Consider the following 143,486-nt stretch of genomic DNA (forward strand, 5'->3'; position numbering starts at 1 on the left):
AGAGCCAGCTTGCACCAACTGACAAGAGCCCATTCTTTCCAACGCTGTGTTTATCAACATCACTTTGGCAGCTTGCAGTTGGCATAGTGGGGGTATTTACACCATGGAAATCGGCAAGCGTGACCATCAGGGCTTTTATTTTTCTGGAGAGCCAGTTGTTCAGCATGTTTACCAGCACACCACCTCCCTCCTGTGTGCTGCTTCTTTCCCTCCCCAGGGCTAACCTGTCTGCCAGGCAATTCTGCAGGGAACTGCTGGGACTCAGAAAGCAATACCCTAATTGAAGGCCTCCGAAGCAAAAGTTTTTCTCCGACCCTCTCCTGTCCACTGTCTCTCAACCTCATTCTCCCCCGAGGCTAGCCATAGAAACTGCAACCCCTCTTCTCCAAGGGGGTCATTGAAACCAGAACCTCTTTTCCCCAAAGCCAGCCATAAAACCTAAAATATACTACTTTAACCTTCCCTCCACCTTTCTGTGTAAGAACTGGCCATAAATAAATGATCTGTCCTACCTCGTTTGACTGTAGGCCGTAAGACCCCCATGCCAGCGAGGGTCCGGCTCCTCACCCAGAAGGAAGGAACACTGCACAGACGGGCCAAGAAGAATCGAAGCAGACAGGCCTTACTGGGCTTCCCCACTCAGTCCACTAGCATCAGCTCAAACTGTGTGTGTCCGTCCTGTTTCTACACGGCTGGTTATATTTTGTTGAACATAAAATGGACAATTTCCCCTGTATCTTTGGGTCTTCATTCTGAAGGCTCCTGTGTACACATGAATACATTTTGCATGACTTTTCTTCAATGACTCTGCCTTTTGTAAGTTTTCGGCAAAACTTCAGAGGGCAAAGGGGACATGGACCCTACAGAACCAACTAAGCAAGGACTAAGGAGGGTGAGTTGGAACAAGGAAAAGCCAGTGGGCGCATCCGCCTTTCCACATGACAGAACTGGGGCCTTGCGTGGGCTTCTCCATCTATCTCAGCTGATGTGAACAGAGGCTCCTGAGCCAGGCTCAGTCAGAGCCCCCCACTCCATGCTGAGGCCCCTGTGGGGTGAGAAGGGGCACAGGGGAGAGATCCACAGGGAGACGCCCGTCTCCTCCCCACCCCAGGCTTTGGTTCAGTCTCCCTTCTGAGGGTTGTCCCTGTGCCTGGGGTTTGGGGGAGTGAGTAGTGGGGATCCTGCTTACTCTGGCTCAATGGCAGTGCATGTGGGCATGTGGGGAGGGGAGGGTGTGGCGGCAGAAATGCTGCTCCCTACCGGACGTGGTGGCTCATGCTTGTGATCCCAACACTTCAGGAGGCCAAGGCAGGTGAATCATTTAAGGTCAGGAGTTCAACACATGGTGAAACCCTGTCTCTACTAAAAATGCGAAAACTAGCTGGGCGTGGAGGCACACGCCTTTAGTCCCAGCTACTCGGGAGACTGAGGCAGGAGAATCGCTTGAGCCCAGGAGGCAGAGGTTGCTATGAGCTGAGATCATGCCACTGCCCTCCAGCCTGTGTCACAGAGTGGTTTTTTTCCATCTCAAAAAAGAAGGAGGAGGAGGAGGAGGAGGAGGAGGAGGAGGAAAGAAAGAAAGAAATGCCACTCCCCCAGCCGCGAGGCTGGGCACAGCCAGCTCCTGTTCATAATCCCAGAGGCAGACACCTCAACACCCCTGCCTCAGCTAGCTCCAGAATTGAGCCCCCAACCTCCTTCCCGAAGTCTCCCCAAAGCCTTGTGGTTCCAGCCTGGGCTCTCTCTTTAGGGCCTGCTCCCCAGGAAAGGGTTGCCACCAGTTTGAAGGAGAATTCACCAGGCTTCCTCTAACCTCAGCTTGTCATTAGAGGAACAAACTCCTCTGCTGTTAAAATTGGCTCCAAGAAGTCGTTAGCATGAATCCCAGGGGAGGGTTCCAGGCCATCTAGGGCTCTTCCTCAAGGACAATGACCCCAGGTGCCAGGGAGAGCACCAATGTGGAAAGGAGCAGCCTGGCCGATGAGAGCCTGGCCCTGGGGCTGGGCCACCCCAGAGGAAGGGGCTCCAGCCCCACCTGCCCCTCAGGACCTGCCTCTGCTGGCCCTGCAGGCGATGGGCCCCTTTGTTTCACTGTAGGTCTCACCTGGGGTGTGGGTGGGGCCGGGGTTACGGAATTTCACTCCAACTTGGTCTTGCCCACTCTGAGCAGCCCAGGAAGGCTCCGGCAGAGAGCAGGGCACACCCAGAAACTGGACCAGACAACTAGGACCTCAGCCCAAGAAGGAAAAGGTGATGTCTGATGTCTGGCTTTTTGTCTCCTCTGGCCACCCTGACCCAGGGGATTGTCCCCGAGCAGTACATCAGTTGCCACTTCCTGGGCGCAACCCAATGCTGGCCCATCTGACAGACCCTCCCTGGTTCATTCCAATTAAACGGAGGCTTTAGCCTGGCTCCCAGAAGGAAACAGCTCCGGCAAAGCAATGAAGTCCCCAACCATCTTTGCCTAACCCCCTTTCAAATTAAAAGGGGCTCTAAAGTCCAATTATGGCAGGGAACGTGTTGCCTCTTTAAACTGGAGAATCCGACTCCGCTCAAGGGATATTTGTGCTTGCCTCCAGCCTCCCCTGAGCTAAAAAATTATATGCTTTCTCTCTCTGCTAAATTACAACATCCTCAGATTGGTGCTGGGCCTGGAGGGAGTCCCTGCCGGAAAACCCAGGTGTCGACCCTCTTTGCAAACTCTGAGCCAGTAATTGGTTTGGAAATACAGAGTGAATGGCTCAAAAGGCTTCAGGGGGATTAATGTGAAATAATGCATCCCCTGATGGCATGGGGGGCACTTACCTGGGCATAGATGGTGGCAGGCACAGCCAGCTCCTGTTCATTCCTATGAATTTCAGCCCATGGTGGAGAAGCATCATTAGACTTCCACTGGAAAAGGAGCTTCTGCAGTCCAAACCGGCCCATAGAACCAAAGAATGTTGCAGGCACCTTCTCAGCCACAGCCCCTTCCTTCCCTCAGGGGGACGTCTCACCTCCATTTTCCTCACTTGAGCATCCTTGCAGTACAGGGAAGAACAAAATTTGGCTCAAGGCAAATCACTTAACCATTCTGAGCCTCAGTTTGCTCCTCTATAAAATGGGAAGAATGATTCCAGTGACTCATGATGAGGATGAGATGCAGGTGAGAAGTGTTGGGCTACGAGGCTGGCCATGAAGGTTGCTGGGTACACAGTGGTGAGTCATTATTAGGACAGGGCTTAGCTCTGCGCCAGGCACGTCGCAGGTTGTCAGTAAGTACCTGTCAGGCACTGGATACCTTGGGGACTGGATACCCAGGTAGTGACAGGGTAAGAGTAGGAGGAGGTCAGGCAGCCTTCACCAGCTGGGCCAGCTATCCCTGCGATGCTACCCTCAGCAAAGACTCCTGCAGAGGCAGTAACAAGCCCATCTGCCTTAGGCTGAAGCAACCTGGGACCTCCTTCTCCCTCCAGGCAACAATGAGCCCAGTTTCAGAGCAACGGGAGTGAGAGAGGCAAGGTTGCTAGCTCAGCAGATGCACTCAGAAGATCACTCTGCAGATACCAGGGAACACAGCACTGGAACCAGTGATGTCTCCCACAGGGACACCCTGGAAAGGAGTTATGTGCCCAGAAGACCAAAGTCAGGTACATTCGGGTGAACCTTCCCACTGTCTCTTCCAATTACAATGACTTTCTCTTTTTTATTAGTTATGTTTAACAAATTCTAACAATGAGAACTGTTTATTGTAGAAAATTTTTAGAGCATAAAAAGTAATAAGAAAAAAAGTTTCCATACACTGACAACTCAGAGATACCTGTTGAACATTTCCTATGCATTTCCTTCCAGTCTTTTTTCTATGCTCCAGTTTTTAAAAAATAGAACTATCCAGTGCATAGCAGTAGCCTGCACATCTGGCGTCACATAAGAGTCACCTAGAGGCCTTTGAAAATATAAATATTATTTCCCCTCTTCCTATCCCCCTCCCACCCTATGCTGAGATTCTGACTCTTTAAGTCTGAGATACAGACTGAAAAATCATCTTTTAAAATGACCCTTGTAAAGTCCCCTAAATGGATATTATGTGCAGCCAAATTTTGAAAACAATGTGCAATATTGTACCTTGCTTTTCAACTTGATATCAAAAGATGGCTTTCAAAGCACTGTTCTAAAGGTCCTCACATTTGTTGTTTCTGTTCCTTTTCAACTCTAAAAAAAATAGTTAGGACCTATTTGTATGTGGCTCTCTGTCAGACTGTAAGCATTTTTTTTTTTTTTTTTTTTTTTGAGATGAAGTTTTCTTCTTGTCCCCAGGCTGGAGTGCAATGGTACAATCTTGGCTCACTGCAACCTCTGCCTCCTGGGTTCAAGTGATTCTCCTGCCTCAGCCTCCTGAGTAGCTAAAATTACAGGCACACACCACCATGCCCATCTAATTTTTGTATTTTTAGTACAGACAGGGTTTCACCATGTTGGCCAGGCTGGTCTCAAACTCCTGACCTCAGGTGATCCACCTGCCTTGGTCTCTCAAAGTGCTGGGATTACAGATGTGAACCACCACGCCCAGCCCAGACTGTAAGCTTTGCAGTGTTCTGATGTGCTCTGGACATGGTAACAAAGTGGTTCCATCCCCACAGTAGCTTTGGGTGGCCATTCTTCAGCTTCCAATCACATGCCTTCATTCTTTCATTTGCTCATTCACTCATTCATGTAGTGGGTACTTCCTGTTACTGTCCCCAGAGCCCTGGAAGCAGCTGCCTTTTTTTTTTTTTTTCCTGAGACAGAGTCTCCCTCTGTTGCCCAGGCTGGAGTGCAGTGGTGTGATCTCGGCTCACTGCAACCTCTGCCTCCCGGGTTCAAGCGATTCTCCCACATCAGCCTCTCGAGTAGCTGGGACTACAGGCACCTGCCACCACGCCCAGCTAAATTTTTTGTATTTTTAGTATGGACAGGGTTTCACCATGTTGGTCAGGCTGGTCTCGAACTCCTGACCTCAGGTGATCTGCCTGCCTTGGCCTCCCAAAGTGCTGGGATTACAGGCGTGAGCCACCATGCCCGGCCTTTTAACATTAAGCAACTTGATCACGGTATGCTACAGAATCATAACGACGCCTCAATTCATGAACATTCTGTGAAGAAAACTTCTCAATGAAATTAATAATGTTGTCACCATTAAAAAATATCTTCCTACATCACACAGACAGTGACTCTGATGCATAACCAGGCGGACAGAAGCCTGAAGGTGACCAAACTGTGCCGTCTGCTGATTTCCTCAAGGATTTTGGTTTTTATGAATGTCCTGAGCCGGGAGATGGCCAGTACGGATACTACGCAGTTCCATGTTCGATGATTTTATGCCATCTTGGGCTTAAACTGTCTCGGCTGGGAGGAAGGCTGGGGCAGGCAGAGGAGGAGCAGCGTGGGAATCCCTGGCAGCGGGAATGTTCTGCTTTCTTGACTCGGCGTCGTGACCATGGGCTTGCGGGCCAGAAAGACCTGAGTTTGAATCCCTCCTCTGAGACGTACTATGGGGCCGCGGGTAAGGAGTGTAACTGCAGGAACTGTTTTCTCATTTGCACAGTGGAGATTCTGATACTCACTGTAGTGACTATGAGACTTAAGGCAGTGGGGCGTAAAACCATTTGTGCACTACTTATACGCAGTTCGTGTTCAAGACGGCTTCCTGTCTTCATCTTCTCCAAAAAGATATCGACACTCTGCATCCTGGCATTCGACACTGTTTGGGAAGCTTTTTGTGTGTGTGTGAGACATTATCTCATTCTGTCACCCAGGCTGGAGTGCAGTGGTGCGATCACAGCTCACTGCTTTCTCTGTCTCCTGGGCTCAGTGGATCCTCCCTCCTCAGCCTCCCGAGTAGCTGGAATTACAGGTGTGTAATTGCCACGCCTGTAATATCCAGCTAATTTTTTTTTATTTTTTATAGAAACAGGATCCCACTATGTTGCCCAGGCTGGCCTTGAACTCCTGGGCTCAAGTGATCTTCCTGCCCCACCCTCCCAAAGTGCTGGAATTAGACGCATGAGCCACCACACCTGGCCTGGGAAGCTCTTAATTTGGAGTCATAGATGGTCTTTCCTGACACTCACTTGGATGGTTCCCAAATACTATGGTGCAGACAGAAACAGCCGGCCATAGGAGATCCCACGGGCTCCAGAATCCCTCTTTCATACACCCCACTGAGGAGGTGTGGGGGCGGCTAGAGAACCCATCTGTTGAGTGACCCAGGTGATTCTGATGCGTAACCAGGTGAGGGGATGCCTCCCTCCACTAGCAGCGTCCTAACGATAAAGCAGGTCCTTGATAGCACTTCACAGAAGCCTGGGGCGTTTCAGCAGGGGCTGTCTCCCAGACACGCAAACCCACTGTGTTTAGATCCCCCGGGTCTTTAACTTCTCTCCAGCTGAACGCTCTGATGCCTACTGGCCCCGAGCTTCCCACGACGGGAGGCTGCGGTGCCTGGTTCACCACACCTCTCTCCAGGTCCTGCCTCCCACCTCTAGCCCTGAAGCCATTAGCTCTGGCCTGGCACCTGCAGACTCTGGCTCAAGGAGAGGCAATGTGGTGCAGTGGCTAGGGGCGTGTGTGTGAGATCCAGACTTGAGTTGTCTTGTAAAGCAGCCGCCAGCCGTTTGAGTTACTTTATAACTCAAATCCAAATTCAGCAGTTAAAAACCCAGTGCCTCAGTCTCACTAGTGAGAAGGAGAAACAAGGGCAGCCCTGGCCTCTGGAAGCTGACCTGGGCCTCACTTGGGAGTCCTGTTCTCCTGTTTAGTCCCCACTCAGACGAGGCCTCTCTGAAACCACAATGAAATGAGACAGATCGAGGACGCATGTGATTTTGCCCTTGCCCTTTGAAGGCATCGAATCTGGAGTGAGCTCCCGACTCCTCAGACCCTCCTCAAAGTCAGCCAAAGACCACATCCTAGAATAGGTCCTCTCTGACACCCCCTTCCTGTGACACCCTGTAGTTCCACATGGTACGTGTTCTCCCTCACTGCAGCCAATAATAACCCAGCTTGTTCAGCTGCAAGTGCATTCCTGGGAGGACTGGCATGACTGGGAGGACATTGACTAGCGACACTTCAAGGGCTCAGTGGTCACATGTGGCCAGGGGCTACCACATTGGACAGCACACCCAGAACCATTCCACCACTGTAGAAAGTTCTGTTGAGCAGCACTGGTCTACACTATCTGACTCCCAATCCTGACTGCAGTTAAGCAGCTGTGTGAACATGGACACCTCCTGTAACCATTCTGAGCTTTGGTTTCCTCGTCTGTAAGATGGGAGTTGTCATGAGGATTAAATGAGGCAACACATGTTAAGCCCCTAACCTTATGCCTAGTGTGGTAGTTTTTAAATATAGTCTTACATTCTTTGATTATCCTCCCTTTAAGAGGTGGAATTTAATTTTTCTTTTCTTGAAGGTGGGCTGAACTTAGTGACTCCTTTCTAATTAATGAAATATTGCAGATGTAACGATGCCACTTGCAAAACCAGGTCATAAAAAAACAGGTGGCTTCTTCCTTGAGTTCTTCTTCATGTGCTCGGGGGAAGTCGGCTGCCATGTTGTGAGGACGCTCAAGCAGCCCTATGGGGAGGGCCACATGGTGATGAACAAAGACCCCCAACCGACAGCAAAGTGAGGGAGCCACTGTGGATGCGGATTCTTCTGCCCCTGTTCAACCTGTAGAGACGGTGGCCCTGGCTGACAGCTGGACTGCAACCTCACAAAAGACTGAGCCACAATCACCCAGTAAAGCCGAGCTCAGATTCCCAAGACCTCAGAAACGTTATGAAATAACCAATGTTTCTTATTTTAAGCCGCTAAGTTTTGGGGTAATTTGTTAAACAGCAGTAGGTAACTAATATACATGGCGTATGGGTGGTGCTTAGTTCACGTGAGCCATGCTAGCCAATGGTCCATGGAGCTGGCCTACAGGGAAGGAATTCAGATCAGCTCACATAGGCAGCAGGTCTGCCGAGTTGTTCTCCGCATTACAAATGGAAAACTGACCTCTGGTCTTTGAAATCAATCTGTGAGTGTGGTCAGTGGGGTCACTCCAGAGATGAGCCACTGGACTCAAAGCAACAGCCAGGAAATGAGTGGGAGCTGACACGTTGGGGTTCCGGGTATCCATGGCCTAGGACAGCTCTCAGGTACAGCCTACCAGGGAGCACCTTGTGAGCCAGAGAGGGCCTTTCCAGCAGAACCTACGGGTTGCCTGGCATCCACACTGTAGCCCTGAGCCTGTTGCAGGCTGCCCAGGGACCCACGGGTGAATTCCCACTTTTCCAGGAGAGGAGCTATGAGGTTGGAAAGGCAGTGGGAAGCCCAGCACACCCCAGCCTTGGCACCAGCCCTTCCTTAGTTCCGCCCTCCCCTGTCCCCACCAGAGCCACAGGCTGCATCACCAAGGTGAACTCTTCTTGCTTCCTGGGAACACCACAGTGTCCCCCTGGGAACGTGCAATGTCCCTGGCAGGAAGGACAGTCAGAGACAGCATGCGCCACCCACACCACTCACAGACTCCCATCCCCAGACACCCCTCTCTGCACAAAGGGGCTAGAACCCCAGAGAGAAGAAGGGGGCAACCCAAAGCAAGATGGCAACCCGGGACCACACGGCCCTTCAGCGTGTGACTCAGGAACACGGCAAATTCGTCCCAGAACTGAATGTGCACATCCCTGGTTCTCTCTCCAAGTCCCACAGCCAGGGAAGGGAGGGTGACCCTGCCAGCAAGCGCTTAACAAGTTGACCTGAAATGCCCCATCCCTAGCTCCCCAGACCTCAGGGCCCCCAGAGGGAGTGAGGCGGGGACACCCAGAACCCTCACAAGGAAGCTGGTTGAATGTTGAACTCTGCACTCGAATGAAGAGGCATGTCATCCCCCCACCCCTCTTGATGGCACAGTCTAGAGCCCTCTACCATACTCCGCTGGGGCCTCTCCATCTGATACCTAATGGCTATGAAGAACAGGGGACTCCCTCTTTTTTGAATAAGTGGAAGTAAGCCGTCTACACTGGGTTAACAATATGCATTTATGATATAAAATTGCCAGCGGCTTCTACATTTTCACACACGTTTGTTAATGAAAAGTAACCCAGGGTCAGGTTATTATGTACATATCTGCTGTGGAGGGGTGGAGGTGAAACCCCCCCATAATGAAGTGTCTCCATGCAGCTCTCAGGAGTGCTAATGAATATTGGATCTGGTCATTTGCCTGGCACTCAGGCCTTGCTTTACCAAACAGAGGGATAGGAAGGACATTTGAGCTCAAATGAGTCACTTCTCCCTTGATTTCCACGTGACCCCAGTGAATTCCAGTTCTCCCACCTCCTCCCTCCCCATGCCACCATGCTCAGGTGTTCCTGAGCCCACAGAGGCAAGAGACGAGGGACATTGGCTGTAGAAGCTTCTGGCTGTTTATAGTTTGCAGCAATCACAAAAAACCACCTCGTTTCCAGGCCCTCCCTGCCTTGCTGCCTCTGGCTCAGAAACCATCAACCTGCACCTCCCCGAGAAAATAAGATGAGTGAAGGATAGAGTGGTATCCTGGAGTCCCACTCAGGGTGGGAGGCGTCAACCACATGGTGGGGAACAGAGGTTCTGCCGTTGACCCAAGGAGGGGCAGCCAGCCTCTTGGTATCTGCAAACAGGGGTAGTGGACTGGACCAGGCTGCAGGAGAGGCCAGGAGAGGCTGAGCAGCAGAGACCACCCTGTCAGGAAGGCAGGCCAATTGCACACGTGGGGTTCCCAGCACCTCGCCGCAGGCTGTAGGGAAGAGTCTACCTTGTATTTTTCCAGTGCCCAAGCTGAAGGCTCCAGCCAATGCCATCGAAGGCAGGAGGCAGCTGGTCCCAGCAGGCTCAGTCTTCCTGACGGTGGAAGATCTGCCTGCCCTCCCTCCCATCGTCTGTGCAAAGCTCATTTAGGGCTCTGAGTAATGGAGTGTTGCCACTGGGGTGTCTCTACAAACCAGATACTACATCTCCCAAGACTTCCCTGGGTAAATAAAAGCTAAATATAAAGAATGTGCCTGTGTCACACTCCAGCTCTGCCTTTGACTAGAAGCAACGTGCTGAAATGGTTGATTAAAAATAAATAAAATTAGGCTTTTCTAGTTCCTCCCAGCATAGGGGCAGGGCTTCTCCCACTGAGCCACTGAGATAAAGCTGCCCAGCCTGCAGCAGGAGCTCCTGGGGTCCCGGCCACTGTATGATTTACACCTACCTGCAGGCATGTAGCAGACAGATACATTTTTAAGCAGTAATTGTCATGTATATGGGTCCTTGAGTGTCTGGAGAAATGTCTCTCTAGAGGAAGGCTGGTGTTCCGTCTCTCCCATCAGGAGCAGAATGGTGAGGAGCAGGTGACTGGGGATGAATTGCAGGGGCTCCCCCTGGGGACCAGGGGAGCCAGTGAGCCCAGCCTGGCCTTCCTTTGCCCTTCTTGGAAATGCTGACAAACACCAACGCTGGAAACTGCTGCTGTCACCCCCTTCCCAGAAGGCACCCCCGACAACAGGAAGACCCCACCCCCCAACATACTCCATTCTCCCAGGCTCTGGGTTTGGGCAGGGAAGGGCAGGGCTGGCACCTCACCTTTTCATGCTGCCCTCAGTGCTGGGGTTCCATCGCTCAGGTGGCTGAACCCACCAACAGGATGTAGGCAACCAAAGGAAGCAGCTTGGTCCTTTTTTTTTTTTTTTTTTGAGATGGAGTTTCACTCTTTTTGCCCAGGCTAGAGTGCAGTGGTGTGATCTCAGCTCACTGCAACCTCCACCTCCTGGGTTCAAGTGATTCTCCTGCCTCAGCCTCCCCAGCAGCTGGGATTACAGGTGCCCACCACCTCGCCCAGTTGACTTTTGTATTTTTAGTAGAGACGGGGTTTTGCCATGTTGGCCAGGCTGGTCTCGAACTCCTGACCTCAGGTACTCCACCCGCCTCAGCCTCCCAAAGTGCTGGGATTACAGGCGTGAACTACTGCGCCTGGCCACAGCTTGGTTCTTATAGATGACAATACTGTGATGATACAGGGATCCTGATGACACCCATGGCTGACATCACAGCCAACTCACTATACCCGGTCCTTGCCATGCATGGCCATGTGTGACCTTCACAAGCGCTCCAAAAGCAGCCTCTGTGGGTGCATCTGCTTCAAGCATGCTTTGGAGAGGTGGAGGACTTGCCTGGAGCCCCATGGCCAGTGACCGGAGATGGGGCATTCAGACCCACTTCTGTCTCACATCAAGCCTGTGCTTAAATCCAACCAAACAGAAGCTCCAAGAAAGGAGGAACCCCTCCCATGTGGCAGGTTTGCTGTGCATTCAGCAGACACTCAATAAATGCTCACTGACGGAGATGTTTACTATGCATTGTATGTGTAGGTTTTATCAGTTTATAGCTTGCTTTCCACTTCTAGATGACGTAATGAATTATCTACTGTTTCCTTTCAACTTTGTGGCTGCTGCTCTTGGCTCCGTTGCCTCTTGTTCCCGAGAAGAGAAGGTCTGGCTTCTCCCCTATGAGAAGCTGTGTGAGCTCGCACAGGTCACTTCTCCACGCTAGGTCTCAGCGAGTAGGACAAAGGGATTGAGTTATTCTAAGTGAAAGGGGTCAGCCACAAAAGGCCACATATTGCATGATTCTATTTATATGAAAGGTCCAGAATGGGTGAATCCATAGACAGAAAGCAGATTGGTGGCTGCCAGGGCCTGGGGATGGGGCATGGGGCATGGGGAGTGACTGCCAATGGGTATACAGTTTCCATGTGGGGCAATGCAATTGATCTGGAACTAGACAGAGGTGTGGTTGCACGACACTGTGTCTGTATTCAATAACACCAACTGTCACAATGCTGTGACTGTGTTCAACAACACTGTGACTGTCACAGCACTGTGATGGTGTTCAATAACACTGTGACTGTCACAACAGCATGACTGCATTCAACAACACTGTGACTGTCACAATACTGTGACTATGTTCAACAGCACTGTGGCTGTCACAACACTGTGACTGTGTTCAACTACACAGTGACTGTCACAGGACCGTGATGGTGTTCAACAACATTGTGACTGTCACAACACTGTGACTGTGTTCAACACTGACTGTTACAGCACCATAAGAGTGTTCAGTAACACTGTGAGACTGTCACAGCACTGTGACTGCATTAAACAACACCATGACTGTCAAAGCACTGTGACTGCATTCAATGACACTGTGACTGTCACAACACCATGACTACATTCAACAGCACTGTGACTGTCACAACACCGTGACTACACTCAACAGCACTGTGACTGTCACAGCACTGTGACTGTGTTCAACTACACTGTGACTGTCACAACATTGTGACTGTGTTCAACTACACAGTGACTGTCACAGGACCGTGATGGTGTTCAACAACATTGTGACTGTCACAACACTGTGACTGTGTTGAACACTGACTGTCACAGCACCATGAGAGTGTTCAGTAACACTGTGAGACTGTCACAGCACTGTGACTGCATTCAACAACACTGTGATTGTCACAGCACCATAACTGCATTCAATAACACTGTGACTGTCACAACACCATGACTGTGTTCAACAGCACAGTGACTGTAACAACGTGACTGCACTCAACAGCACTGTGACTGTCACAACACTGTGACTGTGTTCAACTCTGACTGTGACTGTGTTCCACAATATTGTGACCATCACAACACCGTGACCATCACAACACCATGACTGCATTCCACAACACTGTGACCATCACAACACCATGACTTCATTCCACAACACTGTGACTGTCACAACACCATGATTGCATTCAACAGCACCATGACTGTGTTCCACAGCACCATGACTGCGTTCCACAACACTGTGACTGTGTTCAACAATGCTGTGACTGTCACAACACCGTGACTGTGTTCCACAAAACTATCACAACACTGTGACTGTGTTCAACAGCACCATGACTGTCACAACACTGTGACTGTGTTCAACAGCACTGTGACTGTGTTCAACAACACTGTGACTGTCACAACACTGTGACTGTGTTCAATGCCACCAAATTGTTGACTTTTAAAATGATTCATTTTATGTTATGTAAATTTTACCTTCATATAAGAAAAAAAGGGATGAGACAGTCCCCGAACCCCTTCCAGGTGTCAAATTTTGTGGATTATCATCTCCTGTGATCCCATCACTGTACTTCTCCCTTGGCCAGACGTCTGGAGACACCTAGACACCCAAATGGTCCCTAGTATTGAAAGAACTCACCACAGTGCCTCAATTAATGGAGAAGAGGGGCTCCTTTGTGGCCAGAACCTCAAGGTAAACCCCACACAGGAGGAACACGTGTTCCAGAATGCCAGAGAAGAGTGGGCAGTGATGTAGGGGCATTGTGAAATGGCTGCATGGAGAGTGCAGGATCCACCAAGAAGCCGGCGGCGCCCATGGAGGAGACAGCCCTGGGTCAGGGCTGGGGAGCCTAGCAGGCAGGTGCTGTCTGGGGATGGGGTAGGGACCGGGGAGCCCCAAGCAGGGGGTGGGGATCAAGGTGGAGACCACAGAGGATATTCAAACTGGTCAAAAACCCAGACAAATCTGCACATCCCAAATATCCTGTTTCTTCCTATCATGCCCCAGGGTGCCGTATGGAAAAGCATGACATTTTCCTTAAAAGGTTAGGGCTGCATCCCTAAGCATCCCTAATTCCTCTCAATGACCCATCCGTGTATTAGGACACGCTTCCTGGATCTACATTTATATAGTGTAATGTGTCCAGAGACGTTTCCTGGGGAACCCGTGGTAATTTTTTGCTGAGACTTGCAGAGGTGAGGCACGTGTCCCTCACAAGCCCCCATCTCCCTCGACAGCTGTTCCATGGGCGTGTGGGTGAGGACACCCTGCTTCCTCCCAACCTTCCTTCCAAATGTGTCTAGGGCCAGGATGCAGTCAGCAGACTCCTACACAGGCCAGGGCCCTGGAGCCCTCCCAACGAGGACAGAGCCCTGTGTGGGCCTGGGGGTGATTATGGAGCTGCCTTTTGGCCAGGGGCACAAGGACACAGAGCCCTGCTTTAGGCCCCAGCCTCGATCTAGGCCTTATGAGTCTCTCTACCCAGTTCTCTTTATTCTCCCTTCATTTTTAGAAATGAGGACACCAGCCTGGCTTCTGCTCTGCTAAGAGGAATGAGGAGAACAGAGTTTTTGTCCTGCTTGGACAGGAGTCTAAAAAAGCGAGTCCCCTGTGGGCAAACCCCCGAGGGAAGGTGACTCGCCCTGCCCACACCAGCCCCCCACGCAGCCTCAGATGCAGCTGCACTGTGGTTTCTGTTGGTATGGGAGAAAACATTGATAATCCTTTTCTTCTGCAATGAGAACAACCCATGTAATGTGGAGAAATTAGAAGTTACAGATAACATGAAGAAAATGTAAATCCCAGCCGGGTGCAGTGGCTCTTACCTGTAACCCCAGCACTTTGGGAGGCCAAGGCAGGTGGATCACCTGAGGTCAGGAGTTTGGGACTAGCCTGGTCAACATGGTGAAACCCTGTCTGTACTAAAAATACAAAAATTAGCCAGGCAGGGTGTCACACACCTGTAGTCCCAGCTACCTGGGAGGCTGAGGCAGGAGAATCGCTTGAACTTGGGAGGTGGAGTTTGCAGGGAGCCGAGATCGCACCGCTGCACTCCAGCCTGAGTGACAGAGCGAGACTCCATCTCAAAAAAAAAAAAAAAAAAAGTAAATCCCTCTTATCCCACCCAGAAGTGTGTCCCTTAACACTTTGGAAAACATCTTTAGAGAAAAACGCAGGGCCAGCTTCATGCACGTGGACGTGGGCACAGCTGGGCTCGGCGCTCAGAGCAGCCCCGAGTTGGGTTTAATGTTTTGCTATCACCGTCTTGAAATTTTCCATTTTATTTTATTTTATTTTTTTAGAAACAGGGTCTCACTATGTTGCCCAGGCTGGACTCCTCAAACTCCTGGACTCGAGCCTCAGCTGGAGCTGGGACTACAGGGACGAATCACTGTGCTCTGCTCCTAAAATTCTTAACCACTTTTGAACAAGGGAACCTACATTTTCATTTTGCTCTTGGCCCCCAAAAATTATGTAGCTAGTCCTGGATACGAGTTTTTAACGTCAAAATTGAGATTATATGGTGTTTGTACTATTTTAACAAGTTTATTTAAGACAAACCCCTTCAAGTAACATATAAATGGTTTTCAAAAAATCCAATGGTATAAGAAGTCCATGAGACTGTAAGCACCCAGTGCCTGAGAACTGCCCCTCGTGGCTCCTGGCTCAACATCTGGCACACGGCAGGGGAAATGGTCAAACAAGTGAGTGAAGAACAGATCCTAGAGTGCTGGAGGGGCCTGTGAGATTAGCTAAGCCCCATGGTTTTCAAACTCTGTTCCAAAAACCCATGCCGGGAGGGGATGGGGGCAGGACAGGAGCTGGGGGTGCTGGAAGGGTTGTGGGAAGAGAAGGTGTCAGTCTCCCCCGCTGCAATCAGAGAAGCTTTGTTTTTATCTATTCTATACAGTGGAGTCTCAAGCAAGATTCAATTGGGTAAAAGAGTTCCACTGCAAAGGAACAACCACAGCAATCCGGCCCGTCGTTTGCTTTTGTAAATAAAGATTTTTTGGAACAAAGCCACACTCATTCATGTACAGATTGTCTCCAGCTGATTTGCTGTGAAGTGGAAGAGGTGAGGTTGCCACAGAGATTTCCTGGCTGAAGTATTTATTATCTTACTTTACAGAAAAAGCTTGCCGACCCCCGATCTAGTCAAATTCTTCCATTTTATAGGCAAGTAAACTGAGGCCTAGAGACGTGGTCAAGGTCATAAGTTAACACAACAGGAAACAGGGAATAAAACTCCAGTCCAGGGAATTCTTGCGCATGGAGAATTGCAACAGCCACCCCCTACCCCACAGCTTGCCTCCAGGAGACAGCAAACCAGAAAACCTAGTTGCTATCTTTTCCAAAAATGGCTACAGAGGGAGAATGTTGGGGTATGGCTCAGTGCCTGCTTCTCTCTGCAATTCTTCAACTTTGGCTCATTGCATCCTCTCTGCTGACCATGGACAGGACAGAGTGCCATCTTCCATGGCTTTGAGGACAGTACAGAAAAGAAAGTGGAGACAGACACAGCAATTTGTAAACAATCAGCCAGCCACTTCCCTCTCCCCACCCTCTTCTCTTTTACATGGAAGTATCCCCAGTCTCTTGGGCTTGGAAATTGGATCTGCCAGGAGCCCTGCGGTAAGCCCAGGTGAGCAGGGCTCAGGCACCATCAATAATGAGCAGAGAACAGATTTGCTGATGATGGAGAGACCTTCAGAGGAACGAAACAACCACAGCAAACAGGAACCCACGCATGCCCCGAGATACTGATGAGCAGACTAAGTGGAGTGGACACGTCATTAACACCAGCCCAGCAAAATAATTACATGCAAAGGGAGCCCGTCAGCAAAAAGAAAAACAGATGAGAGCCTTGCAGTAATCGAATGGTGTGAGAAGTCCCCGAGACTGTAAGCACCCAGTGCCTGAGAACTGCCCCTCGTGGCTCCTGGCTCAGCATCTGGCACACGGCAGGGGAAATGGTCAAACAAGTGAATGAAGAACAGATCCCAGGGTGCTGGAGGGGCCTATGAGATTAGCTAAGCCCCATGGTTTTCAAACTCTGTTCAAATAACCCATGCCGGGAGGAGCTGGGGGTGCTGGAGGGGTTGTGGGGAGAGAAGGTGCCACCAGAGAAGTGTGCATTTAAGGAGAGGTGTGGATTTCCGAAGTCTGCAGGTGTCTGTGCACACAGACCTGGGCAGACCCAAGAGAAACGATAGGATGTGCTGAGGATTCCACCCCAGTGAGCGAGCACATAGCCCCACTTGGGGAAAGAGAATGCTTGTTGTTCATTCCAAAGGGCCATCCTGAGCCTGAAACCCTGACCTCCTCTGAGTTTGTCCTAGACAATGATGCCCTAGCGAAGCCCAATAGTATCAGAGAAAGACTATGGGCTTGAGGGTGAACAGACCTCTGTGGTTTTGGACCAGTCACTAAACCTCTCTGAGCATCTGTGTTCTCATCTGTAGGATGTATTTACCTCAAAGTGTTGTGCGAGCAAGTAATTGTCTTGGGCATTGGCTGAAAGGAGTGAAAAGCTTCAGCTCAGGTTGAAAGGGGGAATCTCCATCCAGCTATACTCATTATATAACCTTTTTTATAACCTGCTCTGAGGGAGCTCATCTTCTCATTGTCCATCCATTGCTGAAATCTGCTTTCTTCTATTGCCGGTTCAGTCTGCCGCCTACAGGGACATTTTCTGCATCAAAGACGAGACACACCTGGCCCTCTCAGTGTCACGCCCAGAGGAGCAGGCAGGACGCCCTTCTGTGTCCCCACTTACTTCCTCACCTAGAGTCTGCAGTGGGCCTGGTGGAGGGTCCCTCCCTCTCTCTCGTGCTGTTGCCCTCTCCAGAAATGCCTTTCCCTCCTTCTCTCTCTGGCCAAAAACATAAGAACCCAGCATATGTGCCACCTGCTCTGGTGAAGCCTTCTCCACGGTCCATCATCCCAAAAGGTGGACAGGATTCCTTAGCCTCCTCCCACTTGCTGCAGGCTGGCCGTATGCATTAAAGTGATGGGAGCAAGAACGCAATCTCTGTGAGGGCAAAGACTATTGTCCACTCATCATTATTAGCCCAGCACCCAGCACAGCCCTAACACATGACCAATACTCAGTAAATATTTGTGGCATGCATGTATGCATGGATGGATGAATGTACAGATGGGCAGATGGAGGGATGTACGGATGTGCAGATGCAAACTTAGATGGATGGGTGCATGGATGGATGAGTAGATGGGAAGTTGGATGGATGGATGGCTGGATGAATGGATGGATGGATAGATAGATGGATGGACAGAAGGAAGGACGGACGGATGGACGGACGGACGGATGGATGGATGGATGGATAGATGGATGGACGGAAGGAAGGAAGGATGGACGGATGGATGGATGGATGGATGGATGGATGGATGGATGGATGGATAGATGGATGGACGGAAGGAAGGAAGGACGGACGGATGGACGGACGGCCGGCCGGACGGACGGACGGATGGATGGATGGATGGATGGACGGAAGGAAGGATGGATGGATGGATGGATGGATGGATGGATGGATAGATGGATGGACGGAAGGAAGGAAGGACGGACGGATGGATGGATGGATGGATGGACGGACGGACGGACGGATGGATGGATGGATGGATGGACGGAAGGAAGGAAGGATGGACGGATGGATGGATGGATGGATGGATAGATGGATGGACGGAAGGAAGGAAGGACGGATGGACGGACGGACGGACGGACGGACGGATGGATGGATGGATAGATGGATGGACGGAAGGAAGGAAGGATGGATGGATGGATGGATGGATGGATAGATGGATGGACGGAAGGAAGGAAGGACGGACGGATGGACGGACGGACGGATGGATGAATGGATGGATGGATGGATAGATGGATGGACGGAAGGAAGGAAGGATGGACGGATGGATGGATGGATGGATGGATGGATAGATGGATGGACGGAAGGAAGGAAGGATGGACAGATGGATTAATGGATGGATGGATAGATGGATGGACGGAAGGAAGGAAGGACAGACGGATGGATGGATGGATGGATGTGCAAATGGGAAATTAGATGGATGGATGGATAGAAAGACGGATAGATGGGTGGGTGGGTGGATACATGAGTGGCTGGATGGGTGGATGACAGCACCCACTAGAGACAGCTAATTCCTGGCTTTGTCAGCCTAGTATCAGCAAATGGGAGCAGATAATTCCAGGCCAAGGAGGCCCTGAGAACATGTGGGGACCTCTCCCTCCACAGCATCTCCGTTTCCACGCAGTGTTTCCCACTTCAGCCCTGGAGACCGTGGAAATTGACTTGACAACAGCCCAGAGGGAGCTTCTGTCTTTAGGCTGCAGCTTTCAGAATCATTCTCCCATCATCAGAGCCTGCAAATAAAATAGTAACTATGCCTGGCAACCTCAGAGGATCAAAGGCAGCAAAAGAAAAGCACAATCAAATTACCCCGGATGGCAGCAGCTCCAAGAAGACACATGTCTTAAGAAACGGAAAGCAGAAAAGCCTGGAGCGGGGCTCCCCACCCCTTCTCTCCCACCAGAGAGCCTGGAGCGGGGCTCCCCACCCCTTCTCTCCCACCAGAGAGCCTGGAGCGGGGCTCCCCACCCCTTCTCTCCCACCAGAGAGCCAGGAGCGGGGCTCCCCACCCCTTCTCTCCCACCAGAGAGCCTGGAGCGGGGCTCCCCACCCCTTCTCTCCCACCAGAGAGCCTGCAGCGGGGCTCCCCACCCCTTCTCTCCCACCAGTTGCTCAAGGTTCAGAGCAAAGGTTGCGAAGTGCCGGGTAAGGAAGGAGAAGCCAGCCCACAAACAGTTTTGTTTGGCCTATATCATGCTTTTTAATTTTAAAATTTGGATTCTAACATTTAAAAATCAAGCTTTCACATACAAATCTGCATGTCTGGCTCCTCTAGAGAAAGTGGGTACTCTGCAGCCTCCCTCTTCCACGTGGCAGCGGTCCCCAGACTGAGCAGTCGCTGCCCTGCTGCACGGAGGCATTCTCCAGGTGAGCCCAGGCCCACCCACCTGTGCCTGCCAGGCCCCTGAAGGTGGGTGAGTGTGCCACACTTCTGTTCGTGGAGGATCCTGACTCCCCCAAAGTGCACTCGAATGTCCTTGGTTAGGAGCACTCTTCCTGGTCTTCCACAGGATGGAGCCAACATGATTGTCTCTCTTTCGTCCCTCTCATTCATTTGTATTTCCCAGGATCCCCCAGGCCAGTCCATCATCTCTTGGACTCATCTATCTAGAGGAAAGAGGCCAGTGGGGGCAACTGAGGCTCATCCCTGGCTGGTTCTCTGCTTTCAAAATCTGTGTTGTTGAGTCCAGGGTTATATGGGGCCAAGTTGTGCCTCTCTCAAGTTTAAGGAACAAAAGGGAAATGTAACAAGGGCTTCACCCAGCCACTACCTACTCCAGAAGGAGGATCAGGATCCCCTGTTGTTCCCCCAACACGGGCACTGTATTAGTCAGGGTTCTCCAGAGAAGCAGAACCAATAGGATAGATAGATAGATAGATAGATAGATAGATAGATAGATAGATAGATAGATCGATCGATAGACAGATAGATAGAGAGATAGATACAGATAGATAGACAGAGCCATAGATTAGAGATAGATAGATAGATAGATAGATAGATAGATAGATAGATAAGAAGGCAGATAGACAAGAAGATAAATAGATAGATGATAGACAGACAGCTAGATAGGCAGACAGACAGACGGGCAGGCAAATGATAGATACATAGATAGAGGAATTGATAGATGGACAGATAGATGATGATAGATAGGCAGATAGAGAGATAGACACACAGATAGATGACAGATAGATTATAGGCAGATAGATAGACAAAGGGATAGATAGGCAGACAGGCAGGCAGGCAGGCAGATGACAGATAGATAGATAGATAGATAGATAGATAGATAGATAATAGATAGATAGATAGATAATAGATAGATAGATAGATAGATAGATAGATAGATAGATAGATAGATAGATAGACTTCTTATGGAAATTGGCTCATGCAGTTATGGAGGCCGAGAGTTCCATGATCTGCCGTCTGTGAGCCTGAGAACCAAGAAAGCTGGCGGTGTGACTTAGTCCAGGTCCAAAGGCCCAAGACCCAGCGGTGGTGCTGGTGTAAGTTCTGGAGTCCAAAGGCCCAGGAACCAAAAGTGCCGATGTCCAAGGACAGGGAACAAATCGATGTCCCAGCTCAGGGACAGAGAGAGAATCCACCCTTCCATTTCCTTTTTGTTCCATCCAGGCCGGCAGCAGAGTGGATGCTGCCCATCCACACTACTGGGGGCCGAACTGCTTTCTCCAGCCCAGCGGCCACCCTCACAGACACACCTGGAAAGCACGCTTGCCCTGCTGGGCACTCCTCAGCCGGGCCAAACAGACACATAAAACAAACTGTCGCCGCTGCCTTCCCTGCAACTCAAGCTGGAGACCCCCACCTCTGGGTTCTGTTCTTGGACCGCTGGTTGCTTGGAGGAGGGAGATAGAGAGAGAAGAGAGAAAATAGCAGGCTCTGTACCTGTTTGCACTTGGATAATGCAGTGGGCTGTGTGTGGAGAGAGGAGTGCCAGTCAGGGCTGTTTGTTCTAGGAATGGTTAATCCCTGTTCAAATTTATATCCTGAATCTTTAATGCAACTATGTCAATGAAGAGTCGGCGGCATTGCTCCGCACCGCTGGGTCTGACTTGCAGAGTACTTAACTCAAGCATGAGGAGTTCCGAAGGTCCTCAAACACACTGGGATCCCACCCTCTTCCCATACACCCTCACACTTCCAGGAACCCTGGAGGGCTGGCCCGGGGGAGGGAGACAGATCAGAGCAAGGCAGGGCCGGATCTTTTAAGTGGTGATGCTGACCGGCATCTGCCTCCTGTTCACTGAGTAGAGAAATCACACTACCTAGCTCCGTGTGAGGACCTTGCTTTGTTTCAGTTTGCAAGTATTAATTTTAAAAATTAGTTCTGGTGTTGGCCAGGAGTTGAGTAATCGCAAGAAGCCAACTGAGAGCAGTATAGATTGTAACCAGCTACACGCTAAGTGAAGAGGGGTGCGGCCGCCTGAGCTCTGGGCAGAGGCAGGAGAGCCAGGAGAAGCCGGCAGCCAAGGGCTCCTGAGTGGGACTCTCCCCTCTAACTGGAGAGGAACCTCCACAGGTCCCCACAGTGTGCTCTGGTGAAGGTGCCATGGACAGGTCTCCAGTGAAATGGCCCTGATTTGGAGTGTGTGCCAGTTCCCAGGTGTAAACGCTCCCTTGGGGCTCATTCCAGCTGTCGAGGTGAGTTCACACACCTGCGGGACGCCTGCCGCACACCACCAAACCAGCAAGCTTTTATGTTCCTCTGAAGTTTTATTCTCTTTTCTGCTGAGCCGCAAGCAGGAGAAACAGAAAACTTGGAAGGAAAAGCAGGGTCCTTCACCAGAGGAACAAGAAGCAAACAGCAAAAACCTCTGCCTGTAAGTGAAAGGGCTAGAGGGCTGGCCAGAGGCCACCTGCAGGGACAAAACCACCTGGGAGCCCCCGACATCTCCCCGACAAGTCCAGGCTGGCCCCAGTCAGGGGCAGCAGGGCTGGTGCTGGGCAGGGTCACAGCTCAGATGGGAGTGGGCCCATGGCACAGGGAGCCATTCCTAAGGGAAGATCCCAAAGCTGGTGTCTTGACAGAAGAACAGTGGGAGCTGTTTCCTCATCTGTAAAATGGGATGATAGCACATCCCCTTCAGAAGACTATCATAAGAATTAAATGAGCAGGTGCCTTGAAGTGCCTGGCAGGACCCCTGGCGCATAATATGAGCTCATTCAACAGGGACCCAGTGATACAGATGCCATCGGTGTGTGGTGGGAAGGCCAGCTTAGGAGTAACTAGAAGTGGACGGGACCTGTCTATCCCGTGGGCCCCGGGAGGGGAGGCACACACCACAGCTGTGGGCATCTGCTCGGTGGCTGAAGAGTTGATCTCCAGCAAGGACAGGCAGGAAATCAGGGGATCTTTGCGAAGCTGGGAGCATGGCCTGAGCCTTGGAGGTTAGGAGGACTGAGACCAGCAAACCCACAGCAGCACATGGGAAGGGATGTCTAGAAAAGCAAAACGCAGAGAGGGATGCACTGGACTCTTTCTCATTCACTGCCTCTCCACAGGGTGCTCTGAGGCAGTGACAGCTGGGCTTCATGGAGTCTTGACCACTTACCAGACCAGTGTTTCCCAGACGAATTCCCTGGAATACAGCAGCCTTTAGGTTAATAGGTGTCACCAAAACAGGTTCCACGACTAAAGCCAGCCTGCCCCTGGCCACAGCTTCCCTGAGAGCACCCCAGCCCTTCTGAGCCTCAGCCGAGTGACCGGGGCTGCCTAAATAACGGGTGCGAGTGAACACATGGCCTTCTCAGATCTCACTCTTAAATTTTAAGCGGGGTCTCGGTGGCCTTGCCCAAAGGAATAAAGAACTGGCAATTTCAGGCAGGCTGAATCTCTGTGGCAGGGACCTACTGAAGGCGGAGTCTTTCCAGTCTCTTCAAATTAGAACACGCTAGTGAGTGGCCATGTCGCCCACGCCGAAGACGTGTTCCCTCTCTCTCTCTCCCTCCCCCGTCTTCCTCTTTTTCACTCCCTCTCTCTCTCTTTCTCCCCTCTTCTTTCTCATCCTTACCCTCTCTCCTTCTCTCCCTTCTCCTCCTTCTTTCCTTTCCCCAGGTCCTGGAACCGCGGAATCCCTAGAGCTGAGCAGTCCCCGACTGACAGCTGACTTGGTGATGTGGGTGGAGACTGCAGCAGGACGGGCTGGATGAGGCGCTGGCGGCAATGGGCCTGCCGGTTGCATTGGGTTGGTTGATGCCCAGATTGGCAGGATCACCCGTGAACCTGGATGGGTGGATCCCTGGGCGCCCACTTCTCTGAGGGAGGGCTGGACGCCTTCTCCTTCGTGGGATCAGGGCAGTGGTCTTCCCAGCCCCAGGGTTCTCGGGCCCATGGTGGCCTCTCCCGGTCTGATTCTCACCTCACCTACTCACTGTGGGCCCCAGGCAGAGGCCCATGGAGAATTTCTTCTCACCTCTGACATAGACCCCGAAGGACTGAGGACGCCCCCCACTGCATCCTCTGGTGACACAGGGTGGGACGGCTTCCTCCAGCCCACCCCCGGCTGCAGCCGAGCCTCCAGAGCCTGCCCCAGTCCGCCAGGCTGCGTCCCCTGAGACCAGCCTTCAGCAAGCACGGGGCGGCTCAGCCCAGGCACCTCGTCAGCATGACTCAGTGCTAAATGATGGGATAAAATGGGCCTTCCCAAGGCCCAGCTGGAGGTGATGAGCTTCAGCAAGGAATTTGTTTTGCCTCAAACTGGGATGTTTAACCCCAGGACAGGGGAAAAAAAGAAAGAAATCCCTGCTCATTGCCTTCCCTGGTGATTCCGTTCTGCGTGTGGAGGGGCTGAGCTGCTGGGCTGTTTGCAGGGACAGTTGGATGGAGCCAGATTCCATGGCGGGAAATGGCATCTCTTGCAGTCACTTAAGACAGAGTGAGCCCTTAGCAAGGCAGAGGCTGGGGTCTTCCCCTGTCCAGACGCTCCCGGCATCTGGTGCCTCTGATGTCAGGAAGGGAGCCCGGCCCACCACAGTGGGACCCAAACCTCCGTCACGCTCCCTGTGGAGGCAGAGTGCAAGTCGGTTCTGGCTGGGACAAGGGAAGGTGGGACGACGCCCTGGTGAGATGCAAGCTGAGCCCTGGCTGCACCCCTTAGCAGCTGCATGACTGGCAGTAGGTTCCCCGACCTCCCCAACCTGGGGTTCCTCATTGCAAAACAGGGTCCCAGACTCCAGGTCTGTTACAGGGGCTTCTCTTGGCACAGAGCCTGGCACATGCCAGGTGCTTGTGGGGGGCCTCAAATGGAGTCAAGAGATGGAGAAAGACAGCTGGACTCTGGGGCAAGGCCAAGATCAAGGGGTCAGGAGTTTCTTCTGAGGCTAAAGGGGACCCTAACAGGGCACAGGGAGATGGAGACATCTGCTGAGCTGGGGACAGGACTGGGTGCCCTCTTAGGGGCCTGGGGAGACAGACGGCCTCCGCCTCAGGGCTGACATGGCACAACGCAGGCTTCACCTCCCTGGACCCACCCCAAGTGCTGACCCTCATATCTGAGGCTCTTTCTTCTTTGCACGTGGTCTGTCACTCAGGGTGCCTGAGGGCTGGCACAGGTAACCCCAAGGAGACCCTGGGGTCTGGCGATGTGGGTCCTGGTCCCACCTCTGCCTCTTCCTTGCAGTGGAATCTTGGGCACAAGATGCCCCCAGAATGGAATGGGACTAGGAGCGAGAATGGGGTGAGATGGGCAGTTTCCAGGGGAGCTCCGGCCTGGGCAGCCCCACCCAACATACCCCAATCCCCAGGATTCAGGGTCTTCCCTCCTTGCAAACATCATTCTCCTCGCACGCTCGCAGGCTCATTACAGGCTAATCCCAACCCAGCCTTGGGCCTCAAGAGCAAAGGGAGGGCAGATAGGCTCCTGCTCAAGTCCTGGCTCCTGTGTGACCTCAGGCAAGTCACTTAACCTCTCTTAGCCTCCATGTCCTACCTCAAGGAAAGGGAATGATGAGCTCTACCTTCCAAGGCTGCTGTGGCAATGAAATGTCACATGTCATGTAGTTTTAAATAAGGTCACGTGTATAAAATGTGCGGGTGCTAGGAGCCACCCAGCACAGGCTGGTGCCTTTCCTGTTCCTGGACCTAACTCTGATCCCAGCCTGCTGAGTTCCTGGAGAACATTATTTCCTGGGCTGCAGGCCACCTGCCCATCCCAGGCCTGTCCAAGGTCCCCCAGGGCTTTGTTCTACCAGGTGACCCAAGGCATTCCCCTTCTTGCCCCCATCTCCCTGTTCCCAGGCCCTCCAGATGAGGCCACTGTCTGCCCTCAACCCGCCCACAGCAGCCGGGCCCCTCCTAGCCCGCCTTTGCAGGGCTGGGTCAGCCACTGTGTCTGAGCCTGCTGGAATCTCAGATCTCTCTCCCCTTATCCCATGTGACCCAGGCTCCTCCCACCCATGGAATCTCCTCAGGTGTCTCCCGGTGTCTGTCCTCACCCCCTGCCTTGTGTAGGGTGGGAGGCTGAGTCCTGCCCAGGGCTTTAGACTTCTCATCCTGGAAGGCAGCCCTCTGACTGGGCCCTGACACCTGGGGCCACATCGGATTTTTCTTCATCTCCAGGGGCCACCCTGCCTCCCTCCCTTCCGTTTTCCTCTTCCCACCAGGATGCCCTGATCCCCCTGTCCAACCCAGAGTCTGGGCTGTCCCCAGCCAGTCCCAGCTACTGGTTCCCAGTCTTCACGGTCCCCACCCACTCTCCAGTAAAGGCCAGCTCTGCGCTTCTCCTCGCTCCTTGGTCTTGCCCTTCAGGCCCTCTTCTGACCAAGATTCTCCCAGCCGCCACCCCTCACCTGGGTGAACGGCACCTCTGGCCTCACGGTTTGGGTGTCAGACTCTGGAGTCAGGTGCACAGACCTCAAAGCTTGCCTCTGGGCCACTGATGCGCTGAGTGGCCTTGGGCGGGTCCACCCTCCCTTGCAGATCTTCAGTTTCCAGATCTGGTAAAGCAGCAGTGATTATGCATTTGAGTCGAACAATGAGAGTTTGAATGGCAAGAGTTCCCTCATACTGGGATTTTCTGCCTCTGCCACCCCTGAAACAGCAAGACCAACGGCTCCTCCTTCCCCTCCTCCTCCTCAGTATGAAGACAAGGAGGATGAAGACCTTTATGATGATCCACTTCCATTTAATGAGTAGTAAATATACTTTCTCTTCCTTATGATTTTCTTTTCTTTTTTTTTTGAGATGAAGTCTCACTCCAGTCATCCAGGCTGGAGTGCAGTGGCGCTATCTCATAACCTCCACCTCCCAGTTCAAGCGATTCTCCTGCCTCAGTCTCCCAGGTAGCTGGGATTACAGGCACAAGCCACCACGCCCAGCTAATTTTTGTATTTTTAGTAGAGATGGGCTTTTACCATGTTGGCCAGGCTGGTCTCGAACTCCTGACCTCAGGTGATCTCCCCCGCCTCGGCCTCCCAAAGTGCTGGAATTACAGGCATGAGCCACCGCGCCTGGCCTCCTTATGATTTTCTTAATACCATTTTCTTTTCTCTAGCTTATTTCATTGTAAGATTACGGTATATCATACATATAACATCCAAAATATGTGTATTAATTCTTGGTGCTATCAGTAAGGCTTCTGGTCAACAGGAGGCTCTTGGCACTTAGAGTTTTGAGGAGTCAAAAGTTATACATGTAGGGTCAGCGCTCCAATCCCCACATCGTCCAAGAGTCAACTGCACAACCTCACAGAGCTGTTGTGGGACTGAACAGGACAGCATACGTCCAGGGCCTTGCACACAGTGAGTTTAATCCACTGAGGTTGGACATGATAACCCCCAGGGTGGCAGACACAGCCCCCAAAATCCCGATACACAAATCTGTGTTTGGAGCCCTGCCACCTTTCTCCCGAGACACCAGCTGTTGGGCATCCTCTGCTTCTGATGGGCCCCGTCACACTCTGGTTTGTCGAATGCCAGCTTTTGCTGACTCTCCCGCTCGGGGACGGGGGACATCACACTTGGGTAGTCGGAGCAGATAAGGGGTTTGAAAGGGCACATGGTATTTGGGCCGTGGAGGAGGAAATGGGGGCATTGGTGGGTGGGATGGCAGGGCTGCCAGCATCCGATCCAGAAGGTTGGGAGGAGGTTGCTGTGTGAATACACGCTCGGCCTCTCACACTGGCTGCCGCCGCGTTAGCCCCTTGTGCTTCAGGGAACAGCGCATCTGTGATGGATGAGACTTTAATTAAAGTAATGAGACATTTATAATAGTGGTTATCTCCAAAATTAGGCCTTTTAGCAATTATTCCTGGGGAATATTCCTCCGGTAGATAGCTTCCTTTTGAGAACAACTGTCGGGGGTGGTCTGTACCTGAGAGATTTTCCCAGCAGGCCCTGGGCTGTGACAGGTCAACGACGAGGTTTCCCTGGAAAACAGGGCATGGCTTCTGCTTCAGGTTTCTCTCCAGAGGAGCAAAGATTCGATGACCCTGGGCTGGGCACCTAGTCAGGTCATAGGACACTTCTAGTGCCCTCAGAGAGGGTTTCTTTGGGCTCAGAACCTGAAGATCTGAGTTCAAGTCCTGACTTTACAACCCCTCCTGTGTCTGAGACTATTCGCCAAGTGGGATGTGATGGTTGATATTGTCAGCGTGATTGGACCGAAGGATGCAAAGAATTAGTCCTGGGTGTGTCTGGGAGGGTGTTGCCAAAAGAGATTAACATTTGAGTCAGTGGGCTGGGAAAGGCAGACCCACCCTCAATCAGCTTCCAGCAAATATAAAGCAGCAGAAAAACGTGAGGAGGCGAGACCAGCCCAGCCTCCCAGCCTACACCTCTCTCCTGTGCTGGATGCTTCCTGTCCTTGAACATCAGACTCCAAGTTCTTCAGTTTTGAGACTCAGACTGGCTCCCCTTGCTCCTCAAACTTGCAGACAGCCCATTGTGGGACCTGTGATTGTGAATATTTAATAAACTCCCTTTTATATCTATCTATCTATCTATCCTATTAGCTCTGCCCCTCTAGAGAACCCTGACTAATACATGGGATGAAAAGCACATGGGCTGGGAGGCACCAAAGCCGTAAGGTCTCTGAAAGTACTTTATAAGGTCTCAGGCATCAGGCCCCAATATGTGACCATCATGTGTTCGTAAGAGCGGATTCCAGAATATTCGTCTTTAAAGTCCAAGACAGTCCCTTCCCTGGGGTAGGGCTTTGCCCCCAGAAGTACTGATTGTCTGGGTTTCCAAAACTGTTCATGGCCATTTATTTAAAAAAAAAAAAAAAGAATTGACAAACAACCTCATAAGCCCAGCAGACTGTGAAGGCCCCAGGAACTCAGGGCAGAAGTTAGCAATGTGGGTTCTGCCCTCGTTGGCCAGAAAGGTGCGGTGTGGCCATTTCACTTCACTCACTGGGCCTTGGATTTCCTTACCAGAAACATCATGGTCATAGTCCCTGGCCAGTTGACTGCCCAGAGGTGGCACAAGGACGAAATGCAATTGGCCTAAGAGAACTGTGCCATGAGCCTAAACCAGCTCATCATTCAACCCCACAAATCTCAGGACAAAGTCAGGGCTCCACAGCGTCCGTCCCCGGCTCCTCCCTCCCTAACTGCAGAAACCGAAGGGACATGCGCATGCCTCAGGTTCACACAGCAACGTGTAACACCCACGCTTCTTGTATTCTGAGGCTTTTCCACCCATCCAAACCTTTGCTATAATTATCACCACTGCAACTTTTAACTAAAACTGATTAAAAGTTTACCACGTGCCAGACACTATTTTAAGCCTTTCTCTTGCATAATCACATCAAATCCTCGTAGTAACCCTGTGAGAGTTGTTACTGCTGTTGTTCCTATTTAACAGACACACAGGAGTTGAGAGATTTCCCTGAGGTCACACAGCGACGTGGACCCAGGTGTACGTCCCTTGCAAAGCTGGTGCTCTAACCATGATGCCACACTGCCTCTGGCCTTGATGACTTGCAGATACTCTGACGGTTTGGTCCCAGCTCCTGGTTGCAGGGAGATGCCTAATAAATAGGGGTCGCTGCTGATCTGGCCTTTCTGGAATTCTGCAGGGTCTGCCCTCACTTCCCTACCACTCACCCTCACCCCACCACCAGCCTCTCTGCTGTTTGCCTCTGTACTGCACAGCCAGTTCACCCTAGAATCTGCCCCTTCCTCTTCCAGGGCTTCCCAGAAGTCAGGCTTGTGCTCCTGCAGGAAGGGTGCAAACAGGCCAGTTCCTGCTGTGGGGGGAAGTGGGTGCCACAGCCCCTCAGATCACTCATCTATTAGATCCTACTGTGTGCCAGGTGCTGCTCTAGGTGCAGACGAACAAACCAGGTGGGGCCTGCCCTTGGGGAGCCTGAGGCTGATGTGCCCAAAGAGTGCCCAGTGCCCTGCAGCCCGAGACAGACGCTGGCTGCATGAGGCTGCCCAGCACTGCACCCCAGGAGACATGACAGCAGGAGAGCCAGGAGTTGGGTGCCCGCCTGCCCATCCAGCAGCAACAGGCACTGGGAAAGGGTGAGGCCCGGGGAGAGAGAAGACGAGGGAGCCGGGCAAGCAGCAGGCAGGAGAATCGCAGAGCAGCTGTGCCCAGGAGCCGTGGCGTGGGGGCCATGACCAGGCAGCTGTCACTGCTCCCCCTGTGTCTGTCCCTGTGGCACTGGCTGGAATGGCGCTGGACCCCAAGAAGCCACCTAAGCCAGTGGGCATGGCCTCCTTAGGCAGCCTGGGTGACGAAATGGACCAGCCCCGGGTGTGGGCATCACTCTTGCTCTGCCAGGAAGAGGCAGAAGGACCAATGGCAGCGGCGGGGGTGGATTCTTGCCCGGCAACAGCTGCCAAGACTCTGGGTGCCGGAAGCAGCCCCTCCCTGCCTCCTTTCAGTGCCCTGGCTTTGCAATGCAGGGATTCGCCAGCCTGAGCTCTGGCAGCCTGGGTTCAGCAAATCCCGCAAGAAGAGCCAGCTCCCCGCGGGATTGCCAGCGGACCAGTGAGATCCCTCTTTACCAGTGCCCACAGCGGGAGGGGTGTGAAATTGGGCCCGGCTCCCTGAGAGCTGTTAGGGGCCACCCTAACTGCCCGTGGGTATTCGGCTGAAATTCAGCTCCTCTGGGAGAAAAATCTGGAACAGAGAAGGAGCCTTTAATCTGTCCGCAGGCCCTTCGAGGGAGAGAGGAAGGATTCCTTTGGAAGGGGGCAGGGTTGCTGGAAAACAAGGCTGTGGTTTAAGAGGAGGGCAGTTAGGGTGGCCCCTTCCTGGGGCTCCGGGCTCGGGGTCCTGCCTGCAGACGAGGGGGATCCTCCTCAGGCAAGGTCTTGAGAGGAGCCCCGTAGATAGTCCCTGCCATGTAGAGTCAGCGGCTGTGGCTCGGGGGAAACAGGGAGGCCACCGCCTGCTTTCCCAGGCACCGTGTGGCTGACCCACCGCAGTTGGAGGTCTTGGCTCTCAGGGAGCTTGTCCCGATTTCCCACCCCTCCCCCTTAAGGGAGCCATGGGCCGCCTGGCCCTGTGCTGCCCACCTGCACTGGTGGATCTTCAGCTGATGAGAGGATGTGAGGTCTGGAGTGAGGCCAGCGTGGCTTCGCCAGGAGCCTTCCTCTGCTCGCTCCTCTCCCCCAGCCCCGGGACAGATCCCCAAGTCCCAGGCACAGTGATGCTCACTCTCCGGTGTGGAGCCAAGGCAGAACTTGCAGCAGCCTGGGAAGGTGGAGCCTGGGTCCACAGACCTGGATGAAGAACTTTCCTCCCAGAAGGCGAAGGCGGGCACCACTGCTTGCCCCGGGCGGTGGGGGTGCTGAGGCCTTGGCGTCACGCCTCTGTGGGGTGACGGCCATCTTGATCCAGAGCCCAGCGTGTGCATTCCAGAACCTGATCTTATCACTCCACCAGGGATGCTCATACTCTGGGGAATTGATTTGCTCCAACAAGTGATGGATTTAAAACACATGAGGAAGCCAATTCATTCCTTCCCCCTGGGCCTGCAGAACTGTCGGGGCTGCACTGGGGCAGTTCTGTACATCCCTAATGAAGCCAGCCCTGCACCCCTCTGTTAATGTGCTTTTCAAACCAAACAGTGGAATGCATTGGTCATCACAGGGTTTGATCTGATGTGAAAAGTGTTATAAAGCCATTCCAGTTAAACTGCCTCTGGCCGTGCATTTCCTGAAAGCTGGATTGAGAGGAATACAATTGCATGACGACAGCATACCCTGGACTTGCTGCTTCTTGGGGACCCTAGAGGCCCCAGAGGGGATCCCACCACATGGCTTGGGTCAAACAGCACACTGGCAGGATACCCTGGGCCACAGGAGGCAGCCCCCCACCCACGCTTCTCTTCCTAATCTCCACATAGCCACTCCCCTGTGTCTGCCTTTGTCCCCAGACTGCCCAATCCCCAGTGTCCCCGTTGGTGGGTCAGCATTTACAGGGCACCATCCTTGTCCCCATGATACAACTCTCACCCCACGGGAGGAGGGTGCCGGTGGCCCGGATTTCACAGAGGGCTTGGTGGGTTTCCAATCTTCGTCCGTGAGTCTCGAGTCCCTGAGGACAAGCCCCCGAATTCTGTGTCTCTCTCTGGAGTACCCGGCAGGCCCTTGGGTGATCCACTGAAGGTGCAGTGCCCAGTAAGAGCTAGACACCTTGAAAATAGAAAAGAGTTTCACTCCAGATGAATTATAATCCTGGGAGAAAGGTGCTTGGCCTGGCAGTAGCGGGGGCAAAGAAAACGCAGTGGAGGGAAAAGTAAGAGAACGGCCACTGCCGCCTCCCCAACTCCAGCAGGCCCTCCCCACTCCAGCAGCCCCACCCAACTCCAGCAGGCCCCCCCACTCCAGCAGGCCCTCCCCACTCCAGCAGGCCCCCCGACTCCAGCAGGCCCTCCCCACTCCAGCAGGCCCCCCCACTCCAGCAGGCCCCCCGACTCCAGCAGGCTCCCCGACTCCAGCAGGCCCTCCCCACTCCAGCAGGCCCCTCCACTCCAGCAGGCTCCCTGACTCCAGCAGGCCCCCCGACTCCAGCAGGCCCTCCCCACTCCAGCAGGCCCCCCCACTCCAGCAGGCCCTCCCCACTCCAGCAGGCCCCCCGACTTCAGCAGGTCCCCCACTCCAGCAGGCCCCCCCACTCCAGCAGGCCCTCCCAACTCCAGCAGGCCCCCCCACTCCAGCAGGCCCTCCCCACTCCAGCAGGTCTCCCCACTCCAGCAGGCCCTCCCCACTCCAGCAGGTCCCCCCGACTCCAGCAGGCCCCCCGACTCCAGCAGGCCTTCCCCACTCTAGCAGGCCTTCCCCACTCCAGCAGGCCCTCCCCACTCCAGCAGGCCCTCCCCACTCCAGCAGGTCCTCCCCACTCCAGCAGGTCCCCCCGACTCCAGCAGGCCCTCCCCACTCCAGCAGGCCTTCCCCACTCCAGCAGGCCCCGCCACTCCAGCAGGTCCCCCCGACTCCAGGAGGCCCTCCCCACTCCAGCAGGTCTCCCTGACTCCAGCAGGTCCCCCTGACTTCAGTAGGTCCCCCCCACTCCAGCAGGCCCTCCCCACTCCAGCAGCACCCCCCAACTCCAGCAGGTGCCCCTCACTCCAGCAGGCCCTCCCCACTTCTTCTCTCCCTCCCTTCCTTTCCCATCCTGGGCCCTCACCTTCATTCCCCTTTTCTCTTCGCCTTTTCTTTCCCCTCGTCTCTCCTCCTCAGAGTTAGAAAGACTCTGGTGGTGGGTACCAGTAGGAGAAGAGAACCCTTGCTCCCCACTTCTTGGAGAGTGAGCCTTTGCTTGGCAGGGGTCTCAGAGAGCACCCTGAGCTTCTCACACTCCCCATTGCTCACCGCCAACCCCTTCCTTGTTCAGGGTCCTGCAGAACTCTCAAATCCAGCCTGGTGGGTGTGGCTCAGGCCTCCGGCGACCTGTGCCGGGGTGGGGAACAGGGAAGGGGGCACAACCTCTCTTTCATTGTTGTTTGGTTCTGGCCCTGCCACAGAAAGCATTTTGCAACTGGACCCTCCATCCACCTCCCCCCTACCCCCTAGTGCCTGGCAGATCCTTCTGAGTGCAGGGGGAGGGAGGGAAGGAGAGGCACAGACGGCCCTCCCAGGGGTCTCACCTGTCATCAGCCTTCCAGTCTCCCTCACCCCCTCTTGCTGACCTCCCTCCTGGCCCCCAGAGGACCCACGAGGCACATCCTGCACGGACTGATGTCCCCCAAGCCCTGGCTCCTGGCCCCCAGCCGACGCTCCACAGAGCTCTCTGCCTCGCTAACTTGGAACAGTAATAGCGTGAGTGGGTTTTTTTCTCTTTTAGTCAAAATCAATGACAATGACAGAGTTATAAGGCGAGCCGTGGGGAAGGAGAAGAAAGCGCCTGGTGTCAAGATTGATGCAGGAGGCAGTTAGAGGGACCTATTAGGATTTCAGTTGCCTTAGGGCGTGCTGCTCCACGGAGCGGGTGTGTCGTCAGGGAACCCACTGGCAGGCGGGCAGCCTTGTCCCCGCATACCTGTCATTAATGCAGAAGGCGCAACCTCACAGCTATCAGCCGGGGTGCCGGGGCTGCGTGTGGTGGAGACATCTCAGTTATACAAGCGGGACCAAGAGTTCCACTGGGAGAGAAGAGGGAGGAACCCGAGGGGTCTGTCCCAACTCCAGGGCCCTGAGTCTGGAGAGAAGGGACCTCCGGAGGGGGCGTTCACCGCAGCGCCATGGACAGGGTCTGACCGTCACAGGTAGGGGGTGCCTGGAGCCTGCCAGCCGGAGGAGTGGGGGCCCCTTTGTTTTCCTCCCGAAGTACACTGAACCTGCTGGCTCTGGAGCAGCCCCCAGGCATTGCCACGCCCCCTCCCTGGGCCACACTGGCTCCCTCTACCTCAAAAGAGAGAAAGACCCACGGGGCTGGGGGAGATGGCAGAGCCCCCACCATCCACTCACATAGCTGGGGTCCTTGTCACTTTGCCAGGTCTCCTTCAATTTCCACTCTGAAAGAAGGGCCAGTGTTAACCTGTGGCCTCCATTCTCTGCCCCCCAGAGAATGAAACGAAGGGAGTGTGGGGATCTCCCCAGGGGTAAGGCAGGCTCAGGTCCGAGGCCCTCCTTGCCCAGCCATCTTGGGCAGCTCCCTGGCTCTGCCCCTGGGTTTCCTGTCTGTAAAACGGGGCGCTAATACCTGCTTGTTTGGGGTCATTGGAAGCTGGATGCAGGACTGGCTACCTAATCTGTGAAGCCCAGCGCACATGACAAGGGGAGGCCTTGTTAATAAAGTATTTGGAATTTCGGGTCCAGGTGCAGTGGCTCATGGCTATAATCCCAGCACTTTGGGAGACCAAGGCGGGAGGATCACCTGAGGACAGGAGTTCAAGATCAGCGTGGCCAACATGTTGAAACCCCATCTCCACAAAAATACAAAAATTAGCCAGGCATGATAACGGGCGCCTGTAATCCCAACTACTCGGGCGGCTGAGGCAGGAGAATCGCTTGAACCAGGGAGGCGGAGGTTACAGTGAGCCAAGATCGTGCCATTGCACTCCAGCCTGGGCAACGGAAGGAGATTCCGTCTCAGAAAAAAAAAAAAAAAGAGTCCTTCCGGATAGCAGTCATTCTTGCTAAGAATTTCGAGAGTAGGAAACAGGGGTCTTGCTCCCTGCCCACAGAGCAAATGAAAGAATCAAGTACAAGGAGTTGGAAAGAGAACCTAATGCTTCCTGGACGTGGTGGCTGGGGATTGGCTGGAAGTTGGGTAGGGGACTCCCCAGCCTAGGCAGGCCCAGGTTCCTGCAGCCACAGCCTTGCTGGTGATGGTCCAGAGAAAATGGCTGAGGGTGCCCACCTGGCAGGACCACCACTGTGATGACTGAAATCAGGACGGGAAGCACCCTGGCACTCAATTTGGGGGTGGGCGGGCAGGATGAGGCAGTGACGGACACTCCCAGCCCCCACCACACCTGCCTTCATCAGGGGTCTCTGGGTGCCTGGACGGATGCTGGTGACCATGACAAGGGAGGTCTTGACGGTGCTGCCACGGCGGTGGTGCCTCTCGAGAGGCAGCTGGTTAGAAGCGAGAATGCACTGTCTTCCGCCTCTCCACACCTTCTCAACGAGGTGATTTCCCAGCCACCCACGAGGAGCCAAGCATCCTCATTCAGTTCCTCAGGTGTCAGGGCACTGCTCTTGTTTACACTGCCATCGCCCTTGCACTGAACAGCAGAGGTGTGGGATCCTTTTGGCTGCTCTTTGCTCTGAGCACCCGGCGCTATGCCAAGGACGGGAGCCCATCCAGAGCCCACGCATCCTCTCCAAGCAGACGGAGGCGCTAGGAACAGTTAGGTAGGCCTGTTACCAGAACAAACCTGGCTCCACTCGCCCAGGTTGGTAAAGCCGAATCCCCACACCGAGGGTTGCCGCAGGAGAAAGGAGGGCATTTATTTGCTGGGAGCCAAGCAAGGAGAATCAGGCAGCTCACACTTCAGACCCAACATCCTCAATGGCTCATGAGCAACGGTTTTGTTTTTTCTCTTTGCTGGTTTCTTTTCTTGTTGTCGGTCTCACTCTGTCACCCAGGCTGGAGTTCAGTGGTGATATCACGGCTCACTGCAACTTCTGCCTCCTGGGTTCAAATGATTCTCCTGCCTCAGCCTCCCAAGGAGCTCAGACTACAGGCATGCATCACCATGCCCGGCTCATTTTTGTATTTTTTTATAGAGCTGGGGTTTGGCCTTGTTGGCCAGGCTGATATCAAACTCCTGACCTCAGGTGATCTGCCCACCTCAGCTTCCCAGAGTGCTGGGATTACAGGCATGGGCCAACACACCTGGCCACAAGCAAGGGTTTTTAAAGGCGGGAGTGTATTTCAGGAAAGCAAAAGTTACAGGCAAAATCATTAATCAGGAGATGAGCATTATACACTGGTTTGGCCTCAAAAGGTGGGATATCTTGAAGGGCTTATCTTGAAGGGTTTATAGATCGTAAGTTTGATTCAAAGATCCTTTGATTTGTGATTGGTTAAGGAAGCAAAGCTTTGTCTAAAAACTTGGGGTCAGCAGGAAGGAATGTGAAGGCGTGGCCGTGGGTGTGTCTCTCCAGGCCCCCTAGGAAGAAATTCTGATCCAGAACAGCCATCGGAGCGCAGTCCTTGGTTCCCCCATATCTGAGGTCCACTTGCCAGAAGTAGCCTTTTCTCCCTGGTGGGGTCCAGGTTTCTGAAAAGCAACTTCTTGCTTATCCCATCGCTCATTGACTCCTTAAGCCTAGTGGAGTGCCTGGAATTTCCTGGAAAGAAATTCAAGATTTTCTTTTATTTCCATGCCTGGGGTGGCGTGGGGGTGGCACCAGGTCCTAAGGAAGTCCCTGTCCCGTCTCAGGGCAGGCTGGGGTGGGCCCCTCCTGCAGGGCACACACTCTCCATCTGAGGATGCGGAAAAGGAAGGGGAGGGTGTGACATCACCCGGAAGGCTCCCAGGAGGAGGTAAGACCAGAGCAGGCACTGGTCCTCGGAGCCAGTGGGACCAGACGGGCAGAGAAAAGTCACATCCGCCCCCCATCCTTGGAACTGGCCTGGCTTGCAAGGAGGGGGTTCTGTCTCCATTTCACACATAATAAGGAAACTGGGTGCAGAAACTTTCAAGAGCCTGCCCAGGATTCACAGAGCGAGAAGCCAGGACAAAGTCAGAATTCAACCTGGTGCTGTGTGGACTCACCCTTCCCACGGGAACATTCTGCCTCAAACCGAACACCCGCAACTCAGCGAGGCTCACCTGATCCCAGCTCCAGGGGGTGGCCCGGCCGCCCACACCACTGCCTCCCCACCCCCACGCCGTGGGTCCTGGGCCGTCTCACCCTCCCTCATCGTCTCCTGCATGCACAGAAGATCCTTTCCATGGGGGGCATGCGTCAAAAGTGGAGAAGGCTGGTCAGGGACATGGTGTGGGATCTCATGCGGCTGATATTCCTGTTAAATAAATACATTTTGCTAATTGGATTACTCAGACAGTATAATATACTACTGGATTTCCAACATGATGCTAATAAATTGTGTGAATAACTTAATCATGTTAGCGTCCTGAAAGCTTGTAAGAGATGAAATGAGAAAATCAGGCAGCGCTGACACCCAGGGCCTCCTAAGGCTCTCAGGCTCCTGGAGCTTCCGTGAGATCCCTTCGCCGGGCTCTCTGCAACAGAAGCTGCCGCTGGGCGTGTGGGGTGCAGGTGGGGGTGTCAAGGGGAGGGAGGAAGGGGGGTATTTAGCCAGAGTGAGAGTCACTGTGCCGGGGACTCGAGGACCTGTCCCTGGGCAGGGGGAGAGGAGCTGGCCGAGCAAGGCTGCCGGCAGGTGAAGCTACCCTGGCCCTCACACTCCTCTCATCAGCTGAAGGCCCAGCTGGTGAAGGAGGGCAGCACAGGGCCAGGCAGCCTATGGGTGGCCTGTGGTTCTGTGAACCCAAAATATCTGAGACTGGTCTCCGTTCATTTAGGAAGTTTATTTTGCCGAGGTTGACGATGCACACCCATGACACAGCCTCAGGAGGTCCTGACGACATGTGGTCAAGATGGTCAGGGCACAGCTTGGTTTTAAACGTTTTAGGGAGACATGAGACATCAATCAATGTATGTCAGATGAACACTGGTTCTGTCCCGGAAAGGCGGGGCAACTCGAAGCAGGGAGAGGGCTTCCGGTCATAGGTAGACAGAAGACAAATGGTAGCATTCTTTTGAGTTTGTGATGAGCCTCTCCAGAGGAGGCAATCAGATACGTATGTATCTCAGAGAGCAGAGGGGGGACTTTGAACAGAATGGGAAGCAGGTTTGCCCCAAGCAGTTCCCAGCCTGACTTTCCATTTAGCTTAGTGATTTGGGGGCCCCAAGATTTATTTTCCTTTCACAGTTCCCTCAAGGGTCTGTGCAAAAAGCACCAGGACCCTACCCACTCCCCTTGCTGTCGATGTCTTTCAAGAAGTGTTTCCACCCACATCTCCCTTCACACAGGGAACCACTGTGGGCTGAAGGTGGCCAGGAAGTTGTGGGAAGCACCTGCAGTTTTGAAGAGGGAAGGGCAGGGACTGAGCCAGGTGGCCGGAAGACTAGGCCAGGGGAGCCTCCATTAGTCCCTGAGAACTCCAGAGAGAGGCGGCTTCCCTCCTTGCCTTCCAAACTGGAAATCTGGGTGGTTGGTGTTTAATTAACATTGGTATTGACGTGAAAAGTGAAGACCAGAATTTAAAAGCTCATTACCCCTCTTGCCTTCGTATCTTAGCTCCTGGCTGCCCAGGAGGGGATGAGAGATGAATGAGGGTCTCTGCTGCAGAGGCGATGAGACCTGCCGTCTCACCAAACATGTAAGTGTCATAGCACAGGACAGGCCATTAGAACACCACACACACGCACGTATGCATGCTCACACCCAGGCACACTCACATGCATGCTCACTCACACACACACATGCACACACCTGAACTCAGCCCCTAAACAGGAGCACTCTTCAATGACCATCATTAAAATAATAACTGGCTTCTGCGGCAGCTTCCCAGGTATTAATGCAAATGTTTTTCTAACTCTCCAGGTTCAAGAGCAACAGTTTACACAAGTCTAATTAGCATAACAAAATCCAGCCAGGAAGAGAAAAAAAAAAACTCCTCTTATTTGATGCTTCCTGGTAATTAGCAAGAACAATTACTGCAGCATCCGGAATTTTCAACCCCCAAAGATGCCAGGGCCACACTTGAGCACATCAGGAATCAATTTAGAGAAGCCAAAATAAGGCCATTAGGAGGGATGCTCGCCCCGAGCGTGACGTGTGTGTTTGCAAGCAAGCAAGCACTCCCCTGCCTACGCCACTCCTGTGCTGACCGCAGCAGCCTGCCTCCCGCCCTTCCCTGCATCCACACACACACACACACACACACACGCCCGTTCATACACTCCTCGCCCAGGTCTTCCTGCATCCAGCGTCCATTCATTCAGCAAATGTCAGCGACTGGACCTGCTGCTTTGTTCAGAAGGTGCAAAGGTGAGAAAGGCAAGGTCTCTGCACCTGGTTGGGTTTGTTTAACGTGCATTTCATGCTGCCTTCTGTGTGCTGGGCCAGGTGGTGCAGTGCAGAGATCAGAACAAGACAGCACCCATCGCCAAGAATGTCACATCCATGAGGTATTGGATGCCTTCTAGGTGGTGAAGCCTGTGCCTGGCTCAAAGGGCACACGGAAGCGAGAGGGCCTCTCTCGTCCTGGGGTGGATGGGTCATCAGAGACTTCCTGAACCAGGTGACGCAGAGCTGGGTTTGAGGATGTAAAGAAGTTGGTCATAGCGGGTGGACGTAGGTCCGAAGAGCGCTTACGTAGGCACCGTAGGACAAAGCCACGAAGGCAAGCAACAGGAGTGGCTGCTCGGGGGCCGGCAGCAGAGTGGCAGAAGAGTGCAGGAAGGAGCCACAGGAGATGGGGCTGAGGAAGCTGGTGGCTAAAGGTCGTAGCAGGTTTCAGGGGCTGGGCCATGGATCAAGCAACAGGGAATCGGGGTCCTTGTGTGATGACTCATGTCTGTAGTCCCAGCACTTTGGGAGGCTGAGGCGGATGGATCCCTTGAGGTCAGTTCAAGACAAGCCTGGCAAACATGGTGAAACCCCGTCTCTACTAAAAATACAAAAATTAGCTGGGTGCGGTGGTGCACGCCTGTAGTCCCAGCTACTCTGGAGGCTGAGGCAGGAGAATCGCTTGAACCCGGGAGGCGGAGGTTGCAGTGAGCTGAGATCGTGCCACTGCACTCCAGGCTCACAGTGAGACTACGTCTCAAAAAAAAAAAAAAAAAAGAGGGAGTTGGGAAAGGAGAGAAGACTGCTTGGAAGAGGCATGGTCGGGGTCGGCAGCTGGAGAGGATGCCACTGTCCCATCCAGGTCAGGTGGACGGTCTCCTACCCCCCAGGCCAAGAGAGTGGGCGTGGATCCAAATGGGAAATGACGGATGCTGGACTCCCTGGGAGAGAAATCCTGACTGCCTGCATGTCAGGCAGAAGACAGAGGGAGAGGGAGGAGATGTCCAGAATGACTATGTGAATGTGGGGAGGAGGCTGGGGGAGCTCTGCGTCGATGGGATGGGATGGTCGAGGCCAGCTGGGCAGAGGTCCCACTCACATGACTCATTGGTGTGGGTCACAGCCTTCTGTGCCCAACCTGTGTCTTCTGTTCAGATTTGCACCCTTGTTGATACCCAGCTATCCAGGTGGAAACAGCCCTGTCGTGACCATTCACAGATGACACAAGGCATGGGACCCCAAATAAGAGACTATGTCATGAGCTGAGCACCCATCTCTGCCTCGGAAACGGGTGCCCCAGGCTGAAAAGGAGGAACTGTTCTCTTCTCCTTTGTAAAGGCAGCCTGAGAGGTCGCGGCTTCTCTCAAGCTCCCACACTGAGGCTTTGCTATAAAACCTTCCTTCCAACCTGGGCAACATAACATGACCACATCTCTATTGAAACATTTAAAAAAAAGAATAGCTGGGCACGGTGGTGCATGCACCTGTAGTCCCAAGGGGTTGAAGTGGGAGGATTGCTTGAGCCCAGGCGTTCAAGGCTGCAGTGAGCTATGATCGTGCCACTGCACTCCAGCCTGGGCAACAGAGTAAGACCCTGTCTTAAGAAAACAACAATAACCACAACAAACAAAAATCTTCCTTCCTTCCTGGTCTACTTCCCTGTGCTTCTGCTTGAGCTGATCTTACCTGGTGCCCAGTGGAAGCAAGACCATTGGGCACCTTCTTCCCTCTGCAGAGCCCGTGAACACCGCGGTGAATCTTTCAGGAGCTCTTTCGCCTCCTTTGCTCGGGTAGCCCCTTCCCTGGACACATCCTCCCGATTCCCAGGCAGGCCTCGTCTCACCTGGGCCTTCAGGGAGGTGAGGCCACACTCAGCATTTCAATCTGGAAAATGGAGTTGACAGAGGCTAATTCACACAATTAACTTCCTTTTCTTTCTTTTTTTTTTTTTTTGAGAGTGCAGTGGCTCAATCTCGGCTCACTGCAACCTCCACCTGCCGGGTTCAAGCCATTCTCCTGTCTCAGCCTCCCAAGTAGCTGGGACTACAGTAGCATGCCACTGCACCTGGCTAATTTTTGTATTTTTGGTAGAGATGGGGTGTCACCATATTGGTCAGGCTGGTCTCGAACTGCTGACCTCAGGTGATCCACCAGCCTCAGCTTCCCAAAGTGCTGAGGTTACAGGTGTGAGCCACCGCGCCTGGTCCACATAATTAACTTCCAAAGCAAAAGTTGGAACTGAAAATGCAGTTTTCCTGCGTCCTTCACATTCCACGTTGATTTCTCCCATCTCCCTTCCCTGGAGACGTGGGAAGAGAGGGCCGATGGTCCTTCAGTTGGGAAGCACAGCCGGTCCACACTGGTGTCCTTCTCAGTGCCCAGCAGAGGAACTCAGGGTGTGCTGAACTAATGAAGGAAGGAGGCCGTCAGTCTCCTACCTCCTTTCTCTCACCGCAATAATGAAGTGTGCTCTGCACTTTCTCATCAGGAAGCATTTCTGTTTCCATCCCTGCATTTGCTCCTTCCAAACACTGTGATGCTTTTCCAATCTAGAAGGAGGAAGTGGAAACCCTAGTTTCCGGGGGCTTCGTCATAGTGCCTTTTTCCTAATCTGTTGGCCTCTCAGTTACTCTCCTCTAAGCCAAGTTCCTGACATGGAAAAAGCTGCAGGAGCCCCAGGGCCATTCCAATGCCATTTCTTGTCCAACCTGCTCTCCAGTCCTTGCTGTGCAGGGTGGCACCTCAGGGCAAGCCTCATGGGGCCAGAGTGGGGAGGCTCCCAGCCCACTCTGCTGATCCCTTTGTCTCCACCTGGCCAGCACCTTACCTGCTCCATGAAGGTGGTAGCAATCAGGTGGTAAATGTAGAGAAGCACAAATACCAGGCCATGGTGCTTGCTGCAACTGGAGGTAAAACAATGTGAGTCATTTAAACTGCAGGCTCTAGGCTGGAAGGAAGCCTCCAGCAGTGAAAAGAGAAAGGAAGGGAAGGGGAGGAAAGAGGAGACAGGTGTCTGGGCAAAGGAGATGAGGGGAGGAGAGTTCCGGGCATAGGAAACAGGATGTACAAAGGCTTCAAAGGCAAGGAGAGTTCAAGGAAACTCAGGCCAGCCAGAGCAAGGAGCGGGCAGGCTCAGGCGAAGGTGTGGGTGGGCACAGGCAGCCTACAGGCGCCGAGGCCATGGTGTGCTGGAGCCAGCTCCCACCTGCCCAAGAGATCTCATTATCAATTTCCAGAAATGTGATGAACTGGCTATTAAACTGGGCCATTTAAAACATTAATTTATATCAACTTACGATCAAATAAATTTTACTTGAAACAATGGTAATAAAAACCCCAAACTCCTTTCCTCCTAATGATTTTGCTCTATTTGGTTATTAGCTGTATTCTTGAGGCGAGTGATATTTCTTGTATTCACATGGTGGAACTATTATAAATTGTGGGCTGTATCTCTTTCCCACCATGGGTTCAGAGATGTCATGTCATTGGTTTGAAATTGGCTGCAATATGACTGGACACAGTGGCTCATGCCTGTTATCCCAGCACTTTGGGAGGCCAAAGTGAGTGGATCACGAGGTCAGGAGATCGAGACCATCCTGGCAAACATGGTGAAACCCCATCTCTACTAAAAATACAAAAAAGTAGCCAGCGTGGTGGTGAGCACCTGTAATCCCAGCTACTCGGGAGGCTGAGGCAGGAGAATCGCTTGAACCTGGGAGGCAGAGGTTGCAGTAAGCCAAGATTGTGCCACTACACTCCAGCCTGGGCAACAGAGGGAGACTCTGTCTAAGAAAGAAAGAAAGAAAGAAAGAAAGAAAGAAAGAGAGAGAGAGAGAGAGAGAGAGAGAGAGAGAGAGAGAGAGAAAGAAAGAAAGAAAGAAAGAAAGAAAGAAAGAAAGAAAGAAAGAGAGAGAGAGAGAGAGAGAGAGAGGGAGGGAGGGAGGGAGGGAAGGAGGAAGGGAGGAAAGGAAGGAAGGAAGGAAGGAAGGAAGGAAGGAAGGAAGGAAGGAAGGAAGGAAGGAAGGAAGGAATTGGCTGCAATAGGAGTATCTACAACACAGACATTGGTAAACTATACAAATCAGGGCTTCATTTGTATAGTTTTGTTGATTGTCTAGACTTATGAAGGTGATGGAGAAAATGTTAATAATACAGATTCAACTAAAACAGGCTCACTGCCCTTACATGGTGAATACCACAAAAAAGATAGTCAAATTACACTTGAATTGCAGCCACGGGTTGGCTACAGCCACAAGAGTTCGGCAAAAACCAGTGAAAGCATTCTGTGTAACTGGCTATATGCAATTTACATTAAAGAATATTATATATCTTATTATTACTTGTAAATTGGTGCCACTCACCCTGTATATCAGTAAAATGCATACGTACACATTTGTTTCTCAGGAAGCTGGCAGTCTAACACTCACCAGCATGCCATGGCCTGAAAGCTACATTCAGTGTGTGGACTTCATCCTGGGTGAAGGGGATATGGTTTTTCGCTAGGATTGAAAGCACACGCCGGGTGCAGTGGCTCACGCCTGTAATCCTAGCACTTTGGGATGCCAAGGCGGGCGGATCACCTGAGGCCAGGAGTTTGAGACCAGTCTGGCCAACATGGTAAAAACCCATCTCTACTAAAAATACAAACAATTAGCTGGGTGTGGTGGTAGGCACCTGTAATCCCAGCTACTCGGGAAGCTTAGACAGGAGAATTGCTTGAACCCAGGATGCAGAAGTTGCAGTGAGCCGAGATCACGCCACTGCACTCCAGCCTGGGTGACAGTGCAAGACTCTGTCTCAAAAAAAAAAAAAAAAAAGAAAAGAAAAAGAAAGCACAGAGGGACCTGTCATTGGATTTGGGTTTCAGACACTGGTGATAAGGTGGAGAAGAGACAGGAGGCCACAAGCCAGGAGGCAGGGGACCGGTAAGGAGGCTGTGGAAGAAGTCCTGACACCACGCGTGGGCAGCCACGATGTCGGGGGGATAAGTGGCCCTGGGGTGGGGAGTGGGGAGGATGACACTGAGATCATGAACAAAGCCCCCCCCCCATTCTCACGGCCCACGGTGCGGGGCCTGCCAGGTAGAAGCCTGGAGCTCCTTACCCAGGTCTCCGTGAGCGTGAGGTCATTCTCCCAGGTCCGTGGCCACTCATTCATGCTGTGAGTTGCCAAGACCTGGGGTGACCTTATTTTGGAGACATTTGCCCCAGCCTCCAAAGCAAGGCATTCCAAAGTACAGGCTTCCACGCGGGACAGGTAGACCAGCTGCAGTCATCTACCCTTGGTTATCCTCACATCCACGGTTTTCATTTGACCTGTCTTTATCAGGCAGGCAAAAGCTGCTTCAGAATTCCCTGGCAACCTACATGTTTCAGAGGCCAGGCACCAGCCTGGGCCGCCGGGGCTTGAGATGAGCGCTCTTCCTCCCTCCCGACCCCAGCCTGATGGGGGAGCCCCGCCCCAAAGCCCTCCGGAGGAAATCAAAGCTGGCGAGAGCCACCGAGAGCCACGCGGATGTTCAGAAGAAGTCTCTTATCCGGGCAGCCTTTCACAGGCTGTGGGGCCTCATGCCCTCTGCCCCCCGACGCCGTGAGAGGCCGGCAGCCAATTCACAGCATTGTCTGAAACCCCTGCATGGTGCCATTGCCGCCGTCTTTCATCCCTTTTGGCAAAGAACCTGAGCCATCGGACCCTCTGAAGTGCGGAGACGGATCGCTGATCTGCCGGGGAATGTGCTCTACAAGGTTAAGCATGTTTGCCCAAGAAATACGGATAATGCTCTTAGCACGTATGACCTTTACGATATGTGGAACACTGTCCGTGACAAAAATGCCATTTTTTAAATGGTTTTCACGCTGGGGTATCCAGCCATTAATCATGCTGCATGTGAGTGACTGTAGGGGCCGCCTGGAAAATCCTAGAGCCGCACGTTAGATTTCCAGCCGGCCAAGGGCTGTGTGTGAACCTTGACTTCATTAGGATCTGCACCGCCAACGGCTTCCTGGGCTGGGTGCCCCCAGGGGACTCCTGGAAAAGAGCCTGGCTTCTCAGTACCCTCACAGGAGTGGCCACAGGCTCCTTATTTTAAGGTGTCTTTGTGTCCTTGGAGCTGATAAATAACTCATTTTTGATGCCTGTGCTGAGCCTGCATGTTTAGTGCCCACGAACTGCATCTGAGATGCTGGAGGCTATGCCGCCCCTCTCTCTCCCTCTCCTGGCCGCAGAGCTGGGTATTGCTCAGTAGGAGAATGGCTGATGCTGGGCACCAGCCTGATTGGAGGGAAGGGATAGAATTCAGGATTTTCACTTCCAAAAGGGCATTTTCCAGTTAATACCTGCACAGCCCCCGTCAGAGACGGCTGTGGATCCCAAGCACAAGACATGAGTCTGGTCTGTGTCGAGAGGCACTGGGTGTGCAAAACGCACACGGGATTTCAAAAGCTTGATATAAAAAACACAAACTACCTCATTCATAATTTTCACACTGATTAGATGTTGAAGTGATAATGTTTTGGAGATACTGGGTTAGATCATATGTACTATTAAACTCAACTTTACCTTTTCTTTTTGGCTTATTTCGTGTGGCCACTAGAAAGTTTAAAATTGCTGATGTAGCTTGCATCTTACCTCTGTCAGAAGCTCAGGCCACACACTCATGCAGAGACCCACCCTGGGAGTGGGGAAGTGGTTGGGAGGACAGAAGAGAAGGCCCTTCCATGCCCTGGGGACAGGGTGCTCCCAACCCCATTGAGGGGAGGGAGTGCTCACACAAGCACCTGTGCCACTGGCACCTTTCAGGGTCTGTTTGTGTTTTCCAGGCCTGATACTGGGGCAAGCAAAGCCAAGACATTGCACTTTATTAATCAACACTTAGTGATGCTTTTGGAGACAGGCAGAGGGAGCAAGAGGTGTCCCGAGTCCCCCTTTGGATGGGAACGGGCATAGGGAGCAGGCAGTGGTAGTGAGCACAGACAACCAGCGGTGGCCACCCAGACGGTGCGGTAATCTCCCCTCCCCCACAGTTTGATGTTTGGCTCTGTCCTGGGCGACTTCTTCAATCTGCACCCAGGGGCTGCCACTGCTGACCCCAGGGATGTCCTGATACCTTCTGGGTGGCCTCCAAGCCACATGCAAGTATAACCCAATTTCCACCACTGTCTGAGGAAGGATGTGGGAAGCGCTGGTCCCCCCTGCAGCCCTCACCAATCCCCCCAGCGACCACGGGAGGATCTCTCCGTCAGAGCTGTTCTGCACCCATCGCAGACACAGGAAGAGGAAGAGCATCCCCGCCGGGCAGTGTCAGACGGTGTGGCAGAGTCCCTGTGTGCCTGACTCACGTTAGGTGCTGAGGGTTCACAGCAAAGGTGTCACCCCTGGACCAGCAGTTGTGAAGTGACCATCCCAAACCCATCACGAGGGACCAAAGGGGGCCCTGGGATTCCCGAGGGCATTTAGCCCAACCTAAGGATTTGAAAATGTACACGGTGGACATGGAGAAACTGATGCCTTGGGTGTTTTAAAGGACAAATTGTAGGTACACAGGAGAAGAGAAGTGGGAGGGGCACAGAGGCAGGAGATGGTAGAAGTGAGAGCTGATGAATGTGGGAGGGTCAACTGCGAGCAGCCTGTGGACTACACAGGTTAAGGCAGGGAGTGGCAGGAGACAAGGCAGGGAGAGTCACTGGGGTCTGGGGAAGGTCAGAAGGAGCCTTGAATGGCATACTCAGGATTCCATCTCCCTCCAACAGGCAACAGGTGCCACCAAAGGGCTCTGAGCTGGGTGAGCGGCTTCGATTTAGATTTTCCAGAAATGGCTCTGGCATCAGGGCATGAAGGAGGATTAACACCAAAGGCACAAAGTTTGGAACCTGAACTAGGACGTTGGTATTAGGAAGAGAAAAGAGACAAAGATCCAAGAAATATTTAAAAGATGTAACTGGCCAGACCGGGCGTCCGAGTCAACGTGGTGGGCAAGGAAGAGCTGCCATTGTGTGTCTCCCAGATATGGACTCTGATCTCCAGGTCAGAGAACACCGAAGACTGGCCTCAGTAGATCCCAGAGGCAGAAGCCACATCCGCCAAGCCTGCCTCGCTGGGCCGGAGCAGCCTGGCATCTGCGCACTGGCCTCCTGCTGACCTCTCACTGGCTGTCAGGACAGCCCAGGGCAGAGAGGTGACATCCAGGCTGCCCGAGGCAGCAGGTCAAACCCAGCTAAGTAACTAAATAAAGATATGATTGTAATGATGATTAAATTGAAGCACCTCATTAATTTCATGTGAGAGGTGGAGAAAACACAAGATAGCCCTTCCTCGAAACTCATTGTTTGCCTGGCCCTGAGACATCCCCACACGATGTCTTGTTGGGTCTAATTTAAGTACGTACATTTAATGGTTCAGTAAGTAAAATTGCCTTTATTGTTTGGAATGGTTTTTGCAATAATTTATGGGCTCGGCTGGTTCATTTGATGGGTCGCTATGATGGACTAGGTGTCGGCCCTGAAGCGGGTATTTACATAAAGAACTCAGGGAGAATTCAGCCCTGTGGCCCTGAACATCATATTCCCAGGCAGCAAGGGAGACTGGTGGAAGCCGCCCTGACCCAGGAGAGGCAGCTGCATACACCCAGGACCGCCGCAGCTCTGGACACCCTGGAGGGTCGAGGCAGCTGCATACACCCAGGACCGCTGCAGCTCTGGACACCCTGGAGGGTCGAGGGACAGGAGCCCAGTGAGCCTGAACCCTTCATTCTTTGGTTCTGAAGTGCCCTGGCAGTGCAACTTGGCACACAGAAACTGGAAAGAACCAGAAGCACTCAGGATGGGCAAAACTAGGCATTTTTCCACCCACTTGCCCTGACTGCCAAGGCCTGAGTCATCCATTGCCCGCTTTCTGACCCAGCCTGCATCTTGGTCCTCCTCCTTGGATTCTGGGAGGAGAGGAGAGGTTTCCATTGCTAGCCCCAGCCCTGGCAAACACTCCACACCCATGCTGCTGGGGGCAGCTGGGGACAGCTGGGGATGGGGAAACTCATCCACAGAGAACAAGGGGCCAGCAAGTGATGAGTGGACATGACCAGCAAATGGGCCAGGCCAAGCAATGGGTCCTGACCCAGTCTGAGCAGGGGCTAGGGCCGGGGCAGGGGCCAGCTGGAGGACCAGAGGGAGGGTCCTGATGGGACCCAGGGTGTCCGTCTCACTGGGGATGAGGCAAACGCAGCTACCATGAGAAGATGGAGGTCTGGGAGGCAGGGGGCCGAGGCTCTTCAACACATATGGATTTAGTAGGTGGGGGGACAGAGTAGGTTGTAGCAGAAACTCAATCCTCTTTCATTTTGCCCTGGGATAACTGGTGAACAGTCTTGAGCTCCTGCCAGCTGGTGCCAAAGAGGGGGAGCTCAGGGACGGAAGGTCATTTGATTCCGTCGATCAATTCCTTGACTCTGCCCCTCCATTCTTTTTCCACCTCCTCCCCCTGTCCTTTTGAGCCCTCCTCACTCCTGAAAGCCGGTACTGAAAATTAAAATTGGGTAGAGAGAGAACCATTTACCGCTCTGCTTTGATTACCTAACTTCTTTCTTGAGTCAATGGTAAACTAGCCCAAGTTTAAAATATCCCACCTTTGGGCCTGGAGCAGTGGCTCCCGCCTTGGGAGGCCGAGGCAGGCGGATCACTTGAGGTCAGGAGTTTGAGACCACGTTAACCAACATGGTGAAACCCCATCTCTACTAAAAATACAAAACTTAGCTAGGTGTAGTGGTCCACGCCTATAGTCCCAGCTACTCGGGAGGCTGAGGCAGGAGAATCACTTGAGCCCGGGAAGCAGAGCTTGCAGTGAGCCAAGATCGTGCCACAGCACCCCAGCCCAGGTGACAGAACGAGACTCCATCTCAAAAAATAAAATAAAATAAAATAAAAATATCCCACCTTTAAAGGACACAGGCATTTTAATTCTGGTCTCAAAGATGCTGCTACTGGCACACAGAAAATGGGCGGTGCCTCCAGAGGGAAGGACGGCGAGTGTGGTCCGGGAGCTGATAAGATGCCTCCCTCCCTGCACTCAGCTCCGGCCAGCAGCCTCCTTATTCTGGGAAGGGGCTTCTGTGGACTCCACTGAGCCCCCCACGCTCTGTCCAGGCTCTGGTTCACCGACAACATCAGGTTCCATTCCTTCCCCTGCCTCGCCTTCCTCCCCTTGTGGTTGACCCTGTGGTGGGAGAGGGCGGTGACTCAACAAACACAACACCTCTGGCTATTCCACTGAGCATGCACTGTGTGAACTATCTACAGCCAATGTGTGCTTCCAGACCAGCACCATCGCACCGTGGCCCTCCCTACCCCGCCTCAACAGGGGTACTCCAAGGGGAAGCCTGCTTATCTGCGATTTGGCCTTGGAAAAGTGCACCTCAGAGAGGAAAGCAAACCACTGTCCAAGCTGCGCCCCACGCTCAACAGATAAATGCCCCAGGCTTCTATCTGATGCCGAGCTGTTGATAGAATAAGGAAACTGTCCTAAAATGAAGCTGCCTCTGCGCTTGCTTCTAGCTCACTTCTCCTTGTGGGGAGATGGGCCCCTCAGACTGATAACCGCGAACTTTGCCACAATCCACTCTGACAGTGACAAGGACCGTGGCTATCCATCAAGGGTTCACTCACTTCCCAGCCATGGAGTCCATTTGGGTGGATTTTCCCATCCGTGCAACCCATAGCTGGGCTCCCCAGAAGGCGACTTGGAGACAAGGAGTGCAAGTCATTGAATTGGGAGAGGAATCCAGGAGTGGGGACAGGCGATGAGGACAGGAAGGCAACCAATACAAATGCCTTATTCATACAATTATCACCACGATCACCAGGCACTCCATCCTGCTGGGGAGCTCTGGCAGACGGCACAAGCTGCGGTGGTGCCCCCATGACCTGCGCCCGCCTGGCTGAGAGTTGCTCCCAGGTACTAACTCATCAGTACTGTCTCCTGCACCTCCACCTGCTGGGATCCTGCCTCAGGGAGTGAGTCTCAGGTATTCTAAATAACAGCGGTGAAGATCAGTGGGACATGAGGCATGGGGGTGGGGGTACTAGAGGGTCAGCTACACCATTTCATAGAGAGGAGAGGAAAGGTCAGCGGCGACTTGGCCAAGGCCATGAAGCTCATAATGGCCAACAGGGGACTACAACGCCAAAGCCCAAACCCTTATGACTGTCAAAAGGCCTCCTGCCTGGCAACTCTCCCAGTTGAGCCAACGTCCGTGGGTTCCGCACAGGACCCCAGGTCCCGGGTTAGAGGGATTAGCAACATTCCTGCTGTGAACATGTTCTCACTTCATCACCTGACCCCGTGGAGAGCCACACAGGGGAAGGCTCCAACCAGCGCCTTGGGCAAAATAGAGGAAGGGGACGGAGGCTGACGTTGCAAATCCTGTGATCTCCCTGCAAAGATCTGAAGTGTTGACTGAGCGAAGAGCTGGCACGTGCTGGCGACGGGAGAGGTTGGATTCTTCACACGCTGCCGGTAGGAATGGGAAGTCGTGTAGCCAACCAGACTGTAAACTGGAAAATCGTTTGGTTCTTCCCCAATAAGTTAAACATAGACTTGCGATAAGACCTGGCAATTTCACTCCTAGAACTATACCCCTCAAAGGCTGGGCGCGGTGGCTCATGCCTGTAATCCCAGCACTTTGGGAGGCCGAGGCAGGTGGATCACGAGGTCAGGAGTTCAAGACCAGCCTGGGCAAGATGGTGAAACCCCCGTCTCTACTAAAAATACAAAAATTAGCCAGGTGTGGTGTCAGGTGCCTGTAATCCCAGCTACTTGGGAGGCTAAGGCAGGAAAATCGCTTGAACCTGGGGAGGCGCAGGTTGCAGTGAGCCAAGATCAAGCCACTGCACTCCAGCCTGGGGGACAGAGTGAGACTCCGTACCAAAAAAATAAATAAAATAACAAACAAGCAAAAAAGAAATATACCTCCCAAAATGAAGACAGGGGTTCAAACAAAAACTTGTCCACAGATGTGTGTAGCAGCACCAAACAACCCAAATGGCCATCAACTGATGGATGGACAAACAAAATGTGGTGTAGTCATAATACGAGCAAACGCGATTGCAGCCATAAAAAGTCATAAAGTGGCCCAGCGCAGTGGCCACGCCTGTAATCCCAGCACTTTGGGAGGCCCAGGCGGGTGGATCACTTGAGGTCAGGAGTTCGAGACCAGCCTGGCCAACATGGTGAAACCCCGTCTCTGTTAAAACTACAAAAGTTAGCTGGGCGTGGTGACGCGTACCTGTGATCCGAGCTACTCCGGAGGTTTAGACTCCAGCCTGGGCGACACAGTGAGACTCCATCTCAAAAAAAAAAAAAAAAAAAAAAAAAAAAAAAAAGGAATGAAATACTGATACATGCTGTAACATGGGAGCATGGGTAAATTCTGAAAACGTAATGCTCAGTGAAAGAAACCAGACACAAAAGGCGTCCTACTGCCGATTCCATTCATATGAAACGTCCAGAATAGGCAAATCCACAGACAGAAAGCAGATTGGTGGCTGCCTAGGGCTGCGGAGGTGGGGCAGGGTGGCAGGGGCGGTGGGAAAAAGAAATGAGGTATAATTGCTTAATGGGCACAGGTTTCCCTTTGGGGTGATGAAAATGTTTTGGAATTAGGAATGGCAGTTGCACAGCACTGTAAATGTACTAAATGCTACTGAAGTATCACTTTCAAATGGCTAAAATGATACATTTTATGTAATGCATATTTTGTAATAAAAAATAGACACCCATCGTCTACCCCAGGAGAAGGGAGGAGCAGTATTGAGATTATAAACATTTACTGCAAATAATTCAAAAGGGGCAGTTAAGAAACATGTGAGCAATCGGGACTCTTTTTCATGTCCCACATAGAGCCTGGGGAAAAACCTGAACTAATAACAATAAAATAATAAGGCCTAACAGCTGTGGGAATACGATTGTCTCTTGGGCTCACATGTGGATAATCGAGAGTTAACTCTTAATAAAATAATAAAACGCAGGAGCGGTGGGAATAAAGATTACCTCCTCAGCCAACTGCCAGAGACCATATTCAGAAAATAATGACTCCCCTTCTATTCCCCTCGCTTTATGGTATGAGATGTAATTGTAGCCGGGCTGTTCGCAAACTTCCAGGGGAAGGTAATTGTCAATCAAAATGAAAAATGTCATAATTTAAGCGTGTCCCAGCCTGACAAGAAGGTCCATATGGTCTTTCAGTGAGGCGCGTGGAGCGGTGATTTACCACTGTCACCAGCCCAGCGCTGTCTCCGAGACATTCAAGGACCGCGTGGGCTGGACACTCACCTTCGGTGGCAGGGCCACCGAGTCACACTCCCTTCTCAGCTGCACAGAGCTCCTGACCAGATGACGCCAACGACTGTGAGGTCCTTGGTGAGTCCCCAGGGCCCAGTTACAAAGATGATTTAAAGAGATGATTCCCGCCCAGAAAACACTGGGAGGAGAGAAAACGACGGAGAGAGAGGACCCGGCCTTAAAATGGGAGGCGAGGGAGGGGTTCTGACCCATGGTTTCCTGAAGCTTTAACCTTCATGGCAAACAATAAATTCTGGATGTCGGGGGGAGGTGGGGGGTCCGTGGTATCTGGTTTGCTGTTGAATTGCTGTGGTTTTTTTGTCTTCTATTTGGAGGTTTTGTTTGTTTCCTTTGGAAGGACGCTTAAGTGGGAGTGGGTATTAAGGTGGCCATATATTTTTGAGGTTGCCCTGGAAACCAAAAGATAAGAGATGCCCTCAAACCTGTACCCAGCCAGGGCCTAAGGAACCTCTACACTCCTTTTCCAGAAGGAAAATGTCATTTCAGGGACCCTCCACCCATCCCCAGCCCCACCCACGTAAACTAAGGCAGCTTTATGGGCCAGACCCCGTCCCTCAACACACACCACCCCCTAACCAGGAAACTGGAGAGTACGTTTTCAGACACCCTAAAGCCAATCATTCGACCAGTCTGGGGTTAGAAAAATCCCTGAAGCAGAACCACACTCAACTGTCCCGGTACGTCTGGTGTTCAGCAGAAGGTGTCCTGCCGTGTGTCCCTCAAGGAAATCCAGCACTGTATTTGGTGATCATCCTTTACCTCCTTTGCCGCCTTCTCAAATCCCATGCTCAGGGGCTTAAACTCATGCCTCTGAGGATGAACAGAACCCAGATCTGGTTCTGGCTGCTCCTCCTCTGGAGCTTGCCGTATGCAAGCCGGTGTGCACACATGCACGCATGCACACACATGCACGCACATGTACACACATGTGCAAATACACGCACACATACACACAAACATGTGCACACACACATATACACACGTGTGCATGTGCACACACACATATACACACGTGTGCATGTGCACACACACATATACACACGTGTGCACGTGCACACACACATACACACACATATACACACGTGTGCACATGCACGCACACATACACACAAACGTGTGCACATGCACATAAATACACACACACTCGCGTTCACACATGTGTGCATACACACGCACACACTGGTGCTGTTGTTTTTTTATTTTAAGCAAACACCATCTGACACCCTGAATGCACAGCAGGGGCTCAGCTGACTGTGGACAGCAGCCTGTCTTCCCTTCACTCTCTCAGGTCCACTGCGATGGGGGACCGGAGTTTCTCCCAAAAATCAGGAGATTAGGGAAGCTCCTGGAATGTCTGAGGACAACAGCAGGAGATTGTAGAGAGCACGTGTCCAACGCTGCATGCACACACACACACACACTCACACACACTGTCACACGCCCTCCCTACTCTCAGGAGCACCCACCCCACACCCCACACCCCATTGCATCCAGTCCCGTTAACTGATCACTTCTCCCGCAGTAATATTCGAGGCTGTTCAGCAAACCTCCTTCTTTTGTTTCCTCTTCTCCATGCTGCTCTGCCGTCCTTCTGAGGGGCCTGCTTTGATTAATATCAACCCTCCCTCCCAACCTCTTTCCCGACCATTTGAAAGGGCAATTCCTCTTTTCAGCAGGGGCATTGATCAATTGATGCCAAGCAGGGGTCGGGATCGATACGGTTCCAGGGTCTTTGGATGCTGGGGTTTGATATCTTTTTCTTCCCCAACCCTCCCCCTTCTGCTACCCAGACCCAGAGCTTTAAGTTCGACTGGAGGGGCTTCTAGAACGCATTGCTGGGGCCCCCAAGAAGCCCAATGACCTTTAAAACAATGTGATAATCAGCTGGGCGGGACGGCTGCCAAAGACCATCCCGCTAATCCTAGGTGGCAGTTCCCTCCCCTCCCCCATCTCTGAAGCTCCCTGCTCTGGCAGCAGCTCCTCTCGTTCAAGAAGCCAGTCTCCCTGATCCCCTGGCTCGCTGGGAGGAGGGCACCAGCCCAGGTGGGCAGGAGGGTGAGCCCCTGCCGGCCCTCCCACTTCCTCCCTCGCTCCATCCCACCGCGTCTTTCCTGCGCTCCCAGATCTGCTGTAACTGACATTTTCCATCTGACAGGTTCTGTTTTCCCTGCCTCTGGTTGCCAGGGAAACAAGCGAAGAGGACCGCAGCCAGAGAGCTGTTAGCTGCCTTTTTAAGACGCCCTGGACATGCTGTTTGCACTTTCCATAATGGAAGCTGGGCACGGAGGCTTAAAAAACAAAACAGTACAGAAGAGGAGGCTAAAGTGGGAACAAGTTGGGGTGGGGATCCCCGCCAGGTTAATAGGAGAGTAAAAGAAGAAAGAAAAATCTTAGAAAATCTCACTCTTGGACAAAACCAGCCCCCTTCCTAAAAGGTCTGATTCTCTCCTTGATGTGCAAAAAAGGAGAAACTGGACCTCCAGACCCCTACCTCCTAACGTCTTCTATGAAGCCAAAATCTCTGCAGCCAAGCCTCAGCCTGGCTACAGGGAACCTGGGAGCTATTTGGATTGAAACACCCTCGAGGCTAAAAGATGCTCTAATGGAAGTGATGGGGTTTGCCTCCAATTTGGAGACCACACAGGCCTATCCTTCGAAAAAAGTTAGAGGGTTTTTGTTTTTTGTTTTAATCTTGAGGTACACTTGCTCCCCAGGCAACTAGGAGGCCAGATGCCGGAGTTGGAGAGAAAATGGCTGAACTGTAAGGCAGGGGAGGGGAAGGGAGGGGAGGGTGTCCTCTTCTTTCAGAAAACTTACTGGGGTTGGGTAGACAGAGATAGCTGTCACTCATCTCTGGGTCTTCTCAAAGCTGCCCTTGCTGTGCATGTGTGTGTGTACGTGTGCGTGCATGTGTGTGTGTGTACATGTCTGTGTGCGTGTGTGTGCATGTGTGTGCACATGCGTGTCTGTGTGTGCGTGTGTAAGTGTGTGTGCATGTGTGAGTGTGTGTGTGCACAAGTGCCTAAACACATGGGCGTACTTGGGTGGACCTAAGTGAGCCCGATGGGAAGCAGGCAATGTTTACTGGGGAGCCGCCACAAGCAACGCCCTGTTTCTCTTCCGCTCCTCTTTCCTCCGCCTTTACCTCCACCCCAAGCGACCGAGTAATGGCTTGCTCTTCTCCACAGCCACCTCCACCAGACTCTGCCCATCTCACCCCAAAAACCCCAGCCCAGCACCCCACACTCCTGATCTTGTAGACCTTGATCTTCAAGGCAGGCGCCACATCACCAGGAATCACGGGTCACTATTTGTACTGCGTTTATCACCACATGTTTGCACAGCATTAAACCTTCTTTCATATGCCATTTGAATGATGTAAAGTGCCCCTGCCTCGGCCCTGAGTTTCAGGCCTGCACTTTTATCTTCCTCCGTGCCTTTCAACCTGGACATCCCAGTGAGTCCTTCAAACTCAATCAATTCAGAACAGAACACATTGCCTTCTCCTCAAACTGGCTCCTTCACCCAGAGTTCCTGAGTCAAAGCTGCAGGGCAGTCCCTCCCCCACTCCCCTGCCACCACCACCCACACATACACACCAGGTCTGTCTACCCATCGTCGAACTTTGGATCCTACTTCTTGAGTATTTCCACGCTTTCCACCTGCTCCCCTCCTGACGCAGCCCAGGCTCCCACAATTTTCCCTGAGCTGTTGCAATTTTCTCCTGATCCGCCACCACCCCTCAACCACCCCCTATGCCCTCCCCTCCCCTAAGCTGCTGTCAGCAGTGATCTTTCCTGACACAGACCTGCCCTGCTGTGCAGCCCACAGTGATTCTGCTTAAAAGCAGATGCTAAACCCTGAGCCTGGCACCAAATGTCCTTTGCCACCTGACCTTAACTGAGCTTCCCAGCTCCTTCCCTCTACACCCAGCCCTCTGACCAGGCCTGCCACTCAGAGGCTGGAAGCCCTTTCACAACTCCGTGTCCTCAGCCTGGAAGTTTCTGCCTTATCCCTGCTTAGCCCAGCAAATGCTGACCCACGTCCCAGTCGAAGCCTCACCTGGCTGAACCGGGGATCCCCTCCATTCGATACTCACCTCTTCTGTCGAGCACCACACCCTGGGTTTGGTTACAGGCCTGTCGCCCCACAGGTCTGAGCACTCTTCGGGGGTTGACGCCTTGCTCTGCACCCGCAGCACCTCGTGCAGTCCATTGCATGTCACATGTCACAGGTGCTCTTAAATGTTCTCCTTTTGTCTTCGCTGTGGGCCCTGGAAGGGGGAAAGACAGATCTCCTATAGTAAAAAGGAGGACATGACCGTCGTCATCCTGAACACTTGTCCACATGCATGATGACATCCCTGCATGAAGGAGCAAACCCGCTGGCTTAGAGGAAGGACCGATTTTTTTTTTTTTTGAAACACAGTCTTGCTCTGTCGCCCAGGCTGGAGTGCAGTGGCACCATCTCAGCTCACTGCAAGCTCCCGGGTTCACGCCATTCTCCTGCCTCAGCCTCCCAAATAGCTGGGACTACAGACGCCCGCCACCACACCTGGCTAATTTTTTGTGTTTTTAGTAGAGACAGGGTTTCACCATGTTAGACAGGATGGTCTCCATCTCCTGGCCTTGTGATCTGCCCACCTCGGCCTCCCAAAGTGCTGGGATTACAGGTGTGAGCCACCGCACCTGGCCAAAGGACTGATTTTAAACGTATTCGTTTCATAATCTTTACAGTGATATATTACAAAAATTTAAAGGATTAAAATGGGGCCGGGCACAGTATCTCGCGCCCGTAATCCCAGCTACTCAGGAGGCTGAGAAAGGAGAATCGCTTGAACCCAGGTGGCAGAGGTTGCAGTGAGCCGAGATCATGCCACTGCACTCCAGCCAGGGCGACAGAGCAAGACGCTGTCTCAAAAAAAAAAAAAAAAAAAAAAAGAGACAGTCAGGCTCCAAATTGGAGGAAATGAACTGGAATTGTTTGGGAGGTGCCACAGAGGACGTGGCAAGGGAGCAGGACAAAGCAGCCTGGATTATGGCACAGAGGGGATGCCAGATGGGGGAGGGGACGCCGGAGGGGAGAGGGGACGCCAGAGTTGGGAGGGGACGTTAGACAGGGGAGGGGATGTCAGATGAGGGGCAGCTGCCATATTAGCCAGGGGAGGCCGGTGGCTCACACCCCGAGCATGCATGGGGAAGAGAAGAGAATGAACCCAAGGAGGTGATACTTGAGAACACCTAATTTCACATCAGAAGAGACTGAAACAGGCAGCAGAGAGACCATGAGAGCCAGGCGTGGTGACTCACGCCTGTAATCCCAGCACTTTGAGGGGGATTTTGACAAATCCCCATCTCTACTAAAAATGCAAAAATCAGCTAGGCATGGTGGCAGGTGCCTGTATTCCCAGCTACTAGGGAGGCTGAGGCCCGAGAATCACTTGAACCCAGGAGGTGGAGGTTGCGGTGAGGCAGTATTGCACCACTACGCTCCAGCCTGAGAGACTCCTTCTCAAAAGAAAAAAAAGAGAGAGACCATGAGAATATGTGTGTGATACAGCTGAGAACACGAAGAGCAGAGGCCGAGATGGACAGTCAGGCAAAGGGGCTCACGGATTATCTTTTTTCAAACACGTATTTATAGTTGACTCTTGAATAACACGAACTTGAACCACACGGGTGCATTTATTAATGGATTTTTTTCTGCCTCTGCCACCCCTGAGACAGCAAGCCCAACCTTCCCCACACACACACACCTTCCTCTTCTTCCCCAGCCTACTCAGTGTGAAGACCCTTAGGAGGATCCACTTCTGCTTAATGAATAGTAAATATGTTTTCTGTTCCTTACAATTTTCTTTTCTTTGCTTTTTTGAGATGGAGTCTCACTCTGTCACCCAGGCTGGAGTGAAGTGACATGATCTTGTCTCACTGCATCCTCCACCTCCAGGTTCAAGCAATTCTCCTGCCTCGGCCTCCCCAGTAGCTGGGAATACAGGCACCCACCAGCACACCCGGCGAATTTTTGTATTTTTAATGCAGATGGGGTTTCACCATGTTGACCGGATTGGTCTCAAACTCCTGACCTCAAGTGATCCACCCACCTCGGCCTCCCGAACTGCTGGGATGACAGGCATGAGCCACCATGGCCAGACTGCTCCTTACAATTTTCTTAATACCATTTTCTTTTCTGTAGCTTACTTTATTGTAAGAATAGAGCATATAACACATAAGACATACAAAGTAGGTGTTCGTTGACTGCTTGTGATATTGGTAAGGCTTCTGATCAAGTAATTAAGTTGTTGAGGAACTGAAATTTATATTCAGATTCTCCACTACATCAGGGTCCCTAAGGGTCAGTGCCCCTCACCCCCACATTGTTCAAGGGTCACCCGTAAGGTCATTATGCTATTTTCACACTTACAAAAGTAAAAAAGAAAACCCAGGGCAATTCCAATGAACTGTTGTGAGATGCTGAGGGGCCTGAGAGGTTGGGGCTCTCAGGGGTGCCAACGTGGGTGTGCAGGCTGGACAGAGGCAAGGGGCTTTGCAAAGGATAGACCATCAAGATGATGCAACTGGGTGGATGCCAGGGCAGGTGGAGCTAGAACAGCCCAGGTCGCCATGCCTCCCATTCTGTCTCCCCAGTTCCCTTCCCGTCTTTCCACTTGACTGTGATGTACACTGGGCTGGATGTGGGCTTCAGTGATCAGCCTTCACCTGCTCCTGCCTCACCTCCTCCGGGGATTCAGGTCACATGTGGCCAAGTGATGGAGACTGGCAATGGCTCCTGCAAGCCCAATACTGTTAATAACAGAAGGAATAAATTTCGTATTGCTGGTTTGGGGGTCACTGGGAGGGTCTCTAGGGCCACAGCCATCTTCTCCAGGTAGGCTGGAGCAAAGGCTTGGCTCTGAGGGTCTGTCTTGGATCTCCAGTGCCAGCCTAGTGCAGACACCATGGATGTCTGTGAGGGGACCCTCAACACAACGGTGCCATGCGGCCAGAGAGAGTGACATAGCTTGGAGCTCAGAGAAGCAGACAACTTAAGAGCTACCTCTCTTCATTATTCCAACCCTCAGAAACCTTGTTTTTCTTCCCAGAAGCAAAGGGTGCTGACTTGTTATAAATGCCAAGGTTGCTGCAGGAAGCTCAGGATCATTCCAGTATCCAGGTGGCCAAATCCCAGGAGACGAGAATGATCATGTATGCACCTCATTTGCATCACACTTAAATTCACAGAGCACTTTCCATCTTTCACGTGTTTTGTCCTCTCCATTACCCTGTCAGATAAGCAGGGAAGACATACATTTACCCTTCCTGTATGTGCGTCACACTTGGACAGCTCACTGAATGGGTTGTCAAATGATTACAGAGGGAAACTGAGGCCCTAAGACCTTAGGTCAACTGTCCAAGAGGCCAGAGTCAGAGCAGGCTCAAAAGAAGTTAGAAGACTAACTTCTAAGTCAGGACTCTACTTGGACATTATCACCTTCTAGAAGACATCCCTAATGATGATGATGGCGATGAGGATGATGATGATGATGATGATGGTGGTGGTGGGGGGGGCTTGTATAAGATTCATGTTGTGCAGGTTCACAATAGATAAGAAAGTTGGAGAGAGGATCAAGAACCTGACTAAGAGGATCTTTGATGTCAAGGTCAGAAGTTTCCACTTTTCTCAGGAGCAGTGGGACCCCATATGTCTTCAGCAGAAAGTATGTAGTGGATTGAATAGTGATCCCCAAAAAGGTGTGTTCATGTCCTAATCCTCAGAACTTGTGACTGCGCTCTTATTTGGAAAAAGGGTCTTTGCAGATGTAATTAAGTGGAAGATCTTAAGATGAGGTGACCACCCTTCTGAGTCTGCTCAAATTCTGGCCCCTTAGACAGTTGGTATAAGATTTCCGGGCCTCAGTATCCCTCTATATTCATTTGACAACCCACTAATGAATTGTCCAAGTACGATGCACATACAAGAAGGATAAACATATGTCTTCCTGCTTATCTGACGGGCTTGTGGAGAGGACAAAATAAATGAAAGATGGGAAAGCGCTCTGTGAATTAAAGTGTGATGCAAATGAGATAATTATCCTGGATTATCTGGGTGGGCCCTACGTCCTATCATAGGTGTCCTTATAAAAGAGAGGCAGAGGGAGATTATGCAGACAGAAGAGGTGGAGGCTATGTGACCACGGAGGCAGAGATTGGAGTGATACGGCCACAAGCCAAGGAACACAGCAGCCAGCAAAAACTGAAAGAAGCAAGGAAGGGTTCTCCCCTAGAGCCTCCAAGAGGGAGCGTGGCCCTGCCAGATTTCAGACTTGAGGCCTCCAGAGCTGTGAGAGAATAAACTTCCATTGTTTGAAGCCACCAAGGCTGCACAAATTTGTTACAGCGGCCACAGGACACTCATACAGGGTGAAATGTGCAATGCTGGAGGTATGGGCTTGGTTTCATTTGCTGTTCCCTCCACATTCAGGGCAGGCCCTGCTCACCTCTTTGGACTGATGGGGAGCCAGCCTCTGGGCCTGGCCCAAGGTCACAAAGTGGGTGAGCGCTAAGGTGGGACCAGGGCTTGAGTGTCCTTACCACATCCCAGGTTCTCCCTCACCAAACTCCAGAAGGCCAGGTGGGCCCCGGCTACTAAGAACTTTGTCCCTCCACACCCCACTCCATTTATTTGCTACCTAGACCCTACTCAGGATCTACAGATACTTCCATATGATTTTCACCAATGTAGTAAAGATTCAAAAGAAAAAATGGGGGGGATTGGGAAGCAGGCCCCAAGCTCTAGGAATAGTCCCCTTTCTCTGCCCATGCTATTGTGGTCATGCATAACTCAGCATAACTCTGAGGAGGCCATGATTGAGACTGGAGAATCCAGAGAACCCTTGGGAATGCCTCCCATTCTTGGGATGATCAATGTTTGAGGTCAGATCCAAATCTCTCTGATCCTCAGTTTATGCCTCTGCAAAATGGGATCATTTTCATATACTCCCCACAGCCGTTACAAAGGATAAATTCAATCAGATAATGTGTGCCACGTGTTCAGGGAGATGGACGTGTCAAACTCTCCATGGATGATAGTGATGATGATGACGATGATGATGGTAAAGATGATAGTGATGATGATGATTGTAATGGTGATGATGGTGGTGGTGATGGTGATGGTAGTTAGTGATGATGGTGATGGTGATGATGATAGTGATGATGATGGTGATGGGGATGATGGTGATGGTGGTGATGAAGGTGATGGTAATGGTGATAATGGTGATGGTGATGATGGTGATGGTAATGGTGGTGATGATGGTGATGGTGATGGTGGATGATGGTGATGACCATGATGATGGTGCTGATGGTAATGGTGATGATAATGGTGGTGATGGTGATGGAGGTGATGCTGGTCATGGTGATGGTAGTGGTGGTAGTGGTGGTGATGGTGGTAGTGGTGATTATGGTGATGGTGATTATCATGGTGATGGTGATGATGGTGGTGATGGTGATGATGATGGTGATAGTGATGGTGGTGATAATGGTGATGGTGATGGGGATGATGGTGATGGTGATGGTGGTGATGATGGTGGTGGTAATGGGGTGATGGTGAAGATAACAAGTGATTGAAGTGGGCAAGACTCCCAGGAGGCTGTGGGGCTCATTTAGGGGTCTGGGGAGTCCACAGGAAGAAATCCACATTCTCTAGCCTTTCTAGGTGAAGCAAACTTGCTGTGATCACACTAGAACAGCACGTACAATGCCCAGGTCTCCAGGACCATGCCAGCTGCCCACCCGGAGAAGCTATTTTCCTTTTCTACCCATAGAAAACCTTTGGGCGCCTCCACTCCTGAGGCACCAACAACCCCACAGTCAGCCCTTCGTTTCTCTTGCCTTTCCTGGATCAAGGAGCACTGCCAGGCTGCCTCTATCCCTGAGAGTTAGATCCAAATAATTGCCTTTGTTATGTTAATTTTGCAAGTGTCCCCCCCACTCCAATTCTTTGTCATGCAGCGATTCCTATGTGTTGCTAAAAATACAAACGCATGACTCACACAGCTTCTGGCATGGGTAAAGGAAAGAGAACACGAATGGCCTTTCTGCTCTTTGGAGCCCAGCCAGGACACCAATCCAGGCTGAGGGGCTGAGAATAAGCTTGTCTCCAGTTGCAGAAGGACAGAAAACAAAAGGCCCAGATGAGACAGAGGGCTCCAGGCTGGTCAGCTGCATCTCTGGGGCATGACATCACAGTTATGAAATCCTTTGCATGACTTGCTCTGTCATTTGGGGCATTGCCTTGTGAAAGGTTGGGATCTCAGTTCTCATTTAGGATCTTCTATATTCCACACCCACATGCTCATACCAGCCTCCATGTGCCCAGATGTGCCTGCTACTCATAGGCCCTCCACAACCTTGCACCAGCGAGGGGAAGGATAAATCTTCAGGGCACCAGCCTCATTCAGAAAAAGAAGACGGCCCCATTCTCACCCTTTCCCTGTGATTTCCCCCACCAGTCCACATGTCTCTACCCTGGGTATGCTTGTGCAGGTTGGACTTCATTTGCTTCAAGAACAGACCCTGAGGCCAAGAAGCAGCATCTCATGCCAGTGAAGAGATTAGACTCTAGAACCGGCAAGTCTGGCTCAGGCAACCTCTGCTTTTTTATCATCCAAATGGGAGTATTAACAGACACCCTTTGAGGGTGATGTGAGGATTAAGGAAGAGAGAACCTGCAAAGCCATCAGCCCAATGCCTGACCCAGGGAAAGGTTGAATCAGTGTCATCACTGAGGAGAACATATTGTTTTTATTGTAGTATTTGTGTTCCCAAATCCAGAGGTCATCTGGCTAGGCAGAGCCATACTTTGCTCTCCCAAATTTGGGTCCCACTTCACCCCATGCTCAACTTACACTGGGACCTTCTGCCCCTGCTTCCTGGGCACTTTAGCCTCTGAGTCAGGAGGGTGGTTGGCTGAAAAGCAAACACTGTAAGTCCCTGCCCCTGAGAGGCAGCAGCTGAAGAAAGAAAGTTTTCAAGAGCATTTGCTTGACAGCCAAAGCCCTCTTATGAATCAGGGTCCTTTTCTGATGACTTACTTTATTCTAGGTGACCTGCTGGGCCATATCCCACTTCCCTCCACGGTACTCAGCCGTGAGGAACAGGCATGTGGAGGAGGCAAAAGGGGATGGAGATCGATTTGTGCTTAGAAATAAGATGTGGAGGAGTCTGCCTCAGGTCCCCAGGAAAATCTGTCTTGCCTTGGCTGGAGCTAAGGGACTGGACATCTGGTCCCATGCATGAAGACCATCTGCCAGGGCCACCACCTCTTTCCTCCTGAGATGTTCTCCTCCCCAAATGCTCAGGCTCCCTGCAAATAGTTCTACCTCTCTGTGGTTAGTGTGCAGAGAAGGATTTGGAAATGGGTTGGGGCTGGGGTAGAGCTAGATAGAATACAGTAAGAATGATGCCCTGGGGCACTGTGGGGTCTCTGGGATGCTTTTCGTCCATTCAGCAAAATACATCAAGCATCTACTGTCTACGGTGTGGCATTCAATCTCATTGAATACGGAAAGGTGATCCTGGGGGTCAGGAAGGGAAATGAGACCACCCACAAGCAACCCCATCTCTAACCTGAGCACTGGCAGAAAGTAGCAGGCACTTCCTTCTAGGAAGGAAGTCACCATGTCCCAGGAAAGCTCAGCTGCCAATCTTGCTGGGCCCTCTGTGGGAAGATGGCAAAAGCTGAAATTGACCTCGTCATCAATGAGTATGGCACAGGGAGACAGATGGCAAGCTGAGCTCCTCACCTGGCTGGTGTCTATTTCATTAAAGTCTGAGCTAGTCCAGCAGTTGGAGTCTGTGTGTCACTAGAATACTTGTAGGTCATAGAGTACCTGTTGGACGATCAGGGCCCAGCCAGCAGCCACTGGGATATCAGCCAGAACATGGGGATAGGGTTCAGGGCCAACACCAATGGGGTTGGGCTCTGGGGTGAGAGGTGCCTATGAACTGTACCCTAGAGAGCCCAAAGACCATAGCCACTTCCCAGGCCTTCTTTACCCCAAAGGCATGTGATTTCCAAAGCTAGGTCATAAGCACATTGCAGCCTTCACTGGGTCTCTCTTGCATCCCTTCCTCTGGGGAAAGAGCCGCCATATTGTGATGACACTCAAGAGCCCTGTGGAAAATTCCAATGAAGAGGAACTGAGGCCTCCAACCAACAGCCAGCAACTACTTGCTCACCACATGACTAAGCCATCTTGGAGGCAGACTCTCCCGCCCCAGTGAAGCCTTCAGATGACTCTAGCCCTGACAACATCTTGACAAAAGGTTCAGGAGAGACGCCAACCTAGAACCACCCAGCTAAGCTGCTCCTGAATTTCCTGAATCACAGAAACTACGGGCAATAACAAATAGTTATTATTATTTGAATCCCTTAAGTTTTGAGGAAATTTGTGATGCAGCCACAGATAATGAATACAAGGACGTTCCATTCAGCTAGACATTCCTTGAGCTTTGATCTTTACTTGACTCTAGGAAGCAGGTGTTTCACCGAGCCTCCCACCTTATAGTCCTTTTCCCTGTACCTGCCTTGTCTTTTCCATCTAGTTCTTCGTGTCTATGCCACTTTATTTGTGATTTTCTCTATTTGGGGCCATCTAGGGGTGTTTTTTAGAGAAAGATTGTCACTTTTAATTTTTTAAGCCCAAAACAGCTGTAATCACCTTTTAATTATACATACAAGATAGAGACTGTGATACAGTTTGGCTGTGTCCCCACCCAAATCTCATCTTGAATTGTTATAATCGCCATGTGTCAAGGCAGGTCCAGGTGAAGATAATTGAATCATGGGGGCAGTTTCCCCCATACTGTTCTCATGATAGTGAATACATCTCATGAGATCTGAGTAGTTTATAAAGGGGAGTTTCCCTGCACATGCTCTCTTGCCTGCTGCCATGTAAGATGTGACTTTGCTCCTCATTCACCTTCTGCCATGATTGCAAGGCCTCCTTAACCATGTGGAACTGTGAGTCAATTAAATCTGTTTCCTTTATAAATTGGTCTCGGGTATGTCTTTATTAGCAGTGTGAGAACAGACTAATACAGGCTGGAAGGGGCAAGGCCAGAGAAAAGCTCGTAATTAAACCTCTGAGTCAGAGAGGGGTACATCCTGGCAGAAAGCCAATTCCTAAACTGGCCACTCCTCATCTAACTTGGGAGTTAAGTAGGACTTATTGTTATTAAGATGTTGAACTTTTAGAATGTTATTTTTATCATTTGCCTGCCAAAATAGATTCTATCTTCTTGCCCCGCTGGGATACATCATTGGAATAATGGCCTCCAATTAATTCATGCCTGCCTGTACCCGTGCCCTGAGTAGCCTCCTCCTTGACTGATTCTGGGCTTGGCCATGTGTTTGGCTTTAGCCAATGAAAGAATGGCAGGTGTGACACCATCAGAGGCTTCGAAAGTGCTTGTGTACCAGGAGCCCTGAAACTACCTTGAGAAGAGGCCCAGTTCGCCTTCTGGAGAATGAGAGGCCACATGGAGCAGAGATGGGCCATCTCGGCTGCGACTCTAGACCAACAAGCCTGCTGCCACCTGCCAGGAGGCAAGCAAAGCCACCTCAGACCCCCAGCACCAGCCGAGCCAACAGCTTGCCATATGAATCAGCCAAACGGCCTGGAAAAGAACTACCCAGCCCATCCACAGAAAACAAATAATCAATGTTATTTCAAGCCATTAAATGTTGAGGTGGCTTGTTACCGGTACACTCTCCAACCTCTATCCCACCATGTGTTGCTGGAGGACAAAGACTCTATTTTATTTACATTTGCATTTCCATTCCATGTCTTTCCATGGGTATTTCCATTGCATGCCCTGTACACATGTATGGGCGTCCACATGCACATGTACGTGTGCATGGCACACATAGAAACATGCACACATGTACATGCAACATGTATGCACACACACTTCTCTCACATGCTTAACTCCAAATTAATTGTAGACACGAATTTCTTTCTTTTTAATTTTTTTTTTTTTGAAATGGAGTTTTGCTGTTGTTACCCAGATGGAGCACAATGGTATGATCTCTGCTCACAGGCACCTGCCACCACGCCCAGCTGATGTTTGCATTTTTAGCAGAGACAGGGTTTCGCCATGTTGGCCAAGCTGGTCTTGAATTCCTGACCACAGGTGATCCGCCCGCCTCGGCCTCCCAAAGTGCTGGGATTACAGGAGTGAGCCACTACACCCGGCCTCTTTTTAATTTTTGTTTTAGATTCAGCGAGTTCGTGTGCAGGTTTGTTATGTGGATATATTTCATGACGCTGGAGTTTGAGCTTCTGCTGACTCCATCACCCAAATAGTGAATATAGCACCCAATAGGAAGTTTCTCAAGCCCTGGCCCCCTCCCTCCCTCTCCACTTCTGGAGTCCCCTGTGTCTATTGTTCTGTCTTTATGACCATGTGAACCCAGTGTTTGGCTCTCACTTATAAGTAATAACATAGCTGTATGAATCTCAAGCATCCCTTCTGCAACCTCCTCTTGGGATTTTCACTGCACCGTCGGTGCCTGGCAGCCCCGGACAGCAGGTGTAGACACCCTGCATTCTCAGGCTTTAGAGAAGGTCACTCTAAATGCTGACCGGGACACAGCCCTTCCCCTTCCGGTGCTTCGACACCATAGACAGGTGGTGGAGGGGAAGAGCTGTCAGCGTGTTCTCGGCTAGCTGGGCAATAAGACCTGCAAGAGGTGGTGATGGAGGCCTCACAGGGCAACAGGGACCACTCCTTTAATCCCTTTTCCAGGGGTAGAACGTATGGGGTCCCAGGCCATCTGCTGGAACTACCTCTGTCTGCACAGTTGAGACTTCCCGCTGGCTGGGGCCTGAGTGAATTGAGCTATGACCAAAGTTTCTCATGGCAGCCTGAGGGACCTTTTACCATCCGTGCTGTGATCTGAGCCTGAGAAATAGCAGCCTGCCTCCCCCGGCCCCGTAACAACAGGGCGCTTAACTCACCATCCCCTACACTGGCCACTTGGGAGAGCTTCTCAGAGCTTATGGGGTCCAGGGTCAGGCTTTCATTCCGAAGCAGCCCCACATTCAGAGCTACTTGCCAGAGACAGGCAGGTTAGACGTAGGCCACGCCTGGGATCCAGGTCTGCACCAGGCTTGGTGCTCTGGCCCTGCAGTCTCCAGCCTGGTGGCTGGTCCCAGGGAAGCCTTCCTCCTGCCCCTGTGAATGCCTGGGACCTGGAATTACTCCCCTGCTCTCAGTCCCAAAGGCCCAAGCCAATTCTATGAGAAATGCTCAGGAACGACTGCTTTTAACAAAATGTTGCCCCCAGATACAGTCAAACATTGTTTCGGGAGTGTAAGTTGCTGTAAGCTTTATGAGGGTAATTTGACAATATATATAACGTTTTAAAGTGGTCATTCCATTGACATAGCACTTTTACGAATTTACCTTCAAGGACACAAAGTTTAAGGATATTGAATTCAGTGTTGCTCATAACAGCAAAAGAAACTGGGAGCAACGGATCATCTGTGCCCCCAGGACAAGGCAGACCCAAAGAGCAAGTGAACAAAACGAAAAGGCATCAAAGAGAGGAAGTTTGTTTGTTTGGGGTTATTTTTTGGCCAGTTAGAATACACACATTTTAGGGTCAGAACAGAATACTCAAATATTAACTAAGAATACTTATTTTTTATTTAGTTATGTATTTTAACACATGTTATATAGAATTATAATTTAGAAATATTGCTTTTTTCAACCCCTATATTTTGTGAAATAACCTCTTTCTGTTCATTTTTGACTGAGTGTCCTGGGCGCCACCAAATACCCTTTTGGGTCACTGAGTAATTTTCAGAAGGCGCCATCTCACTGGAAATTTTATTCTGGGCCATGGGGGAACATTTACTTCATATGAGGACAGGCTTTCATTTGGTTTTGTTTCATCCATTCATCTTGCAGGGGAATATTCATGCTTTCCACAAGAGAGGTAGCTATTTACTTACTGTATTGCTTTTTTTTTTTTTTTTTTTTTTTTTTTGAGGCAAGTTCTCGCTCTGTTGCCCGGGCTGGAGTGCAGTGGCACGATCACAGCTCACTGCAGCTTCAACCTCCCACCCCAGCCTCCTGAGTAGCTGGAATTACAGGTAAGCACCACTAGGCCAGCTAATTTTTAGTATGTTTTTTGGTAGAGATCAGGTTTCTCCATGTTGCCCAGGCTCGTCTTGAACTCCTGGGCTCAAGAGGCCTCCCAAAGTGCTGGGATTATGTATTGCACTTTAAAACAATATTTAAAGGTCTGTTTACAATACCATTGATTAAAGCCTAATAGAGGAAATGTAAGATAATCTTTATTTTTGAGGGAATTAGTTTTAAATCTTGCTTTATATTAACTTATGCACAATAAATGTCTATCAATATGGGTTTCCCTTAATCAGTTATGACACAGCCAGAGTCGAGTACTATATAACCTTTAAAATGATCAAGAGATCTTGAGCACAGAAAGATATCTGCAGTGTATTTCTAAATGAAAACAGCAAACTGCAGAACAATATATACAGTATAATTCTATTTTTCAATACATACATACATATATGTATATATATACATATATATATACATATATACATATATGTGTTAATATTCACAGAAAATGATATAGATTAAAATATATCATATTACTAATAGTTACTGAGACTGATAGGATTGAGAAAGCTTTCACTTTTTCTTTCTATATATCTGTTGTCCTAAAATTTTCTTATAAATGAGTATAGATTCCTTTTACAATTATAAAAAAGGTTAAAATTAAATATAAATGTATTGTGCCAATCCTAAAATTACCAACCATAAGTTGCTCATCAGATTTATATGATAGACTTCATGACGCTTAATATTTGTGGATAAATTATCATTTCTGCTGTATAGATAATGCCACTTCATAAATAAACAGGAAATCAAGTGGATTTCCAAAATCCGAAGTAGACCCTCTCTATAAATTAAAGGAGCCTGAAGACCCTGGCATGATTCTCAGAGAACAAATGTTTCCATTGTAACCCCCTGAACTGATCCATGAGGACATGCCAACCTCAGGGCTTAGAAGCTTTTGCAGGGGCCTCCTGGGATTGTAACTAAAACCACAGTTACATTCTCTTTTAATGAGCCCACAGGCACACCAGAGATCCCTGCTGCATTCGTCAGGAGGTACTAGGGGACAGGCTCGCTATGGACAACCAGTCCCCCACTGAGAGCTAGAAAGCTGGGTATGTGAGACACCCAGGAGCTCTCAAGGCAGGGGGACTTGAACAGGCGGGCCAGGACCCCAGAGTGAAGGGAGACCCCATGGGCTAATCATGACATTCTACACTTCTCTCCTTCCTGGGGTGTCTGTTGATCCATTAATGATTTGGACAGAGGGCCAGGAAGCTCACCAGACAACAGCCCCTAAGAGACAGAGAAACTGAGCCATTTCAGCCATCCCATGGGGCTGGATGCCAAGCATTGGAATTCAGATCTATTTAGGAAGCCAGGATTTATAGGGATCAGGAGACAACGGGATCCCAGAAAGAAAAGAAGATGCCCAGAGAAGTCAATTCAACACACTGGGCCGCTGTTGTTTGCAAGGTATTCAGTGGTTTCGAAGTGGCACAGGCCACGAGGAGGGAGGTGGGGAGGCAGAGGCAATATCTGAAGAGATACCGGCTGGGAATTTTCTAACTTGACAAAAGACATCAAGACACATATTCAAGAAGCACTTAGAACCCCAAGCAGAAGCATTATAAACACACACACACACACACACACACACACACACACACACACACAGTCTCCCTGGTACGTCATAATAAACCTGCTGAAAAGCAAAGACAAAAAGAAAATATCAAAAGCAACAACAACAACAAAAACACATTAGCTTCACAGGATCAAGAATTCAAATGACAGCTGATTCTCAACACAAACGTGGAATGAATGACATCTTTAAAATTCCAAAAGAAACTAAAAATTGACTAGAAAACTAAAATATCCTTCAAAAGCAAGGTGAATAGACCCAACAGAAAAGCAAACATTTGTTCACCAAGAGATATGCACAAGAGTGTTCATGGCAATGTTAAATACTGTTATACTAATGTCAGACACCGGAAACAGACCGGGCGCTGTGGCTCACGCCTGGAATCCCAGCACTATGGGAGGCGAAGGCAGGTGGATCACTTGAGGCCAGGAGTTCGAGACCAGCCTGGCCAACATGGTGAAACCCTGTCTCTACAAAAAATACGAAAATTAGCCAGGCAGGGTGGCATGTGCCTATAGTCCCAGCTACTCGGGAGGCTGGGGCAGGAGAATTGTTTGAACCCAAGAGGCGGAGGTTGTGGTGAGCTGAGATCGCACCGTTGCACTCCAGCAGCCTGGGCAACAGAGTGAGACTCTGTCAAAAAACTAAAAAAATAAATAAATAAACAAAAACACCAACGAAACAAACAAACCAACCTGGAAACAGCTCAACACCCATCAGCATTAGAAGACATAAACTGTGGTAAGATTTGTAACGCTGAATGTCACGCAGCCATGAGAATGAATGAACTAGGACTATACCTAACAGCCTGGAAGAATCTTTCAGACACTGAATGAAGGCGGCAGAGACAAAAACAACAAGCTAACTTTTGGTGTCAGAAACCAGGGCAGTGTTTACCTTAGGAGCAGTAGTGATGAGAAGGGGCTTGGGAGGCAGCAGGCGGGAGGGGGAAGGGGGAGGTTCTGGGGAACTGGTAACGTTCTGTTTCTTGATGTGGGATCTGGTTGCACGGCTGTGCTCACTTAGTGAAAATGTATCAAGCTGTGCATTTCTAATGTATGTGATTTTCTGAATGTATGCTCGATTTTAATAAATAATTTATATATAACATGGAAGCTAAACTCTAATTTTTACAAGACAAATTCTAGAGAAAGAGCTAATATTTAGTGCCAAATGCACAGTAGGTGGTGAATAATTTTTTTAAAGCACAGAGAACCCTCAGATGTAAGATTATAGATTCCCGGCTTTCCCGGCGTGCCCGGGTTTCTCTAAGCATTGACTCACATCTTTACTTAGTATACCTGAAGTTTTTTCTAATTACAAGAGGGAATACGTAATTATTATAAGAAATTTAGAAAAATATAGAAAAAGTAAGGAAGAAAAATATAAAATACCCACGACCCCACGACTTCGAGTTTATGTAAAGTGTTTTTATTTCTCATCTTTTTGCACACTTTTACACTAATGTTTTGTAAGTGTGCGTTTTTACCTTATTCATTTAGCAGCATGCAATGAACACTTTTCTTTCTTATAATAAAGAAATAAAAGCGAGGGTAAGATAAAGACATTTCCAGACTTCCCCTCCAAAAAGAAAAGAAAGAATTCATTGCCAACAACTCACATGAAAAGATAGGTAAAGAGGAGATTTTTAAGCGAAGGAGTATAATCCCAGCTGGAAACCAAAAAAATGAGGCAACAAAGAAAATCCCTGGGAAAGGTAAACATTTGGGCAAATGTAAATGAATTTTGACTACGTAAAACAAAATGAATAGAAAATAAAAATTCAGGTTAAAACATATAAAGGCTTAAATGACAAGGAAACAATAGCGTTGAAAGGCAGGAGGGGTAAATAGTGTAAAAGCTTTCCAAAGTTCCAGCCTTGTCTGGGAAGTGGGAAAAGTTTTGCTCTATATTAATCTTCAGTAAATCAAGGATGCACGCTATAACCTCAAGTAGAATCAGCACTGCAAGAATAGTAAAAGACAGTTTCACTAACAAGCTAACGATGGAGGAAATGAAATAATAGGATTTACTCGTTTCATCAAAAAAAAAAAAAAGGCAAGAAAGGAAAGAAAAAAATGAACGTAGAATAGATGGGATAAATATAAAACCCACAGTAAGATGGTAGGTTTAAACCCAAACAAATCAGTTATTGGATTAAATGTTCAACTAACATGCCAACATTTATTAAACAATATATAACAAGTGTTCAAGGTTGGACTAATATGGTGAAAATTGGACTGAATACTCCAATTCAAAGACGAAGATTTTCAGACTTGATATTTTAAAATCAAACTATATGCTCCTGATGATATCACAGAAATGCTGAAAGTCGAAGGATGAAAAACAGCATGGGTTTATTCCTGGCTCCTGGAAGGGGCACCAGGTGCTGGGTGACCTCTGGGGCATGACTGGGCCTCCACGGCCTTGGTGAGTCTCATGCAAGCATTCAATGCTCCCTGGAGGACGTGGCCAGCATTGCTCTACTCACATTTCATCGCCAAAGCACACCACACGGCTGCCACCCCCTCCAGGGACTGAGGCGCACAGCACCCCATGCACAAAGTGAGCCCAATGCCACACGGTCCCTGTAGGTGGCCAGCCCAGCGGGAGAGGCCAAGTGTGGGCTGTGGCTTTCACTTTTGGCCATGGTCAAAGACTTCACCTCAGCCGGTCTCCAGTAGATGTCCCCTCCCGGTCATAACACTAAGGGCAGCTGGGCACGGTGGCTCACGCCTGTAATCCCAGCACTTTGGGAGGCCGAGGCAAGAGGATCACTTGAGATCAGTAGTTTGAGACAAGCCTGGACAACATAGCAAAGCTCAGTCTCTACAAAAAATACAAAAATTAGCCAGACGTGGTGGCACACGCCTGTAGTCCCAGCTACTCGGGAGGCTGAGGCAGGAGGATCATTTGAGCCCAGGAGGTGGAGGTTGAAGTGAGCTGAGATTGCTCCACTGCATTCCAGCCTGGGCGATAGAGCCAGACCCTGTCTCAAAAAACAAACAAACAAAAAAAACAAAACAACAACAACAAAATGGGTCAAGCACATACATGGACAGCTGGAACCCATCTCGCCCGCACGTGCCCTCCTGCCAGGTGGTCATAGGCCTCACTGGGTCCAATTTTGTCCAGGTCACCAGTGGTTTCAGATTTGGACGAGAAGATAATGGCTTCACCTTGGACGCTCTGGGCTGATGCACTTGGGGAAGATTCTGTGAGCTTTAGGACTTTGGGAAGAGTCGGCATCCAGTAGGCAGTAAGGTGCACATGCCAGGAGCTCAGGGGGAGCCTTGCCCTAGAGATACAGGTGCAGACGGGCCCCAGTTATGTTTTGCTGCACAAATAACAGCCCCTAACTTAGTGGTGTCAAATGACCATTTTATGATGCACATCTGTGGGTCAGGAATTTGGAAGAAACCATCCACAGCGTGGGTGGTGTGTGTCTGTGCTGTGGCATCTGGGACCGCAGTAGGGAAGAGGTCTCGGGCTGGGAGTGTGTGAGTGTGGGACCCAATCCCCATCCTGACCTGAGAAATGGTGTGACCTCAATACTGATGAGCTGTCAGAGGGAAATGAAGAGCCCAGCCACTTCCCTGGAGGCCCACACCTCCCCTAAGCTCTCTCCACACCAAATGTGGGCCTCAAGAGGGGGTTCCCAGAGCCCCCAAGGCCCATGCTCTGTCGCCCTCTGGAGACACCCCAGCCCCCGCTGCTCCTCCACTCACACGCACACTCACACACCCTCACACACATATTCACACACCTTGCACACACACACTCACACAGACTCTTCCGAACAGGCGAGACGGTGCCTCTTGCTCAGACACGAGACCCCTTTCCGGACCAAAGGACAAACAGTGAAGCAAGGGCTAGAGGCCTCCTCATCCTGTTGTCGTTTTGATTGGCGGCCCTGGATTCTTCAGGCAGTGGAGAGGGAGGAGGTGCTGATGAAATCTCACAGGGAAGCTGATGAGAAGCAGCAGCCAAGAACTGCCCACTCGTGGGAGCAGCCTGCCTCTTCCCACCTCTGCCAGGAGGGTGTGGTCACTGGAATTCCCCAGCTGGAGAAAGGAGGTCGCGGGAAGGTCACCCCTCCCAGCGGAGGGAGGAGAGTGCCCTGTGCCCTGTGCTCAGGAGAGGTTGGGGCCGCACCCACCTGGTGTTGCCACACCTCTGGCCTCGGTGCTCCCAGTCCCTTCATCAGTGCAAGCCTCGGCTCCTGCCTCTGTCAAATGGGCATTTTATTATCATAAAGCTTCCCAGGTCATTTTTGGAGAATCCCATGGCGGCCCTCATGAAAGCACCCCGTACACTGTTAATGCAGGCACTGTAAAATACTATCATTAAAAATCGTATTTTCTGGCCAGGTACAGTGGCTCAAACCTGTAATCCCAGCACTTTGGGAGGCCAAGGCAGGCGAATCACCTGAGGTCAGGAGTTCAAGACCAGCCTGGACAACATGGTGAAATGCTGTCTCTACTAGAATTACAAGAATTAGCCAGGCAAGGTGGTGGGCGCCTGTAATCCCAGCTACTCAGGATGTTGAGGCACAAGAATTGCTTGAATTAGGGAGGCAGAGGTCGCAGTGAGTCGAGATGACACCACTGCACTCCAGCCTGGACAACAGAGGGAGACTCTGTCTCAAAAAAATAAATAAATAAAAATCCTATTTTCTGTTAGTGGAGGGGGCAGAGGACAGATTCTGGGAACTATATGTGCACTCAGGACCTCTTCCAGCATTGCATGGAAATGATCTCTGGGGCCTAAGGAAGCAAGGGGAGGGCCATAAAGGGTGCCCTGGAGCCAGGAAAGGGCATGGAGGCAGTGTGGCCTGTTAGGCAAGTGGCATCACGATTTCTGCCAGGCCCTGCCCCAGTACCCTGCAGAGCCAGGGTTCTTCCTCTCCTGCCTTGCCCCAAATGGTTTCCAGAAAAGACACTGTTGCCATGGGAACACTTGTCCAATTATTCTACTTTGCAGAAAATCACTTTTCAGCCAACTTGGCTAGAACACATGCCTTCTACCAAGCAAAAGTGGCGTCTTGGTGTTTGGCCTCACCCACGACCAAATATTTGAGCGGAAAAGTGGCCAGGGGACTCAGGCCCCAAGAGAGACGGTCATCCAGCTGGAGATGGCAGGAGAGCCCCAAGCCCTGTAATAAACCGCAGGTGGACTCCCAATGTCTGCAAGTTGACAGACGAGTAGGAGCCTCCTTGAGGGACGAAGGGACAGCAGGAGTGGAGAAGGATTGAGGTTATTCGATTCCACTCAACCAGTAGCCCTGAAGACCAAACTCTGCTAGACGATAGGAAAGCAGGATGCTGCCAGCACCGCTGTCTGCCTCCATGGGGGGCTCAGAGTCCAAAGGGAAGTGGATGCTGGTGAGCAGATTAACAATAAGTGACAAGGACAATGATAGAATATGTTCTAGGCAGTAAGAAGTAGCTCAACGGAGGAGAGAGAATGGAGGAGGGTAACTTGGAGGCTGGGTTTTGACGTATGAATAGGAGTTTGCCAAGCAGACAAAGGGTGAGGGAGGGTGCTCCGGGCAGAGGAAACACGAGTAAGGAAAGGAGTCATGGAACAACAAAGTACATTATGAGAACAACAGGTTGTTGAGTCGTGTCCCGGTATAAAACACCAAGGGGGAGAGGCAGGGTCGTCAGATTGGAAGCTGAGTGTACCCCGCAGAGTCCAGTGTTTGGCCTGTGTGCAGCGGGAAGAACCCCCATCAGACTGGCATTTGACAAAGGCAGGCAGGACAGAGAGCAGGAAGGAAGGGCAGAAGACCAGCCAGGAGGCAAGAGGCAAAGAAGCCTGAACCGGTGCCAGTGTCAGGCAAAAGGAGCAGGGAGAGAGGATCAGCAGGCCTGGGTCTTGGGGGATGCAGAGCCAGGGCCAGGAATGAGGAGAAGGCCCTGCCAGTTCTCAGCCTCAGGAGACAAAGTTTAGAGATGGCTTAAACCAAATGCGGGACAGAGGAAGGCTTGGTCTGGAGGGTGGAAATGGGGCAGATTGAGTCACTCTGAGGAGGAGGGGCCCAGGAAGCATCGAGGAGGTCGACAGTGTCAAGTATTATTGAGCCAGATTGCCTGAGTTCCAACCCCAGCACTGCAGAATACTAGCTGTGTGGCCTTAGGCAAATGACTGAACCTCTCTGAGGCTGTTTCGTCTTCTGTAAAATAGCCCCCACCTCACTGGGCCCTTATGAGGATTCACTGAGGTTCATGTGAAAGGCATGTAGCCCAGGATGGGTGTTGATATGGGCTCTTAAGGCCCAGACTCCCTGGCTCCCTGGCCAGGGTCCTCCTGCAGCCTCCACGGCATAGGGTCCCTGTGAGGCTCAGCAAAATGTGTTGCATGCAGGGCCGCCCCTTGCCAGGCCCATTAGCCTACCTGGTGCCCTGCAGGGTGAAGACCACCTTGTCCGGCTGCTTCTCCTCCCCATAACTCACCCGGCCATGCGAGGCTCAGCAAAGCGAAGATACATTTTCACAAGCAAGGAAGACCCAAGTTGCACCTAGAAATGTATGGCATGCTGTATCACATGGAAAATGGCAACATCTGAAATTCCAGGCTCCCTCCAGCTCCCCACTGAACGCACATCCTCCAGGGACATCCCAGAGGCAGAAGAGGTGGGAAGAAGGGGCCGGGTTCCCCCATGCCTGAGTCCCTGCTGTGGATTAGGGATGCCCCTCTAAGTTCAGATTGGCAGCTGTCTATTCAACCATGTCTACCCTGCTTCCCTGGGGGTGGGAAGGACTCGTTCTCTTACACAACTTGTTCCACCTTTAGGAATCAGCGGACAGTGGGTCACAGCAAGAAAATCCTCCCACCACTCAGATTAGAACAAAAGGTGCCTTCAACGGCCCCGCAGTGGTCTCCTCCTTCCTAGCGGCTTCTGGTGTGTGCAGAACCAACAGCATGATGAGGTCAAGGACCAAGCCAGGACCCGCTCAGCCCAGGAGGAGGGAAAGGCTTTCAAAAACCATGATTTGAACTCACTTAGTTGCTCTTCAGTGAAGTGCAAAGCCCTTGGTTCCCTGCACACACACCAGCACACCCAGCCTGCGCACTCCTCTCTGCTCCTCCTGAGACACTGTAGGCTGTATATACACGAGCACCCGGTCCTCCCTCACTCATGTCATCTCGGGTGCTCCTGCGAGAGGCCCTCCCTGCCTGTGAGTTCCTAGTCTCCGGGGCCTGCCTTAATCACTTGGCATGTGTTGGTTGGACATTAATCCCGGGCTCGGTATTTGACCGACCTGGGTGACATTAGTTTTGGGGGAACAGAGGCGTTCTTCCAGCTTGTCTGCTCTGTGGACTTTGTGTGCATGTGGGTGGCTGTGCTCAACGGATGACCTGGCACTTGGGATGGGACAGTCCAGTCTTCCACCTCCTGGCCGTGTCTTAGAGAAGTCTGAAGAGATGACTTCCCTGGACGATACGCACCTGTCCGCCAGATGTGCCGCCGACCCTTCACCAGCAAAGCCACCCGGAGGGTAGCTCTGGCATGGAGAGCTTTTCAGCAGCCCTGCGCTCCGCAAAGATGTTCACCTGGCTCAAGCCACTTCCACCTTCCTCCTCCTGGGCCTAGCGCAGTGCCAGGCGTGTAGGAGATATGGGCAAATGTGTGTGAATTCATTCATTCATTCATCTCTAAGACGGTCTCAATTCTCCCTAGTGGCCAGCGTTCCTCTGCAAGAGACTGGGAACCTGGCATGCATCTGTGTAAGAAAACCCTCCACAGAGAGCTGGTAGGGCCATATGGCCCCCGAAGAACAAAACAGAATAAGCCGGTATAGGGGACTAGGCAGGGTCATGTCCAGGTGCCAGGGAGCATAAGTACCGGTAGGCAGCTCCACCAAGGCTGGCTGCTGACGGCAGAGAGCAGACTGGGGGAGTCCAGATGTAAAGGCCAAGGTGTGACCTTGACCCCCAAAGGAGTGGAGGAGAGACGGAGGCAGCAGGACTCTCCTACAGAGCAGTGGTCAGTGCCCGAGGAGCATGTGAATGGCACTCCCTCAGGATAGCTCCGCCCACCCGGCCACCCCTCCCCATCACTGCCCCCCCCCCACCCCCTGCTCAGGAAGCAGAGGCTGGCATCCACAAGCCAGGAATTCCTAGACCCCCCGGGGCGTCTGGGAACATCTCTATCTGCTAAGCCCCCCCACCCCCCACCGCTTCCCAGGACAAGGACCTCACTGCTAACTCTGGGGAACCTTCATTGTTGGCATCTGCTGGAGATGGCCCCTGGGACCTTCAGGGCCTCAGACAGCCACCCACACACCCACCCCAATTTCCCAGACCATGCAACGGTGTGCTTGAGGGGCATCTCAGAGCAGGGCATGATCGTGAGCTTGCGGCTCCACAGACCCGGATTGGAAAATAGCACTTACTGTTGCATGTCCTTGAACAAGCCGCCCTCCCAGGCCTGAGGTTTGCTCATCTATTCTGCGGAGGGGATGACACCGCCCCCGCCCCCAGAACTGCTGGGAAGGGGAGCCACAGGGTGACATGCAGACAGCACCTGAGACAGAGCTCTCCCCTCCTCTCCGCCGCCTCCCGCCCCATCCTGCTCCGTGAGTGGCGTGATCACATCTTCCGCACCCAAAACTGAAACACGTGGTTTGACAAAGGATTTCTGGGCTCTTCTTAGATACACAAGAGGGGTTGAAGGATTCCATCTGAATGTCAAAATGGCAGGAAATCCACATCCTGCAGGTGGAGCTGACTTTGAAAACGGGACAGCTCTGGGACTCCAGACTGAGTCTCCTACATAGACACAAGGGTTGGTCCTGCCTGACCCCAGATGTGCAACCTTCCCCCTCACCTGCTACCTCACCCATTACCCAGAGGCCTGGGCTGCAGGGTGCCCGCCCCTGTCCTTGATGCAGCAACAAGGACTCGACGTCCCTGGCTTAGCATGGAGCTGGTGCCAAGAGCAGCCCACCAGGCAGAGGAAGAGAACTGAGTCCACCACTATCGGGGAGGGAAATGATGCCAATCGTAAAAGCATCAGACCCTCCCTGGCTCCGGCATCCCTGCAGGTGGAGACAGACCCCAAACAGGTGCCTGGGCTTCCACTACAAATCACCCTATTGGAAAAAAGGGGGAAAAGATATCCATAATGGAAAACCATGACTCAGTTTGGTGGGTTTGTTTGTTGTTTGAGGCAAAGCTCTCAGCTCTGTGGAACAATCCCAGGTTCCTCATAATTTAATCAAAAGGTGGGGCATTTGGTCCACCCTGAAGGGCCAGGCATCAATTTCTGGATGTCTGTTCAGTTGGAAGAAGAATGAATCTCTTCTTTTCTAAAACAATAAAAAGGTGGATAATTAGCGTGTAATGGTTAATGGGTAATTTTACAGGGGTGAGCTGAGTTCATAACATCATTCTGAATATATTTGCATTTAACTGAACTCCTTTTTTCTCTCTCTCTTCTGTGATTTTTTTTGTTGTCACTGTAATTATTTTAATTGAGTTCTTCCTCTAATGAAAACAAAGAACAATGTCTGTGGGAGGCTTCTGAGGTGGCTGTGAGCTCCGCGGTGCCTCCTCTCCCAAGTCAGCTCAGAGTCCCCAAGCCCCTCACTCAGCCTCTGGAGGCTTCTGCCCTCTCCACCTGCTCTCTCACTCGGCTCCACTGATGACAGGAATAGGCAGGGAGGCTTTGCGTATGCATGTGTGCCTGTGTGTGTGAGGGCATGTGTGTGCATGTGTGTCCGTGTGTGCATGTATATGCATGTGGGGGCGTGCATTTGTTCATGTGTGTGCATGTGTGTGAGCATGTTGTCTGCGCATGTATATGCATGTGGGGTATGCATGCGCTCATGCGTGTGCATGCATGTGTGTGCATGTATGGCGTGCACATGTGTGTGCATGTGTGTGAGCGTGCATCCGTGTGTGCATGTGTGTGTATATGCATGTGGGGGGGTGTGCATGCATCCATGTGTGTACATGTATATGCATGTGGGGTGTGCATGTGTTCATGTGTGCATGCATGCATGTGTGTATGTGTGTGTATGTGTGCGTGCATGTGTATGCTTTTGTGTGTGTATTTGCCTTCCTTCATTGACGCCCACCTGTTCCGGGACAGAGTCTTGCTATGTTGTCCAGGCTGGACAGTACAGTGGCTATTCACAGGCGTGATCACAGCTCACTGCAGCTTCGATCTCCTAGCCTCAAGTGATCATCCCGCCTCAGCCTCTGAGTAGCTGGGAGCGCAGGTGCCCGCTACCATGCCAGCTTCAGTGCAGATGTGCAAAGGCACAAAGTGGACACTCAGGAAGCTCAGAGAGAGCCTGTGGTCCCCAGGAAAGGCAGCTCAAAGCCAGCTCCTAGGGACAAGGTCAGCAAAGAGCGAGCTTCATGCATCACATGTCGACCACCTTGGCTTTGGGGTCCTAAATGTACCAAACACAGGGAGGACAGGAAGACGTGCCTGCTGGCAGAAGCCTCTGTCCCAGCACAGAGGGACAGCCCTCATTTCTTCAGCCCCCTGTCTCTCCACATGGTCACCAGGAGCATTGCTCAAGAAGGCCAGTCCCTGGGAAGGAACAGTAACCTTCCCAGAATGAAAGCCGAAGTCTAGGCCACAATGGGGCCATCTGTGAGGCCGACAGGGCCTCAGCACAGCCGGGGACACAAGCGGGCAGCAGACCCTGGAAGACTCCCTCACTGGAAGTCCTGGGCAGGAGGGGCCCCTGCCCACCCACTCGGCCCAGCCCAGCGGCGCACCTCTCCCAGAGCCAGTCCCTTCTCCCTCTGTCCCAGTAACAAACGTTTCCTCCCGGGAGAGCTGAGTGGCTGGGGGGCGGGGCAGAGGAAACGCCACCCTGATTTTTCATTGTTTTTACAGAAAAGTTAGTTTCTGCCAAAAGGAAAAAATTAAAATGGGAACAGCCTCCCCCACCCCTGGGGAATTGTTATTCTCTTGATTAAACCCTCGCCTGGCCTGGCCACCGATGCTGTGCCTGGCAAATCCTCTCTCCTCCTTGGCTAAAGAAGGCCTTCCCGCTTCCTGCTCAGAAGGCCCAGGCCTTGTTGGAGTTTGAATCCAAAGCAAAAAAGAGGCAGGACCAGTCAGCCTGGGCCTGAGTAGGAGGGGTCCAGAGAGAGGGCTCCATTGCAGAGCCATGGCCCAGGACCAGCTCCGGACCCCACCCACCCCTCTGGACACACAAGTTAGGATTCTGATTCTGAAAAGCTGTCACTGAGTCTCTGCAGCCCCCAAGGCTCCGTCAGTCCTGAAGTTTATCTTCCCTCCCTCTCCTTGGAGAACCAGCCCACTCGGGCTCACCGTGAAAGCCGCTGAGCTGTGGGCGTTCTATTTTCCCCTTCCGGCCTCCTCTGAGTCGCAGAGCTGGGAGGAGGGGAAAGCCACTCTTGGAGATGGGCCCTCTTCTCCCCTCCTTGGAAGGCCCTGGAGGTAACTGGCTTTTGATCCCCTGCCCCAGCCTGTGGGTGGATGGCTGCACCCTGCTGTGCCCAGGCCAGTGTCCCCTCCCAGCCTCGCCCATCTCGGCACATCTGGCTCCCCGCCTGCCTGTCCCAGGCAGGTGATGTCCTCCAGCTTCTGTCTCTGCTATTTGGGGAGGTCAGGTAGGGGTGGGTAGGGTTGACGCCTGGGCCAATAATAAGTTGAAATGCTGGGAGGAGAGGACAGGAGGCGTTCACCCCTCCCACCACCTCCAGAGAAATCCAAGGCAGAAGTGAGGCAAAGGCCGACAGGGCTGGATACAGGGCCAAAGGGGAGGGTGCAGGTGTGAGCACTGCCCGCAGCCCATTCCATTTCTGGGCTTGCTGACTGAGCTCCCCACCGCCAGCACCTGCATCTCTTTCCCTGGCCATGAGCGCAGCAGACCGGAAGCGCCAGGGAAGCAACACCTGCCTCCAGCCAAAGCAGCCTCAGTCAAAGCCCAGCAAGGCTTGGTGAATGAATGCCCCAGGTCCCTGGGTCCTGAGGGATGAGCCTCCACCTGCCTTCCACAGGTCCCAGCAGGACTGTGCTCCAGCCGCCTGCCGTGGTAACCCACTTCACAGCCCACTTTCTGCGTGCAAAGGTCCTTCCCTTCCCCGGCTCATTTCTCACGCCCCTGCCTGTGCCCCTGGGATCACCTCCCAAATAAACTACTGGGACTCAAGTATTTGAGTCAGCGTCTGCTTCGGAGGGAATCCAAAATAAGATGGGAGGGGCGGCGATGCTCCAGCCACCCGCTCCTCTATCCTCTTTCACACAAATGTATCCTGCTTCTTTCCTGATGTCCTGCTTAGCGGGGCTGGATTTATCTTCAAAAGTCCTGATTTGCCTGTGATTGAAAACCAACGTGCTCCCTGTGGTTACGGACAGCTGTGTGGGTTTTCGTTTTGTTGAAGGGAATTGGCTCACTCTGAGTCAGCCGTGCACAGGGGCTGCTGATGCAGTCTCGGTGTGATGGTTAAACTTTAAGTGTCAATTTGACTGGGCTATGGGATGCCAGACATTATTTCTGGGACAGTGTGTGAGGGTGTTTCCAGGAGATTCGCATTTGAATCAGTAAAGATCTGCCCACACTGAGGTAGATGGACATCAGCCAATCCATTGAGAGCCAACAGAACACAAAGGCATAGGAAGAGCAAATTTTTCTCTGCTGGAGTGGGGACAGCCATCTTCTCCCACCCTCAGACATTGGACATTGGAGCTTCTCCTGGGCTGATGCCAGCATCCACCTCCTGCCCTGCCTTGTTCTCAGGTCTTCGGACCCAGGCTGAGTCATAGCATAGGCTTTTCTGGTCCTCCAGCTTACAGGCAGTATTTCCTGGGACTTCTTGGCCTCCATAGTCATGTGAGCCAATTCCCATAAGTCGTCTTCTCTTACATATCTCCATATATCCTACTGGTTCTGTTTCTCTGGAAAACCCTGACTAATACACCTGGGCTCCATTGCTAAAAGTATTGTCTCCTTAAGAAGGGAGATGAGAATAACTCACTCTCCTCTACTCTGGCCTGACACCCTCTAGCCCAGGGGTCCCCAGCCCTGGGGGACCACTGGACACTGGGGCTTCAGCAGGAGGTGAGCTATGGGTGAGCGAGTGAAACTTCATCTGTATTTACAGCCGCTGCTGATCCTTCGCATTGTCCCCTGAGCTCTGCCTCCTGTCAGATCAGCAGCGGCATTTGATTCTCACAGGAGCACAATCCCTACTGTAAGCTGCATATGTGAGGGATCTGGGTTGCACACTCCTTGTGAAAATCTAATGCCTGATGATCTGTCACTGTGAAAATCTAATGCCTGATGATCTGTCACCATCTCCCATCACCCCCAGATGGGACCATCTAGTTGCAGGAAAACAAGCTCAGGGCTCCCACTGATTCTACATTATGGTGAGTTGTATAGTTATTTCATTACTTTTTTTTTTTTTTTTTTTTTTGAGACGGAGTCTTGCTCTGTTGCCCAGGCTGGAGTGCAGTGGCCGGATCTCAGCTCACTGCAAGCTCCGCCTCCCGGGTTCAGGCCATTCTCCTGCCTCAGCCTCCCGAGTAGCTGGGACTACAGGCGCCTGCCGCCTCACCCGGCTAGTTTTTTGTATTTTTTAGTAGAGACGGGGTTTCACCATTTTAGCCAGGATGGTCTCGATCTCCTGACCTCGTGATCCGCCCGTCTCGGCCTCCCAAAGTGCTAGGATTACAGGCTTGAGCCACCGCGCCTGGCCAGTTATTTCATTACATTACAATGTAATACTAATAGAAATAAAATGGACAATCAATGTAATGCGCTTGAATCATCCTGAAACCATCCCCTGCCCCTGGTCCATGGAAAAACTGTCTTCCACAAAACTGATCCCTGGTGCCAAAAAGGTTGAGGATCACTGCTCTGTCCTATTATTTAGTTTTGGTAAAAGGAGGAACAGGGGAGCAGAGAGTAAATCATATTACAGGGAACTAACCAGGAAGGTAAAGGTTGAAATCAGGCTCCTTGAAAAATGATTAGGACTGGAGAAGACAAACTCAGGAGGGACAAAAGCCTCTCTTCAAGAATGCTAGGGGTTACACCACTACAAAGAAAACATATGCACTCGAGGCCTGGCATGGTGGCTCACGCCTGTAATCCCAGCACTTTGGGAGGCTGAGGCAGGCAGATCACGAGGTTAGGAGTTTCAGACCAGCTTGACCAACATGGTGAAACCCCATCTGTACTAAAAATACAAAAATCAGCCAAGTGTGGTGGCACGCACCTGTAATCCCAGCTACTCAGGAGGCTGAGGCAGGAGAATCTCTTGAACCTGGAAGGTGGAGTTTGCAGTGAGCTGAGATGGCACCATTGCACTCCAGCCTGGGCAATGAGAGTGACTCTATCTCAAAAAAAAAAGGGGGGGAAAAAGGAAATAGATGCACTCTGTGGGCCTTGTCTTAGCCCATTTATGCTTCTATAACAAAACACCCTAGACTATTCTTACAATTCTGGAGGCTGGGAAGTCCAAGGTTGAGGCACCACATTTGGTGTCTCGTGAGGGCTGCTCTCTCTCCAAGGTGGCATCTTGGTGCTGCATCCTCACATGGCAGAAAGTGGAAGGGCAAGTGAGCACTCCCTTCAATCTCAGGACCTTTTATAACAGTGCCGATACCATTCATGAAGGTGGGGCCCTCATGATTCAATCACCTCCCAAAGGACATGCCTCTTAATACTCTTGCACTAGAATTAAGTTTCAATGGAAATCTGGAGGAGACGCCATCATTCAAACCATAGCAGGCACAAGGGATAAAATTAAGATGAGTGAGTGAAAGCTCTAGCAATATGGATTTTCAGTCTCATAGCTGACTCAAGATGCCATAAGCTGCTGTTGGAAGGTTACTGAGGTCCTCATCACGGGAGGCATTCAAATACTGGAAAACCAGTTGTGGAGAATAGCACAAGAGGACTCAGTTCAAGATCAAGACTTTGGGGTTTTCCCTGGCAGGTTTTAATTTGGCCCCATGGGTAAACTGATGGATTACTGTCTCTTTGATCTGACGTATGATAATACTCATTGGACATTGATTCAGATGGAGGCTGAGCCCTGAATGGGAGAAAGAGCGGAAAGCTGTGTGGGAAGGAGTGTGGTGGGAATGGTAGCAGCCTCAGCCTCTCCGTGCTCAGCAGGTAATCAGACCCCGCCCCTCCACAGAAGGCAGCTCACCCGTGAGGTTGTTCCCCTACCTCACTCTCTGGGGAATCCCAGCCCTGCACTCCCCCTGCCCCCACCACCCCAGCAGCTGACTGAAAAAATCTTCCCACTACAAACAATGCTGTCCCCAGAGAGTCTGGGATCTAGCATGTTCTGCTTTTGTTGCACTTTGGGGATCAGTCTAATGCCCCAGGGATGCAATAGTGCTCCTGACTCTGAAGTCAAAGGACCTTTTGCTGCCTGTCACTCAACCATAACCGGAGCTGAGTGGGCTGATCTGTCCAGGGAGCGTTCCAGACCTCCCTCCCTGGGTGACCTCCAAAGCGGCACCCTGTTCTCAAGAGGCATCTTCCCAGGCCAGAATCTCCATGCAAACCCCAAGGTTCTTTTGGAGGATACTGCAGGATGGTCACGCTTCTGAGATGATTCTGCAGCCCCTCCCAGCCCTGATATCCCACGAGGCTTTCCTACCTAGGCCTCTGGAATGCCAGGAAAGGAAAGCCGAATGCTCAGAGCTCCTTACACTCGCCCCAGTCCCTGGCAGAAGGGAAGCTGCCCTGAGTCCGGCTGGCTGTGGCAGTCCTCCTGGCTGCTGAGTGACTCATCAGTCTCAGCGGAGCCTACTGTGGCTGGCTTAGCTCCTCCCACGCATGCCCTGACCACCCCACTGGGAGAGGGCTTCTCAGAACAGATAAGAATTAAGTAGCAGTTGCTCTTGGCCTCTCTAAGGCAGGGGGACAAAATGGACCAGGCTGACCAGAGGCAAAACCATGGAGCAGGCAAAGGGTGGTCCCGGACCCCTCTCTTCTGCCAGCTCCTCCCACCCTCTTGCTGTCCAAAGCAACCACATTCCCAAACGCCTCTTTGAGCTCCTTACCCCAATCAGCCCTTCCTCCCACAGGGGCTGCATGCCCCCAATAACCCCCTCTGTCCTTGCCTCCCCTTGCCCCATTTCTTCACTGACCGCCTTAACTGGAGGCCTGGAGGAAGGCAAGGGTGTTAGGGAAAATAGTGCAAGCCCTTGGAATAGGCAAAAATGATGAATGGGTACCTATCTAGCACACCTTTTGAGGTTATCTTCATTTTTCATTGTCTTTGAGCTATTTTGCCACTCTGCAAGTTGTAGAAAACTCATAATCATGCACATGACCCTTGTCCATAGAAACGCAAATGAATTGCGTCCAGTGGAATGCGGGTGAATACAGCAGAGTGCCCTGCAGAATGCAATTGACTGTTGCCCTGTTGCGCGCTTGTGAATACACTTCAGCATTCCTTACTGCCTATGGGTGTGAAGTTCTTTGAACCCGTTGTAACAATGCACCGGTATCTTCCCTAATTAACAAGTTAAATGAAATCACTGGCACATATTCATTTTATATTTGTATGAGACTCAAGAGCTTACCTTTTATCAAAATTATCAACTGGGTGTGGTGGCTCACACCTGTAATTCCAGCACTTTGAGAGGCTGAAGTAAGAGGATCTCTTCAGCCCAGAAGTTAGGGGCCAGCCTGGGCAACATAGCAAGACCCCACCTCTACAAAAATTAAAAAGTTAGCCAGACATGGTGGTGCACACCTATAGTCTTAGCTACTTGGGAGACTGAGGTGGGAGGATTGCTTGAGCCCTGGAGTTTGAGGCTGCAGTGAGCTATGACTCCAACACTGCACTCCAGCCTGGGCCACAGAGTGAGACCCTATCTCAAAAAAAAATTGTTTTTTGTTTTGAGACAGAGTCTTTCATTGTCCCCCGGGCTGGAGTGCAATGACATTATCTCAGCTCCACCTGAGTGGAGCAACCTCCACCTCCCGGGTTCAAGCGATTCTCCTGCCTCAGTCTCCTGAGTAGCTGGGGTTACAGGTGCCTGCCACCACATCCAGCTAATTTTTTGTATTTTTAGTAGAGACAGGGTTTCACTATGTTGACCAGGCTGGTCTTGAACTCTTGATCTCATGATCTGCCCACCTCAGCCTCCCAAAGTTTTGGGATTACAGGCGTGAGCCACCACACCCAGAAAAAAAAAAAAAAAAAAAAAAAAACCTTTTTAAATAAAATTTAAAAATTACTCTTTAGCAAGGGTGGACCACTAATTGGTGGTCTTTCAAGCTCTGTGGGTAAGAGCTGGAGGATGGAGCATTTAAGCGTTTCTGTATTTGGAATGTCCAGCAGGAGACGGGAGGGGGGGCCAGCTGTCCCTGTCTACCCTCGACCCTACATTCTCCTCCAAGCCAACTCTGGCCTTGCCCATTTTCCTTTGAGACTGACTCAGGAGTTCCCAGGACTCCAAGGCATGGTGACTCACGCCTGTAATCTCAGTACTTTGGGAGGCCAAGGCAGGCAGATTACTTGAGGTCAGGAGTTCGAGACCAGCCTGGCCAACATGGTGAAACCGTCTTCACAAAAATACAAAAAAAAAAAAGTTCCCAGGACTCTGCTTTTAGAAACTGTCCCAGAACCGCCACCCCTGCCACCCCGCCTGCCCATCTCTGCAGTTGCTGAGTAACATTAAGGTCTTGCTGCTGCTGCTGTCACTTTTCCCTTGAAATGACTCACAGCACTTACTTAAAACAAGCATTAGGGGATTACGTGTCCAACACATGCCTTCGGGGTCACATTCAAACCGTAGCTGAGATGATAGCTAAAGGGCACAAGGGCTTGAGTTTTTTCCAAGGTGATGAAATGCTCCAAAGTTGACTTAAGTGATGATTGCAGATATCTGTGAATATGCCAAAAACCACCTGCCAAAAACACAATGGGTGAGTCACATTGTGGATTCATTTGCCAGGGCTACTATAACAGAATACAACAGGCAGGGTGCCTTCAACAACAGAAATGTATTTCCTCACAGTTCCGGAGGCTGGAAGTCTAAGAGAAGGTGTCAGCAGGGTTGGTTTCTTCTTTTGTTTTTTTGAGACGGGCTCTCACTGGCAGTGGTGCAATCATGGCTCACTGCAGCCTCTTCGTCCCAGGCTCAAGCGATTCTCCCACCTCAGCCCCCGAGTAGCTGGGACTACAGGTGTGTGCCACCACAGCTGGCTAATTTTTGTACTTTCTGTAGAGATGGGTTTTTGCCATATTGCCCAGGCTGGTCTTGAACTCCTGGGCTCAAGCTATCCTCCCGCCTCAGCCTCCCAAATTACTGGGATTATGGGCATGAGCCACTGTGCCCAGACCACAGGGTCGATTTCTTCTGAGGCCTCTGGCCTTGAGTTGCAGACGGCCACCTTCTCCTGGTGCCTGGTGCCACATGGTCCTTCCTCTGCCTGTGGGCATCTCTGCGGTTTCTCTGTGAGTCCAAATCTCCTTCTCTCAGGAGAACATCAATCTTACTAGATTGGAGGCCGGGCGCGGTGGCTCACGCCTGTAATCCCAGCACTTTGGAAGGCCGAGGCGGGTGGATCACGAGGTCAGGAGTTCAAGACCATCCTGGCCACGATGGTGAAACCCCGTCTCTACTAAAAGTACAAAAAGTTAGCCGGGCGTGGTGGCGGGTGCCTGTAATCCCAGCTACTTGGGAGGCTGAGGCAGAGAATTGCTTGAACCCAGGAGGCGGAGGTTGCAGTGAGCCAAGACGGGGCCACTGCACTCCAGCCTGGGCGACAGAGTGAGACTGTCTCAAAAAAAAAAAAAAAAAAAAAACCACAAACAAATCTTACTAGATTGGAGCCCACCCTCATGGCCACATTTTAACTTAATCACCTCTCTAAAGTCCTGTTTCCAAATACAGTCACGTCCTGAGGGACTGGGGATGGGGGCCTCAACATGAGTTTTGGAAGGACACAGTTTAGGCCATATGAATCAAATCTCAATAAAACTGTGTTTTAGAAAATGAGCGAAAGATCCCCACAGCTTTTGCCAAAGAGGGGGCTCTTATTCCTCTCCAAGGGAGGTCACCGTTTAACTTCCTCCCATATTTCTCCGGAATCAAAGGTGACTGTCCCAGCTTCCACTAACCTCAAATGGGCAGGCCAGGCCACAGGCAGGGGGTGATGGTTTGGAGTCTAGCAGACCTGGCTCACACCTGATGGGACAGGTGGACTCTTTGGGCTTGAAGCGTCTCTAGGAGCCTCAGCCCCTGCAAGGAGCCAGGCGTCCCTCCAAACATCCACGAGGAAATCTAAGCTGACTCGCCGACATGTACCAGGCTGTGCCAGGGCAGGGACAAAGAGAGGAAATTGGAGGCGAGTCCCCACAAGGTAACAGGTGCCCTGCCTTCAGGGGTATCACCAGGGTGGGCGTTGGTCCCCACCTCAGGTAGCTCATAGCCTGGCCAGGACCACCCCACTCAAACCTGAACCCAGGCCTGAGGGTGGGTGGGAAAGCTGGGGGGACTGGAGACTGAGCTCCCTCATCCACTCTCTTTCCCCAGCACCCCAAGGGCTCCACAGAGATGACCTGAACACAGAACATACAGGGCTTCCCATGGCAGCCGCCAGCAGTGGGTGTCTGAAGCAGGCCCTGGAGGGCTGGCTCCCTCTCCCAAGGCACACCGCCCACCAGGCTGCCTGTTGGAGCCTGCAGCCCCTGCTGATGCACCAGAAGGGCGATGCCTCCAAGATGCGAGCCGTCTCTCCTTCTGTTGTGAGTTGCTCTCCTGTGCGCTCCTGGCGGGCCTGGCACCTTCAAAGCATTCTGTGGATATTAACTAATTAGTGTAAACACAACAATGCAGAGATGACCTGTTAGGAGGCTGTTGTTGGTGTCAGATGATTAAAGGTGGTGAAAGCCTCCCCGACAGTTCTTCTGGGACTCAGCTCCAACTTTTCTCCCTGCAAGCCTGGTCTCATGGCCTGGAGAAGCATAATGAGGTCAGAGTCTGGTGAATTCAGAGTGGGTAAGAAAACGCAGTGCCTGTTGCCTCCGCCAGTTAACCCAAAGAATCTGTGGCAATGGCTGCTCAGGATGAAATCTTGACCAGGACTACAGGAGACAAGAAGTTCGGACTTGTGTATGACCAAGGGATCTGGGACTCCCAGTGTCTATAGGTCAGCGCTCAACTAGTGCCAAGGAGGACCCTAACAGGAGACAGCCATGCAGCGGGGAGGGTCACAGGAGCCAGGCGGCTGGCTGCTGGGCCCTGCTGGGACACTGACTTTCTTACCTCCGTGGGCTTCCTAACAGGCAGTCATACTGGCTCATTTGACTTGCACATACCTGTGAGTTGGTAGGTTCTATATTTTACCAGTGAGGTACACAAAGCCCAGATAGCTTTGCCCAAGGTCACACCAGGAGGAAGCAGCTGGAGCCAGCCCAGAATCCCTGATCTCTGGAAAGTCACCTCATTCATTCATTCAACAAACTCTCCAAAGCATTAAAAACAGATACCTGCATTCTTGGCTCATCAGCAAATCACGGCACTCTTGCCTTCTGAATTTATCCAGAATCAGCCACTTCTTACCTTCCCCAAATATCATGCGACGACTGCAGTAGCCTCCCAACAGCTCCCCATGCTTCCCCTAACCCCCTGTCCCCCGCAGTGTCTGAACACATCGAGTGTCAACACAGCAGCCTCTTTGGCTCAGAAAACCCCAGAGGCCTTCATCCCAATCAGAGGAAGCACACAACCCTCACAACTCCCTTCTCTCACTCCCAACCGGCCTCCTTGCCTTCCTCCACAGCGCCCAGCACATTCCACATTACGGCCGTGACACTTGCAGTTCCCTGTGCCTTGAGCCCTCTTCCGCCGGAAACCGCTTGGCTTGCTTCTTCACCTTCCCCAAGAGGTCTTCCCCGTCCACACCGTCTAAACAGCCATCAGCAAACTTTTTCTGGAAAGGGCCAGATTGTAAACATTTTCAGCTTTGCAAGCCGGACAGTCTCTGCAGCAACTCTTCAGCTCAAAAGCAGTCCTAGGCCACACATGCGTGGAGGAACAGCGCTGTATTCCAATAAAACTTTATTTAAAAACACTGGCTACCGTGGACTGATTTGACCCAGGGACCGCTGTTTGCCAACCGCTGATCTAAAAAATCAACTGACCATTCCCTCCTCTCTCCTCAGCTTCATTGTTCTTGGCGGCACGCATTGCCATGTGATATGCAGATAATTGTCTACCTCTTTGTCACCTGCCTCTGCCACTGGGACCTCAGCTTCACAAGAACAAGGACTCTGTCTATTTTGCTTATCGCTGTATCTCTAAATCCTCAGACAGTGTCTGGCATACAATCAGCACTCATATTAAAAATAAATACAAGCCACACGTTATGCATCGGGGAGGAGGACACCCACTGGCTTCAACAAAGAGCTGGGTTCTGTAATTATATCTTTTCAGCATGGGTTTCTCTAAGGAGCAAGCAGGAAGAACAGGTATGAGTAGCAAGACCTTCAGACCAGCCCAGTGCCTGGAGACTCTGGACTCAAATGCAAAGCACTGTCTGAGCCTTGTTTGGAAAGGAAACTCTCCAAGTGTCTGAGCCTCATAATCAACCAGCAGGAATGCTTGTGACATTTCATAACAAATAATAACCATTTCTTACCTCCGTGGGCTTCCTAAGAGGCAGTCATACTGGCTCATTTGACTTGCACATACCTGTGAGTTGGTAGGTTCTATATTTTACCGATGAGGTACACAAAGCCCAGAGAGCTTTGCCCAAGGTCACACCGGGAGGAAGCAGCTGGACCCAGCCCAGAATCCAGGCTTCCAGCTTCCACCACAGCCCTGCTCTGACACACCCTCCTTAAAGGGCAGCCTCCTGTTTCCCCGATGCATAAACCAGTGCTAACGCAACATATCACTTAACAGATATTCACCGAGTCCCTATCTGATGCAAGAAACTGAACTAAGTGCAATGCAGGAGATAAAGATATTCGAGTAAGTTCTGGTTGTAAAGAGACTCCACAGCAGAGCCAGTCTGACCTTCCAATGCAGGAATCTCCTTTATGGCATTGCATGCTGGTTATTGCTGTAAACCAAAATCACCACAAACTTGGCAGTTTAAAACAACAGTTTCTGTGGGTCAGGAGTCTGAGTGTGGCTTAGCTGGGCCCTCCGCTTCAGGGTCTCATCTAAAAGCTGTAGCCGAGATCAGAGCTGCAGGCTTATCTGAGGCTCAGCCTAGGAAGGTCTGCTTCCCAGCTCTCATGGATGGTGGCAGCGTTCAGTTGCTTGTGGCCTGTTAAATGGAAAGCCCCACTTTCTTGCTGGCTATTGGCCGGAGGTCACCATCGCGTCATGCTGTTGGACAGAGGCTGCTGTCAGCTCCTTGCTTTGTGGGCCTCCCCAGTGTGGCCACTTACTCCATCAAAACCAGCAAGAGAGTCTCTCAGCAAGACAGATGTCACAATCTTATGGAATCACAAGAGTGACATCCCATCGCTTTGCTGTATTCTATTGCAATGTAAAGGCAAGTCACAGGTGCTGCTTGCACTGAAGGCAAGAGGACTGCATAAAGCCATGAACGCCGGCAGGTAGGACCATGGAGCCAGCATACACCCTGTCCACCTCATCTGCTAGGTCTTCCAACTCTCCCTGAACATCTTCAGAGACACACTGACCACTCCCTCACAAGGCAGCTCATTCCATTCTGATGTCACTTGAATGGTTAGAAAGTTATTCCTAGCATCAAGCCCAAACCCATCTCCCTATGGCTTTTAATCATTGATCCAAGCCCTGCCGTCTGGAATGACATAGAAAAATTCTAATCTGGGCCAGGCACGGTGGCTTACTCCTCTAATCCCAACACTTTGGGAGGCCAAGGTGGGCAGATCACTCGAGTTCAGGAGTTCAAGACCAGCCTGGCCAACATGGTGAAACCCCATCTCTGCTAAAAACACAAAAAATTAGCTGGGCATGGTGGTACATGCCTATAGTCCCAATTGCTCGAGAGGCTGAGGTGGGAAAATCACTTAAACCCAGGAGGCAGAGGTTGCAGTGAGCTGGGATCACACCACTGTACTCCAGCCTGGGCGATACAGCAAGACTCCATCTCAAGAAAAAAAAAAAGGAAAAATTCTAATCTGGCAGAAGTTGGACTCCAGGAGGGCAGGGATTTGCTGTATCCTCGGAGAAGAGGGTTGCTGGAAAGTTCCAGGCGCATCAAAGGTATTCCATAACTACGTGTTGAGAATAGAGAACAGAGTGGTTCAAGAGGTTGTCTCAGCAGCTTATTGGCCGCTTTCAAATGCAGAGGTAGCCTTGTATAGGAACTTGCTTATCCTGTGTCTTGAGGGACAGACCTTCACACCCTTCCTTGGGAGATTGGCACTTTAAGAGGCTCTATTCCAACCCTGACACATGACTTGCTCAAGGTCACATAACTGGTAAATGGCAGGTGTTGGACGCCAGGCCTCTTGACTCCTAGCATTTCTCTGCCTCCCTATCTTTGTGTGTGACTGAATGTGAGACAGGGACACCAGACAGGCCTGGATCCTGCCTCCTGGGAGTGTGCAACTCAAAGCTATTTCCTCTACCTTCTGTGAACTGCCTCGATCCCTGGCCAGCAAACTAGACGTGGTATCCTCAAAGCCAGACACAGGTGAGCAGCGGGCCTCTGCGGGCTGCAGCAGGGATCCAGGCAGTCACTGCCTGCCGCTTTCACTTAGGACTGCTGTGCACCTGCTCTCCTTCTCCCACCAGGAATGACCACACCCAGTATACCTCCTAGGGTGTTGGTGGCCTCCCCAACACTGAGCGCCCAGCCTACTTCAGCCTCCAGGCTTCCAGTTTCCTGGCAGTCAGGTCCGTTTGCTCTGGAGCTTCTCAAGGGGCCCCCAGGTCCTTCGTCACTGCACCTGCAGCTGCAGTACAGGCCTTGACCCATGGTGAATTTAGCAAGTGTTGAATGGATGATTTGAGTCCACAGGATCTGAAGACCTTGGCTGGGAATCTCAGAGGTGAGGCACAGCCTGCCTGAGCCAGTGAGAGGAGAGGTGGAGCATCTACAGGGCTCCAGGAAGCCCCTGCTGCAACCCTGCCTGCAAGTCGAGGAGTCGGAGGGAGCTGAGACTGAATTTCCAGTTCTGGGGAAATGGAAAGGCCACGAGGAGAAGCAGGACCTGAAAGCCACTTTCCCTTCTCGGCAATGTCCATGTCACCATTATCCCCAACACCTTCCTTTCTACTTCCCTGCCTCTAAGCAACCCTCCCACCATCAGCTTCCTCCTCTTTATCCTGTGCCTCCAACTTCCCCCTTCCATGGCTGCTATATAATAAGCATTCAATAAATATGAGTCATTAAATAGTCACTCCTGTTCCTGCCTCTTCTCCCTCTCTATATTAACACATTCAAGGTTCTATCACCTAAGAAAATTAAAACCTTCCAAAATGTTTCCCACATGTGGTTGGCTATCGATGATTTTTATTTCTGCCTTTGCATTTTCACATGTCAGAGTTCTCTACCACGCACATATCTCTAAGCGGATTACGATGAATAAGAGCTGACGTTGGCTGAGCAGGAACTCTGGGCCGTCCCTCGTGCTAGAAGTTTCCTATGCATTCTATCGGTTCAGCCCCTTGACAAACCCATGTAGGGTTATCAACTGTCCCAGATGGCCCAGGCCTGAGGGGCTTCCTGGGACAAGAGACTTTTATTGCAAAAACTGGGATAATCTCAGGCAAAACAGGAGGGTTGGCCACCCTTCCATCAAGGAGGCACTATCATGTTCCCCATTTTGTAGATGAGAAAACTGAGGCTCAAAGAGGCTTAAAACTCTGCCTCGGGGCCAGGCACAGTGGCTCATGCTTGTAATCCCAGCACTTTGGGAGGCCAAGGTGGGGAGATCAGTTGAGGTCAGGAGTTCGAGACTAGCCTTGCCAACATGGTGAAACCCCATCTCTACCAAAATATACAAAAATTCGCCAGCTACGGTGGCACATGCCTGTAGTCCTGGCTACTCGGGGGGCTGAGGCATGAGACTTGCTTGAACCCAGGAGGCGGAGGTTGCAATGAGCCGAGATCACACCACTGCACTCCAGCCTGGGTGACAAAGTGAGACTGTCTCAGAAAACAAAAACAAAAACAAAAAACCTGCCTCGGAATCTGATCAAAAAAGGGGCAAGCAAAGGACGTAAGTAGACGTTTCTCCAGAGAAGACATACGAATGGCCAAGAAGCCCACGAAAAGATGCTCAACAGCATTAGTCATCAGGGAAATGCAAATCAAAACCACAATGAGGTTGAGGTGCCATTCACACGCTCAACAACAGCCCTAATTTTGTTTTAAAACTGAAAATAAGTGTTGGTGAGGTTATAGAGAAATTAGAACACTTGCACATTGCTGGTGGAAATGTAATATGTTTCGGCCACTGTGGAAAACAATTTGGTGATTCCTCAAAAAGTTAATCATAAAATTACTACATAATCCATGATTCCACTCCTACAACTATACCCAGAAAAACCTGAAAATAGATACTCAAACAAATACATGCGCACACACGTTCATAGCAGCATTATTCACGCCATCCAAAAACTGGAGACAACCCAGATGTCCATCCAACAGTGAATGGACAAATGAATTGTGGTCCATCCACACGCCGGAATATGATTCCTTAAAGAGGAATGAAGCTCTTACACAGATGAAGCCTGAGAACGTAAAACTCAGTGAGAGAGGCCACAGGCCACATGCAAAGCTCCCATTTAACCCGATCACTTTTTTTTTTTTTTTTTTTTTTTTGAGATGGAGTCTCATTCTGTCACTCAGGCTGGAGTGCAGTGGCGTGATCTCGGCTCACTGCAACCTCTGCCTCCCAGGTTCAAGCCATTCTTCTGTGTAAGCCTCCCAAGTAGCTGGGATTACAGGCGTTCACCACCACCTCCAGCTAATTTTTGTATGTTTTAGTATAGAGGGGTTTCGCCATGTTGGCCAGGCTGGTCTTGAACTCCTGATCTCAGGTGATAAGCCCACCTCAGCCTCCCAAAGTACTGATTGCATTTTTATGAATTATTCAGAGGCGGCAATACATGGAGACAACACAGATTGGTGGCTGCCAGGGGCTGCGGGAGGAGGAAGGAGGACTGACTACCAGTGGGCACGGGGTTTCCTCTTGGGTGATGCCAAGGTTTGGGAACTTGTAGAGGTAGTGGTTGCACAACACTGAATATACTAAATGCCAGTGAATTGTACACTTAAAAATGGCTCATTTTGAGATGTGAGTTTCACCTTGATTTACCAAAAATGACAAAAACAAAACCTGTACTTCAGGTCACACAGCTGATGAACACAGAGCCGGCCCCAGAGCATATCACACCCACCAGCCCGCCTTCCCTGACCACTGGAGCCCCGGGTGGCTGCTAGTCCCCCAACCCCCACCAGCCTCCCACGCTTCTCCAAAGCCTCTCTCTACTTGTCCACTCACCATTTGCTGGTCACCAGGGTCAGGATTCCCCGCCCACCACCCTGTGCTGGTCACCCACCCTCTTCAGCTGGGCAAGTCCAGTGAACAGCACTGGGGGGTATTTGCCATTTTCCCCTGCAGACTGTTGCAAACTGCCTACATAAAATTACTCAGAAAAACCCAGGGAGGCCAAGCATGGTGGCTCACACCTGTAATCCCAGCACTTTGGGAGGCCAAGATGGGCAGATCACTTGAGATCAGCAGTTCGAGACCAGCCTGGCCAACATGGCAAAACCCCGTCTCTACTAAAAACACAAAAATTAGCCGGGTGTGGTGACGGACCCCTATAATCCCAGCTACTCGGGAGGCTGAGGTGGGAGAATCACTTGAACCCGGGAGGCAGAGCTTGCAGTGAGCCAAGATTGTGCCACTGTACTCTAGCCTGGGTGACAGAGTGAGACCCCATCTCACAAAAAAAAAAAAAAAAAAAAGGAAAGGAAAGGAAAGAAAAGAAAAGAGAGAGAGAAGGGAAAGGAAGAAAAGAAAAGAAAAGAAAAACCCAGGGAGGACAGTGACACCTTCTGAGGCTGCTGCTTTGCCCCTCTAAGGACATCTCAGGGCTACGTCTTCCGATGCCCTCCTTCTCCTCTCAGTCAGCCCCCACCTCACGGGCCTGCCCTGCAGGTTGTCGCGGGGGGCTCTTCCTCCTTTGTTTTTCTAGCCTTCGCTCAGCTCAGTCAGTCGGAGCCTGACCGTGGGGGTTGCTGCTCTCTGGGGCAAGAGAATCATTCCTGTCTCCTGTCGAGGTGACCCTCGGTAGGAAGGTAAGGTCACTGTCCCCAGAAGGCCTGCGGGAAGAGGCGCTGCATTTTACTCAGAGCCTCTGGCAGCCGGGGAGCTGAGGAGGGGCCATTTGTCTCCCGTGTCTGTCAAGACACACCCGAGAAGCAGGTGGGGAGAGAATCCGCAGAGCTGCCTGCAGGTGGCCCTCGGGGTGGGACGGGGCCTCTCTGCTTCCTGGGGCCGCAGGGAAGGTGTCACAGGCTATGGGTGGACCCTGGACACAGCTGCAGTTCTCACCATTCAGTTGTGGGGTCTCTCTTTGCACCTCCGTCCCAAGTGTCAGGGAAGGACTGGGCGGAAAGGAGCCAAGAAGCGGGTCTCGTCCACAGACACGCGGGGCTTCAAGGTGGAGGAGCCCCAGCCCAGTGGGGTGGACAAGGTGCCGGCGACTGCGTAGTGACCGTCAGGGTAGCCATCAGTTCCTCCTATGAAACCCCACAGGGGCGGCTGGGACTTGTCACCCTAAAGAGGCTGCAGTCCCCTCGCACAGGTCATCTTGGAGCAGGCAAATTCATTAAAGGTCCCTGGGGCCAGGAGGGGGCTCAGTATAGTCCCAGAAGGTTCCATGAAAGCCAGAAGCAGTGCCCTCAGCTTCAGCCAGGACCCTCCTGTCTGCACCTTGGTTGACCACCCAAGGCCTGGGTGCTCCTGCCTCCAGCCCCCTTTCCCCACCATGAATCCACATGGTCTCCTTCTTTCCCGGCACGGCCACAGGACAGCTCTGTCACACCCTCCCCAGTGACCCACCATGAGCCACCTGGGCCGACTGGCCCTCCTTCCCCACAGAGCCCCTGGCGCCCAGGACATCCTAGCCGGTGCTGGCCCTGAAGTCCTGGGCTCCCTCTGGGCTCCCTCTGGGCTCCCTCTGGACTCCTGTGTAAACCAGAGCCCTGGAGGCCAGGTGTTTCCTGTGGGTGGGGCCTGAAAGGTTCTATCACACTCACACTCCACCTCCTCCTCCTCCAGGCCTCGCACGCGTGGCTCAGGCCCTGCTGCTGTCAATCAGAGGGAAGAGAGAAGGCCCCGGGGTTGGAGCGTGTGAAGGCCTGGACTCTACCACAAGCCGGGCAGGGGTGGGGAAGTCTCAGGGCAGCAGCAGGGCAGGAAGGGGAGAAACACCCAGAGCTTGGGGGCAGAGATAAGTAAGGGGCCCCCAGTTCCAGGCAGCCTGTGGGTGTGGCCTCCGGGGACCAGCCAGACAGCCTGGCATGGACAGCCTCACTTTTCTGGCTGCTTTGCAGATGCCACAGGTGGTCAAGCACCCACGTGGTCTTCACACACCCGAGCCTTGCGGGTCCAGGAGGAAGCTGTGATCATCGCTGGCTGGAAAAGCAGCTTCCCGGCTCCCTCTCAGCAAGCGGAGTGCAATGGGGTGGGCGGCTGCCTGCTGCAGACTCACTCCTATCCCCAAAGGAGCCTTGAGAGGAGGCCCCACCGTATGGGGAGACTGAAGATCCGAAAGGCCCAGCCTGCCCAAGGAACTCCCTGTGAATGGCAGAGCCTCTTCTCGTCCCAAAACTCTGCCTCTGGCCCCCCGCCAAGCACTGCCCCTCTGGTGGCATCAGGAACCCGAAAAAGAAACCTCAGGCAGGGCTGGCGGAGAGCCCTTCTCCCAGGCTTGCCTCCAGCTGTGCAGGAAGCCCACCTGCCCCAGACTCAACCTGGGGCATTGGCGAAAAGCAGTCCTGGGCCCCCACCCTCCCCGGCCTACTTGAACAGGATCTCGAGGGGTGGACCCAGGACTCTGCCCAAGACTGTTGAGTCCCTCCCTCCCCGGTCTTTGAGGTGGCAGCGCTCCCCTGTTCCTGCCACAGCTGCCTCTCGGGACTGTGTTGCTCTTTTTCTCTGAGCTGGTCTGGCTCTCAGTGGGTGGGGACCTGAGAGCACTGACATCAGCGCTGACATGTTTCATCCGCTTGACTAGCAGGTCAATGACAACCTGGAGGTGGGCAAGTCATCGGGACCCCAGACCAGGAAGGGCAGAGGCTCCAAAGTCCACCAGTAGAGGGAAGAAAATAGCCACTGTCCCCAGGCAGAGCCACCAGCCACACAGGATGGGATCCCAGAATGAGCACTGGGCAGGGTTCTCAGGGACGTTGAGCTCTGGTCTTCCCTGTGAGCGGCCTTGGACAAGTCATCTGCCCAGACCCTCCATACCCCGTGCTGTGTCTTCTCAGAGAGTGAGCGTTCGGAAGCATGGCGCTCTCTGAAGTCCGTGGCTCGGATGTCCACGGCAGTGACAACCTGCTGAAAACTGTGTGGTCTCTGTCCCACTTTCAGCTTCACAGTGCATGAAAGCAAGTCCAGAGTAAGCATCCCCAACAGGGCTCGAGACCTTCTTCTTGGGAGTCCCTGTCGCATCAGCTTCTTTTAAGTTAACTTTTTCTTGCACTACAATATGAATAAAGAAAAGTCTAACACTATGTGTCCAACTCCATCTGGACTTTCACAAAGTGAGTACATTCATGTCCTCAGCTCTCAGATCAAGAAGAACATATTGCCGGCTCCCAAGTCCCCTTCTGCCTCTTCCTGTCATTAATACCCCAAGACAACCACGACCTTGACTACTAATCCCAGAGGTTAGCCCAGAGGTTAATCTGGCCTACTTTGGAATTACACGACAGGTATGCTGTTGCGTCTGGCCTCTCCTCCCACGGGGAGTCTGAGCCTCACCACGTGACGTCATGACTCCTTCCTCTCACTGCTATAGCCCAGCCCATCTCATGAACAAAGCACCATCCGTGTATCCATGCCTCTGTGGATGGATGCTTGGCTCAGTTTTGGGTTTGGGCTATTATGGTGCTGTCATGAACAGTCTTTTGGTGAACGTTTCCACACATTTGCTTTGGGAAATCCTTGGGAAAGGAATTGCTGGGTTGTTGGGCTGACATGCGTTCAGCTGCAGTAGGCCCTGCCAGCTTCCTCAAGTGGCCGTACAAATTCACCCTCCCTCCACCATTGTGGGAGGCCCCAAGCTGCCCCTCGGCACCAACATCTGGGATGTCTTTTTCTTTTGAACCACTCTCTTTCTTGGATTTCGTGTAATGCTGTGATTGTAATTTGTATTTCTGTGATGACTAGTGAGGTTGAGCACCTTTTTCTATGCCATCATCTTTCTTTTTTCTTTTTTTCTTTTGTGTTTTTAATAGACACATAATAATTGTACATATTTATGAGGTATATGTGATATATTGGTGCATGCATACAATTTGTAATGATCAAATCGGGATTTCAGGACATATATCCCTTCAAATATTTACCATTTCCTTGTGTTAGGAACATTCTGAATCTTCTAGCTATTTTGAAATACACTACAAATTATTGATATCCGTAGTCACCCTACCATGCTATTGAACACTAGAACATGTTCCTTCTATCTAACTGTATTTTTGTACTCATTAACCAACCTCTCTTCATCCTCTCTCCAACTCCCTACCCTTCCCAGCCTCTGGGAACCACTCTTCTACTCTCTACCACCATGAGATCCATCCTTTTAGCTCCCACATATAAGAACATGCAGTATCTGTCTGTCTGCGCCTGGCTAATTTCACTTAATATTATGACCTCTGGGTCCATCCATGTTGCTGCACATGATAAGATTTCATTCTTTTTGTGGCTGAATAATATTCCACTGGGTATATGAACCCCATTTCCTTTATCCAGTGTCTTTGATGAACACTGAGGTTGATCTCATCTCTTGGCTACTGTGAATAGTGCTTCAGTAAACATGGGGGCTCAGCTGTCCTTTCATACTGAAGTTCTTTATATATTCTGGGCACTAAACATAGATATAGATATGAGTATAAACACAGATATGGATATGGATAGGTTGAATATGGATATGGATATAGAAATGGATATGGATATAGATATGGATATGGATATGGATATAGATATGGATATGGATATATATGGATGTGGATATGGATAGATTGGATATGGATATGGGTATAGATATAGATACAGATATGGATGTGGATATGGATATAGATATAGATATGGATATAGACACAGATATAGATATGGATAGATCGGATATGGATATAGATATGGATATGGATGTGGATATATATATGGATGTGGATATGGATATGGATATAGATATGGATAGATTGGATATGGATATGGATATAGATATAGATATGGATGTAGATATGGATGTGGATATGGATGTGGATATGGATATGGATATAGATATGGATAGATTGGGTATGGATATGGATATAGATATAGATACAGATATGGATGTGGATATGGATGTGGATGTGGATATGGATATAGATATGGGTATAGACACAGATATGGATAGATTGGATATGGATATAGATATGGATATGGATATAGATATAGATAAGGATATAGACATGGATAGATTGGATATGGATATAGATGTGAATATGGATATGGATGTGGATATGGATATAGCTTTGGTTGTGGGTATAGATATGGATATGGATATAGATGTGGATGTGGATATAGATACAGATATGGATATAGATATAGATATGGACAGATTGGAAATGGATGTGGATATGGATATGAATATAGATGTGGATATGGATATAGATATGGATGCAGATCTTGATGTGGATATAGATATAGATATGGATATAGACATGGATAGATTGGATATGGATATAGATGTGGATATGGATATGGATGTGGATGTGGATATAGACATGGATGTGGATATAGATATGGATATAGATAAGGATATAGACACGGATAGATTGGATATGGATATAGATGTGGATATGGATATGGATGTGGATGTGGATATAGACATGGATGTGGATATAGATATGGATATAGATAAGGATTAGACATGGATAGATTGGATATGAATATAGATGTGGATATGGATATAGATATGGATATGGATATAGATATGGATATGAATGTGGATATAGATATGGATATGGATGTGGATATGGATATAGCTATGGTTGCAGATATAGATATGGATAGATTGGATATGGATATGGATGTAGATATGGATATGGATATGGATATGGATAAATATGGATGCAGACATAGACATATCATAGATATGGATGTGGATTACAAATGTCCTCTCAGACTTTCTCAAGGTGATGCTTCTTCTTTGTTCAGTTAATGCAGTGACTTACACTGATAGGTTCTCCATTGTTAAACCACCTCTCCATTCCTGGAATAAACTCAACTTGCTTGCGACGCATTCACTTTTTGCATGTTGTTTGGTCAGAGTCGCCAGTGTTTGTCTTAGGACTATTGCACTCACATTCATGAGCGAGGCCCACCTGTAATTTTCTTTTCTTTTCTCGACGTTTCGGTGGAAGGTCTGTGTATCAGGGTTAAACTGCCTCATAAAAGGAGCTGAGAGGCATCCCTCTTTCTCTGTTCTCTGTGAGAGTCCGTGCGAGGTGGGTTTGATTGACACGTTTGTTGTCGATTTGGGGAAAGGCCCACAGGGCTCATCTCTGTCAGGCCGGGGGACCATGTCTGGGGCTCAGGCGTCAGTGGCTTTGTCTGTATTCTCATGGGGCAGGCGCATGGGGAATGGGGAGAACCTGGCTTGTCACATGACAAAAGCCCCTGAAATGGGCTTGAACAGGAGGGCAGGGTCTGCAGCCAGGGCCTCTGCCTTCTCCTCCGTGTTCCTGCTCAGCTCTCTCTGTTCCTCCAGGGCCTCCCGCCACCCTCCTGCTCACTGTCCTGCTTTCCTCCTGTTCCATCTGGGCCCCTCTTCCTCTGTCTCCACCTCTCTCTCAGCCAGGACTATCCATAGACCCCTCCTGATGCTGTGCGTGCCTATATGTGTGTTTATGTGTGTGTTTATGTGTCTGTGTGTGTTCGTGTGTTTATGTGTGTGATTGTGTGTGTATGCATGTGTTTGTGTGTGTTTGTGTTTGTGTGCGCAGGTTGTGTGTGTTTGTGTTTGTGTGTGCAGGTTTTGGTGTGTGTTTCTGTGTGTGCATGTGTGTGTGCATGTGTTTATGTGTGCATGTGCGTCTGTGTGTCTGTGCATGTGTGTTTATGTGTGTGCGTGTTTGCGTATGCATGTGTTTGTGTGTGTCTGTATGTTTGTGTGTGTTTATATGTGTGCATGTGTTTGTGTGTTTATGTGTGTTTGCGAGTTTAGTGTGTGTGTTTGTGTTTGCGAGCATGTGTTCGTGTGTGTTCTGTGTATGTGTGTGTGTTTTGTGTGTGTGCATGTGTTTATGTGTGTGCGTGTGTGTGGGTATGCATCCGCTCACATGCATGTGTGTGTGCACGGGGAGATTCTGCCCACTGCTTGAGGCTGCCCTGGTCCTTCACCAGCTGTGGCTGGGACTCAGGCCTGTGCCTCCTCCGCGGCCACTCTCATGCCCCCATTCCCACCCTCACCACCTCCGCCTCCTCTGTTTCCCGACCCTGCTGCTGGAGCGCGCAGCCCTGCGGTGACCCCACTGCATATGCCTGAACAATGTTCTAGAGTGCCATGAAAGATTCAAGAGGGTAAAGCACTAGCGCATGTGCCAAATGAGCTCCCAGCTGGCGGAGGCAGAGAGGCGGCAGAGCAGAGCCTTGGCGTAGGCAGGAGCCGGAGTGGAGGTGGGCCCTGCACCGTGGGCCTCCTGGCTCCTGCCCTGATCACACAGCGGGAGTGCCTCACCTCCGTGCCCCCAAGCCCAGAGCACCGCAGCCAAGGCGAGGCGAGGAGGAGGGCACCCTGGAGCTGACAATCAGGCCAGTGTTCCCTGCGAGCAGACGCAGCACCTAAATTATGCATGGCCCAGGCCAGGTGCTGACTGCGCTGCCCTGGAGGGGCTGCCCACCACCTTTTTCAGGGATTGTTCCCTTAATGACACCTAAAAATGAGCAAGCAAGCGTGGGCATTCAGCCGAGCGCCTGCCCTTGCCTGATAGAAATGCAGTTGTCTGGTCTCAAGGCTATGCCATTGATGCTCTGGGAATGGGTCCTCAGGGAAGGACCTAGCCACACCCGTGCCAGATCAGCCAGCTGTGATGATGGCTGACGCTCCCTGACGGAGGAGTCCCCCAGCCTCCAAACGTTCCTAACCAAGCCCTGGCCTGGGAGCCTCCCTGTCAAGCCTCCGGGTGGCCCTGCCCAGGAGCTGGACCCAAAGCCCAGGCCACACCTGCCACACAGTCAGCGTGACCCTGGCTGGCCTGGACAGAAGAGACAGGCAAAGGTAAGTGTCCAGCGAGAAGGGTCGTGGCCAGCCCCGGCAAGGGCTGTCCTCTTCCACTGGCCCACATCTCTGCTCTATGACCCCAGCCCTCCTGGGAGAGGAAACACCAGGGAACCCAGCAACCTGGATTGGAGCCCAGAATTGGAGTCCGTGGATCTCTGGTCCAGGCCCTGCAGCTGACTCACACCATGCCCTTGGGTACATCCCTTCCCACTCTAGGCCCCATGGCCCTCTCCTCAAAGGAACAGAATTATTCCAGGTGACAAGGACTGTCCCCACTCCAACAGTCTACAGCTCCATGGGATCTGGGCTCAATGGAGCCAATGTGTGGCCCTGGAGATGCCCGGGGCTGCGAGGGGTGGCAGGATGAGCCCCCTTCAGTCCTGGAAAAGTGTCCCCGTGGGCTTTCTCCCAGCCAGGGGTTTTGTGGGCTCTCAGCAGAAGTTGTGTTCATCATTATCATTCATCGCAATAACGAAAATAATAGTAACATCCTAATCATAGGCTCCTGGGCAGGATGGTGGCTGCCTCAAGGGACTCTTTAACACAGGGGAGAGGAACATTCTCAGAAACTAAAGAAGCTCCCCAGGCTTGGGACTGCAGGGAAGTGACTGAGGGGCAAAGGCCTGCAACCCCAGCCACAACCCTTGGCCGCAGGTGGGCACCTCTGCAGGGAGGCAGCATCGGCAGGAGCATTTCCTGTCCCAGGCCTTGGCTCTGGAGCCCAGAGAGCCTGCCCTGGCCCGAGACTCATTCACAGAAGCAGCAGAATCCCCAAGACAAGCTTCTTCCCCCTGCACCCCTAGGAGCCCCTCCTGTGGCCTCTGCTGTAGGCACCTTACTTCAAAAGAGATCCTGGCAAACTGAGTTCACCTGGTTGGGGCCGAGGAGAGGAGAGGGAGGTAAGGACAGGGAGGGAGAGGAGAAGGCGCTGGGAAAGCTTTGCCTGCAGGGAAGGGAACCCCAGCTTCAGCCAGGGAGTGGGGCAGAGCAGTGCCCTGGGGCAGAAATGCGCTGGCCCTGAGGGAGGGTAGCTGCAGAGCTAGCAAAGTCCGGACATCCAGGCAGTGCCTCTTTCTCCCACCCCCACCCTCCACTGCCGCCCCCCTCAACAGAAGGTGGTTGCCTTCAGCAACTTCCCCCGGGGACCACCCTCACCCAATGCCTGGGTCGTAACAGCGGTCCCAAAAAGACACGAGCTGATGGGCCAATCTGGGCCCAGTTCCTGAGCAGTTGTGGCTGGGATGGTGGGGCAGGTCCCACAGAACCAACAAGGGTTAGGGGGGTGGTAGTTAAAGCATGGGCCCCCAGCACTACGGAAGGCTGGGCCATCACCCCCAAAGGTGCCTGCCTGCTATGTAGCGCGTCCTGTTAATAGGAGGTGTGGAAGGCAGGCTGGTTGAGTTTGATCTAAGAAACAGAAAGAAGATTTATAGGGGTGGTGTTTGGACTTCAGAAACTTGGACAGCAGCCAAGGGAGGGATGAGATGAGTTCTGTGGCCCCAGAACCCTGGGCACAGTGGTGGCACATCGGGAAGCAGGAACAGGCTTTAGCCTGACAGCAGGAACCTGCTGGGAACTAAGAGAGCTGACGGGCAGGGAAAGGCCACCTCATCAAGGAGTGAGCCCTGCAGTGCTGCGAACACCTGAGTGGACTCACATCCACCTGCCAGGCATGGGGTAGAGCAAGGTCCAATGCGGCCTCAAAGGCCCTCCCCACACAGCCCCAGCATCCTCCAGGGGTTCCTTCCTGTCCTCATGGGCCTGCTCAACTCGGCAGCCTCCTCAATGCCATGCCTCCCTCTGTGTCCTCCCTGTAGACACTCAGGACCCACTAGGCCACATTATGTCCTTTCTCAGGCTTGGCACCTGCAGGTCACTCTGCCATCGCCTACCCATCCTTCACTTCTCTTCATGAGCATCAGCTCTTCCAGGAAGATAAGAACCGCCCCTCCCTTATGATAAGGAACTCTTGTGCTTGTTTGAAAGCCTATGTCCCTGTGGACTTTCAGCATCACAAGTGCAGGGGCCACCTCAACCCGGTTTGCCTCTCCGTCCCGGAGGAGAGCACAGGGCCTGGCACATAGCAAGTGTTTAAGATGTAGGTGCTGAATGAATGAATGAGTGAATAATGTCAAAGGTACAGTGGGCGGGCCTCCTGACATGGTACTTACTGGCCTCTCTAGAGACACTGACACCCCAGGGACTCTTCCTGGGCATCCAGGTTAGGAAGATAAACCCAGCTCGGGAAACCTCCAAGAGGTGAGGGTTAATGAAGACTAGAGGCAGCTGATGGGGTTGAGGTGAGGCAAGGTGCGACTGGCATTCAGGGAGCCCACAGAGTGTGCCATTCTCTTGTTGGTTTCACCCCTCTCTTTATTTATATATACACCCCACTTCTTCTCTGGAAGCATCAGGGAGTCGGGAGGTATGGATTCCAGTTCTAGGTCTGTTCTTGGGAAGCCCTAATGTAATGACTGCCCCTCTTGGGACTTCGATTTTCTCGACTTTGAACTTCACCACTTGGGCTGGATAATTTCTCAACCTCATATTGGCGGCTGGCAGATGTCCTGGGATCTGAAGGCCGGGTGAGCACTCCCAGAGCCTGAGTCTGAACCGGACTTCTGGTTTACTCATGGCCACCCAGCCAGTGGGACAGAAGCCACCAGAAAAAGGGACCTCTTCATCTGGGTGCGGTGGATCCTGCCTGTAATCCCAGCACTGTGGGAGGCCGACACAGGCCGATCACTTGAGGTCAGGAGTTCAAGACCAACCTGACCAATGTGGCAAAATCCCATCTCTACTAAAAATACGAAAAATTTAGCCGGGCGTGGTGGTGCGCACCTGTAGTCCCAGCTACTTGGGAGGCTGAGACAGGAGAATTGCTTGAACCCGGGAGGCAGAGGTTGCTGTGAGCCAAGATCATGCCACTGCACTCCAGTCTGGGAGACAGAGCAAGACACCGCCTCAGAAAAGAAAATAAATAAATGAAAAAACAGAAACAAATAACTTTTTCCCAGTTCGTGTCCAGGAGGTCAGTATGGCTCCCCAGCTGCCCCTGCTCCCCAGAGTCAGCAAGATGAGAAACGCAGCACTGCAGGCGCCTGACTCCAGGGTGGAGTGTGGGCGTGGTGGGCTTGTGGGAGCCCCCGCTTTCCTCCATCACAGGCAGTGCGACCCAGTGGTTTTTTGCAGTTGCTTGTGCCAGGGCCCCCGGGCCTGACTCTGCTGTGTAATAGCCCTGTGGGTGTGGGGCTGATGCTGTGTCTTCCATGCAAGGTCTTAGAAACGGTCTCCAGGAGATCAGGCTACTCCCATGCAGCAGACGGCAGGGAGAACTGAACCTGGCCATTCTACAAGCTTCACAGCATGTGTGCACACCAGGCTTTTGATTTTTAATCAGTTTTATCCATATCTTGAATTGCATAATGCATCTCCCCCCTCCTTCCTCCTTGTGGGGCCACCTTTCTTGGGTCACTTTGGAAGGCACTTTGCTGTGACTAAGATGCAGTCCCTCACCCCTAGGACCTCATTTCCTTCCGTGGGGTGACTGACGTGTGCACACATCACCAGAGGACCTGGCAAACTCTGAAGAAGCCTTGTTGGGGGCTGCGGAGGGGGTGTTGGTGATGATGGGGGATAGACGGGAGCTTTGCAGAGAAGGGTCTTTGAGGTCCCTGGGTCCCAGCTGGGCTGAGCTGAGGTGCAAAAGTCTTCCTGCATCTGTTTTCTCAGGTCCTGTTTGCAAGGAGGCTGAGTAGACTTCCAGGAGAACGTGGGCCACGTCTGGACCTGACTAGGGGCGCCCACAGGCACATCTATGAAGACTGGCGAACTCGACGCCAGGGAGGGTTGGGGCCCCTGAGGGGAGGATTCTGGTTCCCTGAGATCATGGAGTCACAGGGCTCAAGGACAAGTACCTGTAGCCTCTCGGCCGGTCCTGGAAAGAAAACAGCTGAGTGTGGGGCCAAGTGAGCCTCCTGCACCACTCCCCGCTGTCCTCCAGAGCTCAGGCAGCCTAGGATGGGGCCCCCAAGACTACAGAACGCAGAAGAGTGAATGGTTTCCCCATCCTCCAAAGAAATCAGGCGAGGATTTGGGGTTCAGGCCGCCCATTATGACACCAAGGTGGCAACCAGGAGTGATAGGAAGAGGTCAGGGCTGACCATCAAGGGCGTGTGAGGGCCCCAGGCCTTCCAGGGATGGTAGAAGGGGACTGAACACAAACTGACTGAGGCCAAGTCCTGCACTAACACAGATAAAGATAAACACACCTACACAGTTGGCTGTACACGTGACCGTGACTCATTTATCCCCAAAGGCTTGGAAGAGTGGGGGCACTTGAGCTGCGTAACATAATTTGCCTAACATAAACATAATTTCAGTGGGCTGACATGTGAAGGAAGGGAGTTCCATGTGGAGGATAGATTTCAAGGTCTCATAGATTTCAAGATCCTATAGATTCCCAAGGACCCCATCTTTTTCAAGCCAACCTGGATGAATAGCTGCTTGGTGTGGTGGGTTAAAAATGGCTGCCAAGTCTTGGACTCTCCTCTTATTGAGAGGTGATGTCTAATTGTCCTCCAGGCAGTGGACACAGGCAGAAACCAGAAGGCTTTTCTGCCCTAGCCTCAGCAGTCCCAAAGTATCACTTCCACGCTTTCTATCACTCAAGCAAATCACCTACCCCTCATCCATTCATCCACTCATTCAATCATCTCTCCATCCTTCCATCACCCCTCCCATCTGCCCACCCACTCATTTATCCATCCAACCATCTGTCCACCCATCCACCCACCTACTCCTCATTCATCTATCCACTCATCCAACCATCCATTCATTCTTCCATTACCTCTCCCATTCACCCACCTACTCATCTATCTATACAACTATCTGCTCACCCATCCTTCCACCCATCCATTCATCCATCTATCCATTCAAACATCAGCCCACCCATCTACCCACTCACCAACCACTCATCAATTCAAACACCTATCCACACACCCTTATACCCACTCACCCATCCATCCATCCATCCATCCATCCATCCATCCATCCAACCATCCATCCATCCATCCATCCACACACCCACCCACCCATCCACCCATCCATCCATCCATCCATCCATCCATCCACCCGCCCACCCATCCACCCATCCATCCAACCAACCATCCATCCATCCAGTCCATAAACTCTGACTTTGGAGAGCCATGGGTATGAATCCTTTCCTGATGGCACTCACCCCCAGTGGGGAGAGTGACACGCAAACACATGGGCCAAGAAACTGCAAACTGTGAGACATGCTTGAAGAAAAAGAACCAGGAGCTGTGAGGGAAAACATTATGGGAGCTCATCTAGATGGGGTGGGAGGAATGGCCAGCTGCTTGGAAGTATCTGAATGCTAACATGGCACACAGTAAAATCCAAACTGTAACCTGCTTTATTGGAATGTTTGTATGATCCTGAAATCATTCAACAAATGGTCTGCAAGACCCAAAGTCCAACTCCAGCTCATTAGCAACTTCAAAAGACTGAAACCAGCAGTGCAAGCCCAGCCCGTCTCCCCTGGACAAACAGCCGTGCTGCTGGCCACAGGCAGCCTCCCTGGGCTCAAGGGAGAGCCAGCAGTCGAGACCCCACCAGAGCCTCCTTTGCCTGCAGTTGCATCGTGAGCCGAGCCTCCTGTGCCAGCAGGGAGGTAGGAGAAGGAGACCATGGAAGAGAGGGAGAGGGAGGCAGGACTAGCTCTGCTTCCCATTCCCCAGAGAGGCCAGAATGCTGATGTGTGCACTTAACCCAAATCTAAGCCCAGAAAGGAATGATAAACTGAAGGTCTGATGTGTTTCCGAGCCTTCTGCATTTTCTGTTTTGGAATCTAGGAGGAAACTGGCATTTGAAGAGTCGTCCCGTGGTACAAAGCCCCAGCACCACCACCACGCCTTCCTCTTAGGTACCTGGCTAGATTCCAGGAAGAGGCTTCCATCCAGGAAGAGCCACTCGAGAACTTAGCTTGCTGGATCAGTGGTACCAGCCAGCCCTGGGCAGAATGGGTCAGACTCCCAGGGCCCCTGTCACCCCCAGTGCCTGGTCAGCACTGTCCTGTTCTTTCCCCTAGCCCAGCACCAGCTACATCCATCTCCCCTCAGAATGGCTGGTGGGGTCCCCCCAGTACTCTCCCCCACCCCATCCCACATTGGTCCTTCCAGTTCTCAGCCTGGACTAATTACAATCTTTGATGAGTAAAAGATACTCATGATGGAGACCTTCACCTGAAACAGGGGTGGCCAGCATCTGACACCGTACTCTGCTTGGCTGCACCATCTGCTTCTGGGCAATGGACTCTTGGGGCACTAGCCTCATTGTGGAGCCCATCGAGGTGGAGGGGGTCACTGCAGACCCTCTCCCTTCCTCCTTCTGTCTTGTTGGCATCACAGTCAACTTCCAACAGAGTCTCTCTGTTCATTGTCCTATCTGCTTCTGTCTTCCCTCATTGATATCCAAGGGGATGGGGAAGCAGGAGCTGGCCACTTTATTGAATATAGAATGTAGATCTGGAAGGGATGAGGGCTTGTGGGCCTGACCCCTGGGAGGCTACAGAGTCTTAATGCACAGACCAGGATCCACACACCCATCCTGCTTGTGTAGCCTGAATAAATAATGCCCATCTCAGGGTTATTTTCCAAATGTATATGCATGCAGTTGCAAATAATCAAATACAAATTGATTTTAAACCACTACTGAATTCAAAGTAGCTTTTTGTCATTGTGAGTTTTCTCAACCAATGAAACCTAAAAATAAAAGCGCCCGCACGTGAAGAGATCCTCAAAGGGTTGACATTAAAATGCAGTTCACAGGCTTGAAAAGATGAAGAACCACAATTCCATGGCAAATCCTTCTTTTTTGATAAAGAAATTGCTGTTCAGAGCAGTTAACAGCCTTGGCCAAGGTCACACAGCTTGTGACGGTGGTAGAACCTGAACTCTCTCAGGCTCTGACCTCAGATCAGAGCAATTACCTTAATTCCTCTGAACTTCCACTTCCTCTTCTGTAAAATGGGATTGTTGAGAGAATTAAATGAAAGAATCTGGGTCTGGTGTTTGGCATGGTGCTAGCACACGGTAGGCACTCAGTAAGTGATGACCATCCCATTATTGTTCTCATTATCGCAATTATATCCTGTTGCCTCATGCATTCTCCATTTGCTTCTAAACCAACTCACATTGGTGAATTACTTGCCCGCATGCACACAATGGAATTGGGTAGGCAACGTGGTCAGATAGCATAGTCCCCTTTAGTGCTACCCCACCCTGATCGGCACTCAGGAGTTGAAAAGCAAATGCCTCTCAGCATGGAGCCCTTGCATTGAGCTCCCGCAACGGCTGGCACTTTTCCTCCTACAGCTCTGCTCTCTCAGAATTGTCTTTGCCTGGACTGTGTCCTACATCAAAGAGCAAGCAAAGTAGGGATGGGAACCAGATGAACCCTTCACCAGGTAGCATCAATGCTTTACAGAGAAACCAATCAATGGGTCAATGGCTGGATGGATGGGTGGATGAATGAATAGATGGTTGAAGGGTAGATGGATGGATGGATGGATGGATGGATGGATGGATGGATGAATGGATGGAGGATGGGTGGATGGGTGGATGGATGGATGGATGGATGGGTGAATGAGTGGAGGATGGGTGGGTGGGTATATGAAAGAAAGGAAGGAAATACAGATAGATGAATAGATGGATAAATGGACAGATGGATGAGTGGGTGGATGGATAGAAGGAAGGAAGAGAAGAAAGATAGTGTGTATGGGTGGATGGATGCACAGATTAATGAATGGATGGGTGGATAGAAGGAAGGGTTGAATAAAATATGGATGGATAGATGGGTGGGTAGATGGGTCAATGGATGGATGAATGAATGAATGGGTGGATGAGTAGAAAGAAGGAAGGAAATATGGATGAATAGATGGATGGGTGGGTAAATGGGTGGAGATGGGTGAGTGGATGGAAGGAAAGGTGGAAGAAAATGTGGAAGGATGTCCATTTGTAAATAAATAAATGGACAGATGGATGGATACGTGGGTGAATGGATAGAAGGAAGGAAGGAAAGATGGATGAATAGACGAACAGATGAATGAATGAGTGGACAGATAGAAAGAAGAAAGAGCATATGGATGGGTGGAGATGGGTGAATGGACCCTTTGCTCAGGATACTCCCTGAAACTGCAGAGAAAGAGGTTAAGCAAGAGGGTGAGGAAAGACAGGTACAATGCTTCAGGGAGACTCCACATGAAGTTTCCACAGACTCTAAAACCACCCAGCAGCTGTCCAGAGTCCTAGTGTCCCTGCTTACCCTAGTGTCTCTGCTCACACCTTGGAGATGGGAAGTGAAGGCCAACCAGAGAATAGGAGGAGCCCAGAAAACCTCAGCCCAGTCACCAGAGCAAGCCACCTTCTGCCCTAAGCCGTGGAAAGTCTTAGAGGTCAGGTCTACTGGCCACAGAAAGGAGGGAGTTCAATGGTGGTGGAATCAATGCAATAGGCAGCAGCTGGCTAAGAAAGGATTTTCTGAGAAGGGCTCCAGGTCCTGGTCCAGGCCCTGGCCCTGCGTGAAGGTTGGGGTGGGCCTCTTCCTGCCTGAGTCCAGGGCCAGGACTCCACTTGGGAAGGGAACTGGCAGCCACCTGGGGGCTCCTCGGGCTTGCATCTATTTGCAGCCTGGACTGCTTGATTTATTTATTTGTGCTTTTGGCTCCCGTGTGCCAGAGACCCCGTGTGCTTTGTTCTGCCACAACATGGCTGCATGGCCTTGGACAGTGCTGCAGCCTCGCAACCCCCCAACCCCCTTCTCAATGACAACAGAAAGCCACCACACATGTGCACGTACACACACATACACACACACCAGTGCATGCACATATGCACACCAATGTGCATATGCACATGCAGGCATGAACACACACACGTGCCTGCAAGTGTACACACACACACACAAGAGGCGCCCACTCTCTAGTCACAACTCTCCTCTCTCCTCTCTGGAGCCTGTCCCTGTCGGGCCCATCCTCTGGCATCCCACTCACCTCTACTGATCCATGCATCTCTTGCTTTACACACACAAAAAAACTTGTATCTGAAATGTTCACACTCATGTCTCAGCTTGAAAATTAAATCCCTTTAATGACTGAAGGTCCAAGTCCTTCTGCAAAGGAAACCCTGGAGCGAGTCCTTGGGTAAAGTTAAACATTCTTTTTGTAAGCCTGCCAGCCAGGCCCAGGCCAGATGCTGGAGAGAGAATAGCCAGGCCTACACGGGCAGATTTCTCCTTTTTCCAGGTGTGAAGCTCAAGTGACCTCTTTGGGGACAACTAGCTGTAGCCAGCTGGGCTTACCAGCTCAGCCTCCCCCACAGTGTCCTAATGGAGGGCTATCTAGTGAAAATTCCTTCAGGTCTTTTTTTCCACTATTTTTATTAAAAGGCAGTATAGGCCTGGGTTCAAATCCTGTTCTGCCACTTAGTAGCTGTGTGACTTTGGAAAAGTCACTTGACCTCTCTGAGCCCTGGTATCTTCAGTCTGTAGAATGATGATAATGTCAATACCACCTCATTGCATTATTGTGAAAAGTGAATGGGAAGACACACACACAGTCACTAGCACCGTGTCAAAGTTGTTAATAATGAAAATATTACTGCCATTTTATTTACAGTGTACTAAATAGTGAACAATATGATTCTATTTACAGCAAACCATGATGAATGGATGGCATGGGCTCAATGCCAGTTTCCAGCCCCAGTCACTAGGCAGCAGTTCAGCCTCCCTTGAGGTAGGGCTAAGGGAACTTGAGGCCCCGGCTCAGGCCTGGTCTATGCCTTGTCTTCTTGCTCCACGTCCTTGGACGCCATTGCACACCCCACCCTGGGCTCACTAGGTTTTTTCCTTGGCCTCCACCTACAGGTTCAGATCTCAGAATATGTATCAAAGCTCAAGGAACAAGTTTCCTTCCGGGGCTGCCCATGTCCCCCCAGTGTCCCCTGGAAGAACCAGGGGAGCACTCATCCGTCCTCTAGACCATCTGAATCTGGTTGCTGGTGAGCTCAGAGAGGGAAAGCAGCCTGCCCGGAGACACACAGCAAGGCAGCGGCAGGAGGCTCCCAAGGCTCTGAGCTCCAGCCTCTGACTCTACCACCAGACGAGTTTACAATGGAACTACTTCATGCCCCAATGACAGGGAGGGGAGAATGAGTCCTTGGTAAATATGAAAAGCCGACTCCTCCCTCCTGAGGTCTCCACCACCAAGAGCTGCTCATACGCTTCCTGTTGTCTTCATGCTGTGGTCAAGGCTGACCTCTCTTCTCCGCCAAAGGCTGACCTCTCTTCTCCGCCCTTCAGAAAGAGAAGATATTAAAGCCTGCGAGAGAGGGGAGGGCCCTGGCGACAGGGAGCGGGCAGAGCGGCCAGTTTCACTGAGTGCCGTGAAAGAAAGCAGCTACCCTTGCCTTCAGTGTGGAGCCTGGGCCGCACCCAGCCTGGAGTCTAGGGCCTCAGGCAAGCCGCCTCCCTTCCAGGCCGGCACTGGCCATTCCAGGACCCCGGGACTCCCTGCCCTCACTTTCACAGAGGCATCTGGGTGTCCTGAGTGCACAGCTCCTCTCAGCACAGCAGGCTCGGGAGCCCACTCGGCTTTGGGCAACGGTCAGCAAAAAACAGTAACAGCACGATCCCTCCTGCTCACGGGCACCTTCCATGCCGCCAAGTCCTGCAGGAAAAGCCCAGATGACTCCAGGATGGGCCCCTGACTTCCAGGGAGGCCAGCCCCCTCGTTTCTTCACCTTTTTGACCCGTGAGAAAACAGAAGCGTTCATTATCCAGAAGCGTGTGGACGTCCATGCAACTGGCAGCACCATGCCCTGGGCCAGCAGGAACCAAGGACAGGACATCTGATTCTTTCCTCACCTTCCCTCAAGGACAAGGTCAGCCAGCAGAGCACCGGGGCGAAGATGTGATGGAAGAATGCATTTGTAACCAAGGGGAGCCAGATCACCCTCACCAGCTAAGGTTAGGCAATAAACGAGTGCTCAGGTTTGCACAGAATCAGGGCTGTCTCCCTGGAAGAAGGGGACTGTCAACCAGGTTGAGAAGGAGAGGCACCAGGACTGAAGCAGGTACCTAACTTCAGGTGTTAAATTATCTGCACGGTTCTACACGCCTGCTTGCTGGGCAGGACAGCCACCTGCCAGCTGCTCCTGTGACCTCTGAGAACTGCTGAGGCCTTTGAGGTGTCCGTCCAACACCAGCCGGGATGTATGACAGCTGGGGCGTGTGTTTGGGGCTGTTTCTGAGTGTCGCGGGTGAGAAGATGAAGCGGCCAGTATTTCCTGATCACTCTTGCTGGCTGATTCTGACTTTCATTTAGCCTCAAGCAGTTCTGAGACTCCAGGAGCTAGGGTTGTGTCAGACACTACCAATGAGTGAGGCAGACACACTGAAGCAAGCTGGGCGTGGCAGAAAATCAGGTGTGCCCGAGGCCTGAGCACCCCCTCCCTTTCGGTCCTCACAGCAATAGGATTCCCCAACAGACATGTGGGTCCTGATTGCATGGCTCTGGAAAGGAAAGAGAGGCCGTCCCCAGCACCGCCCCCTCTGCAGACACACGCGCACACACACACACACACACACACACATCTGAACAGGCCAGGCCAGGCCGGGCCAATGCAGTGTCTCGCTGTGAAGTAAGAGGAGAGCAGACGCCCTGTCTGAGAGCCACATGGGCCAGCAGCCTGCGTAGGAGCAGCAAACCATGTCCCAGACTCTGGGTGGGCCTCGTTTATGTCTGGAAAGAAAAGGAATTCTGAGGAGGGCTGGGGCAGGCAGTTGGCTGCACGGCAGGGGGCTCACCCCCATTCACCGCAGCCCAAGGCCCACCATACGGTCCAGGAGGCTCCACAGGCCAGCCCTGGCTGCCAGGGGTCCCTGGGGACAGCTTTGGAGCCCCTGGCTCAGCGGCACCTTTCTCTTGGATGTTTAACCTCCCAAAGTTGTTGGTGGTTGATCAGGCAAGCAGAGGGTGCTTCGATTCTGGCCAGCTTGGAGAGCCTTCTTGCCTCTCCTGTGTGGGATTTTCCTGCCCAAGGGCCTGTTGATGAAGGGGAATATCCCTGGGTCACCACCGGCTACAAGGCCTTTCTTAAAAAAAAAAAAATAAAGCCAGATATAGACAGCACTGCCTGCAGGTGAAGAGCGGGATAGAAACAATTGCCCAGATTCTCCAAGCCCAGAGATCACTCCCACCTTCAGTGTCTGACCTTGGGCCTAAGGGCCCAGATAATTGTCTCATTGGAATTGTCTCATTGGGCCTCCACCCTAGACTGTCTGAATACTTCTGGAGCCCAGCCCTCACCACAGAGGCCATTGTCATTTTTTAAAAATAGTAATAATGGATAAACATTACATTTAAATTGTGATTCGTCTAGACAATGGAATATTATTCAGAGAGAAAGAGAAATGGGCTATCAAGGTACGTAAAGACATGGAAGGAAATGTAAACACATATTGCTAGGTGAAAGAAGCCAGTTCCAAAGACTGCATCCCATATGATTCCAACTCTGTGACATTCTGGAAATGGTAAAACTGTGGGCCGGGTGCAGCGGCTCACACCTGTAATCCCAGCACTTTGGGAGGCCAAGGTGGGCGGATTATTTGAGGTCAGGAGTTCAAGACCAGCCTGACCAACATGGCAAAACGCCATCTCTACTAAAAATATACATATATATATATATATATATATACACATACAAAAATTAGCCGGGCTTGGCAACATGTGCCTGTGGTCCCAGCTACTCAGGAGGCTGAGGCAGGAGAATCGCTTCAACCAGGGAGGCAGAGGTTGCGGTGAGCTGAGATCGTGCCACTGTGTATTGGCCTGGGTGACAGAACAAGACTCCATCTCAAAAAAAAAAAAAAAAAAGGTAAAACTATGAAGACAGTAAAAAGACTAGTGGCCACCAGGGTTTGGAGGGGAACGGAGGACGACTGTGTGGAGAACAGGGGGTTTTGGTGAAGGAAATGATTCTGTAACTTACTAGAATGGTGGATACAGGGCATTGTGTGTTTGCTGAAACCCACAGAGTGTACAACACGAAGAGTGACCTCTAATGTAAACTGTGGACCCTAGTTAATGACAATGTATCAGCATTGGCTCAGTTGGAAGGAATGTGCCACACTAACGCAAGGCCTCAGCAATAGGGAAAGTGTGTATGTTGGCAGTGGGGAGGGTAATACAGGAACACTGTATTTTCCACTCAATTTTTCTGTAAGTCTAAAACTTCTCTAAAATGTAGTCAATTAACTCTAGTCTGGGCAACATAGTGAGATCCCCATCTGTTAAAAAATATTTTTAGTAGTCTCTAAATTAAATAATAATAATAGGTCAGGCGCAGTGGCTCACGCCTGTAATCCCAGCACTTTGGGAGGCCGACGTGGGCGGATCACCTGAGGTCTGGAGTTGGAGACCAGCCTGACCAACATGAAGAAACCCCGTCTCTACTAAAAATACAAAATGAGCACGGTGGTGCATGCCTGTAATCCCAGCTACTCGGGAGGCTGAGGCAGGAGAATCACTTGAACCCAGGAGGCAGAAGTTGTGGTGAGCCAAGATTGTGCCATTGCACTCCAGCCTGGGCAACAAGAGCAAAACTCCATCTCAAAAAATAATAACAATAAATTACACACAACGCACATTTCATTGTGTGTCTATTAACCATGCCTTTTGTTTTCTGCATTCTGATGCTTTGACATCTTGGGGCCTTCCAGACGCTGGTGGGACTGCCCCTCCCAGGGTTAGGTAATTCCTAAACGTAGCAAACAGCTCACCTTCTAAAGGGCCTTTCATATGCAAACCAGCCAGTCCAGAGCCCACACCCTAGTCACCTCCTTTATCAGGCTCTCTCACCCTGGGCCACTGTGCACCTGCCCTGATCACCCCAGGGCCAACTGCCAGATATCTTGGGACAACCCCTCTCCTCAGAGCCCTCTGAAATTATTCAAACTAGCAATCCTAAACCTGCTTATCCCACCCAGTCCTTCCCATGGAAGCCACAGGAAAGTCTCCTTCCAGGCTCCACTTCCGTCTGCCTCTGGCCAGCCCTGGTGCTTCCCCGTGTGACCTGCATGGTGTGGTCTGGGCCTTTCTCAGGGCTGTGAGTAATAAACTGTCTTGTCCATGGCCTGGTCTGTTAGCCACATCAGACCTAAATAACAACAGCACCTACATTTTAAACAGCACTGACCTAGGACGGACACAGGGTGAGGCGCTGGACAATTGATCCACCCGGGACTCTCGTTTGGAAGGTGAGCTTGGCTCGGTTTTCAGGGCGGCAGCAGCAGCTCCTAAATTGAAGGATTTTCAGCCTGTGGAGTGTCCATGAGATCCATGCTCTCTGGAAGTCCTGGACCGTGGGGTAGGGATGGAGCCCACCCCGTTTAGTCCCCAGATGAATGAACTGAGGCCCAGAGAGGGGAGGATTCGCCCAAAGTAGCCAAGCTCACTAGCAGCCCATCTTGCACTTGGCACATATGGGAAGCCACAGAAACTGGGCACAGCTCAGTGTCTCATGCCCTGCCACGCCTGGGTGGGTGGGGCTCGGACACCCACTGCTAACACAGATGCCTAATTTCAATCAAGCACCCAGACCCCCAGCCCACCTATGGCAAGTGTGTTCCAGCCATGTCGCCTTTCTTCCTGTTCCTCAGTGTCCTGTCCTCCTATCCAGGCCTAACCTGACTTCAGTGCCCCCCAGAACCCCAGCCCTCCAGTTCAGGAAGGTTCGAGAAATGCACGTAGGATCTTAGCACTGACACATAGGAGGGTCCCCCGATGCACACGAGCCACCTCCCCTCCCTCAAACCTGCTGCAGGGCAAAGCCAAGCAGATGCTCTTAGCAGAGCAGCCCTGGAATGCCTTGGGAGGCACAACCGGCAGCTGTGTGCAGCTCAAAGGTGGAGCCACTTCCAATGCCCAGAGGAGGTTAGCCAGAGGGGCGAAGAGGACACCAGGCTGTCACATCAGGTCAAGTGATACGTTCAGTGGTGGCCTGACCACAACCAGCTTGGAGAGGAGGGTTTGGGACCTGGACTCTCATGCCCAGACATTCTGTGTGTGTGTGTGTGTGTGTGTGTGTGTGTGTGTGTGTGTGTGTAGGGGCAGAGTGGAACTCTCCCTAAAAGTTCTATTTAAATAGATAATGTTTATCAAGAAGTACCAGACTAGCAGCAGGAAAAATACTTAATAACCACTTAAGTAAACACCAAGATTGGCAGGAACCATTTTTCAAGAGAAAAGAGCTGGGAGAAGGCTGCCAAGCCATAGATGGAAAGTATAATAAATTCCATGTCACTCTAGAGGCTGTGACTCTCCAGGGCACTCTGGGCCCATATCTGTCACTAAGGTTCTGATGGGCTGGCACAGGACACTTCATCATCTTACTACTTTGACATATCACATCCAAAAAGGTGGTGCTGGGCTTGGGATGTGGTGGCTCTTCTTCCCAAACCATTGGGAGTTTAGAGAGTTCTGTGTCTGTGGAAGGGGAGTTGGCATCAAGCTCGCTGAGGCAGTGGCACCGGGAGGAAAGAGCATTTCCCAGGAGCCAGTGTCCAGGGCAGAGGATGGGAGGTGACCTTAGGTGATGACATATGAAGAGGGGCTATTCCTCCTCCTTCATGCAAGGATCATGCAGCTGACCCTAAGCCAGCCTCCAGGCACTCTGGCCAAGCCTCATGTGCTCTCATCCTTCCCCAGTAGTTCCCAGCATGGGGCAAACAGTTCTGTCTTCTCAAAACCCAGGCGAATGTATCTCCTTTGCAGATGCTTCAGAATCCAGAGCCAGAACTCTGCAGAATGAGGCAGCTGGAGTGCCCCAGTGGAACCTCATTCTGCAGACCTAGCCCAGGGGAGGTTACCGGGCAGGCAGCTTCAGAAACCCACAGACAAGCAAAGGGATGTTTTATTTGAGACCACAAGGCCATAGTGATTCCCAACTCACCAATCCATGCTCCAACACTGACCTGCTGTGTGAACTCAGACGAGCCCCTTAACCTCTCCTCCACCTCAGGTTTTCTCACCTGTCAAATGCAATTCACAGTTTTAGCTCTGCCAACCCCACCAGGCTGTGGGCAGATCAGGTGAGAAAATGGGATGGGCTTGCATTTAGCCCTCCTCTGTGGTCCTCCCTGCAGCGGCTGAGGATGGTAATAACGACAGCAGCCGAGCTTCGTTGAGTATGTTGCACAACAACTCATTTCACTCTCCCAGCAACCCCATTTTTCAGATGAGGAAACTGAGGTGTAGAAAAGGTAAGAAATTGACCAAAGTCAGAGTGAACTAGCAGTGAGGCTGGGTCTCCGCCTTAGATCTGTCCAGCAGCCCCTGGGCCAGGTTTCTCAGGCATTGGCTCTCCACCTTTGTGATTTTTGCCAGATCTGTGTCCCACCCTGAACTATGATGTATAATATTGTGTTTGTATGTATTAGGTATCGTCATTTATTCAACACATTTTTATTGAGGACCTAATAGATGTGCCAGGCACCATTCCAAGTTTAGAGATACGGAGTAAACAAAAGGGACAAATATACCTACCCATGTAGGGCTTTTAATTTTTCGAGATAGGGTCTTGCTCTGTCACCCAGGCTGGAGTGCAGTGGTGCAATCACGGCTCACTGCAGCCTCTGCTTCTGAGCTCAAGTGATCCTCCCACCTCAGCCTCCGAAGTAGCTGGGACTACAGTTGCATACCGCCATGCACACCTAGTTTTTTTTGTTTTGGTTTGGTTTGGGTTTTTGTTTGTTTGTTTGTTTTTGTTTTGTTTTGTTTTGCTTTGTTTTTGTAGAGACAAGTTTCACCATGTTTCCCAGGCTGGTCTCAAACTCCTGGGCTCAAAAGCAATCCACCTACCTCAGTCTCCCAAAGTGCTGGGATTACAGGTATGAGCCACCACTCCTAACCAATAACCTTCTCACTTTTAAAGTAACATTTATTTTCAGTCTGGGTGTGGTGGCCTATAATCCTAGCACTTTGTGAGGCCAAGGCAGGCAAATCACTTGAGGTCAGGGCTTCAAGACCAGCCTGGTTAATATGACCAAACCCCGTCTCTACCAAAAATACAAAAATTAGCCAGGTGTGGTGGTGCTCACCTGTAGTCCCAGCTACTTGGGAGGCTGAGGCACGAGAATCACTTGAACCCGGAGGCAGAGGTTGAAGTGAGCCAAGATCCCGCCACTGTCCTCCATCCTGGGTGACAAAGGGAGACTCTGTCTCAAAAGAAAAAAAAAAAAGTAACATTGATTTTTAAAAGACAAGTTCATGTCGCTACTACAAATGAAAATCCAGTATTGGATGTTCTGATCCTGTAAACATAAATAACATTAGAAATCAAGGTCAGCAAAGTCTAGCTGAGTATTCTTGTCTGCTAAAGGCTTGAATCCTGAAAAACGCTCTTGTTTGCTTAAAAAGGAGATTTCCAGTCTTCAAAAATGTCTAAACATGGAATTATCCCATGACCCAGGAATTCCGCTCTTAGTATACACCCAAAAGAATTGAAAACAGATATCCTAATCCTTGCACACAAACGTTCCCAGGAGCACGTTCACTCACAGGAGCAGAGAGGTAGAAACAACCCAAATGTCCGCCCGGGGCCGAATGAACACACAAGATGTGGTTGACCCGCACAGCGGAGTATCACAAAAGGAGGGTCACAGCTGGGTGCGGCGACTTACGCCTGTAATCCCAGCACTTTTGGGAGGCCGTGGTGAGCGGATCACCTGAGGTCAGGAGTTCGAGACCAGCCTGGCCAACATGGTGAAACCCCATCTTTACTAAAAATACAAAAATTAGCCAGGTGGGGTGGTGGGCACCTGTAATTCCAGCTACTGGGGAGGCTGAGGCAGGAGAATTGCTTGAACCCAGGAGGCGGAGGTGGCAGTGAGCCGAGATTGTACCACTGCACTCCAGCAGTCTGACAGAGTGAGACTTCGTCTCAAAAAAAAAAAAAAAAAAAAAAAAAGGGAGGCCCGGCCAGGCGCAGTGGCTCAAGCCCGTAATCCCAGCACTTTGGGAGGCCGAGACGGGCGGATCACGAGGTCAGGAGATCAAGACCATCCTGGCTAACACAGTGAAACTCCGTCTCTACTAAAAAAATACAAAAAACTAGCGGGGCGAGGTGGCGGGCGCCTGTAGTCCCAGCTACTCGGGAGGCTGAGGCAGGAGAATGGCGTAAACCTGGGAGGCGGAGCTTGCAGTGAGCTGAGATCCGGCCACTGCACTCCAGCCTGGGCGACAGAGCGAGACTCCGTCTCAAAAAAAAAAAAAAAAAGGAGGCCCACAAAAAGGAGGGAAGCACCAATTCAGGGTGTAGCACAAAGGAACCTCTAGAACATTCTGTTCAGTGAAAGACGCCACACACAAAAGGTCACATGTAAAATAATTACATTTCTATGAAATATCCAGAATAGGCAAATCCACAGAGCCAGAAAGCAAGGTGCTGAATGCCAGGGGGGGTGGGGAGGGGGGCAGAGACGAGGTGAGGGAAGGAGGAATGAGGAGTGGTTGCTTAATGAGTATGGGTTTTCCTTTCGGAGTGATGAAAAGTGTCCTAGAACTAGATAGAAGTGACAGTTCCACAACATTGCGAGCACACTAAATGTCACAGAAGTGCACACTTTAAAATGGCTAGTGGTTAATTTTATGTTCAGTGGATTTTATCTACATTTTTTTTCAAACGGGAGATTCCCAAGTGTTAGCAAGGTGTTAGAGACATACCTTCACCAAATGAGATTTTCTCCTTACTACAATAAGAGAAGAATGAAAGAGAATTGCATATTGCCTGCTAATCTCCATGGTACTTTCGCCTGCAGTGTCTCCTTGGGTCTGCTGGGTGAGCTTGGACTGTCGAAAGGAAGGTGATGGTATCTGCATTTGTTTCCTGGCGCTGCCATCACGAAGAACCACAGACTGGGGGTGGTTTCAACAGCGAAAATGTATCATCTCACAGTGCTGTAGGTTAGAAGCTCAAGATCAAGGTGTCAGCAGGTTTGGCTTCTCCTCAGGCCTTTCTCCTTGGCTTGCAGGTGTCTGTCTTCCCACTGTGTCCTCACGCGGTCTCTGGGCGCTCACACATCCCTGGTGTCTCTGTGTCCAAATTATTGTGAGGACACCAGTCGGGTTGGATGAGGACCCATCCTAACGGCTTCATTTCAACCTTATCACCTTTGAAAGACCTCATCTCCAAACACAGTACAGTCACATTCTGGGGCACCGGGGGCTTGGGCTTTAGCATGTAAATTTTGCCAGGAGAGGACACAATCTGGCCCCCAGTGATGTCCCAGCTGATTTGATAAGGGACATGCAGAAGGCAGCTCAAGCCACAAAGTTGGTGGGAGCAGAGCCGGCCAACAGCCCAGGTGCTCAGAGCTCCCACCCAAATATGCTCCTCTGCACCTGCTGCTGCACCCAGGGGTGTAAATGACCATACACACAACCACACACACACACACACAACCACACACACACACACACACAACCACACACACACACACAACCACACACACACACACACAACCACACACACACACACACACAACCACACACACAACCACACACACACACAACCACACACACACACACAACCACACACACACACACACAACCACACACACAACCACACACACACACACACACACAACCACACACACACACACAACCACACACACAACCACACACACACACACACACACACACACACACACACACACACACCGTCTGTTTCAGAGATCAAGACTGTTCAGCCTCAGCTCCCTTGCCCTTGCCATCTCCACTGTGTCTCCCTCTCTATCCAACAGCTGCACAGGCCCCCACGAAGGCTCTGATCCAGCATCTGGGGGATGCATGTGACTAACTAATTAACTCTAATGAATTACGTGTCCACACGCCTGGTGAAAAGGGCGCACACGGAGGATGCACGCTTTCTCGAGTTTGGACCTGGAGAGATTGATAACAACGGCCACGCATTTGGAATTCAGAGTTGGGTCTTTGTTTAATATGCATCTTTCTTCTCCAGGCATCAAAGAGATTAATTTTTTTTTAGAGTAAACAGACTTCAAAACAGGATTTAGTCCCTGAAAGCCTGCACCTGATTTGTCAGTCCTGGCTCAAGCTGCCCCAAGCCTTAATCATTTTGCAGGTGGATGAAAGAGATCTGAGATAGTGACGGGGGTTGCGGGGGAGAGGAGGGGAGAGGATGCATGCGGAAGTGCCAAGCATACTGGCTCTGCTCCTGCAGCTGAAGCAGACATCAGGACCAGGTCTGTTTGAGCCAGAAACAAAGGACACCAAGCAATAAAAATGAGCCCATTTTCCCATCCCGCGCCCCCCACGGCCCCTGCCTCGCGGGAGCCCCATCTCCTCGCTGAATGTGTCCAAGGATGTGCCCATTTCATCCTGGCTGTTTTAAAAGCCATCCTGGAAAAGATGCTCATGTGGGAAGCCCTTTGCCTCAGCGTCAGCTGGCTGACTCCACTCGAAGCAGCCTCTTCCTGAACCAGTAACCCCTCCACTCTGCTCAAACCCAAAACTGGAGTCCCCTTCAAGGTCTCCGTGTCCCTTGCCCCAGGCCAAGCTTGCAGAGTCCAGCCTTGCAGACCAAGCCTGCAAGGCCCATGTTCAAATAATATGTTCTCATTCTCGAGGGGCCCCTTCTTCCCCCATCCCTCCCCAGCCACATGGTGGGACTGAAGCTTACACCTGTTTTGATATCCAGGGAAGAGTCTAGTCCAGTAGGTCCTGTCTGATGGCCACCCCTTAAATGCAGGTGGCATGCCCCGAAAGAATCAACCTGCCTCTGAAACCCTCCCTGGTCCCCACAGAGGGACGACTGCCCCCCTTCTTCCCTGCACCATCACCAAACACAGATCACAACCTGTATCCTTCTTTCCTGTCCCACCTCGGCCTCAACAGCAAAGCAGTGTCCTGTTACATGATGGGGGGTGGGGCGAGATGTTAGGGGAGGCCTGGCTCAGCCACACTGGTGGAGGACATTTCTGTTCCTATAGTATCCAGCAGCTGCCTGGATCCAGTATGTCTACACCCCCTCAGAGGCCCGGTTTCTGCACTGCCCCGCCTCCCTGCAGTAGAGTGTGGACCCTCAGTGTAAGATAAGCAGTGCCCAGAAGCTGGGTGTGGAGTCAGACAGAGCTGGACTAAACCCCAGCATCTCTTCTTTGCAACTTTGGGCAACTTCTGAACCACCCTGAGCCTGTTTCCTCTTAGGAAGAATGGAGGTGATTATGGAACCCACCCTCGGGGTGAGTGTGATGTGATAGATGGTATGAAAATGCCTGGCACAGAGCGGGCACTCAGCACACACTAGCTCCCCTGCTTACTCCTGTGCCCCTCAGCTCCTCGGAAAGAGAAAGCTGCTCAGCGGAGAGAGGAAGGATGCAGGGAGAGGGGAGGGCTCCAGGAGAAGAGAGGGCATGGAGAGAAGGGAGGGTGGGCCCTACTCCCTGTTTAGGCCAAACTACACTTCACCAATCTCCAGGTTCCCTTGTGACCCCCCCAGCTCCTTGGGGCACCCACATGCTCCCCTGAATCCCAGCCCCCCCACTTGTGGACACTAAGGGAGCTCAGACTGCAGAAACATCCAGGCTGGCTCCAGCCCGGCCATTCTGACCACATACTCGTGCTAATTCTGCCAGAAAGACCAGCCTGTGGTTAGCAAGGGCAGCCATTATGGTTTCCAGAAAATTCCTTTGAGCAAAAAGAAGCTGTTTGCCATTCCTGAGGCCCCTCCAGCCTGTACAAATGTGGCTTTCCAATTAAGCTGGGGCTGCTCCCAGATCTCTATCTGCTTTCCTTCTAAAGTAAGAAAAATCCTAGAGCAGTAGGCACTCCTTTTTATTTTTCTAAATCACTTCCAGTTATTTTTTCTGATGACCCAAGTAGTGCCTTTTCTGTTATCCAGGAACATGGTGGAGGGGCTGGTTGGGGTCAGAAGTCCAGGGGACCAAGTTGGGGACCTCACAAGGAGAAACGAGTTTGGGGGTAGGATGGCAAGCTCCTCTCTGGATGGATTGAGCAAGAGGCACTTTGGAATTCTTGAATCTGCCTCTGGGCAGGAATGTCTGGGAGAGTTGGATGCCCGAGGCTGGTTCTCAGGTGTGGGCTGGAGTGGCAGACTTGGAGTTGTGTGGGCTGGAGTGGCAGACTTGGAGTTCCTTGGCACAGATAGGACATCACATCATGGGCTTGGATAGGGTCTCTGGGACAGTGTGTGGAGTTGAGAAAGGAAAAGGCCAAGAATGAAACAAGGAAGAGAAAACCTGGAGAAGAGAAATTATCAAAGTGTGGTAGGAACGCAGAGGGGGACAAGACCAAGACAGAGGGATGCAGTGAAGCCGGGGAGGAGGGGGCTTCAAGAAGGGGCAGGTCAGCTGCATCATGTGGCCAGAGAGCTCAGTTCAGATGAGGCCCCAAATGGTCCACTGGACGTGGTACTTGAGATGTCATCAGGCAACCAGGAGAACACAGCAAAAGTGACATTATGCCAGTTCTAGGTCCAGTCTTGAAGACTGGCACATTTCACTTCCTCTTTCTTAAAATAGGCTCTCTTGGGGCCCTCCCTCTCAGACCCAAGCACCCATGCTGCGAGAATCCCAGCCTAGGTTATGCATAGCCTCTCCAAGCAACAGCCCCGGTGGAGTGGCCAGCCCAGAGTCGGCATCAAATTCCAGTCCTGTGAGTGATACATCTTGGGGACTCTGACCTAGTCGTGTTCGTTTATGACTGCAGCCCATCCAGAAGAACCTCCCAGCTGAGCCCAGTCAACTCATAAACTCATGAAATAACAAAATGGTTGGTTTTCACAAGCCAAAAAAAAAAAAAAAAAAGTGTCATCAGAGATTCCACCAGAACAACTTTAATGGCTCGATGGGGATAGACCCCTAACCAAGAGGGATAAAGCGTGAACAAGCATGTGTGTTGTGTGCACATAGGCATGTGTGCAGGGAGGACAGACAGTGTTTAGAAGGACTTCATTGAGGAACTTGACTTTGGAAGGACTGCTCATTCCCCCTCACTACCTCAAAGGTCCCATCTTTGCCAGGCCTCAGGTAACTTTCCTACCAGGAAAAGCCCACCCACAGCTTGAGCAAGTGGCTTCATCAAAGATCTTGACCCTGTGATCAAGCAGCCTCAGAGCCTCAGGCAGGGAGCAGCAGCCTCAGGCCCCAGTCCCAGCCCTTCTACTTAAATTATTGGGTCTCAGCTGGGTGCAGTGGCTCACGACTATAATCCCAGCACTTTGGGAGGCCAAGGCAGGTGGATCACTTGAGGAGATCAAGTCCAGTCTGGTCAACATGGCAAAACCCCATCTCTACTAAAAATACAAAAATTAGCCGGGCATGGTGGCACACGCCTGTAATCCCAGCTACTCAGAAGGCTGAGGCATGCGAATCACTTGAACCGGAAAGGTGGAGATTTCAGTGAACTGAGATCGTGCCACTGCACTCCAGCCTGGGTGACAAAGCAAGACTCTGTCTCAAAAAATAAATAAATATATATATATATATATAGTCTCAATTTCCTCCTCTCCAATGCGGGGCTAATGGCACTTCGCCTACCAATTTCTCAGGGCCATTGCTGGAAAGAAATAAAATGAAAGATATAAAAACTATCAAGGCAAAGCCTAATGTAAGAGATTCTTCTGATTCCTATTCAAAGGGAGGAGGAGGTTGAGGTCCAACCAGAAGCTGGCGGCCTCCTGAAGCTTCGACAGCACGCTTCTCTAAAAGCAAGCTTAGGAAGATCAAGGCACCCACAGGGCTTTGAATCTCACTAACAACCTCTGGAAGCTCTTCCATTCTGCTCAGATTGACATTGTACTAAAGAGCCTGCCTTTGGCCCCCTTTGAGGGCTTCTTGGATTTGCAGGGAAAGTTAGAGACTGCTTCTGTGACCAAAATCAGAAGCCATTTCTATAGCACCTGCTAGAGGAGCTGGCTTCCCTCTCTGTCTATCGTAATCCCATTTTCTGCCTCCAATATCTGTGGCTTGAAATCAGTGCTGCCTTCTGGCATGGAGGAGAGAGCACCAGAAAATGAGCCTAAAATGTCAGAAGTTCAAAAAAAGAGAAACAAAAAACATTAGCACCTTTATCCTATGGACCTGCAGGCAGCATCCTGCACCGGGACTGTGAGGAAGCCAAGAGCAGGCATAAGATGCAAAACAGAGTAAAATAAATAAAACTCATGCATCACGCTAGGGAGAGGGTCCACGTGGCCGACCAATGACAGCAGAGCAGCCCCTCCTGACGGCTGCAGCTTTAGGGGGCCTTCAGAGTGGTTTCCATGGCACCCGTGCCTTCATAATCCTCACCCAAGCAGCTCTCCTTCAGCTCACCTTGTGTCACCAAACGGGAGGAGAAATGAAGTAAGTGTGACAAATATGCTGATATCCAGAGAGAAAGAGAAGGCGGGGGAAGGAGGCGGGCAAGCCCAGGGGCTTCCTCCAGGGCAAGTGGCTGGGGTCCCTGCCTGGGATTCTGAGAGCATTTCTGGGGGACCAGGTCTAACCAAAACTCTGATTTAGAAAAATCCAGGGATTCAAATACCCAAAGGGTTTGGAGAGAAAGGTGATCTAAGCTCCTGTGTGCAGATGGCTGGGTCTTACACAGCAGTTCCCTGGGAACACAGAACCCTGAGGGACCAGGCTCCATGGCCACCATGGTCAGGTCTTATTGTGCTCACTGCCCCCCAGGCCCCCGGCAGAAAGTTCAGCCTTTATCTCCATGCTGGCATATGAGCTGTGTGGCCTGTATTAGCTGTGTGACCTCGCAAAGGCTGTGCCCATCTCTCTGAAAAGATACTAGGTTGCTCTGAGTATTGAAAATCCTATATTTAGATGTTCCCAGCTCATGCCTAGGACATAGAAGGATTGCAGTAAGCTGTAGCTTTTTAAAATACCCATTTCATTGAAGTACAATTTACATGCAATGAAACCCACTAATTTTAAGTGTACCATTTGATGGATTTTAACATGTATATATAGTCATGGAACCATCACCCAATCAAGATAGAGAATGTTTCTATGATGCAAAAACGTCCTTGTATTTTATTTCCTGATTTTATTTTATTTTTTTTTAGAGATGGGGTCTCACTATGTTGCCCATGCTGGTCTCAAACTCCTAGGCTAAAGTGATCTTCCTACCTTGGCCTCTCTAAGTGCTGGGATTAAAGGTGTGAGCCACTGCACCCAGCTAATAATAACTTTTAAAATATTTGATTATGTTTAATGATACTTGAAGCCCACCCTGAGTCCTGTTCCCCTGCATACTACTCTGCTGTTTCTTCTTGGGTTCTTCTCAGAGGTATTATCATGGTCACACTTTCCTGGCATGTTCCTGAGCTTTTTTCTTCACTCAGACCCAATAGTACCTGCTGGTGGGGAGAGGGGTAGGGAAGGGGAAGGGGTCACCTACCCAACCCAGGCTCAGCCCCCATCCCATGTGAAACTGTGCCCACCCGCCGTGGCTGCACCCATGGACGTCACCAGTACGATAGCAGTGCAGGCGTGGCCTTGCTGTAGCAGGCCTGGTCCACCTAATGCTTTTCCAGCTCCTGCCTGACCTTTGCCAAATCTGTCCTTTCTTTCTCAGCCGGCCCTAGAGCCCCACAGAGAAGGTGGCGTGGAAGGTCCCCACAAAAGAATCCAGCCCTTCTCCATCCACTGATTTCTTTTCTTTCATTCATTCAACAAGAAATTTTTGAGGGGCTTCCTGTGCCAGGCACAGGCCAGGGGCTGGGTGGCAGGCTCCAGGGCCACAGGGCCCAGCCAGGCCCACCTCCATCACCTCTCCTTCCCCGCCCCGGACTCGGCCCAACAGGCAGGACTGAAATGAAACCTCGCCCCTCCAGCATCCTCCAATTTCTTGCTCTTAGATCAGACCCTACACAGCAGCAGGCAATTGAAAGGGACTTCCGGGTGCCCGCTCACACTTTCATCCTTCTTTTCTCTCTCCCTTTTTTCATCTTCTTTTTAAAAATGCTCTTTAATAGTGGGAAAGTTAGCATGAAAAGGAGAGAAAATGAGGCTTGAAAAGAATGTGTCTGATGTGCAGCAATTTGTTCACCTGCGAGAGGTTCTTCCCCTCCTGAACCTTGCTGCTGGGGGGCCCAGCGCTGCCAGGCGGCAGGAGGTGGGAGGCGGCTGGGAAGCTGGAGGAGGCCCTCCCTTCTGCCCTTCTGAAAGCAGAGGCAGGAGGTGGGTCAAGGTAGGAGATTGACCTCATGACAGCAAGTAAAGTCAGGGTCATAGGAGACCAGGGTCACCTGCCATGTCCCTCTGGCACCTGTTGGAGCTACACTAGAGACCTGGAGAATTGTTCACCATAAGGCATTTCCTTTCCTATCTTAAGGCAAGAGCCTGGTGTCCTGCGTGGTGGGGAAAGGGGGCCTAAAGTCAGGGAATGGGGTCCCAGCAGGGCAGGTTCAGGGCCTGGTCACCCCAGGACTCGGGCCACCATTGCTCCCTCCCTCCTGCTTGGGCTCCAGCCACGTGCCCCACTGACTTTTGGAAGAGCCAGTCAGGACCCAGCTAAGGATCCTTCCCCAAGGATCCCAACTGGGTTTAGGGTTTCAAGACAGCCTCAACCAGCCTCCATCCACTCTGCACTGGACTGACCCTGCTGCCCCCTCCCCTTACTCAATGAGAAAGCTCAGGACCCACACGCAAGACAGAGCCTGCAAGAGAAGACCCCCAATGGGCTCCTTCCCTGCAAAGGAGACTGTTCTTTGGCTCCTGTCATGAAAGGCAGGGAGGCAGGGAGTCTGGGCCAAAGTGCCCACAGGGTAGGGGCTGCTAGAGCTTGTTTCCCTGGGAAATGACAGAGGGATGCGACGCCAGTGAGCCTGGAGTCTTGACAGGCTGGACGGCTCAATGGTTAGACGGTGGGCTCTGGGCCAGCCTGCCCGGGTTCAGATAAAATCACATCAAATCCATTTGCTGCTTATTAGTTGTGTGACCAGGACTGGAACCAGACAGAAACTGGGGGTGATTGTAGTGGTGCCTTCCGAGCCACTGTACAAGTTACCATCCATAATGCACTTGGGATGGTACTTGGCACACAGTAGGTGCACGGAGAAGGCTTGTGTCCGAAGCTCAGCGTCATTATTTAGCCAGACCTTCCCCTGCATAGTAGCGCCCACCCCGCTGGCAGGATAGCAGTATGGAGGATGGGCACTTCCCTCCTCCCCTTCCACCTGGGGCAGGGACAATCTGCCAGGAGTGTCCCTGTCCCTGAGCTCCGGCCTCCCCCACCACCCCCAGTGACAGAGACAGAGCTGGAGCTGGGCTGGGTAGCAAAAGCTGCAGACAGGGGGCTGGGCTGCCACCTCAGGGTTGCCCCCACACTGCACAACTCTAGGGGATGCCATTTACATTAACAGCCCATGGTGGCCCCTGCCCAGGGCCAAGGCACAACTCTGGAGGAGACGGGCCAGGGCTCCCTGAGATCCTGTTTGCCCACCAAAGGCTGCTTCAAAGGCCCGAAGAATAAGCCTGACAAGGCAGAGACAGAGGCATGGGCTGAGAAGGGCCTGGGAGCCCAGTTTGCCAGTGGGGGCCCAGCCTGGGGGGGCCACGGGTTTTCCCTTCTCCTGGAGCACAGTGGCCTAGTTTTCTCCTGGAGACGGAAGAGACCCAGAGAAAAGCTTCACGCTGTCCCTCCTTCAAAGCCATCTCACACCCACACAACTCCGCACCCCTCCCCAGAGGCCAGAGCTGCAGGAACCCGAGCGAGAGTGTGGTTTCCTCTCAGCCTCGCCCCTCAGAGACTTCCGCTGAGCAGCAGCTGCGGCCAGGCCAGCTCAAGGCGAGATATCAGCCAGTCCTTGTGAAACCTCCCTGCATGGTGGAGACAGACAGAGACAGGGCACCAGGCCAGGTCCCTTCCAGTGGAGGGGGCAGCAAGTGAGCAGAGGCGATCAGAGGGGTGGGAATCACAGGAGAGAACAGTGACTAGGGAGAGTGATAGAGAAGTGTGTGCCCCTGCTGTGTGCATGTGCAAATGTGCCTGTGTGCACATGCGTATGTGTGCTGCACGCTCAAGTGTGTGGCATGTGTGCAAGTGTGTAGGTGGGTGTGTGCAAATGTGTGAGCAGGCGTAGCTGTGTGCAAATGTGTAAGTGTGCACTGCATAGGCACAAAGGATGTGTGTCAGTGTACAAGTGCTGCATATGCAAGTTTGTGGCTGTGTGTGCAAATGCATGCTGGTGTGTCTGTGCCTGTGTGCAAATGGGTGTGTGCAAGTGTGCAGGTGTGTCACACAAGTGCAAGGGTGTATTTCTGCAAATGCACATGTGTGCAAGTGTGTGGGTATGCATGCAAATGGGTGCTAGTGCACAGGTGTGTGGGTGTGCAAGTGTATGCAAACACATATATGTGCACATGTGTTCAATGCGTGTGTGTGCAACTGTGCACATATGTGCAAGTGTGTGTGTGAGTGCCCTGGAAAAGAGAGAGGGAGAGGAAGAGAGAAGGAAGAGCAGAAACATACCTATGGTAAAAGCCAGTACTGCCCAGCAGATGTGTCCAACGGAGAGCACCGAGAGGCAGGACCAGCCTCTCTTTGTTCCTATCTCAGTAGCAGGCATGTAGCAGCACAATGACTTGTGTTGCTTGCCTGGCAGATCACACAGGTCACAGATGCCTCCTTGTCACAGGATGTGGTCGCTGCACCCTGTCCTAACTCCAGTCCTTTCCCTCACCTTCCCCAGCTAACCCCTTCCCTCCAAGCCCCCTGCCCTGATCGCTGTCAAGGTCAGCAGACCACGCCCCATCCATGAGGGAGCCAAGGGCAGTATCTGCTCAATGCCGTCACTCCCTGTGGGCCAGCTTCTCCTCGCCCAGGAACAAGGGGATTTCCTGACTGTCTCTTTAGGCAGGGTGACGTAAGCTGTTTTGCTAGAGTGCAGCCAAAGAGCCTTCCAGGTCTTCATTTATCTAGATGTGGAGTCCTTTGGGAATGAGCATGGCAGGCTTGCTCCTGCCCAGCATCTTGGAAGATCTCAGACCAGTGCTCCCTGTAGACGATTGGGACCTAAGAAACAGAGCCCTGCAGAAGGCCTGGCAAGACCACATGTCCCAGGGTGGCTGGTGTTTCCAGCGGTGACACTTGCGATTGAAACCAACCTTTGGAGGGCAAGAGACCCCACAGCAGCAGCTGTGCCACTGACTGGGGAGTGCCCAGCCTTGGCGCTGGAGTGGGGAAATGGCCTGGACATGAAATGTGTGGAGACCTGACCCCTGCGCTGGCCCCTGCAGCAGAGGCAGGCCCAGGCAGGCAGGGACCTGCTTTTCCCAGGGCTCTCCAGGGAGTCCCTGCACAGCCCTCAAGAGCCTACCCTGCATTATCATCCTCAAGGTCAAGAAACTCTCCTTGGGGGATACTCCAGAGACAGACAGCCTGGCCATGCCCTGGCAGACCCACCCACTCTACTCCAGGACTTCCGGATCTGGTCTGCGAGTCACGGCACGGGGGAGTCTGCCATCGAACCAGCCACCTGCATCAGAGCCGGGGCCACCTCCTCCTCCATCTCGCTGTAGCTCTTTGAGCCTCAGTTTCCTCATCTGTAAGGTGGGAGGTGAGGATGCCCAATTCAGTGTCTGATGAAGACAAAATTTATCCCCTCATCCAGGGCTGGTCTGGAGCAGACCCTCCCCCTTCCTCCTCATCTCGGCCCCAGGACAAGCATGGCTTCCCTCCCTAGCCTTCCTCCCTTGGAGCTCCAGGCACTGAGGACTCTTGGCAAATCTCATTCATGTCATTCTCTCTCTCTCTCTCTTTCTCTCTCTTTTTTGGAGACAGGGTCTCACTTTTGTCGCCCAGGTTGGAGTGGCCTCAGCCTCCCAAGTAGCTGGGATTACAGGTACGCACCACCATGCCTGGCTGCTTTTTGTATTTTTAGTGGAGACAGGGTTTCGCCATGTTGGTCAGGCTGGTCTGGAACTCCTGACCTCAAGGGATCTGCCCACCTCAGCCTCCCAAAGTGCTAGGATTCTCTCTCTATCTATCTCTTTCTCCTCTCTCTCTACCCCATCTCTTTCCCACTGTCTGTCTCTAATCTCTGCGTCTATGTCTCCGTCTCTCCCTACACCCCCACCTGGATCTCCACCCCCATTCTTCACCAGCTGACTCCTTCATTCATCAGAATGCCTCCCTCCTGGAAAACTTTCCTGCCTCCAAGCCCCGATGGGGTTGGAGCTTGTATGTGTCCTAGGGGCTTGTATGTGTCCCAAACTTTCCCTATCTTCCCATCAATCATGGTGAGCTAGAATTACCTGATAATCTGCCTGCCTCTTTCTTGGGCTACAGTCCCCTTGAGAGCAAGACTGGGTCCAGTAGACTGTTGTATGCCCAGTGCCCAGCACAGGGTAGATGTCCATTAAATATACATGAACCAGCGACCGATTGAGATTGAGACCTGACTGGAAGCATCTTCCAAACAGCTGCTCGGAGAGCAGCCCATCCTGCACCCCAACTCATGCCCCATCCCCCACTCCTCCAGCTCCTCTCCTCCCAAATCCCTGCCATCACAGCCAAGCTCGAGCTCCACGGCAGCTCTGCCATCATCGGATGCAGACTCATCCGCTGTTGCCATGGAGACCAGCCAGCAGTGAGCTCTGCGCCCTCCTGCTGCAGGGGCTGAGCAGAGCATGGGGACAGCCTGAAGCAGGCAGAGAGAACCATCAAGGAGGAGGCAGGGGCACGCACGGCTCTGCACCCAGGCAAACCTGGAGTTGGGCCCCATCTGCCCCTACTCTCCTTCTTACACCTGTGACACCGCAGGCAAGTTGCTTCATCTCCCTGAGCCTCCCGTGAAATGCAGAAGATCCCAGCCACACAGTGTTATTGAGGGATGGGATCGACCCATTAGGGCGTGGGGCTGTCTCTGTGTCATTTTGGTGTGCCAACGCCTGCCTTGGCTGTCTGGGAGCTGTTTTGAGTGTTTCTCTCCCCTTGACCTTTGTGTCCAACTCTCCCCACCTCAATTCAGATGAGGCTGAAGGAAGGAGAAACTCCATTCCCACGATAGCACAAAAAGATTTTCTGTGACATTTGAAAACGAAGAAGAAGCCTACAGGGTTGTTAACCAAATTTTGAACTTGGTCTGGCCCTGAGGGCTACTGATGTGGGGACCACATTGGTTGCTTCCTGCAATGAGCTAAGGGCTATGGGCAACTCTGCTCACAAAGAGCTTAAGGTGGCATCTCACTTGCAGAACAGCCTCCAGGTCTCACTGGAGTCAGGGAAAGTGACAGTTGTCCTGTCTCCTTGTTGCTTTAAATGGTAGCTATCTCTGGAGATGGCTGAATGTCCCTGTGTCCACTGGGGACTTTGGGAACAGAAACATGCCAAGATGCTACAACCAGCCCTGGGCACAAAGCCAGCTCTCCAGCTTTCCATGCCCAGCATTAGTCCTGGCATGCAGCTGAACACCTGTGTCTGAGGTGGACCCAGGCCCTGATGCAAAATGTGCCACCCACCTCCTTCTCCCAAATGTCAGCTTGACCCAGCTGAAAGGCAGAGAAAACTTGGCAGTGTTCCCAAAGGGGACAGGAAATTGTCTCTATTGTTAAATGGATGGATGGATGGATGGATAGATAGATAGATAGATAGATAGATAGATAGATAGATAGATAGATAAGTGGATGGGTGAAAGGGTGGGTGGGTGGATGGATGGATGCGTGGATGATTGGATGGATGGGTGGACGGATGGGTGGGTGGGTGGGTGGGTGGTGAATGGGTGGATGGGTGGATAACTAGATGGGTGGACGGGTGGTTGAATGGGTAGATGACTAGGTGAAAGAGTAGATGAATGGATGGATGGGTGGGTGAGTGGATGAATGGATGGATGGATGGATGGATGGATGGATGGATGGATGGATGGATGGGCGGGTGGGTGGATGGATGGGTGGGTGGAGGATTGGATGGATAGATGGATAGATGAGTGGATGGGTGGGTAGATGGGTGGCTAGAAGGAAGGGAGGAAAGGAAGGAATACAAGAGCCATTCTTGGTGTAAAGGCCCACAAGGTCAGGAGTTTGAGGCCAGCCTGGCCAACATGGTAGAACCCCATCTCTACTAAAAAGACAAACAATTAGCCAAGCCTGGTGGTGTGGGCCTGTAATCCCAGCTACTCAGGAGGTTGAGGCGGGAGAATCACTTGCACCTGGGAGGTGGAGGTTGCAGTGAGCCGAGATTGTGCCACTGCACTCCAGCCTGGATGACAGAGTGAGACTCTGTCTCAAAAATAAATGAAGGAAAAGAAGGAAGGAAGGAAGGAAGGAAGGAAGGAAGGAAGGAAGGAAGGAAGGAAGGAAGGAAGGAAGGGAGGGAGGGAGGGAGGGAGGGAGGGAGGGAAAGAAGGAAGGAAGGAAGGAAAGAAGGAGAGAGAGGGAAAGAAAGAAAAAAGAAAGAAGAAAGAGAGAAAGAAAGAAAGAAGGAAAGAAAGAAGGAGAAGGAAGGAAGGAAGAAAGAAGAAAGAAAGGAGAAGAAAGGAAGGAAGGAAGGAAGGAAGGAAGGAAGGAAGGAAGGAAGGAAGGAAGAAAGGAAGGAAGGAAGGAAGGAAGGAAGAAAGGAAGGAAGGAAGGAAGGAAGGAAGGGAGGGAGGGAGGGAGGGAGGGAGGGAGGGAGGGAGGGAAAGAAGGAAGGAAGGAAGGAAAGAAGGAGAGAGAGGGAAAGAAAGAAAAAAGAAAGAAGAAAGAGAGAAAGAAAGAAAGAAGGAAAGAAAGAAGGAGAAGGAAGGAAGGAAGAAAGAAGAAAGAAAGGAGAAGAAAGGAAGGAAGGAAGGAAGGAAGAAAGGAAGGAAGGAAGGAAGGAAGGAAGGAAGGAAGGAAGGAAGGAAGGGAGGGAGGGAGGAAAGAAAGAGAAGAAAGGACGGAAAGAAAGAAAGAGAGAGGGAAAGAAAGAAAGAAAGAGAGAGGGAAAGAAAGAAAGAAAGACAGAAAGAAGGAAGACAAAGTGGGGAAGATTGCACCAGGATTGCCTCAGATGGGTCTTGCTATGAATAAAATTCAATAATACCAAAAAGAGCCTTACAAAGAGATAGAGAGAGAGAAGGTCGAAGAGACTTTTCACACTAAGGAAAAAGGTTCCAGAAATTTTAGAGGAAAACAAAGTGGCTGAACATAGAATTTTGGAGAGGATAATAAAAATAAATAATGCCGTAAACTCCTAGAAAACCTGGTAGAAAACCTTCAAGGGCTTCAGTTAACTCCGGAGTGAGCCGTGAGCTGTGTCTGATTCCGTAATTTCACGGAGCAGGACACTGAGCCAAGGGCCATTGAGACTTTCCTGTGACTCGGAGCTGGTGAAACACAACAGTAAGGTGTTTATTGGAGAATTTTGAGTATGACTAAGTCATTCTTTACAGAGCTTAGCATTTTCATCATCTGTTTTAGGATGAGAAAACAGCATCAACAGCATTCGGCACAATCGACAGGTTGTGTTTGCTGTTTGCTTATACCTCCTGAAAAGGGACTGTCATGTAAGTTTTATTATAATTCCCCTGGAAGCAGCCACAGGTGCTCACTGGCTCGCCGACAATGAGGAGGTGATGCAATGGGCGCAGTCATTCCTCACGGCCATCAGCGTGTGCAGCTTGGTGAAGCACCACAGCACCAGGCGTGGCTCCGTTGACCCGCTGAAGGTTTCAGATCATGGAGGCAGAGAGGAGAAGCTGGTGACAGAGGGCAAGGCGGGGTCTGTGGAGGCTCTGCCTCTGCCACTGTGGAACCCTGAGCCAGCCCCCTGCCTCGGGCCTGCCTATATTCCTACAGAGATGTGAAGAGGTATTACATGTAGTTAGACGGGTTCTAACATGTCTCCTAGGGCTGGTATTTGGAAGAAATAATAAAGAGGAGAAGGACATTGCTGCTCCCCCATGGATCCCAGTGGGTCCAGCCTGAGGTTTGGGGGCAGCCCCGGTCTTCCTTATTGAGTCTGTGTGATCTCAATTTCCCCTCCTGTGACCTGCAACTTCCTCCCACAGAGCTTTGCAAACTGTTCTGGCAGTGGGATCCTTTTGGGAAATAGCACCTTACTCAGGACCCCAAATTATGACACGGAGGCATGTGGTACTGAGTGAGAGGTAGGCCACCCCTCCAGGCACCCCACCTGCTCGGGCTTCCATTTCCACCCTCTCCACCCCAAACTCTGAAAATCCCTGTGTGACAGGGAACTGGCTTTGTCTTGTCTCCTCACAGCCTGACAGCCACAACTCTCTTATATTGTAAGACCCCTGAGGCTAGAGACTATGTCCTGTCTTTTTATCTCCAGCTCCTAGCAGCATTCCTAACCCAAGGCAGCCACACAGTGTTTGTTGAGTGAATGAATGACCTGGGAACTAGTCGTTACAATAATGCTACATAACAGACAGCCCCAGAAATCTCAATGACCTACAGCAAAAAAGATCAACATTTTTTCCTATTGGTGGGTACAGGACAGCAGAGGCTGAGCTCCAAGTGTAATTTCAGGGTACATAGCCACACCCAGCATTGACGTGGAGCAGGAAAAATTCTGCACCCACTCTTGGCGGGGAAGGGCAGGAACGCACTGCAAAGCCACCTGGCGAAAGAGGCAAACATGAAATTCAACACCAGGGAGGGAGGGAAGAGTTAGAAACAGGAATCCAATCTGCCACAAACTAGAAAATGGAAACAATAAAAAAGAATGCACCCGTGGCAGGGTAGAGGTTGTTACGGCGCCACGTGTTTCAAGCTGCTGTCGGCTACAAAGCTGCGGGTGAGTGGAGCGACCATGCGCTGTTATGCCACGCCCCCTCTGCTGCGACCACGCCCCCTCTGCTGCGACCACGCCCCCTCTGCTGCGACCACGTCCCCTCTGCTGCGACCACGCCCCCTCTGCTGCTACCGGACCACTGCGCAGTGACCGTAAGGAGAGCTCATTCTCATAGACTGGGATGGCGTGCTGGACATCGGGACGCCATGCAAACAAGGCCCACCTGTGCAAACAAGGCCCACCCCACAGAGGGATTGAAGCCCTGCGTTCTACTCTAACTGCCTGAGCTGCCACTCCTCAGAAAATGACCGATTAGGAAGGGAGGCTGGCCTGGCATCTCCAAAGCTGTCAGGATAGAGAAAAATGGGGATATTGCCAGCACCTCAGGCTCGGGGGCGGTATATCCGAGGATGTGAGGGTGTCTGTGTAACTGGCATCGGAATAGAAAGGTCCCGCCTCCCTCATGCACCGGTGTCCGCACACACACTCACACCCTCCCTCCCTCCTGCTCCCCCAAAGGGACTCAATTCAAAGGCGTAAATACACCGTGTCTGCCCACCTGAGGGCTGCTGTGAGTGTCAGATGAGAAAACGCCTCGGGTAGTGGGCCGAGACTGAAGCGTGCTCCACGCCTACCAAGTGTCACTCAACCCCAATTCTGCCCTCAGGGAGAGAAGAGAACTCCAGCCAGACCCGAGTGTTTTCAGAAGTTTGTCAGTTTAGACTTTCCTTTTTTTCCTTTCCAAAGTTCCGCTCACCCAAGAGAATAATGTAAACACTTATGATGGCGTTTTCGTAGTCCAGGAGGCATTGATCATGATTGTGAACCTGAAAAGAGCTGAGTTATGAATGTTTGACAATGCAGTCATGCAGCGCTCTACATGTTACAATCTTCAACGGTGAACATTGCTTTTATTTTCCAAGCACTTTCTCATCTGTTGTCTCATAGGGGAGGAGTTATTCTCCCAATTAGGGCGATCAGAAAACAGGGATCAAGGCCAGGCATGATGACTCATACCTGTAATCCCAACACTTTGGGAGGTCGAGATGGGAGGATCACCTGAGATCAGGAATTTGAGACCACCCTGGTCAACATGATGAAACCCCATCTCTACTAAAAATACAAAAAAAAAAAAAAAAGCTGGGTGTGGTGGCATGCACCTGTAATTCCAGCTACTCAGGAGGCTGAGGCAAGAGAATTGCTTGAACCTGGGAGGCGGAGGTTGCAGTGAGCCGAGATGGTGCCACTGCACTCCAGCCTGGGCGACAGAGCGAGACTCTGAGAGAAAAATGAAAGAAGGAAGGAAGGAAGGAAGGAAGGAAGGAAGGAAGGAAGGAAGGAAGGAAGGAAGGAAGGAAGGAAAAGGGAAAGCAGGGGTCAAGAAGGATCAGGCCACTCGCCTACTGAGGGATGGTGCGTGGAGGGATCAGACCTCACAGCTTGCTCTTCTTCCCCCTAGAACCCTTACCACTGCCAGATCACTGGGCTGTGGGAACTGCACTGCTTCCCTCAAAATGCCTTCAGCTTTCTTTCCCCCACCCCTGAGACTTAAGGATCCCACCTCCCTCCCCAGGCCTGTGTCCCGTCCCCATCTGTTCCTCATTTCCCTGGGGTCTTTTTCCGTCTCCCTCCTCTCCCTCTGCACAGCCACCATCCTGCCTCCCTGTACAAACCCCGAAGTGACCTGCTCTCCCCGCGGATCCTCCAGACAGACAGACTCCCGCCTGCTGCCTTGGCGTGGGCTCCCCTGAAAGCAGCGTCTGGGACTCGAGCTGGTGGCAGGTGTGAAGCTGTGTCTGCAGGGGGTTGAACTGTGTTCTCCCAGCATCTGTACATGTGACCTTATTCAGGAATAGCGTCTTTGCAGATGTAATCAAGCTAAGATGAGGTCTTACTGGATTAGGGTGGGACTTAATTCCAAAGACTGGCATCCTTAAAATAAAGGAATTTTTCCTGGCTAACATGGTGAAACCCTGTCTCTACTAAAAATACAAAAAATTAACCGGGCGTGGTTGCGGGTGCCTGTAATCCCAGCTACTGGGGAGGCTGAGGCAGGAGAATGGCGTGAACCCAGGAGGCAGAGTTTGCAGTGAGCTGAGATACTGCCACTGCACTCCAGCCTGGGCGACAGAGTGAGACTCCCTCTCTAAATAAAGAAATAAATCAATAAAAATAAAGGGATTTTTTTTCTTTTCTTTTTTTTTTTCTTTTTTTTTTTTTGGATACAGAGTCTTGCTCTGTCGCCCAGGCTGGAGTGCAGTGGCTCGATCTCAGCTCACTGCAACCTCCACCTCCCAGGGGTTCAAGCAATTCTCCTGCCTCAGCCTCCCGAGTAGCTGGGATTACAGGTGCCTGCCACCACGCCTGCCTAATTTTTGTATTTTTAGCAGAGACGGGGTTTCATAGTGTTGGCCAGGCTCATCTTGAACTCCTGACCTCAAGTGATTCACCCACCTCAGCCTCCCAAAGTGCTGGGATTATGGGAGTGAGTCGCCACGCCTGGCCAGAAGGGGAAATTTGGACACAGAGACACACGCATGAGACCACCAAGGCAGAGGCTGGAGTGAGGTGTCTACAAGCCAAGGAACACTAAGGCCTGCAGGCAAGCGCCGGAAGCAAGGAGAGAGGCGGGCGGTGGCTTCTCCCCTGGAGTCTTCAGAAGGAACCCACCTCGCTGATACCTTGATCTCGGGCTTCTGGCCTCCAGACCCGTGAGAGGATCCATGCCTGCTGTTCGCAGGCTCTCAGTCTGTGCGATTTGTTACAGCAGCCACAGGAAACCGGCACAGTGTCCCTATCCCTGAGGCATCTACAGTTCTCAGAAAGAGATGAGGCCAGGGTCACTTGCAGAAAGTCCTTTGGGAAGCACCGTGATTGGGGCAGCTGTGGCCTGGCGGGGAAGGCAGGACTTGGAGTGGGAGAGAGCTCTGTGCCAACTGCAGCTCATCCCCTCGGTGGGGGCAGGTGCTTAGTGTCCCCCACCAGGGGCTCCTCAACTCTCAAGGGGTGAGTTCAATGCCCATATCCCAACGTTAATGATAATAATAATAACAGAGCAGCAGCCCTTGCCAGGCACCCTGATGGGCCTTTGGAGATATTACTTCTCACCCTTCAAGACGAGTCTTGCCATCCCAGGTCAGAGGAACTGACCGTGAAGAAGCACCCACAACAGCTGGGGGCACCGCAGGCGACCACCGCACTTCCAGCCTCTCTCGATGGGAAGGGGGGGGCACGCAAGGAACTCTTGCAGGAATGCTTGCACCGAAGACCCCAAACAGGGTGGCAGAGGCCCAAGGCTGGCTGGAGTGCCAGGTTTGGGGCTGCGTGCCCCCCGCCCTCCCATCCACTCTCCCCCGCCCACTCCCCGCAGTTGAGACTCCTCCCTCCTGGGCAAGGGTCTGGTCATCCCCCTGACACCTGGGTTCCCCTGAACCCTGCTCTGAAAGTCACCTTTCATGCATTTGTCATTCACTCAAAGCCCACTCTGAGCACCCAGGCTGTGCCTGATGCCGTGCTGCAAAATGGAGCCCTGACTTCAAGAGGCAAGGCCAGCACACCTCCAACACAGGCCCAGGCCTTGGGGCGGTGGGAGAAACCTGAGGCCATGCTGGCTTCCCCCCAGCTCCCCATCCCCACCTCCTCCCCGCCCCCTCCCAGGGATGCCTGTAAGCCCGGGTTTGTCCAACTGGGGCCCTCAGGAGCTCCGGGTGAGGGGTTCAGGACCCGCTTATCAGCTCATCTTGCTGGAGGAACCATTTTACTTAAGTAAATTGGAATGGGAAGGTTAAATGTTGTTGTGGTCGTCGTCGT

At 51.6% G+C, this 143,486-nt stretch overlaps 3 long non-coding RNA genes across 6 annotated transcripts; all 3 read right to left on the reverse strand.

Moving 5' to 3' along the window:
- Positions 1-26,411: 26,411 nt before the first annotated feature.
- LOC144335997 (uncharacterized) lies at positions 26,412-78,863 on the reverse strand. Its single transcript, XR_013407383.1, has 9 exons — positions 78,807-78,863; positions 56,708-56,881; positions 35,187-36,506; positions 34,173-34,219; positions 32,893-33,155; positions 31,719-31,898; positions 30,777-31,426; positions 27,614-28,192; positions 26,412-27,481 (listed from the first exon to the last, which is right to left on the reverse strand). It is a non-coding gene; the product is annotated as an uncharacterized LOC144335997 (long non-coding RNA).
- On the reverse strand, positions 71,817-76,938 carry LOC114673020 (uncharacterized). The gene is made up of 4 exons (XR_013407384.1): positions 76,804-76,938; positions 74,564-74,632; positions 74,285-74,468; positions 71,817-73,702 (listed from the first exon to the last, which is right to left on the reverse strand). It is a non-coding gene; the product is annotated as an uncharacterized LOC114673020 (long non-coding RNA).
- A 35,640-nt stretch (positions 78,864-114,503) lies between the features above and the next one.
- LOC144335221 (uncharacterized) lies at positions 114,504-133,675 on the reverse strand. 4 transcript variants are annotated; one of them, XR_013405869.1, is made up of 5 exons: positions 133,431-133,675; positions 122,021-122,137; positions 120,896-120,952; positions 119,119-119,218; positions 114,504-116,966 (listed from the first exon to the last, which is right to left on the reverse strand). It is a non-coding gene; the product is annotated as an uncharacterized LOC144335221 (long non-coding RNA). The 4 variants fall into 4 exon arrangements; XR_013405866.1 differs by having other exon boundaries at positions 114,504-119,218; XR_013405867.1 differs by having other exon boundaries at positions 114,504-119,218; positions 122,021-122,141.
- Positions 133,676-143,486: the final 9,811 nt, after the last annotated feature.

This window comes from Macaca mulatta, chromosome 16 (genome assembly GCF_049350105.2).
Source record: "Macaca mulatta isolate MMU2019108-1 chromosome 16, T2T-MMU8v2.0, whole genome shotgun sequence".
Lineage (NCBI taxonomy): Eukaryota > Metazoa > Chordata > Mammalia > Primates > Cercopithecidae > Macaca > Macaca mulatta.